We start from the raw sequence: 144,179 nt of genomic DNA, 5'->3' as shown, positions 1-144,179 counted from the left end.
TGCTCTTGGGTCTACCCTGGCTCAGGTCGCACGAGCCTGTTCTTGATTGGCGCTCTGGAGAAATACTTTGCTGGGGTCTTGGTTGTCATGAACGTTGTTTGCTGTCCGTCTTCTGTCCAGGTCTTCCTCTAGCGTCCGTCAATCTTTCAAGTAACCCTATCACTCGTTTGCCGATGTCTTTGATAAAAAGGAGGCAGAGTCCCTTCCTCCACATCGTACCTATGACTGCCCTATCGAGCTAATTCCTGGAGTTTCTCTTCCCAAGGGAAGAACCTATCCTTTGTCTCTGGCAGAGACCTCAGCCATGTCAGAATACATCCGAGAGAATTTAGCCAAGGGTTTCATCCGAAAGTCCTCCTCCCCGGCTGGAGCCGTTTTTTTCTTCGTCCGGAAGAAAGATGCATCCCTTCGGCCTTGTATTGACTATCGAGGTCTGAACGCCATCACGGTCAAGAATAGGTATCCTCTACCGTTAATTCCAGAACTTTTCGACCGATTGAGAGGAGCCCGAATTTTTTCCAAACTAGATCTGCGAGGAGCCTATAACTTGGTCCGAATTTGCGCTGGAGACGAGTGGAAGATCGCCTTTAACACTCGGGATGGTCATTATGAATACCTGGTCATGCCCTTTGGTCTCTGTAATGCCCCAGCGGTCTTCCAGGACTTCGTGAATGATATCTTCCGCGACTTACTGTATTCTTGCGTAGTGGTATACCTGGATGACATCCTTATTTTTTCGCCCGATTTATCCTCTCACAGGAGAAGTGTTCGTCTGGTCCTACAACGACTTCGGGAGAATCGTCTCTACGCGAAGATCGAGAAGTGTTTGTTTGAACAAACTTCCTTGCCCTTCTTGGGGTATATTATTTCTGACATGGGGTTGGAGATGGACCCTGAGAAATTGTCTGCCGTACTCAAATGGCCCCGCCCTATTGGAGTTAAGGCCATCCAACGATTTTTGGGCTTCGCTAACTACTACAGACAGTTCGTTCCGCATTTCTCTTCAGTAACCAAGACTCTCGTCGCTCTTACCCAGAAAGGAGCGAAACATAACGTTTGGCCTCCGGAGGCTGAGGACACCTTTCTCTCCTTAAAACAGGCCTTTGCTTCAGCTCCTGTTCTTCATCGGCCTGTAGCCAGCAGACTCTTCATCCTTGAGGTAGATGCCTCCTCTTCGGGAGCCGGGGCGGTTCTCTCCCAAAGATCTCTCTCTGGTCGTCTGGTTCCTTGTGGGTTCCTCTCGAAGTCATTTTCTCCTGCGGAATGCAATTATTCAATTGGAGACCGAGAATTGCTGGCTATAAAGATGGCTCTACAGGAGTGGCGTTATCTCTTAGAGGGGGCCATTCACCCCTTTGTTATTTTCACAGACCACAAGAACCTAGCCTACATTCAATCCGCTCAGAGACTCAATTCCAGGCAAGCCAGATGGTCTTTGTTCTTTTCTCATTTTGATTTTAAACGTCATTTTCGACCTGGAGACAAGAATTCTAAAGCGGATGCGCTTTCCCGGTCCTTGCAATCTCCTGAGACGGAAGAGGGTCCTTCACATATTATTGATCCTGCCAAAATCATCATGGTAGCTCCCTCAAATCTCCTCTCTGTTCCTCCTGGCAGAACTTTCGTCCCGTGTGACAAGAGAACAGAGGTATTGCATTGGGGACATTCTTCCAAGATTGCTGGACATGTCGGTACCAAGAAGACTCTTGCTCTTCTCATCCGGTATTATTGGTGGCCGTCTCTCCGACAAGATGCTTCTGATTTTGTAGCCTCCTGCATGACCTGTGCTAGAAACAAAGTACCTAGAGTATTGCCTTCTGGTCTCTTGCATCCGTTACCCGTTCCCGAAGCCCCTTGGCAACAAATAGCCATGGATTTCGTTACCAATCTGCCCCGCTCTTCTGGGTGTACAACCATCCTTGTGGTGGTGGACCGGTTCTCCAAGATGGCCCATTTCATTCCGCTGCCTGGATTACCTTCGGCTCCTGAATTGGCAAGAATTTTCATCCATCAGATCTTCAGATTACACGGACTTCCTCTACGAATCGTGTCTGATCGGGGGGTTCAATTTACCTCCAAGTTCTGGAGAGCACTCTGTAAGCTCTTAGGCATATCGCTGGATTTCTCCTCCGCCTATCACCCTCAGACCAACGGGCAAGTGAAACGGATAAATCAAATTTTGACTTCCTACCTACGCAACTTTACCAACGCTCATCACGATAATTGGGTGACTCTTCTTCCTTGGGCTGAGTTTGCCCATAATACTCATCCTAGCGAGGCTACTTCTAAATCTCCATTCTTTGTGGTCTCTGGTCTGAACCCGGGAGTACCTCTTCCTATGTCTTCTCCTTCTGGAGTGCCTGCAGCGGATGCTCTTTCTTCTGAATTTTCCCTAATTTGGAGAGAGACCAAGGAGGCACTCGTACGGGCCGCTGCCCAGATGAAGAGACACGCTGACAAGAGGAGGAGAGATCTTCCACCGTACCATCCTGGTGACAAAGTCTGGCTTTCGACCAAACATATCCGTTTGAAAATCCTTTCTTACAAGTTGGGTCCTCGTTACATCGGTCCCTTCGAGATTTTGGGACGTATTAACAAAGTGGCCTATAAATTGAGGTTGTCGGCTTCGCTCCGAGTCCCTAACGCCTTCCATGTCTCGCTCCTGAAACCTCTCATCCTTAATCGATTTTGTCCAGCACCGCTTGACTCCCCTCAGCCTTTTGGCATTGACAAGGATTTTGAAGTAAGAGATATTCTAGCCATGAAGAAAGTTAGAGGAAGAGTCTTCTATCTTATTGATTGGAAGGGGTTTGGTCCTGAGGAGAGGTCTTGGGAGCCTAGGGAGAACGTTAACGCTCCATGGATTCTGAGAAGATTCTTGGCCAACCTCGGAAGGGGGAGTCTTAGGAGGGAGGTACTGTTATACCGGCCTTCCCTGACGCTGTGGCCGCTTCTCCTGTCAGCTCCTCTCACTGCGTCTCCACTCGCCGGTCTCAGCATTGCGCCGGTTCCCCGGTTCCTCCTCCTGCTGCTCGGGGATTCCGGCGTGGTGTCCGCGCTTCCTCCTTCCTCCGTCCTGTCTCTGCTCCGCACATGCGCCTTAGGACGCGGGCGCGCGCTCCTTCCCCTTCTTAACCCCTTCCGCGCTCCTGGGTTCTCCAATCAGGTAGTCCCTTGGGCTACATCAGGCGTCTCCTCCATAATGGAGGCGCCTGATTATTGTGTGCAGTTCGTACCCTGTTCAGGCCCTGTCTGGTTCAGATTCTTGTCTGTGCCTGACTGGTCTGCTCTCGTAGGCTTATTTCCGTGTTTAACCTCTTGTCTCCCTCCGTCCTTTCAGCCCTGCCTCATCTAGTCCGTTCCTTGTTTTCCCGCTTCCTTCCCTTCAGTCCTGTTACTATTCTCTCCATTCTCCCGTCCTCCCTCTCCCTTCTCTTCCAAGAGCCGTCCCTCTTGGTACCGGCTGTTACGGTACCTGTCCCCCTCAGGCCTGCTCCCAACTATCCCTGTATAGGGGTTTGCATCCCGGGTTCGCTCGCCCCTGGGTGCGTCAGTACCGTGACCCAGAGGGTCCACACTCTTTTCGTCTTTCTCAGACGTCACAGCAACACATGGAGCTGCAGCGCTGGACACCTGATTATCAGGAGCTCTCCATGTATGTATTGTGTCTGTCACACAGCAGGGACACATGTATCTGCAGCACCGGACACCTGATTATCGGGGGCTCTCCATCTATGTATTGCATCTGTCACACAGCGGTGACACATGTATCTGCAGCACCGGACACCTGATTATCAGGGGCTCTCCATGTATGTATTGTGCCTGTCACACAGCAGTGACACATGTATCTGCAGCACCGGACACCTGATTATCGGGGGCTCTCCATCTATGTATTGTCTGTCGCACAGCAGTGACACATGTATCTGCAGCACCGAACACCTGATTATCGGGGGCTCTCCATGTATGTATTGTGTCTGTCACACAGCGGTGACACATGTACCTGCAGCACCGGACTCCTGATTATCGGGGGCTCTCCATGTATGTATTGTGCCTGTCACACAGCGGTGACACATGTATCTGCAGCACCGGACTCCTGATTATCGGGGGCTCTCCATGTATGTATTGTGTCTGTCACACATGTATCTGCAGGACCGGACACCTGATTATCGGGGGCTCTCCATGTATGTATTGTGTCTGTCACACAGCGGTGACACATGTATCTGCAGCACCGGACTCCTGATTATCGGGGGCTCTCCATGTATGTATTGTGTCTGTCACACAGCGGTGACACATGTATCTGCAGGACCGGACACCTGATTATCGGGGGCTCTCCATGTATGTATTGTGTCTGTCACACAGCGGTGACACATGTATCTGCAGGACCGGACACCTGATTATCGGGGGCTCTCCATGTATATATTGTGTCTGTCACACAGCGGTGACACATGTATCTGCAGCACCGGACTCCTGATTATCGGGGGCTCTCCATGTATGTATTGTGCCTGTCACACAGCGGTGACACATGTATCTGCAGCACCGGACACCTGATTATCGGGGGCTCTCCATGTATGTATTGTGTCTGTCACACAGCGGTGACACATGTATCTGCAGCACCGGACTCCTGATTATCGGGGGCTCTCCATGTATGTATTGTGCCTGTCACACAGCGGTGACACATGTATCTGCAGCACCGGACACCTGATTATCGGGGGCTCTCCATGTATGTATTGTGTCTGTCAAACAGCGGTGACACATGTATCTGCAGCACCGGACTCCTGATTATCGGGGGCTCTCCATGTATGTATTGTGCCTGTCACACAGCGGTGACACATGTATCTGCAGCACCGGACACCTGATTATTGGGGGCTCTCCATGTATGTATTGTGTCTGTCACACAGCGGTGACACATGTATCTGCAGCACCGGACTCCTGATTATCGGGGGCTCTCCATGTATGTATTGTGTCTGTCACACAGCGGTGACACATGTATCTGCAGCACCGGACTCCTGATTATCGGGGGCTCTCCATGTATGTATTGTGTCTGTCACACAGAGGTGACACATGTATCTGCAGCACCGGACACCTGATTATCGGGGGCTCTCCATGTATGTATTGTGCCTGTCACACAGCGGTGACACATGTATCTGCAGGACCGGACACCTGATTATCGGGGGCTCTCCATATATGTGTTGTGCCTGTCACACAGCGGTGACACATGTATCTGCAGCACCGGACACCTGATTATCGGGGGCTCTCCATGTATGTGTTGTGCCTGTCACACAGCGGTGACACATGTACCTGCAGCACCGGACACCTGATTATCGGGGGCTCTCCATGTATGTATTGTGTCTGTCACACAGCGGTGACACATGTATCTGCAGCACCGGACTCCTGATTATCGGGGGCTCTCCATGTATGTGTTGTGCCTGTCACACAGCGGTGACACATGTACCTGCAGCAACGGACACCTGATTATCGGGGGCTCTCCATGTATGTGTTGTGTCTGTCACACAGCGGTGACACATGTATCTGCAGCACCGGACTCCTGATTATCGGGGGCTCTCCATGTATGTATTGTGTCTGTCACACAGCGGTGACACATGTACCTGCAGCACCGGACACCTGATTATCGGGGGCTCTCCATGTATGTATTGTGTCTGTCACACAGCGGTGACACATGTATCTGCAGCACCGGACTCCTGATTATCGGGGGCTCTCCATGTATGTATTGTGTCTGTCACACAGCGGTGACACATGTATCTGCAGCACCGGACACCTGATTATCGGGGGCTCTCCATGTATGTATTGTGTCTGTCACACAGCGGTGACACATGTATCTGCAGCACCGGACACCTGATTATCGGGGGCTCTCCATGTATGTATTGTGTCTGTCACACAGCGGTGACACATGTATCTGCAGCACCGGACACCTGATTATCGGGGGCTCTCCATGTATGTATTGTGTCTGTCACACAGCGGTGACACATGTATCTGCAGCACCGGACACCTGATTATCGGGGGCTCTCCATGTATGTATTGTGTCTGTCACACAGCGGTGACACATGTATCTGCAGGACCGGACACCTGATTATTGGGGGCTCTCCATGTATGTATTGTGCCTGTCACACAGCGGTGACACATGTATCTGCAGCACCGGACACCTGATTATCGGGGGCTCTCCATGTATGTATTGTGTCTGTCACACAGCGGTGACACATGTATCTGCAGCACCGGACTCCTGATTATCGGGGGCTCTCCATGTATGTATTGTGCCTGTCACACAGCGGTGACACATGTATCTGCAGCACCGGACACCTGATTATTGGGGGCTCTCCATGTATGTATTGTGTCTGTCACACAGCGGTGACACATGTATCTGCAGCACCGGACTCCTGATTATCGGGGGCTCTCCATGTATGTATTGTGTCTGTCACACAGCGGTGACACATGTATCTGCAGCACCGGACACCTGATTATCGGGGGCTCTCCATGTATGTATTGTGTCTGTCACACAGCGGTGACACATGTATCTGCAGCACTGGACACCTGATTATCGGGGGCTCTCCATGTATGTATTGTGCCTGTCACACAGCGGTGACACATGTATCTGCAGCACCGGACACCTGATTATCGGGGGCTCTCCATGTATGTATTGTGTCTGTCACACAGCAGTGACACATGTACCTGCAGCACCGGACTCCTGATTATCGGGGGCTCTCCATGTATGTATTGTGCCTGTCACACAGCGGTGACACATGTATCTGCAGCACCGGACACCTGATTATCAGGGGCTCTCCATGTATGTATTGTGTCTGTCACACAGCGGTGACACATGTATCTGCAGCACCGGACACCTGATTATCGGGGGCTCTCCATGTATGTGTTGTGCCTGTCACACAGCGGTGACACATGTACCTGCAGCAACGGACACCTGATTATCGGGGGCTCTCCATGTATGTATTGTGCCTGTCACACAGCGGTGACACATGTATCTGCAGCACCGGACACCTGATTATCGGGGGCTCTCCATGTATGTATTGTGCCTGTCACACAGCGGTGACACATGTACCTGCAGCACCGGACACCTGATTATCGGGGGCTCTCCATGTATGTATTGTGTCTGTCACACAGCGGTGACACATGTATCTGCAGCACCGGACTCCTGATTATCGGGGGCTCTCCATGTATGTATTGTGCCTGTCACACAGCGGTGACACATGTATCTGCAGCACCGGACACCTGATTATTGGGGGCTCTCCATGTATGTATTGTGTCTGTCACACAGCGGTGACACATGTATCTGCAGCACCGGACTCCTGATTATCGGGGGCTCTCCATGTATGTATTGTGTCTGTCACACAGCGGTGACACATGTATCTGCAGCACCGGACTCCTGATTATCGGGGGCTCTCCATGTATGTATTGTGTCTGTCACACAGAGGTGACACATGTATCTGCAGCACCGGACACCTGATTATCGGGGGCTCTCCATGTATGTATTGTGCCTGTCACACAGCGGTGACACATGTATCTGCAGGACCGGACACCTGATTATCGGGGGCTCTCCATATATGTGTTGTGCCTGTCACACAGCGGTGACACATGTATCTGCAGCACCGGACACCTGATTATCGGGGGCTCTCCATGTATGTGTTGTGCCTGTCACACAGCGGTGACACATGTACCTGCAGCAACGGACACCTGATTATCGGGGGCTCTCCATGTATGTGTTGTGTCAGTCACACAGCGGTGACACATGTATCTGCAGCACTGGACTCCTGATTATCGGGGGCTCTCCATGTATGTATTGTGCCTGTCACACAGCGGTGACACATGTACCTGCAGCACCGGACACCTGATTATCGGGGGCTCTCCATGTATGTATTGTGTCTGTCACACAGCGGTGACACATGTATCTGCAGCACCGGACTCCTGATTATTGGGGGCTCTCCATGTATGTATTGTGTCTGTCACACAGCGGTGACACATGTACCTGCAGCACCGGACACCTGATTATCGGGGGCTCTCCATGTATGTATTGTGTCTGTCACACAGCGGTGACACATGTATCTGCAGGACCGGACACCTGATTATTGGGGGCTCTCCATGTATGTATTGTGCCTGTCACACAGCGGTGACACATGTATCTGCAGCACCGGACACCTGATTATCGGGGGCTCTCCATGTATGTATTGTGTCTGTCACACAGCGGTGACACATGTATCTGCAGCACCGGACTCCTGATTATCGGGGGCTCTCCATGTATGTATTGTGCCTGTCACACAGCGGTGACACATGTATCTGCAGCACCGGACACCTGATTATTGGGGGCTCTCCATGTATGTATTGTGTCTGTCACACAGCGGTGACACATGTATCTGCAGCACCGGACTCCTGATTATCGGGGGCTCTCCATGTATGTATTGTGTCTGTCACACAGCGGTGACACATGTATCTGCAGCACCGGACACCTGATTATCGGGGGCTCTCCATGTATGTATTGTGTCTGTCACACAGCGGTGACACATGTATCTGCAGCACTGGACACCTGATTATCGGGGGCTCTCCATGTATGTATTGTGCCTGTCACACAGCGGTGACACATGTATCTGCAGCACCGGACACCTGATTATCGGGGGCTCTCCATGTATGTATTGTGTCTGTCACACAGCAGTGACACATGTACCTGCAGCACCGGACTCCTGATTATCGGGGGCTCTCCATGTATGTATTGTGCCTGTCACACAGCGGTGACACATGTATCTGCAGCACCGGACACCTGATTATCAGGGGCTCTCCATGTATGTATTGTGTCTGTCACACAGCGGTGACACATGTATCTGCAGCACCGGACACCTGATTATCGGGGGCTCTCCATGTATGTGTTGTGCCTGTCACACAGCGGTGACACATGTACCTGCAGCAACGGACACCTGATTATCGGGGGCTCTCCATGTATGTATTGTGCCTGTCACACAGCGGTGACACATGTATCTGCAGCACCGGACACCTGATTATCGGGGGCTCTCCATGTATGTATTGTGCCTGTCACACAGCGGTGACACATGTACCTGCAGCACCGGACACCTGATTATCGGGGGCTCTCCATGTATGTATTGTGTCTGTCACACAGCGGTGACACATGTATCTGCAGCACCGGACTCCTGATTATCGGGGGCTCTCCATGTATGTATTGTGCCTGTCACACAGCGGTGACACATGTATCTGCAGCACCGGACACCTGATTATTGGGGGCTCTCCATGTATGTATTGTGTCTGTCACACAGCGGTGACACATGTATCTGCAGCACCGGACTCCTGATTATCGGGGGCTCTCCATGTATGTATTGTGTCTGTCACACAGCGGTGACACATGTATCTGCAGCACCGGACTCCTGATTATCGGGGGCTCTCCATGTATGTATTGTGTCTGTCACACAGAGGTGACACATGTATCTGCAGCACCGGACACCTGATTATCGGGGGCTCTCCATGTATGTATTGTGCCTGTCACACAGCGGTGACACATGTATCTGCAGGACCGGACACCTGATTATCGGGGGCTCTCCATATATGTGTTGTGCCTGTCACACAGCGGTGACACATGTATCTGCAGCACCGGACACCTGATTATCGGGGGCTCTCCATGTATGTGTTGTGCCTGTCACACAGCGGTGACACATGTACCTGCAGCAACGGACACCTGATTATCGGGGGCTCTCCATGTATGTGTTGTGTCAGTCACACAGCGGTGACACATGTATCTGCAGCACTGGACTCCTGATTATCGGGGGCTCTCCATGTATGTATTGTGCCTGTCACACAGCGGTGACACATGTACCTGCAGCACCGGACACCTGATTATCGGGGGCTCTCCATGTATGTATTGTGTCTGTCACACAGCGGTGACACATGTATCTGCAGCACCGGACTCCTGATTATTGGGGGCTCTCCATGTATGTATTGTGTCTGTCACACAGCGGTGACACATGTACCTGCAGCACCGGACACCTGATTATCGGGGGCTCTCCATGTATGTATTGTGTCTGTCACACAGCGGTGACACATGTATCTGCAGCACCGGACACCTGATTATCGGGGGCTCTCCATGTATGTATTGTGTCTGTCACACAGAGGTGACACATGTATCTGCAGCACCGGACTCCTGATTATCGGGGGCTCTCCATGTATGTATTGTGCCTGTCACACAGCGGTGACACATGTACCTGCAGCACCGGACACCTGATTATCGGGGGCTCTCCATGTATGTATTGTGCCTGTCACACAGCGGTGACACATGTACCTGCAGCACCGGACTCCTGATTATCGGGGGCTCTCCATGTATGTATTGTGTCTGTCACACAGCGGTGACACATGTACCTGCAGCACCGGACTCCTGATTATCGGGGGCTCTCCATGTATGTATTGTGTCTGTCACACAGCGGTGACACATGTATCTGCAGCACCGGACACCTGATTATCGGGGGCTCTCCATGTATGTATTGTGTCTGTCACACAGCGGTGACACATGTATCTGCAGGACCGGACACCTGATTATCGGGGGCTCTCCATGTATGTATTGTGCCTGTCACACAGCGGTGACACATGTACCTGCAGGACCGGACACCTGATTATCGGGGGCTCTCCATGTATGTATTGTGTCTGTCACACAGAGGTGACACATGTATCTGCAGCACCGGACACCTGATTATCGGGGGCTCTCCATGTATGTATTGTGCCTGTCACACAGCGGTGACACATGTATCTGCAGGACCGGACACCTGATTATTGGGGGCTCTCCATGTATGTATTGTGCCTGTCACACAGCGGTGACACATGTACCTGCAGCACCGGACTCCTGATTATCGGGGGCTCTCCATGTATGTATTGTGCCTGTCACACAGCGGTGACACATGTATCTGCAGCACCGGACACCTGATTATCGGGGGCTCTCCATGTATGTATTGTGTCTGTCACACAGCGGTGACACATGTATCTGCAGCACCGGACACCTGATTATCGGGGGCTCTCCATGTATGTATTGTGTCTGTCACACAGCGGTGACACATGTATCTGCAGGACCGGACACCTGATTATCGGGGGCTCTCCATGTATGTATTGTGTCTGTCACACAGCGGTGACACATGTATCTGCAGCACCGGACACCTGATTATCGGGGGCTCTCCATGTATGTATTGTGTCTGTCACACAGCGGTGACACATGTATCTGCAGCACCGGACTCCTGATTATCGGGGGCTCTCCATGTATGTATTGTGTCTGTCACACAGCGGTGACACATGTATCTGCAGGACCGGACACCTGATTATCGGGGGCTCTCCATGTATGTATTGTGCCTGTCACACAGCGGTGACACATGTACCTGCAGCACCGGACTCCTGATTATCGGGGGCTCTCCATGTATGTATTGTGCCTGTCACACAGCGGTGACACATGTATCTGCAGCACCGGACACCTGATTATTGGGGGCTCTCCATGTATGTATTGTGTCTGTCACACAGCGGTGACACATGTATCTGCAGCACCGGACACCTGATTATCGGGGGCTCTCCATGTATGTATTGTGCCTGTCACACAGCAGTGACACATGTACCTGCAGCACCGGACTCCTGATTATCGGGGGCTCTCCATGTATGTATTGTGCCTGTCACACAGCGGTGACACATGTATCTGCAGCACCGGACACCTGATTATCGGGGGCTCTCCATGTATGTATTGTGCCTGTCACACAGCAGTGACACATGTACCTGCAGCACCGGACTCCTGATTATCGGGGGCTCTCCATGTATGTATTGTGCCTGTCAAACAGCGGTGACACATGTATCTGCAGCACCGGACTCCTGATTATCGGGGGCTCTCCATGTATGTATTGTGCCTGTCACACAGCGGTGACACATGTACCTGCAGCACCGGACACCTGATTATCGGGGGCTCTCCATGTATGTATTGTGTCTGTCACACAGCGGTGACACATGTATCTGCAGCACCGGACACCTGATTATCGGGGGCTCTCCATGTATGTATTGTGTCTGTCACACAGAGGTGACACATGTATCTGCAGCACCGGACTCCTGATTATCGGGGGCTCTCCATGTATGTATTGTGCCTGTCACACAGCGGTGACACATGTACCTGCAGCACCGGACACCTGATTATCGGGGGCTCTCCATGTATGTATTGTGCCTGTCACACAGCGGTGACACATGTACCTGCAGCACCGGACTCCTGATTATCGGGGGCTCTCCATGTATGTATTGTGTCTGTCACACAGCGGTGACACATGTACCTGCAGCACCGGACTCCTGATTATCGGGGGCTCTCCATGTATGTATTGTGTCTGTCACACAGCGGTGACACATGTATCTGCAGCACCGGACACCTGATTATCGGGGGCTCTCCATGTATGTATTGTGTCTGTCACACAGCGGTGACACATGTATCTGCAGGACCGGACACCTGATTATCGGGGGCTCTCCATGTATGTATTGTGCCTGTCACACAGCGGTGACACATGTACCTGCAGGACCGGACACCTGATTATCGGGGGCTCTCCATGTATGTATTGTGTCTGTCACACAGAGGTGACACATGTATCTGCAGCACCGGACACCTGATTATCGGGGGCTCTCCATGTATGTATTGTGCCTGTCACACAGCGGTGACACATGTATCTGCAGGACCGGACACCTGATTATTGGGGGCTCTCCATGTATGTATTGTGCCTGTCACACAGCGGTGACACATGTACCTGCAGCACCGGACTCCTGATTATCGGGGGCTCTCCATGTATGTATTGTGCCTGTCACACAGCGGTGACACATGTATCTGCAGCACCGGACACCTGATTATCGGGGGCTCTCCATGTATGTATTGTGTCTGTCACACAGCGGTGACACATGTATCTGCAGCACCGGACACCTGATTATCGGGGGCTCTCCATGTATGTATTGTGTCTGTCACACAGCGGTGACACATGTATCTGCAGGACCGGACACCTGATTATCGGGGGCTCTCCATGTATGTATTGTGTCTGTCACACAGCGGTGACACATGTATCTGCAGCACCGGACACCTGATTATCGGGGGCTCTCCATGTATGTATTGTGTCTGTCACACAGCGGTGACACATGTATCTGCAGCACCGGACTCCTGATTATCGGGGGCTCTCCATGTATGTATTGTGTCTGTCACACAGCGGTGACACATGTATCTGCAGGACCGGACACCTGATTATCGGGGGCTCTCCATGTATGTATTGTGCCTGTCACACAGCGGTGACACATGTATCTGCAGCACCGAACACCTGATTATCGGGGGCTCTCCACCGGACACCTGATTATCGGGGGCTCTCCATGTATGTATTGTGCCTGTCACACAGCGGTGACACATGTACCTGCAGCACCGGACTCCTGATTATCGGGGGCTCTCCATGTATGTATTGTGCCTGTCACACAGCGGTGACACATGTATCTGCAGCACCGGACACCTGATTATCGGGGGCTCTCCATGTATGTATTGTGCCTGTCACACAGCGGTGACACATGTATCTGCAGGACCGGACACCTGATTATCGGGGGCTCTCCATGTATGTATTGTGCCTGTCACACAGCGGTGACACATGTATCTGCAGGACCGGACACCTGATTATTGGGGGCTCTCCATGTATGTATTGTGCCTGTCACACAGCGGTGACACATGTATCTGCAGCACCGGACACCTGATTATCGGGGGCTCTCCATGTATGTATTGTGCCTGTCACACAGCGGTGACACATGTATCTGCAGGACCGGACACCTGATTATTGGGGGCTCTCCATGTATGTATTGTGCCTGTCACACAGCGGTGACACATGTATCTGCAGGACCGGACACCTGATTATTGGGGGCTCTCCATGTATGTATTGTGCCTGTCACACAGCGGTGACACATGTATCTGCAGCACCGGACACCTGATTATCGGGGGCTCTCCATGTATGTATTGTGTCTGTCACACAGCGGTGACACATGTATCTGCAGCACCGGACACCTGATTATCGGGGGCTCTCCATGTATGTATTGTGCCTGTCACACAGCGGTGACACATGTATCTGCAGCACCGGACTCCTGATTATTGGGGGCTCTCCATGTATGTATTGTGCCTGTCACACAGCGGTGACACATGTATCTGCAGGACCGGACACCTGATTATTGGGGGCTCTCCATGTATGTATTGTGCCTGTCACACAGCGGTGACACATGTATCTGCAGGACCGGACACCTGATTATTGGGGGCTCTCCATGTATGTATTGTGCCTGTCACACAGCGGTGACACATGTATCTGCAGGACCGGACACCTGATTATTGGGGGCTCTCCATGTATGTAGTCATACCTCCTAACCGTCCCGATTTCAGCGTGACAGTCCCGCTTTGGCACCGGGGTCCCGCAGTCCCGCTTCGGGCATTTAAAATCCCGAATTTGCGGCCGCCGGTGAAGCCCCGCCCACTTCCGGGACGTAGAGAGAGCCGTTTTTTTTTTCTTATACATGCTGGGTCTCCTCCCGACCGATCCCGCCCCCGCCCCCTGTGTGTGCGGCGCTGCCACGCTGAGGAAGAGAGCCAGCAGCGATCAAGATGAGAGGTCAGCCACTCACTTCCTCCTGTGTGTGCACGGAGCTCCGGCGTCTCCTGCTCTTAGCTGCTATCCCGGCAGAGAAGGAGAGAAGGGGGAGGTGCCGGGACAGTGCAGAGCTGTGAGCAGCCGGAGAAACTGAAGAGCTGCAGTGCACATGGCCAGATCAGCCGCCCCTGCACCACAGAGGAGATTGTGTGTGTGTGATGTGTGTGTGTGTGTGTGTGTGAGATGTGTGATGCTGCATTTGTGTGTGTGTCATGTGTGTATGAGGTATCTGGTGTGTGTGATGGCTGGGTGTGTGTGTGTGATGGCTGGGTGTGTGTGATGGCTGGGTGTGTGTGTGTGATGGCTGGGTGTGTGTGATGGCTGGGTGTGTGTGATGGCTGGGTGTGTGTGTGATGGCTGGGTGTGTGTGTGTGATGGCTGGGTGTGTGTGATGGCTGGGTGTGTGTGTGATGGCTGGGTGTGTGTGTGTGTGATGGCTGGGTGTGTGTGATGGCTGGGTGTGTGTGTGTGATGGCTGAGTGTGTGTGTGTGATGGCTGGGGGTGTGTGTGTGTGATGGCTGGGTGTGTGTGTGTGTGATGGCTGCGTGTGTGTGATGGCTGCGTGTGTGTGATGGCTGCATGTGTGTGATGGCTGCGTGTGTGTGTGTGTGTGTGTGTGATGGCTGCGTGTGTGTGTGTGTGTGATGGCTGCGTGTGTGTGTGTGTGTGATGGCTGCGTGTGTGTGATGGCTGCGTGTGTGTGTGTGTGATGGCTGCGTGTGTGTGTGATGGCTGCGTGTGTGTGTGATGGCTGCGTGTGTGTGTGTGATGGCTGCGTGTGTGTGTGTGATGGCTGCGTGTGTGTGTGATGACTGCGTGTGTGTGTGTGATGACTGCGTGTGTGTGATGGCTGTGTGTGTGATGGCTGCGTGTGTGTGTGTGATGACTGCGTGTGTGTGTGATGGCTGCGTGTGTGTGTGTGATGACTGCATGTGTGTGTGTGATGGCTGTGTGTGTGTGATGGCTGCATGTGTGATGGCTGCATGTGTGATGCATTTGTGTCAAAGCTGCATGTGTTTGTGAGCTGCGTTTGTGATGCTGCGTGTGTATGTGTGATACTGTGTGTGTGATGCTGCATTTGTGTGAGCTGCGTGCCTGTATGTCATTATACAGTATGGAGAACTGTGGCCATAATACAGTATGGAGCATCATGTGGGGTCATTATACAGTATGGAGCATCATGTGCAGTCATTATACAGTATGGAGCATCATGTGCAGCCAGTATACAGTATGGAGCATCATGTGTGGTCATTATACAGTATGGAGCATCATGTGCGGTCATTATACAATATGGAGCATCATGTGCAGCCAGTATACAGTATGGAGCATCATGTGTGGTCATTATACAATATGGAGCATCATGTGCAGTCATTATACAGTGTGGAGCATCATGTGCAGCCAGTATACAGTATGGAGCATCATGTGTGGTCATTATACAATATGGAGCATCATGTGCGGTCATTATACAGTATGGAGCATCATGTGCGGTCATTATACAGTATGGAGCATCATGTGCGTCCATTATACAGTATGGAGCATCATGTGCGGCCATTATACAGTATGGAGCATCATGTGCGGTCATTATACAGTATGGAGCATCATGTGCGGCCAGTATACAGTATGGAGCATCATGTGCGGTCATTATACAGTATGGAGCATCATGTGCGGTCATTATACAATATGGAGCATCATGTGCAGCCAGTATACAGTATGGAGCATCATGTGCGGCCATTATACAGTATGGAGCATCATGTGCGGTCATTATACAGTATGGAGCATCATGTGCGGTCATTATACAGTATGGAGCATCATGTGCAGCCATTATACAGTATGCAGCATGTGTGGCCATTATACAGTATGGAGCATCATGTGCGGTCATTATACAGTATGGAGCATCATGTGCGGTCATTATACAGTATGGAGCATCATGTGCGGTCATTATACAGTATGGAGCATCATGTGCGGCCATTATACAGTATGCATGCGGTCATTATACAGTATGGAGCGTCATGTGTGTTCATTATACAGTATGGAGCGTCATGTGTGGCCATTATACAGTATGGGGCATCATGTGTGGTCATTATACAGTATGGAGCACTGTGTGGCCATATTTTTTTGTTTATAACTATTGTATATGAAACAGTGTGATCAGCAGTGCTAAATGGGTGTGCTTGGGACGTGGATATGGGTGTGACTAATTATGAATGGGTGTGGTCAGAGGCGTGGCCTAAAATTTACCGCGGCGCGCAAAGCGCGCCGCAAACTTTGTCCCTCTTTCCCATCTTCAAAAGTTGGGAGGTATGTGTATTGTGCCTGTCACACAGCGGTGACACATGTATCTGCAGCACCGGACACCTGATTATATCGGGGGCTCTCCATGTATGTATTGTGCCTGTCACACAGCGGTGACACATGTACCTGCAGCACCGGACTCCTGATTATCGGGGGCTCTCCATGTATGTATTGTGCCTGTCACACAGCGGTGACACATGTACCTGCAGCACCGGACTCCTGATTATCGGGGGCTCTCCATGTATGTATTGTGCCTGTCACACAGCGGTGACACATGTACCTGCAGCACCGGACTCCTGATTATCGGGGGCTCTCCATGTATGTGGAGCGCCCCCACACCGCCGCAGGGCCGAGGGGTACCCGGAGCCGGGCCTCTGAGTCTCAGTCCTGGGGTTGTCACGGTGGCTAGACCCGGTCCGTGGCCCTGTCTGTCAGTGGGGGACGTCCGGTGCAATAAGTGGTGTTGTAACGGTGCAGTTGTGAGGTGCAGGTCGCGGTAAATAACAAGGACACCAGGTTGCAGTCTCTTTACCTCTTTACTGAAGGTTTTGGAGACCTCAGTCCAGAGCGCTGTTAACTGGGTTGTCAGAGACCGGCCGGTCCAAAGGCACATCAGAAGTTCTCTTTACAGGTGGGAATCAGTGTCTACCTGCTAGCGCTGGGTGTTGTAGTTCTTCCCTGCTGAGCTCCCGGGATAGTCCTCACAACTGTTTCTGTCTGTCTCTGATGTTCGTTCTCTCCGTCCCCCAGATGATATGGTAGGACGCACCCGTATGACGGGGTAGGCCTGGAGTTCTTCCGGGACCCTAGAGTCGCCCCTCTCCCACAGCTGCCTCCGTTGTCTGCTTAGGTGTTAAGTGAGACAGCCAACCTGTAATTAGCTGTCCGGCCGTGGTTTGCAGTGTACTTAAAGTCTCTTACTTGCTCGGCGTTCCGGCCACCGACTGTTTGCGCCTCAGAAGGATGTTGCCTCGGTCTAACAGCACGACTCCTTCTGGTCCCAATACTTCTTTACTGTATTCCCGTTGTGCACTGGTTAGTTCTGCTCTGAGGAGTCTGCCAGGATCCCATCCCTGACAGGTCCTCTCACTAGCTCTTCCCAGCTACTTCTCCCTGTCTTCCTGTCCAACCCCCAGTTTTACCAGAGTTGTGAGGAGTGGCCTACTAGATAGGACCACCCCCCCTGGTGGCCGGAGTGTGAAGTGTGGTGTGAGTGTACCTGGTCAGAGAAACTCCTTAGTGCAATCAGACGTACCATAGCTCCCCATAGTGGCGGAGCCACAGTACTGCAACAACCAGGACTCTGGGGTGCTGCACTCCCCCCCGGTTAAATCCAGTACTCCGGGACTGGGAAAACAAGAACAATAATACATGTTAACAGGAAACACACAAATTTTTGAAATAGCATACCAATTGAACATAACTATGCTTCCCTTTACGGGAGGTGAGGATTCTTGAACGTTGCAAAAGTTAGGTCATGCACAGTTTATGACTCTCAGTTCAGTGGTTGAAACAGCGGGGACCCCGGGTAAACAAAGGGGTCCCCCTTATGAAAGTTTTTGAGCAATTCACCGTCCATTACTCTAGTGTCCATTTAAAAACCTGTAACAAAAAGATATGCATACAAACATTTTCAATTAAATAGCAGCCCTTATCAATACCTCCAAGTTTTGTAGCGGAGGGGAGTTTGATTTTGAGTGCTGTGTGTGGACCTTCGCAGCGCAGGGGTTGCTATTGGCCTAACAGGGCCTGCTATGCTTGCTACCGCTGGTGTAGTGCACTGTCTTCTAGCTACACTTCTAGTGAGTCTGGGTAGCACTGGCAGGTTGGAGCTCTCAGAGCTGCTGCTATCAACAGTGGGTACAGCAGATTCACTGACAGCAGAGGGAGGATTTGCTGGTTCAGCGGTCGGCATGGTGTCATCAGTTAAGGCTTGTTGAGGTAGCGGGGCCGGCTGATCTGATACCACCATTGTTTCTGGTGGGTCCGGCTGTTGGAACATTAGAACAGGCACCGCGATGGCTTGGTTTATCTGAGTCCAGGATTGGGGAAAGTCACCAAGGACGGTATGGAACATTTTCTCCTTTTCCACCGGCGGGGAGATTTCTGGGGCCGTGCCCCTCTCTTTCAACTTATCGGGGCAGACCTTAAGGTGATCCCTGGATACCGCTGTCGAGGTCTCCCCCTCTGTCCTTGCTGATGAGACAGACCTTTGTGTTGTCGAAGTCGGATGGCAGGATGGTATATGGTTCCGCTTCCCATTGGTCATCGAGCTTATGTAATCTCCTCTTTCGTTTAAGTACTTGCTCACCAGGTGACAGGGGAATCGCAGGAGCGTGTTGATTGTAGTCCTTTTCTTGTTTCTGCCTAGCCTGGGCGAGACTTCTCTCTACACACTCCTGTACTTCGCGGTATCTTCGCTGCCTTTCTGTATCCCAATCTGCCTCCGGCGAGGTATCTTCGGGTACTAGGACCCCCATGTCCAGATCAACGGGTAACCGACTAGACCTTCCTCGCATCAGGTACGCTGGAGTACAGTTGGTGGAACTTACTGGGATGTGGTTGTACATATCCACCAGGTCAGGCAACTTTGTCGGCCACAGGTTCCGTTCCTCCACAGGCAAGGTCTTCAATAAATCGATCACTACCTGGTTCATCTTCTCGCACATCCCGTTGGTTTGAGGGTGGTACGGGGTGGTTCTGATCTTCTTACACCTGTACAGCTGGCAGAATTCTTGAAACACTTCTGCTTCAAAGGCAGGTCCCTGGTCGGTCAGTACCTTCTCTGGGTAGCCATGGGGTCTACAAAAGTGCTGCTGGAAGGCCCTGGCGGCAGTCCTGGCCGTTAGATCTTTAACAGGCACAACCACCAAAAACCTGGAGTAGTGGTCCACGATGGTAAGGGCGTAGATATAGCCCGACCGGCTAGGTGTCAGCTTCACATGATCCAGCGCGACCAGTTCAAGCGGCCGTTTGGTGATGATAGGCCGCAGGGGAGCCCGTTGACTGTCACGGTCCTTTCTGCGCAGACTACATGGACCACACTCCCGACACCACTTCTCAATGGTTCTCTTCATGCCAATCCAATAGAACCTCCCTCGGAGTAGCTTCTCCAGCTTCCTCCATCCGAAGTGTCCGGCTCCATCATGGTAGGCTCCCAGAACCATGGGCGCATCTCGCCTTGGCACCACTATCTGCCACACCAATTCATGAGTACGTGGGTCGATGCTCCTCCTGCACAGCTTGCCATCATGGATAAACAGCTTGCTTCTCCCCTTCCACAGCTGTTGGGTTTCTTGTGGATCATCTGGGCCAGGGTGCAACCCAGCCTGCGTCAAGAGCTCCTTCACCTGACGGACCGCGGGGTCACTATCCTGGGTTTCTGCCCATCCGTGGTGGGGCAGGGGATTCAGCGTGGCATCCGGTTGGTTCTTGTGCCTGTTCTTCACATGGTGAGAGTTCTGAGTGGCTTTGGGGCGATGGAAGGCAGGCAGCTCCACCTCTTCAAGTGCCTCTGGGTCTTCTCCCACTTCTGGTAAATTGGGCATTCGGGACAGAGCATCGGCATTGGCATTCTGGTGTCCTGCCCGGTATTTGATGGTGAAATCATAGTTGGACAGCCGGGCCATCCACCGCTGTTCCAAAGCCCCGAGTTTGGCAGTACCCAGATGCGTTAGCGGATTGTTGTCCGTGAAGACGGTGAATTTCGCGGAGGCCAGGTAGTGCTTAAACCTCTCTGTCACTGCCCAGACAAGGGCAAGGAATTCCAGTTTGAAGGAACTGTAGTTGTCAGGGTTCCTTTCCGTGGGACGGAGTTTCCTGCTGGCGTAAGCGATCACTCTTTCCTTGCCTTTCTGGACTTGAGACAGCACGGCTCCTAGTCCCACATTACTGGCATCTGTGTACAGCACAAACGGTTGGTCGTATTCGGGGTAAGCCAGTACCTCTTCTCCCGTCAGTGCCGACTTCAAACAGGTGAAGGATTCCTCCAGCTCTTCGTTCCAATCAAAGGGGGTGTTCCTCCCCTTGGTCTTCTTTGGTTGGCCCACCAACAGGTTTTGCAAGGGTGCGGCCTTCTTGGTGAAGTCCTTAATGAACCTCCGGTAATAGCCTACCAGCCCGAGGAACTGCCGGACTTCGTGGAGGTCACTGGGCTTTGGCCAGTCCTTAATCACTGTGACTTTGTCGGGGTCTGGGGCCACTCCTTCAGCGCTCACCACATGGCCCAGGTACTGCACTTTAGGTTTCAGCAGATGACACTTGGACGGTTTCACCTTTAAGCCGAAGTTGGATAGGGCTTCAAACACCTCGGCCAGGTGCTTCAGGTGGTCTTCGTAGGTCTTAGAGAAGACAATGACATCATCCAAATATAGCAGCACGGTTTCAAAGTTCAGGTGTCCCAGGCAGCACTCCATCATCCTCTGGAACGTTCCGGGAGCATTGCACAATCCGAAGGGCATGTAGTTGAACTCACAGAGACCCATTGGCGTCGTGAAGGCCGTCTTCTCTTTGTCCGCCTCCGCTACAGGAACCTGCCAGTACCCACTGGTGAGATCTAAGGTAGAGAAGTAATTAGCAGATTTTAAGGCAGCCAGAGACTCCTCTATCCTAGGCAGTGGGTATGCGTCCTTATGTGTAATGCGATTCAACTGCCTGTAATCAACGCACATCCTCATTGTACCATCTTTCTTTTTAACAAGGACTAACGGAGCTGCCCAGGGGCTACAGCTGTCTCTCACCACCCCAGCCTCCTTCATTTCCCGCAACATGTCCTTGGCACACTGGTAATGAGCTGGGGGTACAGGGCGATATCTCTCTTTTATGGGTCAGTGATCTCCCGTGGGGATGTGATGTTGGATCCCTTTCACCTGCCCAAAATCTGAGGGGTGTTTGCTGAATATCTGCTCGTACTCGTGTACCACCCTGTAGGCCCCCTGTTTTTGATGGGATGGGGTAGAGTCAGTGCCCACATGCAATTCCCGACACCAGTCCTTCGAGGGCTCTGCAGAACCTTTGTTCTCCGCCAAGTTTGACGGGACCAAGGGTTCAGGTGTCTGTATCACATTATTATTGACAGTGAACAATTTGGCGAGCGTGGTATACTTGGTGAGGTGAACCTCTTCCTCCCCACAATTGAGGACACGTACGGGCACTCTCCCCTGACGGACGTCGACCACCCCCCGGGCTGTCAGAACAGTAGGCCTATGGTCTGAATATACGGGTTCTACCAAGGCCTGGTAGTCCCTACCCCTGAGGCCTATGGCTGCTCGACACCATATTAACATTTCACTCTTGGGGGGTATCGCGATGGGGTTTGAATCACTCACAGTGACACGACCAATCTCACCACCAGTCAGCTCTACCTGCTGTCTCTGCATCAGAGCTCTGATTTCCTTCTGCAGGGCACGTTGCTCACTGTGGCCAGCGGTTTCTGCCACCTGTTGCAACAAATTAATCACTTCTGCAAGACAATTTTCTATAACATTAGTACCAAGAGTCATCATGGGATTACATTCTCGACGATCAATATCAACAATCACAATCCCTTGGGCTTTCAATTCCACCCGCCCCACTTTGATGGTGACCTCCTTATACCCCACTTGTGGCAACGGCTGACCATTACTGGCGATTATGGTGAAATCATCGTCAGGGCCACGAGTAATATCAGCGTCCTCCCAATACCGTTTGTAGAGCACGTAAGGTATAGTCGTCACCTGAGAACCGGTGTCCAGCAAAGCATTCAAGGGGATTCCATCAATCACTACAGGGAGAACTGGTCGTCCTCCAATATACTTGGTTCTCCAATGCTGCGGGCCTGACTGTCCTACTCCTGGGGGTTGGCCCTTTGCCCCAGGGGTTGCTCGTTTAAAGGACAGTACCTTGCAAGATGGCCCACCTGGTGACAGCGGCGGCAGATGGGTCGTCCATCCTGGTGGAAGCGATCGTCGGGCCGGCTCCTGGTCGGCGGAGTCCTCCTCTGTCGCATCCAAGGGACATCCTCCGGGCTGGAAGCCAACTGGATCTTCTCTTTGGGGGCCTCCTGTAGGGACTGCACCGTCCGGGCCAGGGCAGCAACGCTCTTGGTTAGCTCTTGCATCTGGAGACGGAGTCCTGCAGGGGAGTCGTCCTCGAAGCTCTGGGCGTCGGCCTCCGCGGCAACTGGGGTATCCGATGCCACCTCCTGGTGGTATGTGAGAGCGGGGCGCCTGGGTGGTACTGCGCGGCTGGGCTGTCGCTCCTGCAATGCCTGGATAGCTTTATCTTTAAACTGCGCAAAAGTCAAGTCTGGATTTTGCATGGCCAGGAAGTGCAATTGGCCCCGCTGGTGACTGCACAGGAGCCCCTCAATGAACCGCTCCTTCAGGATTTTATCCTCATCCTGCATGCTGCCGGGGTCACTCTGCTTAATGGCCCGCATCGCTTCCTGGAGATTAAGGGCATAGTCTCGTAAGCTATCCTGTGGCCTTTGTTTGCATCCATAAAAAGTCAGTTTAATTTCTGTAGCAGTGCGAGTATCAAAGGTGGCTTTAAGCTTGGCAAAAATCTGTTGTGCAGTTTCTTTATCCTCAGCGGGCCAGGATTTCAATTCTCTCAGAGCCGCCCCAAAGAGTTGGCCGGCTATCATATGGACCTTCTGAGGCTCGGTTAGGGGATAGAACTCGAGCAGGCTGCAGAGCCCCTCTTTAAAGTCAGTGAACGTATGCGACTCCCCAGAGTATCGCGGAAGCCAAGCCGCTCCGGGCAGGTACGGCATAGAGAAGGGCATTATGGCTTTTGTGTTAGCGGCAGCGTCCGGCTGGTTGGGAGGAACAGCGGGTTCTGCGGCTACCGGTGGTGGTATTAGGGCCGCGGCTCCGTCTGCTGCGGGGACCGGAGCTGCCCCTGCGTCCGCGTCTGCGACCGCCACCTCCTCTCCTCCCGACTCAGACATGGCTGTCCCTTCCTCCCACGAACCTGCTGGAGGTCGGAGTTCCTCTTCCGGGATTGGCGCCTTACTGCGCTTTCCGTTCCGCGCTTCTTTTGGCTGATTCCGCCCACGTAGCTAAGGCTCCTCCCTCCGTGCGCGGCAATGGCGAATTTTGGCGGTAAATGGCAATACACAGTCTTTTCAATAAAGTACAATTCAAGCGCAATAAATCACAGTTCCAAGGCACACATGACCTGATTCTTCAGGCTTAAGTAGATCCTGTTCGTGACGCCAAGTTGGAGCGCCCCCACACCGCCGCAGGGCCGAGGGGTACCCGGAGCCGGGCCTCTGAGTCTCAGTCCTGGGGTTGTCACGGTGGCTAGACCCGGTCCGTGGCCCTGTCTGTCAGTGGGGGACGTCCGGTGCAATAAGTGGTGTTGTAACGGTGCAGTTGTGAGGTGCAGGTCGCGGTAAATAACAAGGACACCAGGTTGCAGTCTCTTTACCTCTTTACTGAAGGTTTTGGAGACCTCAGTCCAGAGCGCTGTTAACTGGGTTGTCAGAGACCGGCCGGTCCAAAGGCACATCAGAAGTTCTCTTTACAGGTGGGAATCAGTGTCTACCTGCTAGCGCTGGGTGTTGTAGTTCTTCCCTGCTGAGCTCCCGGGATAGTCCTCACAACTGTTTCTGTCTGTCTCTGATGTTCGTTCTCTCCGTCCCCCAGATGATATGGTAGGACGCACCCGTATGACGGGGTAGGCCTGGAGTTCTTCCGGGACCCTAGAGTCGCCCCTCTCCCACAGCTGCCTCCGTTGTCTGCTTAGGTGTTAAGTGAGACAGCCAACCTGTAATTAGCTGTCCGGCCGTGGTTTGCAGTGTACTTAAAGTCTCTTACTTGCTCGGCGTTCCGGCCACCGACTGTTTGCGCCTCAGAAGGATGTTGCCTCGGTCTAACAGCACGACTCCTTCTGGTCCCAATACTTCTTTACTGTATTCCCGTTGTGCACTGGTTAGTTCTGCTCTGAGGAGTCTGCCAGGATCCCATCCCTGACAGGTCCTCTCACTAGCTCTTCCCAGCTACTTCTCCCTGTCTTCCTGTCCAACCCCCAGTTTTACCAGAGTTGTGAGGAGTGGCCTACTAGATAGGACCACCCCCCCTGGTGGCCGGAGTGTGAAGTGTGGTGTGAGTGTACCTGGTCAGAGAAACTCCTTAGTGCAATCAGACGTACCATAGCTCCCCATAGTGGCGGAGCCACAGTACTGCAACAACCAGGACTCTGGGGTGCTGCATATGTATTGTGTCTGTCACACAGAGGTGACACATGTATCTGCAGCACCGGACACCTGATTATCGGGGGCTCTCCATGTATGTATTGTGTCTGTCACACAGCGGTGACACATGTATCTGCAGGACCGGACACCTGATTATCGGGGGCTCTCCATGTATGTATTGTGCCTGTCACACAGCGGTGACACATGTATCTGCAGCACCGAACACCTGATTATCGGGGGCTCTCCACCGGACACCTGATTATCGGGGGCTCTCCATGTATGTATTGTGCCTGTCACACAGCAGTGACACATGTACCTGCAGCACCGGACTCCTGATTATTGGGGGCTCTCCATGTATGTATTGTGCCTGTCACACAGCGGTGACACATGTATCTGCAGCACCGGACACCTGATTATCGGGGGCTCTCCATGTATGTATTGTGCCTGTCACACAGCGGTGACACATGTATCTGCAGCACCGGACTCCTGATTATTGGGGGCTCTCCATGTATGTATTGTGCCTGTCACACAGCGGTGACACATGTATCTGCAGCACCGGACTCCTGATTATCGGGGGCTCTCCATGTATGTATTGTGTCTGTCACACATGTATCTGCAGGACCGGACACCTGATTATCGGGGGCTCTCCATGTATGTATTGTGCCTGTCACACAGCGGTGACACATGTATCTGCAGGGCCGGACACCTGATTATTGGGGGCTCTCCATGTATGTATTGTGCCTGTCACACAGCGGTGACACATGTATCTGCAGGACCGGACACCTGATTATTGGGGGCTCTCCATGTATGTATTGTGCCTGTCACACAGCGGTGACACATGTATCTGCAGGACCGGACACCTGATTATTGGGGGCTCTCCATGTATGTATTGTGCCTGTCACACAGCAGTGACACATGTATCTGCAGCACCGAACACCTGATTATCGGGGGCTCTCCATGTATGTATTGTGTCTGTCACACAGCGGTGACACATGTATCTGCAGCACCGGACTCCTGATTATTGGGGGCTCTCCATGTATGTATTGTGTCTGTCACACAGCGGTGACACATGTACCTGCAGCACCGGACTCCTGATTATCGGGGGCTCTCCATGTATGTATTGTGCCTGTCACACAGCGGTGACACATGTATCTGCAGCACCGGACTCCTGATTATTGGGGGCTCTCCATGTATGTATTGTGTCTGTCACACAGCAGTGACACATGTACCTGCAGCACCGGACTCCTGATTATCGGGGGCTCTCCATGTATGTATTGTGTCTGTCACACAGAGGTGACACATGTATCTGCAGCACCGGACACCTGATTATTGGGGGCTCTCCATGTATGTATTGTGTCTGTCACACAGAGGTGACACATGTATCTGCAGCACCGAACACCTGATTATCGGGGGCTCTCCATGTATGTATTGTGTCTGTCACACAGAGGTGACACATGTATCTGCAGCACCGAACACCTGATTATTGGGGGCTCTCCATGTATGTATTGTGTCTGTCACACAGCGGTGACACATGTACCTGCAGCACCGGACTCCTGATTATCGGGGGCTCTCCATGTATGTATTGTGTCTGTCACACAGCGGTGACACATGTATCTGCAGGACCGGACACCTGATTATCGGGGGCTCTCCACCGGACACCTGATTATCGGGGGCTCTCCATGTATGTATTGTGTCTGTCACACAGAGGTGACACATGTATCTGCAGCACCGGACACCTGATTATTGGGGGCTCTCCATGTATGTATTGTGTCTGTCACACAGAGGTGACACATGTATCTGCAGCACCGAACACCTGATTATCGGGGGCTCTCCATGTATGTATTGTGTCTGTCACACAGAGGTGACACATGTATCTGCAGCACCGAACACCTGATTATTGGGGGCTCTCCATGTATGTATTGTGTCTGTCACACAGCGGTGACACATGTACCTGCAGCACCGGACTCCTGATTATCGGGGGCTCTCCATGTATGTATTGTGTCTGTCACACAGCGGTGACACATGTATCTGCAGGACCGGACACCTGATTATCGGGGGCTCTCCATGTATGTATTGTGTCTGTCACACAGAGGTGACACATGTATCTGCAGCACCGGACTCCTGATTATCGGGGGCTCTCCATGTATGTATTGTGCCTGTCACACAGCAGTGACACATGTACCTGCAGCACCGGACACCTGATTATCGGGGGCTCTCCATGTATGTATTGTGTCTGTCACACGGCAGTGACACATGTACCTGCAGCACCGGACACCTGATTATCGGGGGCTCTCCATGTATGTATTGTGTCTGTCACACAGAGGTGACACATGTACCTGCAGCACCGGACTCCTGATTATCGGGGGCTCTCCATGTATGTATTGTGTCTGTCACACAGCGGTGACACATGTATCTGCAGCACCGGACTCCTGATTATCGGGGGCTCTCCATGTATGTATTGTGTCTGTCACACAGCAGTGACACATGTATCTGCAGGACCGGACACCTGATTATCGGGGGCTCTCCATGTATGTATTGTGTCTGTCACACGTGCAGCACCGGGGTACGTGATTATCGGGGGCCCCAGGTATCCGACAGCTGTTCCCTCATCCCCGGTGAGGACGTCTTATTTCTGGGTGGGGGCAGGGATCCTCTGCAGGGTGGAGGTTGGGTTCTGACGTCACGCACATACCTGGTGTATTTATACCTGGTGTATTTATACCTGGTGCATTCACTGCAGGCTACAAAGGAGGGGAATGTGGCGCACAATGTGAGGGGCCGGGTCTGACCCAACCCAGGTTCTCTCACAGCTGCAGGAAAGTTTCACAGGTAGAAGATCTTCAGGAAGCCCCTGAGCGAGGCCGATCCTCCGAGCTCCTGACACCATGCTCTACGTACAGGTGGGCACACTGCTTTTACATAGGACTGCCGGGAATCTTCTGGGTCATCCTGATGTGGGCAGTTATACCAGTGCCGTGTGGCCCTGAGTGACAGCTCCTCCATATCTCTGGACTTACAGCTGTCATGTGGTTTAACAAAAGGCAGCATTGCCAGGTGTCTGCTGAGAATGATGTGGCCCTTATGTGATTTTTATGGGGCCCATTCTCTTTTATGTGACCGTGGTGCAGAAGATTGACAGCCCTGTATTATATTACATTGCGGAAACAGTCACAAGCATTGGTCGTTATTATAACTGCCTCTGCAATATGGACTATAACATGTCTATATCCTCCAGTACAATATGTACTATTACACCCCTGTATCCTCCAGTACAATACGTACTATTACACCCCTGTATCCTCCAGTACAATACGTACTATTACACCCCTGTATCCTCTGTACAATATGTACTATCACATGACTGTATCCTCTAGTACAATGTGTACTATTACTTCCCTGTATCCTCCTGTACAATATATACGATCACATGTCTGTATCCTCATGTACAATATGTACTATTACACCCCTGTATCCTCTGTACAATGTGTTATTGCATGACTGTATCCTCCAGTACAATATGTACTATTACACCCCTATATGCCCTGTACAATATGCTCTATGACACCTCTATATCCTCCTGTAGAATATGTTCTTTGATACCTCTGTATCCTGTACATTATGCTCTGACACCTCTGTATCCACCAGTACAATATGTTCCATTACATCTTTGTAGCCTCCTGTACAATATTTACTAGGACACCTCTGTATCCTCTGTACATTATGACACCTCTGTATCCTCCTGTACATTCTGTTATGATACCTCTGTATCCTCCTGTACATTATTTATTATTATACCTATATATCCTCCTGTACATTATGCTCTATGACACCTCTGTATCCCCTGTACATTATGTTCTATGACACCTCTGTATCCTCCTGTACATTATGTACTGACACCTCTGTATCCCCTGTACATTATGCTCTAGGACACCTCTGTATCCCCCTATACAATATGTTCTATTATACTTCTGTAGCCTCCTGTACATTATGTACTAGGGCACTTCTATATCCTCTTGTACATTATGTACTATGAAGCTCTGTAGCCTGCGGTATAATTCAGCAGCCATGTAGTGTAAAATCACTGCAGGAGCCGACAGGATAGAAGAGATGAATTACATACAGAATATACATATAGGATAGGTAGATATACAGATGTCTGATATATACAATTAGTACAGTGTGTGTGCAGCTTACTGTACATGTAATTAAAAGATTAATTTTCTGAAACAAATGGCATAGGCTCCCCTGTAATTTTAGTAACCGGCAGAGGGAAAGCCAATGTCTTGGGGCGGATGTTTAGAGACTGGGAAGGGAATAATACCCATGGAGCTTCCCAGGCTATTATATCAGCTCACAGCTCTATAAAAATTACTTAGGGTCCCCCTATAATTAATAATCAGCAAAGGCTAGGCAGCCAACTACAGGCTGATATTAATAGGTTAGGAAGGGACCATTGATATTGGCTCCCTCCCAGACACCAAAAACATCAGCTCTCAGCTGCTCCAGAAATTGCCAATTCTGACCCTTAGCCTCGCTCTTCCCTCTTGCCCTGTAGCAGTGGGGTGATAGTTGGGGCGTAGATGTCACCTTTTGTATTGTCAGGTGACATCAAGCTCCGAAGTTAGTAATGAAGAGGCGTCAATAAGATGCTCCTCTTACTAATTCCATAGTCGCATTGTGTGAAAACACAGACACCCAAAATAAAGTCCTTTAATTGAAAGACTGACATACTCCTGTTAGAAAAAATAACTCTTCTCTACTTTTTCAAGTAATAATACGGTGAGAATAGAACAGGAAAGCAATATTGAATTGTGTGGATAAAACAAATCTTGTTTAATGTCCATTCAAGAAGTGATTACAAAAATGAAGAAAAAGTAAATTCATAAGTTCATAGCACACAAATTAAGTATTTAGATTATAAAAGCGAAATCAAGCATTGATCTTACATATGGTCTTGAGGTATGACGTGGTCCATGTGGAGATTCCCAAGAAATGAAAGATCTCCCGAACTGGAGCTGGGTATTTCCTTATATACTCTTTTGACCCATAGGCTTACATTGGTTACTATTTTTCTACCTCATAACCACATATGGTGATCTACCGCTATGTTCATAGCTCGTACCATATTAGCAGAACCTAGTAGCTTGCAGAATATGCATACTGGTTCTGTACATTACCTCATTCCATATTGCCTAAATATATTGCCTGTGTCCGTTACAAGTAACATTAGTCATCCACTTATAGCCTCATTTTGACAAGTGTCCTCTAACTTTGACATACAGAGAACAGATGTAAGCCACGATCCTCAGAATAGCTCAGTCACACACTACCTAGAACTTCTGCTCATTAATTGAACTCTGTATCTTTAATATGTTTATTATTATTGTTATTAATATTTTACAACTCCTTTAATAAATCTTAATTAAACCATACTTACGACCTTGCCCATTCCACCAACGTCATTGTCTCTTGCAAAAGAGTAAAAAAATAAAACAACAATATTCCTCACCTTTCCGCAGAGAAGATAATAATCAATTTGTCCCGCGACAGGTCTAGATGTGACTATACAGCCTGCCATCCAGCAATGACACTGAGCAGTGTGCGCTAACGTTGCCCAGTGTCTCGTGGTGAAGTTGTTTAACATGTCTGACATCACCACGAGTGTGAGAAAGTTCTCATGCTCCCAATGCTCTCAAAAAGGTCCTGGGAGTTCAAAGCCAAAGAACTCACTTCACCTATCTGTTGTGAGCGCAAGCACTCGCTGTGACAACAGAAAGGTGAAGTGAGTTCATTGGCTGTGAATTCTCAGGACCTGTCTGACGGCACCGCGAGCAGGAAAACTTTCTCACGCTCGCTGTGCCCTCAGACAGGGAATAGCAGGTCACAGGCAGTCACTGAGCATACTGTGCTCAGTGTCTACTGCATGACAGGCTGCATGGTCTCATCATGCAACCATGCAGCCTGCCATGTAGATGTAGCAGAGCTAGACCCGTCGTGGGACAAATGGATTATCATCTTCTCTATGGAAAGGTGAGGAATATTGTTTTTTTTTATTTTTAACTCTTTTGCAGATGACAAGGGCATTGGTGGAATGGGTGAGGTTGTAAGTATGGTTTAATTAAGATTTATTAACCCCTTTACCCCCAAGGGTGGTTTGCATGTTAGTGACCAGACCAATTTTTACAATTCTGACCACTGTCCCTTTATGAGGTAATAACTCTGGAACGCTTCCATGGATCCCGGTGATTCTGACACTGTTTTCTCGTGACATATTGTACTTCATTTGTGAAAAAAAACTGAAATTTGGCTAAAATTTTGCAATTTTCCAACTTTGAATTTTCATTCCCTTAAATCACAGATATATGTCACACAAAATACTTAAGTAACATTTTCCACATGTCTACTTTACATCAGCACAATTTTGGAACCAACTTTTTTTGATAGGAAGTTAAGGAAGGGTTAAAAGTTGACCAGCGTTTTCCCATTTTTTTTTTTTAAGGGACCACATCTCATTTGAACTCACTTTGAGGGGTCTATATGACAGAAAATACCCAAAAGTGACACCATTCTAAAAACATCACCCCTCAAGGTGCTCAAAACCACATTCAAGAAGTTTATTAACCCTTCAGGTGCTTCACAGGAATTTTTGGAACGTTTAAAAAAAATTAGCATTTAACTTTTTTCACAAAAAAATTAATTCAGATCCAATTTGTTTTATTTTACCAAGAGTAACAGGAGAAATTGGCCCCCAAAAGTTGTTGTACAATTTGTCCTGAGTACGCTGATACCCCATACGTGGGGGTAAACCACTGTTTGGGCGCACGGCAGAGCGCGGAATGGAAGGAGCGCCATTTGATTTTTCAATGCAAAATTGACTGGAATTGAGATTGGACACTATGTCCCGTTTGGAGAGCCCCTGATGTTCCTAAATAGTGGAAAATGCCCATAAGTGACCCCATTTTGGAAAGTAGACCCCCTATGGAACTTATCTACATGTGTGGTGAGCACCTTGAACCCCCAAGTGCTTCACAGAAGTTTATAATGTAGAGCCGTCAATAATCATATTTTTTTCACAAAAATGATCTTTTCCCCACAATGTTTTACTTTCCCAAGGGTAACAGGAGAAATTGGACCCCAAAAGTTGTTGTCCTGAGTACGCCGATATCCCATTTGTGGGAGTAAACCACTGTTTGGGCGCATGGCAGAGCTCAGAAGGGAAGGAGCGCCGTTTTGACTTTTTCAATGCAGAATTGGCTGGAATTGAGATCAGACACATGTCGCGTTTGGAGAGCCCCTGATGTACCTAAACAGTGGAAAACCCCCAATTCTAACTCCAGCTCTAACCCCAATACACCCCTAACCCTAATTCCAAACCTAACCCCAATACACCCCAAATCCTAATCCCATCCCTAACCTTAGCCACAAACCTAACCCTAACTCATCCCTATTCCCAACCGTAACCATAATCCTAACTTTATCCCCAACCCTAACCCAGCCCTAATGGGAAGATGGAAATAAATACATTTTTTAAAAATTTTATTATTTACCTCATTTATATAATTTTTTTATGTTTTGGCGCTTTTATACAATAAAAACTATTTTTGCATCACTTTATTCTGAGAGCTATAACTTTTTATATTTTACTGGTGATGGAGCTGTATGGGAGCTTGTTTTTTGCGGGACAAGATGACGTTTTCAACGGTACCATGATTATTTATATCCATCTTTTGATCGCGTGTTATTCCACTTTATGTTCAGCGGTATAATGATAAAGCATTGGTTTTTTTGCCTTGTTTTTTTTCCAATGGTGTTCACTAAAGGGGTTCATTAGTGGGCATAGGTCAGGTCGTTATGGACATGGCGATACTAAATATGTGTACTTTTGTTGTTTAGATTTTTTTTTTATTCAAATATTTATTTATTGATGGAATAAATATAGATTTTTTTAAATTATATTATTATTTTTTAAAATATTTTTACAATTATTAAAAAAAAAAAAAAAAATTATTTACTTCTTATTATGGGACAATCATTTTTTGCAAGCTGATCACTTCTATAGCATGCAGATCTGTACACTAATCTTAGACTTCCTGACATGCACTGCACATGACAGGAAGTCTCTCAGGTCTGGAGACCCTGATGTCATCATGACGACATCGGGTCTCCATAACAGCAATCAGGACGCTACGTCATGCCACGGGGACTCTGATCCAAATGCAAAGAGGCTGTCAGTCCCTCTGCCTGCTCCGGTATGCTGCGATCATGTTTGATCCCAGTGTTCCAGGGGTTAAAGTGCCGGGAGCAGTCTTTGACCACTTCTGGCACTTAGTGCCGAGTGTCAGCTGTGAGAATCAGTTGATACCCGTCCACGATCAGCCGCGCTCCCCCGTGTGCGCGACCGATCGGCTATTATTTATTATTATTATACATTTTTATAGCACCATTTATTCCATGGTGCTTTACATGTGAAAAAGGGGGCAAATATAGAAAAATACAATAAACATAAGCAAAAAACAAGGCACTAACAGGTACAGAAGGAGGGAGGACACTGCCCGCGAAAGCTCACAGTCTGCAGGGGATGGGTGAGAATACACTAGGAGAGGGTAGAGCTGGTTGTTTGGGGGTTCAGTAGACTGAGGATCACTGCAGGTTGTAGGCTTGTCAGAAGAGGTAGGTCTTCAGGTTCTTTTTGAAGGTTTCTATGGTAGGCGAGAGTCTGATGTGTTGGGTAGAGAGTTCCAGAGTATGGGGGAAGCACGGGAGAAGTCATGGATGTGGTTGTGGGAAGAAGAGCTATGAGGGGAGTAGAGAAAGAAATCTTGTGAGGATCAAAGGTTGCGTGTAGGTAAGTTACGGGAGACCATGTCACAGATGTATGGAGGAGACTGGTTGTGGAAGGCTTTGAATGTCATAGTAAGGGCTTTGAACTGGAGTCTCTGGATGATAGGAAGCCAGTGAAGAGCTTGGCATAGGAAAGAGGCTGTGGAATAGTGGGGAGACAGGTAGATTATTCAGGCAGCAGAGTGAAGGATGGATTGGAGTGGTGCCAGAGTGCTGGACAGGAGGCCAGAGAGTAGGAGGTTGCAGTAGTCAAGGCCGGAGAAGAGAAGGGCATGCACTAGTGTTTTTGTGGTTTCATGGTCAAGGAATGCGCGGATCCGGGAAATAGTTTTTAGTTTGAGACGGCAGGAGGAGGCAACGGCTTCGATATGTGGCTTGAAAGAGAGGGCAGAGTCGAGGATCACCTCGAGGCACCAAGCATGCGGGAATGGGGAAAGTGAGCAGCCATTGACATTGATGGATAGGTCTGGTGGAGGGGTAGAATGAGATGGGGAGAAAGATGATGAATTCTGTTTTGTCCATGTTCAGTTTCAGAAAGTGGGCAAAAAAGAAGGACGATATAACAAACAGACAGTGCGGGATTTTGGTAAGGAGGTGAGGTCAGGTCCGGATAGGTAGATCTGCATGTCATCAATGTAGCGATGATACTGCAAACCGTGGGATTCTATGAGCTGTCCCAGGCCGAAGGGGTAGATGGAGAAGAATAGGGGTCCTAGAACTGAGCATTGAGGAACACCATCAGACAAGGGGCAAGGTGAGGAGGTGGTGTGGGAGAGGGAGGCACTAAATGTCCGGTCTGCTAGATATGATGAGTTCAGGATAGGGCCATGTCTGTGATGCCAAGAGATGATAGAATTTGTAGCAGGAGGGAGTGGTCCACAGTGTCAAAGGCAGAAGACAGGCCCAGGAGAAGGAGGACAGAGTAGTGTCGCTTGCTCTTGGTGGTTAGTAGGTCATTGGTGATTTTAGTTAGGGCAGTTTCAGTTGAGTGATGGGGTTGGAAGCCAGATTTTAGCTGGTCAAAGAGGGAGCAGGAGGAGAGGTGGGAGGACAGTTCAAGATGGACATGCTGTTCCAGGAGTTTTGAGGCATAAGTGAGAAGAGATATCGGGCGATAGCTAGACAGAGGATGGATAGAGGGAGGGCTTTTTGAGGATGGGTGTGATCTTGGAATGTTTGAAGGATGAGGGGAAGACAACAGTTGTGGGTGAGAGGTTGAAGAGGTGTGTTGGGGTTGGGATAAAGAATGGGGCGAGGTTAGGGATGAGATGGAATGGGAGGGGATCAAGTGTGCAAGTGGTTAGGTGTGATCTTGACAGGTGGGTGGAAAGCTGATCTTCTGTCATGGTGGAGAAGCTGGTTTTGGAGGAACAGGGCTGAGCAGCTAAGATGGGCATTGGGCGCTGTGGGCCAAAGCTTTCTCTGATCGTATCGATCTTCTGTTTAAAGAAAGAGGTAAAGTCTTCAGCAGAAATGAGAGGAGAGGGAGGAGGTGCTGGGGGACGGAGTAGAGAATTGAAAGTGTTGAAAAGCTGTTTAGGGTTGTGAGACAGGGAGGATATGAGAGATGAGAAGTAAGTTTGTTTTGTGTGAGCATGGACTTGAAGCTGGTGAGGGACTGCTTGTATGCGATCAAGTGCTCGGCAGAGTGGGATCTCTCCCATCTCCGCTCAGCGAACCTGGAAGCCTGTCTAAGTTCTTTGGTCAGGCAGGGCTGTCTGTTGATTGTACGAGTTTTGCTATGCATGAGGGGGTGGCCGAATCGAGTGTCACTGTTATTGTGGTTTTATAAAAAGTGTCAGCAGCATCTGTGTCATGAAGGGAAGCTATGTCTGTAAGAGGGAGAAGGGTCTCAGAGAGTGATCTGCGAGTTGAGTGAGTTTGTGGAGTGGGGGTTGCGCACTAGGGGAGGAAAGGGAAGAGAATGTCAGTAGGTTGTGGTCAGACAAGGGAGGGGTGAGTTAGTGAGATTAGTAAGGGAACAGAAGCTGGGAAAGATAAGGTCTAGCATGTGACCATCTTTGTGAGTGGCCGCAGAAGACCATTGATTGAGGCAGAAGGAGGCAGTGAGCGATAAGGTGGAAGTGTCAATGGGGATATTAAAGTCACCCATGATGATAGTGGGGATGTCAGCAGAGAGGAAGTGAAGTAGCCAGGTGGTGAAGTGGTCGAGAAAGGTGGAGATGGCTAGTTCTGGGGCACAGTATATGACAGCCAGCTGGAGGTTGGAGGGGGAATAGATGCGGACAGAGTGCACCTCAAACGAGGGAAGAGTAGCGGAGGGCGGTAGCAGGATTGGAATAACGGAGTAGGTGTTGGACAGGAGCAAGCCAACTACTCCACCGCTTTTGGTGCTGGGGCGAGGTGTGTGAAAGAGGTGGAATCCGCCATAGGAAAGTACAGCTGGAGAGGCTGAGTCAGAGGGGGTGCGCCAGGTTTCAGTGATGCCGAGAAATGAGAGTCTGTTGGTGATGAAGAGGTCGTGGATAAATGGCAGTTTGTTGCAGCTGGAGCGTGCTTTTCATAGTGCTCCAGGTAGGGAGACGGGATAGTGGGGGCTGGATGAATGGGTATGAGGTTATCATGGTGTGCAAAGCAGTCATCAAAGCAAAAGGTGGCTACTTTAAAGAACCTAGAATATAAGACATAATTTCAGTTGTTTCACACTTTTTTTGTTAAGTATATAATTCCACTTGTGTTAATTCATAGTTTTGATGCCTTCAGTGTGAATGTACAATTTTCATAGTCATAAAAATACAGAAAAATCTTTAAATGAGAAGGTGTGTCCAAAGTTTTGGTCTGTACTGTGTACAGTATATATCATGAATATGCATGCCTACACAGCTCTGCTACATCTCCTTGGCTTCGTACTAGCAGGCTCCAGCCCTGATCCCTCCCTTGCCACTTTTCCCCCTTCACAGCTGCATATGTGTGCGAGTCCACTTCTACCTCTCCCCTGCTGTACAGCTGTAACGTGAAACCAATGTGCTAGCAGCCCTTGCTGGTTAGTTTTATGGCTCTGAATTGGTTGAAAGCTTCCTACAGCCTCATGGCCGTCTCCCTGTCTAGTACAGTGTTCATTTTAAGACCAAACATAATGGCATCGATCAAGTGAGAGAAGGGAAATTTTACATTTTTGGAATGTGCTTCAGTAGAGCCACCAGACATTGATTTTTTTTCTAGGTTCCGGCACCAGCAGAATCTGAGAAATGTATTACTGCTTACCCAAGGCACATAGTCAAGTCATGTTTGAATTTAAATTAAGGCCAATCTCATGCTCGAAATGATGAGAGTCCCTTTGACGCTGTTCCCACCCCGAGTTAAGTTTAGTCGAAGGTTTTCCATACCTTTCCAAGGGGGCATATCCAACCCCTCAGTGATGTCACGAGCAGAGGGTATAAGAGATTAAACTTCATTTTAGGAGATGTCTTTTGCCCAGGAAGTCAGCTAACAGAAGCTCTGCAATCTGCTCTGATGCCTTGTGATGTGTCGCCCTTCCCAACCACATGGCTTGCCATTATCTGAGATGAATGTTTTTCTTGTTTAATCCCTTTTATTTTGTAATTGTTCTGTACATATTACGATTGTATCATTTTGTAATATTCTTTTATATACTTTTGTAAACACTGCCTAATCTTTTTGGAGTAAAAGCTATAATATTTATTAGTCTTGTTTTCCTTGCTCTAAACATACCCTAAGTCCTCCGACCTAAGACATAGCTACTGATTGGGTTGGCTCCTGACCCCTTTTTAATGAGAAGTAATAGAAGCTGGTTGCAGCAAAGTGGTCTGAGCTTGTTGGGCAAAGCTGGCAGTGACGGAAAGGGTTTTATAAGTAGATTTTCCGCCTGTGATTGGGAATAGTTATATTGCCATTACTGCAGCGCGTCCAATAGCAGTACACAACTGGGCAGCCTTTCTGGCGACTACTTATCCTAGGTGCAGTTCCCTGGCTGACCAGAGGGTAAGGGGGCACCAGAGAGCTGCAAGTTCCAAACCGGAACTGGGATATAACTAAATCCCTGACAAAGAACTGGGGGCAACCAAATACCCCTGGTTTTTTTTATATATATATATATATATATATATATATATATATATATATATATATATATATATTATAAATTGTCTAAGGGTCTGTGTCACGATAATGTATAAAATGGAGTAGGATTTTTCATTTTCCCTGTTATCATGCACGCTGTGGGCTCTGACCCTCAATTCTCTCTTTGCTTCTGCTGTGTGTGTGAAGCTATTCCTCTCTGCTCTACCCCTGCTCCAAGCCAGGAATGTTAATTAGCCCCGAGCTGGCTTTGTCCACAAGAAACATGTGCTTTCTGTTGTAGATATGGGAGATGGTAAAAAGGGCATAATTCGGGCCCCATTAATGATAGAAAAAAGATGGATGCATATTCGGAATGTGATTAATAGAACTTCACAACGGGGCCTTTTGCTGGAGTCTAACTCCAACAGAACCTGAGAAAAGGATTTCTCCCAAACAAAGAGGAATAGCCAGATGTTTGGATTCAATAGAAAGCTACTTTTAATACAAGATGAATGAGGGGTGTGTTGGGACTCTGCCGGATTCTCGAGCGAAGATATGAGAATTATAAGAATTGCTGTTGAAATCTGTATGTCTGAGGAGAGGGAAGGGTCCAGGGAAACCAGCCTTTTTAGTGATGTCACCAGCCGGCGACTATAAAGCCCGGCACGCAACCCCACCTTCAGTCTTGCCTGAGGAGCTGTTGCTGCCAGACCTCATGAATTGGGATATTTGGCTCCACCTACCAGCATGGCTGCCCGAAATGATCTGAGCACATGTGAGTTTTATCTTTCTTCTTTAATCCATGTTATTTTATTATTGCTTTGTACATACTTTAAATTGTCTCATATTGTAGCATCTTTATATACCTTTTATGAACACTGCCTGTTCTTTTATGGAGTAAAATATTTAAATTACTAGTTTCGTTCTCTTGCTCTAAAACGTACCCTAAGCCTCTGAAGTGAATTGCGCTACTGATTTGGGTTGGCTTTGGACCCGTTTAATAAAAGCTGGTGGCAGCATACCTGGTTCTGTGCCTTTGGGAGTCATTGTAGCGATGGCGGCATTGATAATTATTGTTCTGCCTGAGTGGGAGTAGTTATATTGCCCTCGCTGCAGCATACCCAATAGCCAGTACATAGCAGGCAGCCTTTCTGGCCCCTAATTACCCCAGGTGCAGTACATAATCTGACCTGAGGGCAAGGGGGGCACCAGAGAGCTGCAAGTTCTCAAGTGGAACTATAACGCGGGATATACATAAATCCCTGCAGTTCGTGTTAAATTGTAGAGCAGTGGGATACCTAAGCCCCTGTGGTAAATTGAAAGGTCAATAGCCTTGTGTGTGTTTTCATCACATTGTAGCAGTGGAGGAATAACTAAGATAAGCCCCCTGCACATGTGATAGCCGTGTGCTGGCCAAAGGTCACCCCGATCCGTGACATATTGGCGGCAGCACGGTGGGATCCATGACATATCGTGGACATTCACGGTGTGAATCGTGACATATTGGTGGTAGAAAGTTCTGGAACCTCCAACGTGGCCCACACAACAGCGACGTGGCGCATGGACTGGGGACCCACTTTGACCATTGGACCCAAGGACTGTCAGTGACCACCTTTGCACAGCTGTGAGACCTGATGATCAAAGACCAGTTCTTACATCTTTGCCCAGCTGTGGTGCGACAGTTCGTGATGGACCGAGAACCCAAAGACGTGATGAAAGCAGCGCAGGTTGCCGATGCCTATGAGGCCAACCGTAGATCTGAAGTTCGGAAGCCAGTCACCACCAGCTGGAGAGGGGGTAAGTCTGCAACCAATGCCAGTACTGCTGCTAGCCAACACACCAGAGGTCCTGTTCCCGTGGCCAACAGCACCAGACCTACCACTGACCCTCGCCAGTGTTTCTTATGCAAGCGGACTGGTCATATCAGTCCCTACTGTCCAGACAAGCAGAAGAACCCCCCAGTCAAGGCCCCAGGGCCTAAAGCAACAGCTCTTTTGGTGGGTGGGGTGGCTGGGAGGGTGTGTGACAACATGCAACACGTCACCATAGGGGGCCATGTCGCTACAGGCCTCAAGGACACCGGGGCTGAAAGGACCCTCATCCGACCCGAACTGGCGGCCCCTGAAGAGATCATTCTGGGGAAAACCCTAACTGTCACCGGGATTGGGGGCATCAGCTGTCCCTTGCCAATGGCCTGGGTTTATATTGATTGGGGTGCCGGGAGCGGGGTGAAGAAAGTACGGCTGTCTGATAACTTGCCCACTGATGTTTTGTTGGGGACTGATTTGGGGAGGATGGTTGCAAACTACGTCCCTGACAACCCTCCCCAATCTGCTAATCAGGGTAGCGTTAACCCTGATGATGATGATGGGAAATCGCATGTGTTACCTGACCATGCTTTATCTAGTATTGATGCATCTGTTAACCATTTTTTACCTAGGTATGATGCTGTAAATGATGTATCTATGCCAACTGAACCTGATAACCATTTTTCTGCAAAAGTTGTTGTGTCCATAGGTACAGGGCTGCTCAGCCACGTTGCTCTGCGGAGTGAGAAGGCTGAGGAACCCCTAGCAGGGGCAAGTGTCGGTGCTACAGGAAATGGGGAGATGCATGGGAACCATGAGGAAGTTGATGCCATGCAATTGACCAGTGCCACCGAGGAAGGTAATTGGCCCATAAGTAGCACTGCTTCTGGAATGTTGGTGGTGGATGGGGAGGTAGTACCCATAGCAGCGCCGGCTGATGGGTCTGTGGAAATCCCCGGGGAGACAGCCTACGTAGCTGCTGTCACCCGTAGTCAGATTGCCCGGAACGCAGTTAACGTTCTGCCTTCTGGACCCTCCACAGTCACAGGCATGACTGAACCAGAGATGGACCCAGAGCAGGTCCTAGAGGGTTCCTGTGGGGAGAGGACCCTGACGTCGCTTCTGGCTTCCCCTAGCCAGGAGTTTCAGGCCGCTCTGCGCGCACATGCGAGCCTAGAGAATGAGACAACTCACCGAGACGCCCATCTCCTTGACTGATAAGGAGAGGGTGTTCTGGGACCGAGGAAGGTTGTACCGGGAGACAGTACCCAGAAAATTGCAAAAGGAGTGGTTGAGGGTAAGACAGCTGGTCGTCCCGCAGCAATTCCAGAGTGAGTTTTTACGGTTTGCCCATGAGATCCTGCTCGCTGGACACTTGGGGATCAGCAAAACTAAGGCCCGGCTGTCTCAACACTTCTATTGGCTTAAGATGGGGACAGATGTGTCAAACTACTGCCGCTCCTGTGTCACCTGTCAAAGAGTGGGGAAGGCGGGGCCTGCTATTAAGGCTCCCCTGATCCCTTTGCCAGTGATAGAGGAGCCTTTCCAGAGGATCGAGGCGGACTTTGTGGGCCCGCTGGCCATCCCCAGCTGCTCTGGAAAGCAATACATCCTTACTGTGGTGGACTACGCTACCCAGTACCCAGAGGCAGTAGCTCTGTCGTCAACTAGGGCACATAAGGTGGCGGATGCCCTGTTGGCTATCTTTTCACGTGTAAGATTTCCCAGGGAGATGCTTACTGATCAAGGGACCCATTTCATGTCTCGCCTAATGGAGGCTCTCTGTAACAGAATGCAGGTGAAGCATCTGGTATCGAGTGCATATCACCCCCAAACCAATGGCTTGTGTGGGCGCTTCAATGGTACCCTCAAGCAGATGCTAAGCATGCTGGTTGAGACCCAAGGGCGCGACTGGGAGCAGTACCTTCCATACCTGCTTTTCGCTTACTGAGAGGTTCTGCAGGCCTCGATGAGGTTCTACCCCTTCGAGCTCCTGTACGGCAGGTGAGTCCGGGGACCCCTTTGGTTGGTAAGAGAATCCTGGAAAGAAGAGCCGAACCCTTCTGAAGTGTCAATAGTGGAGTATGTCATGCGCTTCCATGACAAGATGCAGACCTTGACACAGTTGGTGCATGACAACATGACGCAGGCTTAGGCTTACCAGAAGCACTGGTACGACCAGAACGCCCGGGAGCGGACCTACCACATGTGTCAAAAGGTGTGGGTGCTGGTCCACGTACCAAAGGATAAGCTTCAGGCAGCCTGGGAAGGCCCGTACGTCATCCACCAACAGCTCAACCCGGTCACCTGCGTGGTCACGCTTGACCACGCTTGGGGTAGGCGAAAGGCCTTTCACGTCAACATGATGAAAGCTCATCACGAACGTGAACCTTTCATCCTACCGGTCTGCAGCCTTCCCGAAGACGGGGAGGGAGATACCCTCCTGGATATGCTGGCCCAAACCAAGGCCGGTGGGTCAATTGAGGACGTGTTTGTAAGCGCCTCCCGAACCGAACCCCAGCGGTTGCAGTTGCAAACTATGCTGGAACCCTTCCGGGCCGTGTTCTCCTACCGACCTGGAAGGACTGAGTTAGCAGTCCACGAGGTGGACACCGGGACTCATGCCCCACTACCGCGAACACCCTATCGAATCTTCAACCAGGTGCAGCAGGTTATGCGCCAGGAGATCAATGAGATGTTACAGCTGGGGGTGATTCAACAGTCAAAGAGCGCTTGGGCCTCACCTGTAGTCATCATGCCAAAGAAAGATCGGACCAACCAGTTCTGCGTGGACTATAGGGGGCTCAACGCCATCACAGCCCCTGACGTGCACTGTTGTGAATTAGACTTTTTGGCTCCCTCTTGTGGTTACTAGTGATATGACTCTGGGATTGTCTTTCCTCAGTTTGGCACCCACCTGGGTCGTTAGCCCAGGGGAGTTGCTATATAAGCTTCCTTGATCCTTAGTCCAGTGCCTGGCATCGTTGTAATCAGATCCTTTCTGTTTGCTCCTGTCTGCTGGTCCGGGTTCGTGCAAAATTAAGTTAACCAAAAAACAAAGAAACAGGATTTATTTGCTTGCTCTCATTTTTGTCCAGCTTGTACTAAATGTGATTCTTGACCTTGCTGGAAGCTCTAGGGGGCTGGTGTTCTCCCCCCGGGCCGTTAGACGGTTTGGGGGTTCTTGAATATCCAGCGTGGATATTTTGATAGGGTTTTTGCTGACCATATAAGTCATCTTACTATATTCTGCTATTAGCTAGTGGGCCTCTCTTTGCTAAATACCTAGCTCATTCTTACGTTTGTCTTTTCCTCTTACCTCACCGTTATTATTTGTTGGGGGCTTGTATCCAACTTTTGGGGTCTTTTCTCTGGAGGCAAGAAAGGTCTATCTTTTCCCTTCTAGGGTTAGTTAGTTCTCCGGCTGGCGCGAGACGTCTAGAACCAACGTAGGCACGTTCCCCGGCTGCTGCTATTTGTGGTGCTAGGATTAGATATATGGTCAGCTCAGTTACCACTGCCCTATGAGCTGGTTTTTTGTGTTTGCAGACTTAGTAATTATTTCTGAGACCCTCTGCCATTGGGGTCATAACAGTGCACCCAATGCTGCACATCAAAGAGCTGCTTGAGAGGTTAGCTGATGCAAAATAACTGACCATAATGGATCTGAGTCGAGGATACTGGCAGATTCCACTAAGCCCCAAGGCACAGGAGAAGTTCGCCTTTATCACACCCTTTGGACTGTATGAGTCCACGGTCATGCCCTTTGGCATGAAAAATGCCCCTGCCACTTTTCAGCGGATGGTCAACCACCTGCTTCAGGGACTGGAGAAGTACATGGTGGTGTACTTGGATGACATTGCCATCTTCAGTTCCTCCTGGGATGAACACCTGCAGCATCTCGAGGAGGTGCTCAAGCGAATTCACCAAGCCGGACTATCAAGCCAGGAAAGTGCCAGATGGGCATGAGTGAGGTCCACTACCTGGGGCACCGGGTAGGAGGGGGCACCCTAAAGCCAGAGCCTGAGTTGGGAGCGATCATTAACTGGCCCACCCCAGGACCAAGAAACAGGTGATGTCCTTCCTGGGCACTGCAGGGTACTATAGGTGCTTCGTACAGCACTATAGTAGCCTGGTAAAACCTTTGACGGACCTCATCAGGAAGAAGCTATCCCACATTGTCAACTGGACCGAAAGCAGTCGACCATTCTTGGTACACTGACGCCAGCGAGTTTGGCCTTGGTGCTGTGCTCTGGCAGGTTGACTCGGAAGACCAAGAGCACCCCGTGTTATTTCTTAGCCGGAAACTTCTGCCGAGGGAAGTGGCCTACTACAAGGAGTGCCTGGACATAGTCTGGGCCCTGCAATACTTGCAGCCCTACTTGTACAGCTGCACCTTCACTGTGTTGACCGACCACAACCCTCAGCACTGGCTAAACGCCATGTGTGGAACCAACGGAAGGTTGCTACGCTGGAGCCTTGCTCTTCAGCAGTTTGACTTCACCATTGAACACAAAACAGGCAGGGAGCATGGCAATGCAGATGGATTGTCCCGCCAGGATGAACCTACTGAGGTGCGCATTGAGGCATACCGAGGGGTTCTGCCTCCGTAGCGCAGACCAAAAGGGGAGGTGTCACGATAATGTATAAAATGGAGTAGGATTTTTCATTTTCCCTGTTATCATGCCTGCTGTGGGCTCTGACCCCCCTTCTCTCTTTGCTTCTGCTGTGTGTGTGTGTGAAGCTATTCCTCTCTGCTCTGCCGCTCCTCCAAGCCAGGAATGTTAATTAGCCCCGTGCTGGCTTTGTCCACAAGAAACGTACTTTCCTTTGTAGATATGGGAGATAGTAAAAAGGGCATAATTCGGGCCCCATCAATGATAGAAAAAAGATGGATGCATATTCGGAATGTGATTTAATAGAACTTCAAAACCGGGCCTCTTGCTAGAGTCTAACTCCAACAGAACCTGAGAAATGGATTTCTCCCAAACAAAGCGGAATAGCCAGATCACGTTCGGATTCAATAGAAAGCTACTTTTAATACAAGATGAATGAGGTGTGTGTTGGGACTCTGCCAGATTCTCGAGCGAAGATATGAGAATTATAAGAATTGCTGTTGAAATCGGCATGTCTGAGGAGAGCGGAGGGTCCACGGAAACCATCCTTTTTAGTGATGTCACCAGCCGGTGACTATAAAGCCCAGCACGCAACCCCACCTTCAGTCGTGCCTGAGGAGCTGTTGCTGCCAGACCTTCTCATGAATTGGGATATTTGGCTCCGCCTACCAGCATGGCTGCCTGAAATAATCTGAGCACATGTGAAATTTATCGATCTTCTTTAGTCCATGTTATTTTATAATTGCTTTGTACAAAATTTTTATTAAATTGTCTCATATTGTAACATCTTTATAAACCTTTTGTAAGCACTGCCTGTTCTTTTATGGAGTAAAATATTTAAATTACTAGTTTCGTTCTCTTGCTCTCAAACGTACCCTAAGCCTCTGAAGTGAACTGTTCTACTGATTTGGGTTGGCTTTGGACCCGTTTAATCGAAGCTGGTGGCAGCATACCTGGTTCTGTGCCTTTGGGAGTCTTTGCAGCTACAGCGGTGTTGATAATTATTGTTCCTGCCTGAGTGGGAGTAGTTATATCGCCCTCGCTGCAGTGTACCCAATAGCCAGTACATAGCAGGCAGCCTTTTTGGCGACTAATTTCCCCAGGTGCAGTACCTAATCTGACCTGAGGGCAAGGAGGCCCCAGAGAGCTGCAAGTTCTCAAGTGGAACTGTAACGCGGGATATACATAAATCCCTGCAGTTCGTGTTAAACTGTAGAGCAGTGGGATACCTAAAACAAGCCCCTGCGGTAAATTGAAAGGTCAATAGCCTTGTGTGTGTTTTCATCACATTGTAGCAGTGGAGGGAAAACTAAGATAAGCCACCTGCACATGTGATAGCCATGTGCTGGCCAAAGGTCACCCCGATCTGTGACATATTGGCGGCAGCACGGTGGGATCCATGACATATCATGGACAGTCACGGTGTGAATCGTGACAGTCTGTTTGTTTGTAGCCGAAATCACGGTCTGTGAGGACAGTCTGTGAGGGAGAAAATAACAGAGGACAGTCTGTGAGGGAGAGAATAACATGGAGGAGAGTCTGTGAGGGAGAGAATAACATGGAGGACAGTGTGTGAGGGCGAGAATAACATGGAGGACAGTCTGTGAGGGAGAGAATAACATGGAGGACAGTCTGTGAGGGAGAGAATAACAGAGGACAGTCTGTGAGGGAGAGAATAACATGGAGGACAGTGTGTGAGGGCGAGAATAACATGGAGGACAGTCTGTGAGGGAGAGAATAACATGGAGGACAGTCTGTGAGGGAGAGAATAACAGAGGACAGTCTGTGAGGGAGAGAATAACATGGAGGACAGTCTGAGGGCGAGAATAACATGGAGGACAGTCTGTGAGGGAAAGAATAACATGGAGGACAGTCTGTGAGGGAGAAAATAACAGAGGACAGTCTGTGAGGGAGAGAATAACATGGAGGACAGTGTGTGAGGGCGAGAATAACATGGAGGACAGTCTGTGAGGGAGAGAATAACATGGAGGACAGTCTGTGAGGGAGAGAATAACAGATGACAGTCTGTGAGGGAGAGAATAACATGGAGGACAGTCTGTGAGGGAGAGAATAACATGGAGGACAGTCTGTGAGGGAAAGAATAACATGGAGGACAGTCTGTGAGGGAGAAAATAACATGGAGGATAGTCTGTGAGGGAGAGAATAACATGGAGCACAGTATGTGAGGGAGAGAATAACATGGAGAACCGTGTGTGTGGGAGAAAATAACATGGAGGACAGTATGAGAGGGAGAGAATAACATGGAGGAGAGTCTGTGAGGGAGAGAATAACATGGAGGACAGTGTGTGAGGGCGAGAATAACATGGAGGACAGTCTGTGAGGGAGAGAATAACATGGAGGACAGTCTGTGAGGGAGAGAATAACAGAGGACAGTCTGTGAGGGAGAGAATAACATGGAGGACAGTCTGAGGGTGAGAATAACATGGAGGACAGTCTGTGAGGGAAAGAATAACATGGAGGACAGTCTGTGAGGGAGAAAATAACAGAGGACAGTCTGTGAGGGAGAGAATAACATGGAGGACAGTCTGTGAGGGAGAGAATAACAGAGGACAGTCTGTGAGGGAGAGAATAACATGGAGGACAGTCTGTGAGGGAGAGAATAACATGGAGGACAGTCTGTGAGGGAAAGAATAACATGGAGGACAGTCTGTGAGGGAGAAAATAACATGGAGGATAGTCTGTGAGGGAGAGAATAACATGGAGCACAGTATGTGAGGGAGAGAATAACATGGAGAACCGTGTGTGTGGGAGAAAATAACATGGAGGACAGTATGAGAGGGAGAGAATAACATGGAGGACAGTCTGTGAGGGAGAGAATAACATGGAGGACAGTCTGTGAGGGAGAAAATAACATGGAGGACAGTCTGTGAGGGAGAGAAACATGGAGGACAGTCTGTGGGGGCGAGCATAACATGGACAGTGTGTGAGGGAGAAAATAACATAGAGGACAGTCTGTGAGGGAGAGAATAACATGGAGGACAGTCTGTGAGGGAGAGAATAACATGGAGGACAGTCTGTGAGGGAGAGAATAACATGGACGACAGTCTGTGAGGGAGAAATAACATGGAGGACAGTGTGAGGGAGAAAATAACATGGAGGACAGTGTGTGAGGGAGAGAATAACATGGAGGACAGTCTGTGAGGGAGAGAATAATGTGGAGGACAGTGTGTAAGGGAGAGAATAAAATTTTTCACATTTTTAAGTTTATCATATGGTAAAATAAATGGTGTCTTTGAAAACTATAAGTCATCCTGTAGAAAATAAGCTGTCATACAGCGATAGATGACTAATAAAGTTTTGACTCTTACAATAAAGACAGGAGTAAAACAATGTCAGTGTGTCCAATGGGTTAAAACATAAATGTAAGCACCAATGTTTATATGAATACTAGATGGTGGCCCGATTATAACGCCTTGGGTATCTACTATATAATCATCTAATTCTGTCTTTTTGTCTGTAACGGAAATCCCGCGTCGCTGATTGGTCTCACCAGATGCCAGCGACCAATCAGCGATAGGCGCAGTTCGGCCGCGAATTGGCCTGGGATTTGAACCACGCTTCGCTGATTGATTGGTCGTGGCCGGCCGGGCGCGACCAATCAATCAGTGATATTGGCTCGAGATTTAAACTCCGCTGCGCTGATAATCAATATATTTTACCCAGAAAATCCTGTGTATTCATTGCATTATTCTTAAATCTTTATAAATAAACTTACATAAACATACATTTCTAGAATAGCGATGCGTTAGAATCGGGCCACCATTTATTAGTGTGTGTGTGTGTGTGTATATATATATATATATATATACCTAGCTCTGGCAAAAATGATCAGTTTGTCTGATTTTTCCCCTTTATATTTTTGAGTAAAATGTAAATTGTTGTTTTATACTATAAACTTCTGACAACATGTCTTCAAAGTTCCAACCAATAAATTTTGTATTTTTTTTGACGAAGAATGGTCAAAATAAAAAATAAAAAATCCCAGTGCTTTCAGACCCTCAACTAATGCAAAGAAAACGATCATTAATGATCATTTAGAAACAACAATACTAATGTTTTACCTCAGGAAGAGTTCAGAAATCAATATGTTGTGGAATAACCATGATTGTTAATCCCAGCTTTCCTGCGTCTTGGCAGCTTTCCATCAGTCTCTTACTCTGCTCCTGGGTGACCTTATGCCGCTCCTGGTACAATAATGTCAGCAGTTCTTCTGTGTTTGATGGCTTGGGATTATGTCACGGGAAGCCTAGGTAGGCAAGAGCTAATAACCCTAATTCCCTCGGACTAGGGAAATCCTGACTGACCCTCTCCCAGAGTTTACACTGATGGTGTGCATGTCTGGGCCTCCATCCTCACCCTGTCTCCTGATTCAACCCTAGGCTGAAACCACCACCCACCACCCAGTGAATAGACCACATACCAATACCCACAGTAAGCACAGACAAGGATAACGGAAAATATGAACCACGCCGCAGTCACACAGGAATACACTATAAATGCACAGGGCAAAACAAATACAAATATAGGAAGGAGAAAATATGACAAAGGGAAATACACCACCAGATACGATACTTCTTCTCCTACATCACCACTCCAGACCGAGATAACCAAGCACAAGACAGAAGCTATAATTGGCGAAGCCCAAAGTTCAGAAGAACTATTTAAAGGCAGTGGGTGTGACCCAACTACCAATCCAAGCACCAGCTAAATTAACCCCGGACCAGCTAGATAAAATCTAGCCGACGCCACTGAGCACATAGTGGACAAAAGCGGAATTACCGCTGTCTGTCGAACGCCCTAGTATGAACAGCGTCCGACATGACAGATTATCCATCATCCTCCTGATTACATTCCAGAGGTTTTCAATGGGGTTCAGGTCTGGAGATTGGGTGGCCATGACAGGGATTTGATGTGGCTCTAAATTTGTGCCAGAGCTGTATATATGTCACTGACATCTATATATCTATGTATTCGATGTGTATACAGTTATATGAAAAAGTTTGGGCACCCCTATTAATCTTAAGCTTAATGCTTTATAAAAACTGTTTTTTTTTTTGCAACAGCTATTTCTGTTTCATATATCTAATAACTGTTGGCCACAGTAATGTTTCTGCCTTGATATGAGGTTTATTGTACTAACAGAAAATGTGCAATCTGCATTCAAACAAAATTTGACAGGTGCATAAGTATGGGCACCCTTATCATTTTCTTGTTTTAAATTCTCCTACCTACTTTTTTACTGACTTACTAAAGCACTTTTTTTGGTTTTGTAACCTCATTGAGCTTTGAACTTCATAGCCAGGTGTATGCAATCATGAGAAAAGCTACTAAAGTGGCCACTTGCAAGTTGTTCTCCTGTTTGAATCTCCCCTGAAGAGTGGCATCATGGGCTCCTCAAAACAACTGTCAAATGATCTGAAAACAAAGATTATTCAATATAGTTGTTCAGGGGAAGGATACAAAAAGCTGTCTCAGAGATTTAACCTGTCAATTTCCACTGTGAGGAACATAGTAAGGAAATGGAAGAACACAGGTACAGTTCTTGTTAAGGCCAGAAGTGGCAGGCCAAGAAAAACATCAGAAAGGCAGAGAAGAAGAATGGTGAGATCAGTCAAGAACAATCCTCAGACCACCTCCAGAGAGCTGCAGCATCAACTTGCTGCAGATGGTGTCACTGTGCATCGGTCAACTATACAACGCACTGTGTTTTTTTGCCGCCATGCATAACGCCTTTTTGTATGACCAAACAACTCAATCTTGGTTTCATCAGTCCACAGGACCTTCTTCCAAAAATAAATTGGCTTCTCCAAATGTGCTTTTGCATACCTCAGCCGACTGTGGCGTGCTTGCAGAAATGGCTTCTTTCGCATAACTCTCCCATACAGCTTCTCCTTGTGCAAAGTGCGTTGTATAGTTGACCGATGCACAGTGACACCATCTGCAGCAAGTTGATGCTGCAGCTCTCTGGAGGTGGTCTGAGGATTGTCCTTGACTGATCTCACCATTCTTCTTCTCTGCCTTTCTGATGTTTTTCTTGGCCTGCCACTTCTAGCCTTAACAAGAACTGTACCTGTGTTCTTCCATTTCCTTACTATGTTCCTCACAGTGGAAATTGACAGGTTAAATCTCTGAGACAGCTTTATGTATCCTTCCCCTGAACAACTATCTTGAATAATCTTTGTTTTCAGATCATTTGATAGTTGTTTTGAGGAGCCCATGATGCCACTCTTCAGAGGAGATTCAAACAGGAGAACAACTTGCAAGTGGCCACTTTAAGTAGCTTTTCTCATGATTGCATACACCTAGCTATGAAGTTCAAAGCTCAATGAGGTTACAAAACCAAAAAAGTGCTTTAGTAAGTCAGTAAAAAGTAGGTAGGAGTATTTAAAACAAGAAAAAAGGGTGCCCATACTTATGCACCTGTCAAATTTTGTTTGAATGCAGATTGCACATTTTCTGTTAGTACAATAAACCTAATTTCAAGGCAGAAACATTACTGTGTCCAACAGTTATTAGATATATATGAAACTGAAATAGCTGTTGCAAAAAAAACAATTTTTATAAAACATTAAGCTTAAGATTAATAGGGGTGCCCAAACTTTTTCATATAACTGTATATTTATTCTATTCTAACCTGTCTGTGATTTTACTGAACGTGGCATTTATTCTATGTATCGTTCCTATCTAAAAGCTCAAGTTAAAATCGCATTGCAATCAGATGCAAGTCTGACACTAGGTGTGAAAAATCGGACTGTATTCGCATGACACTCGCATTACGCATGTGGGACTCTCGGCATGAAGACTCGGATCGATTTTTCATATGTTTAGTGTGATTCCAGCCTAAGGCCGGGGTCACACTTGCAACTGCAATGCAAGAAACTTGCGCGAGTCTCTTGCCTCAATACTCGGCACTGGCGCCGGCACTCTGGACTGGAGTATGCGGCTGCATGTATTTCTATGCAGCTGAATGCTTTAGGCTAGTTTCACATTGGCGTTCGAATCCGCAGCGTTTAATCCGCATCCGCAAGTGCAGGAAAAAACACTTGAAAACGCGTACAAATTTTACAGGAGAAAAATCGAGATAACCAGAAACCGACAATGGGACTACAGAAGGCGTGTATTATGGGATCTCAATATATAGACCCTTGAACAGCTGAAATCTTCAGATTTTGCTCCTGTATGCTGTGTCAGAATGGATCTTCGCATGGAGAGCTTTTATTTCAACCTGGATTTAAGCATCAAGCTGTTTCTTGCCTGTGCGTTTGCTTGGGAGCAAGACAGAAATCGCGAAAGATGGAGAAGGAGACATCGTAGGCGTTTTTGGAGACACCCCATTATCGAATTACGTGAGAGCCGTGGAGCCTATCACACACTGTATGGCGAGCTTAATGCCAACCCAGAGAAATTCCATGAATATACAAGGATGTCGCAAGACTCGTTCCGGGATTTTCTTGCTCGTGTCTAAGGAGCCATACGGAGACAGGACACCCAGCTCTTTAGAGCGATTCCACCCGAGGAACGTCTGCTGGTTACATTAAGGTACGATCCAAATCTAAACCAATGATAGTCCAAATTTTGGGTGTTCTTACATGTATTTTTGGGGTATTTTCCTTTCTGTCTTTAGCGTAACCACACCATAAATAGAATAGATTGTATTTTTTTTTTGGTTTGTTCTTCTTACAGATTTCTTGCAACCGGAGGGAGTTTATCATCCCTCCACTTCCAATACCGGCTCGGAATATCCACCCTGTCCAAAATAGTTGTGGACACCTGCCGGGCTTTGTGGAATGTACTCCGGAAAGAGTTTATACCCCTACCCACCGCGGAAATGTGGCTTGAAATTGCGGAAAAATTCAGGAATGTGTGTGATTTCCCCAACTGTTTGGGAGCGGTGGATGGAAAGCACATTCGCATTATCAAACCAGCCAGAACAGGATCGGAGTACTTCAATTACAAAAAATATTTTTCTGTTGTGCTCATGGCAATAGCCGATGCGGACTGTCGCTTCATCGCCGTGGACATTGGAGCTTTTGGCCGTGGCAACGATTCCCAGACTTTCAAGAACTCTGATATGGGCCGCCGTGTGTATGGCAAAAATTTTAATTTTCCACGGCCACAACCACTCCCCAACACTCAAGGTCCACTGATGCCATTTGTTATGGTTAGGGATGAGGCCTTTCAGATGTGTGAAAACCTACTGAAGCCATATTCCAGTCGGGAATTGAACCACACTAGGAGGATCTTTAACTACAGACTGACGAGGGCCTGAAGAACAGTAGAGTGTACCTTTGGCATTCTAGTCTCAAAATGGCGCATTCTTGCATCAGCCATTAATCTAAAAATGGAGACAGTCGACAAGGTGGTCAAAGCCTGTGTGGTTCTGCACAATTATATAATGGCAAAGGAGCAAACCAACATTGAACTGGATGAACCAGTTGCACACCCACTGCCCGATTACCAGCATCACCCGCTGCGGTCAACTGCTGAAGTTGGTCACATGCGGGACCAATTTGCTGCCTTTTTTGATTCTGATATTGGACGTGTGTCATGGCAGGACAATGTTGTGTAGATGTCCTGTTGTAATTTTATCTGTACAAGTAATTTTCTTAAATGTGAATAATATGTCTCATTAATAAACTTTATTTTTGTTTGTGTTGACCGTGTTTCCTATGTATTTCCTCTACAAACCAAGGCTGTCCTAAAACTGGCAGTGTTTGGTCTGTCTTTAATATTAGTATATGTAATCCAAAACCAGGAGTGGGTGATAAAGGCAGAGGTGCTAGTTATTATGTTAATATCATAATTTACCTATAATTTGTTCACGCCTTGTTTTGACTTACAAATATTGATATAAAACACTGACCACATACTGCTAGTGTGACGGCAGCCATGTTGCTTTAGTGGTAAGCTTGTTGACGTCATTGCGTCCTGATTCTGTTCTGCAGTATCCATTGGACACAGACTGAAGAGACAATGACTGTCACACTAAAGAGATCTATAGTCATCAAGTCAGGTGTCAGAAATAATGAATTCATGATGTACATATAACAGCCTCATGAATTCACTATTTCTGACACCTGTGCAGGTGAGCATAGATATGCCGTGTATGACCACCATCGTCCCTTCACTTTGTGTGGAATAGATTACGTACACAGAAGAGAAAATGGAGGTTATACAAGGCAGTTCTCCACTCACCAGGTCAGGTGTCCTAACTAATCATTTTTTTGACACCTGACCTGTTGCGTATAGTTCTGCATTGTATTTCCGCCATTTTCTCTTCAGACTGCTACACTAGTCACTGACTAAGCAGAAGGAAGAGATTATGGAGATAATACATTAATTAATTTTTTGGCCCACCTCACATCTCTATAACGAAAATAGCAGAATCTGTACTCAATTTATAAATTCAACAGATAAACCCACTAAACAAATGTCAAAAAATACAGCATAAGTGGAAATAAAACGTAACTTTTACTGATAATAAATAGATAAAAGTCAAAACAATGTCACCCAAAGTGATATAAAAAGCAAGGGGTAAGGTTCCCACCATGAGACCTGCAAACCCCCCGTTAGGGCCTGAGCTGTGCATTACAACAGTGTATTTTGTGGACCCCGATTCCCCACCTATGCTGCCAAAATACGTTACCAAAGTAGCCGTTTTCGCCTGTCAATCAGGCTGGTCTGGTCAAAAGGGCGTGGTGTCTTCCCCCAGATCTTGCTTAGTTTTCCGTTGGTGGCATAGTGGTTTGCGCATGCCCAAGGTCCCGAATCCACTGCACAGGGGAGTTAAAAGAGCGCGATGTGCACTATTTCATTGGTGATCGGTGGGGGCGGCCATCTTCCTTTGGCCGCGCGTGCGCAGAAGCGGCTTCAGGAAAATGGCCGCGGGATGCCGCGCGTGCGCAGATGGAGATCGCGGCGGCCATTTTCCTGAAGCAGAGTTTGCATCTACGCCACCAACGGAAAACTAAGCAAGATCTGGGGGAAGACACCACGCCCTTTTGACCAGACCAGCCTGATTGACAGGCGAAAACGGCTACTTTGGTAACGTATTTTGGCAGCATAGGTGGGGAATCGGGGTCCACAAAATACACTGTTGTAATGCACAGCTCAGGCCCTATTTAACAGTATTTTTATCTCATACTGAAAAAACGGGGTGACAGGTGCCCTTTAAGGTGAAAATAGAAAAGGAACAATCTCACCGATTCCAGAATGAATGAGCAGGAGCACCGGAAAACCTCTGGTCGTGGAGTAATCCGGGACTTGATGAGAAGAGACGACAATACCCTGTCATTCCCTATGGGGCTACCAGTAAGCTATCCCCAGAGCTCCCGCCCTTACAAGGGCAGTCCACATCTACCCCTGTAACAACATGCCCTGCACTCTCCCTGTGGTCAGTCCCGATGCGTTTCCTCCAAGCTAATCATCAGGGGACCTGCTTGTGTAGAGAGATAAGTGCCTGCGTGCTCAATAAGGGAGACAATTAGTTCTGCCACCCCCTATGCTATCTTGCAGAGATACGTCTCCAGGCGGTAAATTGACGCCTCCAAAAATTACTACATGTTGCATTTCCGCGAAAAGCCGCAGACGACGAAACGACGCATGTGGCGTCAAACGCGGTAAAACGCGAACGATCGCAAACGCATGCGTCACTAATGATAAAGATAGGAATACACAACCCATGCGGATATTTGCGGAAGAAACACTGCGGACACAACCGCAAATGTGAAACCGGCCTTAGTCCGAACTGCTGGCGGCAGTGTCGGGTATTGAGGTGAGAGAGTCGTGTCAGTTTCTCGCATTGCAGTTGCAAGTGTGACCCCGGCCTAACACACAAGATCGCAGGACATGTCTACCATACCTCCCAACTGTCCCGGATCCCGCGGGACTGTCCTGATTTTGACAGTCAGCCCCGGGATCCCGGGCGGGACACTAATGTCCCGCACTACGTGCCTAGGGCGGGGACAATGCAGGGGGCGGCACCTGAGTAGCTTAGGTTTGTGGCTGTTTTTTTTTTCTTATACATGCTGGGTCTCCTCCCGACCGATCCCGCCCCCCGCCCCCTGTGTGTGCGGCGCTGCCACGCTGAGGCAGAGAGCCAGCAGCGATCAAGATGAGAGGTCAGCGACTCACCTCCCTCCTGTGTGTGCACGGAGCTCCGGCTTCTCCTGCTCTTAGCTGCTATCCCGGCAGAGAAGGAGAGAAGGGGGAGGTGCCGGGACAGTGCAGAGCTGTGAGCAGCCGGAGAAACTGAAGAGCTGCACATGGACAGATCAGCCGCCCCTGCAACACAGAGGAGATTGTGTGTGTGTGTGTGATGTGTGTGTGTGTGATGTGTGTGTGTGTGAGATGTGTGTGTGTGTCTGATGCTGCATGTGTGTGTCATTGTGTGTGTGTGATGCTGCATTTGTGTGTGTGTCGTGTGTATGAGGTATCTGGTGTGTGTGATGGCTGGGTGTGTGTGTGTGTGTGTGATGGGTGTGTGTGTGTGTGATGGCTGTGTGTGTGTGTGTGATGGCTGTGTGTGTGATGGCTGTGTGTGTGTGTGTGATGGCTGCGTGTGTGTGTGTGATGGCTGCGTGTGTGTGTGTGATGGCTGCGTGTGTGTGTGTGATGGCTGCGTGTGTGTGTGATGGCTGCGTGTGTGTGTGTGTGATGGCTGCGTGTGTGTGTGATGGCTGCGTGTGTGTGTGTGTGATGGCTGCGTGTGTGTGTGTGATGGCTGCGTGTGTGTGTGATGGCTGCGTGTGTGTGTGATGGCTGCGTGTGTGTGTGATGGCTGCGTGTGTGTGTGTGTGTGATGGCTGCGTGTGTGTATGTGATGGCTGCGTGTGTGTGTGTGATGGCTGCGTGTGTGTGTGTGTGATGGCTGCGTGTGTGTGTGTGATGGCTGCGTGTGTGTGTGTGTGATGGCTGCGTGTGTGTGTGATGGCTGCGTGTGTGTGTGTGATGGCTGCGTGTGTGTGATGGCTGCGTGTGTGTGTGATGGCTGCGTGTGTGTGTGATGCATTTGTGTCAAAGCTGCATGTGTTTGTGAGCTGCGTGTGTATGTGTGATACTGTGTGTGATGCTGCATGTGTGTGAGCTGCGTGTGTGTGCTGCGTGTGTGTGTGAGCTGTGTGTGTGTGCATGTGTGTGAGCGTGTGTGTGAGCTGCGTGCCTGTATGTCATTATACAGTATGGAGAACTGTGGCCATTATACAGTATGGAGCATCATGTGCGGTCATTATACAGTATGCAGCATCATGTGCGGTCATTATACAGTATGGAGCATCATGTGCAGTCATTATACAGTATGGAGCGTCATGTGCGGCCATTATATGGTATGGAGCATCATGTGCCGTCATTATACAGTATGGAGCGTCATGTGTGTTCATTATACAGTATGGAGCATCATGTGTGGTCATTATACAGTATGGGGCATCATGTGCGGTCATTATACAGTATGGAGCATCATGTGTGGCCATTATACAGTATGGGGCATCATGTGCGGTCATTATACAGTATGGAGCATCATGTGCGGTCATTATACAATATGGAGCATCATGTGTGTTCATTATACAGTATGGAGCATCATGTGCGGTCATTATACAGTATGGAGCGTCATGTGTGCCCATTATACAGTATGGAGCATCATGTGTGGCCATTATACAGTATGGAGCACTGTGGCCATTATACAGTATGGAGCGTCATGTGTGGCCATTATACAGTATGGGGCATCATGTCTGGTCATTATACGGTATGGGGCACTGTGTGGCCATATTTTTTGTTTATAACTATTGTATATGAAACAGTGTGATCAGCAGTGCTAAATGGGTGTGGTTGGGACGTGGATATGGGTGTGACTAATTATGAATGGGTGTGGTCAGAGGCGTGGCCTAAAATTTGCCACGGCGCGCTTCGCGCGCCGCAAACTTTGTCCCTCTTTCCCATCTTAAAAAGTTGGGAGGTATGTGTCTACACTTGCACAAGATCCATCTTCCTACAGACCAGCACTGCACTTTATAGAAGGCAGCATGGTGGCTCAGTGGTTAGCACTGTACTATATAGAAGTCAGCATGGTAGCTCAGTGATTAGCCCTGTACTATATACAGGTCAGTACGATTGCTCAGTGGTTAGCAGTTTACTATATACAGGACAGCATGGTGGCTCCGTGGTTAGCACTGTACTGTATAGAAGTCAGCATGGTGGCTCAGTGGTTAGCACTGTACTATATAGGGCTGGCCTTGCTGCCAATGTGTAAAACCAAGGAGTACGGAGCCCAAAATGCATATTATGAAGTGGATTTTCATGGACACATCCACTATGTGGGTTCCAAGGCCTAATGGGGTGCATATGACTATGCAGCAGGGATGGCCTTCCTGCCAATGTATAAAACAAAGGAGTACGGGAGTTCAAAATGCATATTGTGAAGTGGATTTCAGGGGCCCATCCTGCATGTGGGTTCCAAGGCGTAATGGGGTGCATATGAATTGGTAGCAGGGCAGGCCTTGAATTCAATGCAACACTTTTCCTGGAGTCCCCCTGGACATCTTATGACAGGGGTATTGTGGTGCCTCGAAATTCTTGGCAGCCCAACCACTCACAGCATAGGCTACAACAGCTTAGGAGACCCACTGTTTCATAATGGCCCTTTAAGAAGATTAATGCTGCCTGATGGCCCTATAAAAATAGGTTCTGTGACTTTGAGTCCCTCCTTCTTAAATGAAACAAGATGGGTCTGCTTATGTGTCACACACCACATGGCCAGCTAGGGGTGTTACATGTTACAATGACATTTCCCAGTGAATGCATTTGTAGTGGTTGAAAGCAATGTTAAAGTTGAAAAACGCTTCAAAAACGCTGCATCTGAACCAGAGGCGTAGCTAGGGCTTTGGTTCAGGGGGGTGAAGCTTCTGAGTGGGCCCCTAACCAGGTAACCTTGATTAAAAACTGGGTGGCATGCCCTAATAGTGGAGGAGAACCTCAGCAGATGACCGTGCTGTTACTGAAGATAATCTCTATATAAAGACCAACATGGATATTACTGCCATATGGTCAGTGGTAGATACCAGCCCTACAGAACATATAAGAGATCACAGCACAGGTACAGATGGTGACTTACAGCTGACGTTCTTTCTGATGGAATCGTTCATTTTTCCCGTCTTTTCCATCTGGCCCAGACCGACATGACAATGTCTTCCAGCCAGGACTCGTCTGCAGAGAATACAACAAAGACACATTTCACTTCTCATCTTCCGGCCCCATCACCATCTATTCCCAACCTGCACAACCTCCTCATCCTGCTTATACCCCAAAACTGAGCAGATGCTGCCCTATGTGTCCCTATTACTGCCCCTGATACCCCAATACTGAGCCGCTGCTGCCGTATGTGTCCCTATTACTGCCCCTGACACCCCAGTACTGAGCCTCTGCTGCCGTATATGTCCCTATTACTGCACCTGATACCCCAATACTGAGCCACTGCTGCCATATGTGTCCCTATTACTGCACCTGATATCCCAATACTGAGCCACTGCTGCCATATGTGTCCCTATTACTACACCTGATACCCCAATACTGAGCCGCTGCTGCCGTATGTGTCCCTATTACTGCTCCTGACACCCCAATACTGAGCCACTGCTGCCGTATGTGTCCCTATTACTACACCTGATACCCCAATACTGAGCCTCTACCGTATGTGTCCCTATTACTACACCTGATACCCCAATACTGAGCCTTTGCTGCCATATGTGTCCCTATTACTGCACCTGATACCCCAATACTGAGCCGCTGCTGCCGTATGTGTCCCTATTACTGCTCCTGACACCCCAATACTGAGCCGCTGCTGCCGTATGTGTCCCTATTACTGCACCTGATACCCCAATACTGAGCCTTTACTGCCGTATGTGTCCCTACTACTGCCCCTGATACCTCAATTCTGAGCCGCTGCTGCCGTATGTGTCCCTATTACTGCACCTGATACCCCAATACTGAGCCTTTGCTGCCGTATGTGTCCCTATTACTGCCCCTGATACCCCAATTCTGAGCCACTGCTGCCGTATGTGTCCCTATTACTGCACCTGATACCCCAATGCTGAGCCGCTGCTGCCGTATGTGACCCTATTACTGCCCCTGATACCCCAATACTGAGCCGCTGCTGCCGTATGTGTCCCTATTACTGCCCCTGATATCCCAATACTGAGCCGCTGCTGCCGTATGTGTCCCTATTACTGCACCTGATATCCCAATACTGAGCCGCTGCTGCCGTATGTGTCCCTATTACTGCCCCTGATATCCCAATACTGAGCCGCTGCTGCCGTATGTGTCCCTATTACTGCACCTGATATCCCAATACTGAGCCGCTGCTGCCGTATGTGTCCCTATTACTGCCCCTGATACCCCAATACTGAGCCGCTGCTGCCATATGTGTCCTTATTACTGCACCTGATACCCCAATACTGAGCCGCTGCTGCCGTATGTGTCCCTATTACTGCACCTGATACCCCAATACTGAGCCGCTGCTGCCGTATGTGACCCTATTACTGCCCCTGATACCCCAATACTGAGCCGCTGCTGCCGTATGTGTCCCTATTACTGCACCTGATATCCCAATACTGAGCCACTGCTGCCGTATGTGTCCCTATTACTGCACCTGATATCCCAATACTGAGCCACTGCTGCCGTATGTGTCCCTATTACTGCACCTGATACCCAAATGCTGAGCCGCTGCTGCCGTATGTGTCCCTATTACTGCACCTGATACCCCAATTCTGAGCCACTGCTGCCGGTAAGATCTACCATGGGAGCCAGCGCTCTGCTTTAGGAGGCTACTTCATTCATGTTTCTATATCGCTGTCTTTTTCCTATCCCCAGGCAGGGACCACAACTCTGGTCCACCTTTGGATCCATTGTATAATTTACATGCACATATGGTATGTATATAGATTCCCCCGTAACTTCTATATGTACTTTTACTCATTCATATAATTATTGCTCACATATATTTAATTGGTTCTCCCATAGATATTACTCTAACCCCTGAAGAGGATTCTTCTTAACTACATTTGCCATCCAGGACCCCAGGGTCAGCTATACTATTGGTCTCACCATATTACATATTCTATACATTATCCTTTTGGGTATCCCTGTGTATGGGCTCTTATATACATGTATATCTATTCACAGATATATCCTATAACCCAGACGAGGAGCGTCACGGTTTGACCCTTTCTACTATATTACTCTCATCCACACCATTATATGGGTTAGTTTCATATCTCTTATTTAGACAAAAGTATTCCACAGACCATGACTGGTTCAACATAGTATACTCTTATTCTAATTTAGGATCCACATTTAGGACCTTATTCTGACCTTGAGCCACACACAAAACATTGTTTCCAAAATACTAAGGTATGATTTCCTGCTTATTCCCTTTCTACCTCTCCCGTCACATTACCCTCATCCCCTCTCCCATCCATCACTGTATATGCACATTATACATTAGTCTCCTGATTTTTGCCTTTTGCTTTATGTTCATATTGTTGTACATATTGTTTGTTCTTTATTTTGATGTTACTGCAGTACACTGAAGAAGGTCAATGTCACTGACCGAAACGTTTGTTGTACAAGTGGCTGCCAATAAAATTTTCATATCATTGAAAGTTGAGTGCCAAAGTTTACTTCACACTGCTGCCGTATGTGTCCCTATTACTGCACCTGATACCCCAATTCTGAGCCGCTGCTGCCGTATGTGTCCCTATTACTGCCCCTGATACCCCAATACTAAGCCACTGCTGCCGTATGTGTCCCTATTACTGCACCTGATACCCCAATACAGAGCCGCTGCTGCCGTATATGTCCCTATTACTGCCCCTGATACCCCAATACTAAGCCACTGCTGCCGTATGTGTCCCTATTACTGCACCTGATACCCCAATACTGAGCCGCTGCTGCCGTATGTGTCCCTATTACTGCACCTGATACCCCAATACTGAGCCGCTGCTGCCGTATGTGTCCCTATTACTGCACCTGATACCCCAATACTGAGCCGCTGCTGCCGTATGTGTCCCTATTACTGCACCTGATACCCCAATACTGAGCCGCTGCTGCCATATGTGTCCCTATTACTACACCTGATACCCCAATACTGAGCCTCTGCTGCCGTATGTGTCCCTATTACTGCCCCTGATACCCCAATACTGAGCCGCTGCTGCCGTATGTGTCCCTATTACTGCACCTGATACCCCAATACTGAGCCGCTGCTGCCGTATGTGTCCATATTACTGCACCTGATACCCCAATACTGAGCCGCTGCTGCCGTATGTGTCCCTATTACTGCACCTGATACCCCAATACCGAGCCGTTGCTGCCGTATGTGTCCCTATTACTGCACCTGATACCCCAATACTGAGCCGCTGCTGAGGTATGTGTCCCTATTACTGCCCCTGATAGCCCAATACTGAGCCGCTGCTGCCGTATGTGTCCCTATTACTGCACCTGATACCCCAATACTGAGCCGCTGCTGCCGTATGTGTCCCTATTACTGCACCTGATACCCCAATACTGAGCCGTTGCTGCCGTATGTGTCCCTATTACTGCACCTGATACCCCAATACTGAGCCACTGCTGCCGTATGTGTCCCTATTACTGCACCTGATACCCCAATTCTGAGCCGCTGCTGCCGTATGTGTCCCTATTACTGCACCTGATACCCCAATACTGAGCCACTGCTGCCTTATGTGTCCCTATTACTGCACCTGCTGTGTGGTTCTCTGTGCCCTCTAAATTCTAAAGCACCCCTCTATAATAGTAATGCCAGGTGCAAGTGCCCTAGAAAACAGTGCCCATATTTTGCCCTCTAGACAGTAATATTGCCCTGTGTGCCCCTTTGATAGCCACAGTAACCTGAGTTCCCCTATAACAATAAGTGCCCACCTTATATTTAATAATGTCCCGAGTCTGCCCCCTGTACAGCTCCCCTATACACGGCATGATGTTCTTATACACAGTATAATGCACCCACACAGTATAGTACCACCCACACAGTATACTGACTCCTTTGTAACCCCCAAACTGTTTGGCTCCAGCATTGTATGATGGCCCCTTCACTGTAATCTCCACACTGTATGATGGCCCCCTCACTGTAATCCGCACTGTATGATAGCCCCCTAGATAGCCTCCATATACAGTAGCATAATGCACCAAATAGTCCACAATATAGTATAATGCACTCCCCATAGGCAGACTCTATAGAATAATGCAGCCCCCATAGACACTGTAATAAGGCAGCACCCCCTTGGCAGACCCTGGAATAAGGCGGCAGAACCTGTAATAAGGCAGCACTCCCATAGTCAGACTCTGTAATAAGGCAGCCCCCATATTCAGATCCTGTAATAAGGTAGCAACCCCATAGTCAGACTCTGTAATAAGGCTGCCCCCATAGTCAGGCCTTTTAATAAGGCAGCACCCCTATAGGCAGACCTGTAATAAGGCGGCAGACCCTGTAATAAGGCAGCACCCCCATAGTCAGACTCTGTAATAAGGCAGCCCCATAGTCAGAACCTGTAATAAGGCAGCACCCCTATAGGCAGACCCTGTAATAAGGCAGCCCCCATAGTCAGACCCTGTAATAAGGCAGCGCCCCACATTCAGACCCTGTAATAAGGCAGCACCCCTATAGGCAGACCCTGTAATAAGGCAGCACCCCTATAGTCAGACCCTGTAATAAGGCAGCACCCCTATAGGCAGACCCTGTAATAAGGCAGCATCCCTATAGGCAGACCCTGTAATAAGGCAGCCCCCATAGTCAGACCCTGTAATAATGCAGCACCCCTATAGGCAGACCCTGTAATAAGGCAGCACCCCTATAGTCAGACCCTGTAATAAGGCAGCACCCCTATAGTCAGACCCTGTAATAAGGCAGCACCCCTATAGGCAGACCCTGTAATAAGGCAGCACCCCTATAGGCAGACCCTGTAATAAGGCAGCACCCCCATAGGCAGACCCTGTAATAAGGTGGCAGACCCTGTAATAAGGCAACACCCCCAAAGTCAGACTCTGTACTAAGGCAGCTCCATAGTCAGACCCTGAAATAAGGCAGCACCCCCATAGTCAGACCCTGTAATAAGGCAGCCCCCATAGTCAGACCCTGTAATAAGGCAGCACCCCCATAGTTAGACCCTGTAATAAGGCAGCAGCCCCATAGGCAGACCCTGTAATAAGGCAGCACCCCCATAGTCAGACCCTGTAATAAGGCAGCCCCCATAGTCAGACCCTGAAATAAGGCAGCACCCCCATAGGCAGACCCTGTAATAAGGCGGCAGATCCTATAATAAGGCAGCACCCCCATAGTCAGACCCTGTAATAAGGCAGCACCCCCATAGTCAGACCCTGTAATAAGGCAGCACCCCCATAGGCAGACCCTGCAATAAGGCGGCAGACCCTGTAATAAGGCAGCACCCCCATAGTCAGACTCAGTAATTAAGCAGCACCCCTATAGTCAGACCCTGTAGTAAGGCAGCCCCCATAGTCAGACCCTGTAATAAGGCAGCACCCCTATAGGCAGACCCTGTAATAAGGTGGCACCCCTATATGCAGACCCTGTAATAAGGCAGCACCCCCATAGTCAGACCCTGTAATAAGGCAGCCCCTCCATATGCAGACCCTGTAATACAGTGGCACCCCCATAGGCAGACCCTGTAATAAGGCAGCAGACCCCTATAGGCAGACCCTGTAATAAGGCGACAGACCCCCATAGGCAGACCCTGTAATAAGGCGGCAGATCCCCATAGGCAGACCCTGTAATAAGGCAGCCCCCATAGTTAGACCCTGTAATAAGGCGGCAGACCCTGTAATAAGGCAACACCCCCAAAGTCAGACTCTGTACTAAGGCAGCCCCATATTCGGACCCTGTAATAAGGCAGCACCCCCATAGTCAGACCTTGTAATAAGGCAGCCCCCATAGTCAGACCCTGTAATAAGGCAGCAGACCCCTATAGGCAGACCCTGTAATACTGTAATAAGGCGACAGACCCCCATAGGCAGACCCTGTAATAAGGCGGCAGATCCCCATAGGCAGACCCTGTAATAAGGCAGCCCCCATAGTTAGACCCTGTAATAAGGCGGCAGACCCTGTAATAAGGCAACACCCCCAAAGTCAGACTCTGTACTAAGGCAGCCCCATAGTCGGATCCTGTAATAAGGCAGCACCCCCATAGTCAGACCTTGTAATAAGGCAGCCCCCATAGTCAGACCCTGTAATAAGGCAGCACCCACATAGGCAGACCCTGTAATAAGGCGGCAGATCCTATAATTAGGCAGCACCCCCATAGTCAGACCCTGTAATAAGGCAGCACCCCTATAGGCAGATCCTGTAATAAGGCAGCTGTGCGATTTTTTTTTTTTTTTTTTCTCTCGCACCCATTGACTTGCATTGGCGAGTCTCGTCCGAGAATCGCAGCAATACGCAGCATGCTGTGATTTTTTTCTCAGTCCGATTTCGGCTGAGAAAAAAATCGCAAATGAAAAGACACCTATTGAATAACATTGGTCTGAGTGCAATCCGATTTTTTTTTTTATCGGATTGCACTCGTCCATTTTCCTCACAAGTGGAAATGAGCCCTTACTGTCTGCTTCATGACTGTGGCTCAAATGTACCAACTACTACCACCATCATCATCTTCTGCCTAGAGGCAGTTACGATGCAAACATTGTATTGTGGAGTTTCCTGTGTGGGTGTAATTTGAGAAGGAAAGACTCATCTGATAGAAAGTTTGGTCACCGTAAGATACATCATACCCTGTCAGGAGTACAACTGTCAGCCATACACCACATGAGAACGCCACAGTAACACTATAGGACAATTTATTGCTCCACTCTCAGCCATATAGTATGGTGCTGTGACTCCGGCCTTAGAGTAACACTATAGGACGATTTATCGCTCTGCACTCGGCCGTAATGTACAGTGCTATGACTCCGGCGTTAGACGACCCCTCGTCTTGCCATGATGATTGCAATCCCAGAAGCCGGGAAATGCCGCCCTATGTCACAGGAGTGTGGCACTTCTGAGCGCTTGTATGAAGCACTTGGTAACCCGGAAGTAGTGGCAGTACTTCTGGGGGAGGCTGGGAGGAGGTGCACGGTGATTTTTTTTAAAGCAGAACCGCAGCAGGTGAGAGATGTGCGGCGAGATGTCCTCAGTGGAGAACACAGAGCACCTTCAGATGCAGATGCCTGAACAGCGCAAAAAGAGCAGTAGTAGCCGCTCACGAAGCAGCAGCGATGTAGTACGAGGGTGGCAGAATCCAGACGCCCCAGCGTCACGTGCAAATTCACCTCCTCTGGAACCGGTACTCATTTCATCAGCCATGGGTGAGTGTATGTGTCTACACCTGGTAGCTGATTGTTCCGTTTTTTCTGTGCTTTGTTTTAGGTTAAGAAAGCCACAAAAACCAAGCACAAGCAGTGTGCATTATGTACGGAGCCATTGCCGGATGGCTATATTAAAAGGTTATGTCAGGCGTGTATTTGCCGTACTTTAGAGGAAGAAGCACCTCTCCGTACATCAGATTTAAGAGAGGTTATTAGGGAAGAGATCAGATGTTCCCTTAAAACAAGACGTCATGAAAAACCATGTATGGATGTATACTCTGATTCCAACCCTTCTCTACAGGAGGGGGAATGTTCAGACTCCTCATCACCATCCTCCTCAGATGAAGGAAAGGAGACCGTGCTTTTCCATGGAAAATATGGAGACATTGGTTAAGGCGGTTCGCTCAACCATGGGTGTTGCTGAGAATAAAGAACAGAGATCCACCCAGGATATTATGCTTGCAGGATTATGTCAGAGAAGTCGAAGATCCTTCCCGGTAGTGGATACAGTCAAAGATCTTGTCAGACGAGAATGGGATAAACAGGATAGGGGTTTTTTACTGTCATCTGCAAAAAGGAGATACCCCTTTGATGATGAACTGTTGTCTCTTGTGAAGGTTCCTAAAGTAGACGCAGCGGTGGCTTCTACTTCAAGGTCAGCCGCTCTACCTCTAGAAGACGTAGGTCTTCTTAAAGACCCATCTGACAGAAAAGCAGACATGTTCCTAAAGAAGGTGTGGGAGTCGTCATCTGGTGCATTTAAACCTGTGATTGCCAGTACCTGTACTGCCAGATCCATAATGGTCTGGGTAAGTCAGCTGGAGGACCAGCCTAAGACAAAAGTTCCTAGAGATAAACTGCTAGATTCCCTGTCTCAGATCCGAGAGGGAGTAGCCTACCTAGCGGATGCATCGGTAGACTCATTGAAATTAGCAGCAAGATCAGCGGGTCTTTCGAATGCTGCCCGTCGGGCACTTTGGCTTAAAATCTGGAAGGGGGATGCTCAGGCTAGAGCTAAGTTGTGTACTATTCCATGCAGGGGTGAGTACCTATTTGGCCCTGTACTGGACGATATCCTTGCGAAGGCAGAGGATAGGAAGAAAGGATTTCCTAAGGTGTTTAATTCTACTTTTAGAAATGCCTTCAGAAGACGACTGCCCTTCCGAAGATTCCAGTCAGACAGAGATTGGAAGGAAGAAGGTCACCAACGGAGCAGAAGAAAAATGGTGCATACTTCGGAAGCTCTTCCTCATCGTCAAGGCGCAGGCGCAACTATAGATAAATCTGATTTCCCAGTAGGGGCGGAGATTAAGATATTTCCTTAATAAATGGGCCAGGATAACCTCTAGTAGATGGATTCTAGGGGTAGTTGAGTCAGGGTTAAAGTTGGAGTTTCAGAGGACACCTTCGAATCATTATATATTGACTACTCTTGATTCTTCAGACCAACAACAGGCCCTAGAAATAGAGATTCGCCAATTGATAAAAAAGCGAGTTATTGCAGAAGTTCCAAAGGATCAAGAGAGAGAGGGGTTTTACTCTCCTCTATTTTTGATTTCAAAGCCTGATGGATCCTTTAGGACTATCATAAATTTACAGAAATTAAATAAATTTCTCCAATATCGCGCTTTTAAGATGGAGTCCATTAATTCAACAACTAAACTTCTATTTCCCAGGTGTTACATGTCGATACTGGATCTAAATGATGAGTACTACCATCTACCCATTTACAGAAATCACCAGCAGTTCCTCAGGATGGCGGTACTACTAAAGGACCAAGTTAGGAATTTTCAGTTTGCGGCAATGCCCTTTGGCCTGTCTATGGCTCCGAGAATATTTACTAAAATTATTGCAGAAGTAATGGCCCATGTCAGGGAGAGGGATACCCTTGTGGGTCCCTACTTAGATGATTTTTTGATAGTGGGGAATTCAGTTGTTCAATGTAGAGCCAGCTTAGATGCTATAATACCCTCTCTGCAGGACCTTAGTTGGTTGATCAACATAAAAAAAATCAAAACTAGAACCCTCAACGTGTCAAGTTTTCCTGGGTATTCTTCTAAACTCGGAAGTTCAGTCATGTTTTCTGCCAGAGGACAAAAAACAAAGAATTGTTCGCAAAGTCAGAGCGGTGATAAAAAATCCAGACCTGACGTTAAGAGACGCAATGTCCCTGCTGGGATCATTGACAGCGTGTATACCGGCTGTGCAATGGGCTCAAGCTCATACTTGAGTACTGCAGTCCAAGTTTCTCGAGGCAGAAAGAAAACTTCAAAGTTGTCTAAATGGAAGACTCAGACTATCATCGACTACTCTTTACGACCTAAAATGGTGGCTGGACACGTTCCATCTGTCAAGAGGAGTTCAATGGAGCATCATACCGGACAGGGTACTCACGACCGATGCCAGCCCATCTGGTTGGGGAGCCCATATGGGGAAGGTTCTGGCCCAGGGGCTTTGGTCAGTTCTAGAGACCCAAAGCTCTTCAAACCTAAAAGAACTCACGGCAGTCAGATATGCGCTCCTTCACTTACTACCATCCCTGAGAGGTTTACATGTGCAGGTGAAAACCGACAAAACGACAATGGTGGCCTGCCTCAACCATCAAGGAGGGACAAGGTCGCAATCTCTTATGTCCACCGCGGCACAGATCCTTACTCTAGCCGAAGCTCACTTCCTTTCCCTGTCAGCAGTTCACATAAGAGGGGAACACAATGTAGAAGCCGACTATCTCAGTCGACATTGCCTTCAACAGGGGGAATGGTCTCTGGACCAACAAATATTCAGGCAGATAGTCGGGCTCTGGGGGTTACCAGTTATAGATCTGTTCGCTACGAGGAAAAACAGACAGGTCAAGGAGTTTGCATCACTTCAGGTAACAGACAGACCATGCATAGTAGATTCCCTTCAGGTCCGTTGGAATTTTCCTCTGGCATATGCTTTTCCCCCGATGTGCTTGATTCTTCTAGTTCTCAGGAAGATCAGGGAGGAGAGGGCAAGGGTAATTCTAATTGCCCCCTTCTGGCCAAGAAGACCATGGTTCTCTCTACTCAGAGCAATGTCAGTGACCGATCCCTGGGTGTTGCCAGTGAGTCCGGGGCTCCTTTCTTAAGGTCCATTTCATCATCTCAATATGGAGAGTCTTCATTTGACGGCGTGGAACTTGAGCGGGAGTTACTAAAACAAAGAGGTTTTTTCAGAGGCTTTGATATCAACCTTGTTAAAAAGCCAGAAGGAAGTCATTACAAAGATTTATTCTAAGGTTTGGAAAAATTCTTCACATTCCATCAGCAACCCCTGACGGACGTGTTCCAATTCCGGTCATTCTGGAGTTCCTCCAGAAGGGCCGAGAATTGGGTTAGGCAGTTAATACTCTTAGAGTTCAGGTTTCGGCTTTAGGAGCTCTATATAACAGCAATGTGGCAGGGAATAGATGGATTTCTAGATTTATTAAAGCAACTGAGCGTAGTAACCCAGTTCATATTGCTAGATTGCCACCTTGGGATCTAAATTTGGTGCTGGATGCATTAACACAACCCCCTTTTGAGCCATTAGAGTCTACTTCAATTAAAGTTCTGACCCTTAGGCTGTGTGCACACGTTGCTGATTTTTCACATTTTTTTTTCACGTTTTTACTATAAAAACGCTATAAAACCGCAAAAAACAGCATTCATTATGCATCCCATCATTTAGAATGAATTCCGCAATTTTTGTGCACATGATGCGTTTTTTTTCGCGGAAAAAAAACGCATTGTGGTAAAAAATGCAGCATGTTCATTAATTTTGCTGATTTTTTGCAGATTTCCCACTATATAATGCATTGGGAAATGTCCGGAAAAATCCGCAAAAAAACGCACCAAAAACGTGCAATAAATGCACAAAAAAACACATGCAGATATCTTGCAGAAAATTTCAGGTTTTTCTCAGGAAATTTCTGCAAGAAATCCTGAACGTGTGCACATAGCCTTAAGACAGCCCTTCTGTTAGCATTAACGTCTGCTAGGAGGGTTAGCGATATCTAAGCTTTATCAGTTGATCCTCCCTATCTAATGATCCTTCAGGACAAAATTGTTTTAAAACAAGATCCTGCATACTTACCAAAAGTAGCGTCTAGGTTTCATAGGAGTCAGGAGATATATCTACCATCTTTTTATAATAATCCGGTTACAGAGGATGAGAAAAGAGGTCATACTCTAGATCAGTGGTCCCCAACCTTTCTGACCTGGAGAGCCACATTCAGCTTAGAGAGAGGGTCGCGGGCCACACTCAGCACTGAGAGAGGGTCGCGAGCCACATCCAGCTCCCACCCCCTTCAAATTACCAAAGCCCCCATTACAGGTATAATGATAACCAAAGCTTTTCCACAGAAATCACTCCAGAGCAATACACTGAGATCCAGGGGTTCCCACAATACCCCCATATTCAGTATTCTCCCAACACACTGTCACATCCAGCTTTGAGCACCTCCTCTAACAGGTAGTACAAACCTCCAGCGTATCATACCTAAAACATCTCTAAACCCCTAAGACCAGTAAATGTGCATCCATATCTGCAATTCTGTGCAGGGCTACTCACAAAATTCACCATTTTGAGATGTGGTCTTCATACCTGTTTGCTAGACCTGGACCTAATGCATCAAGCTGGCAGACAGTCGCGAGGCACAATTCATGGGACCACGAGCCACATGTGGCTCCCGAGCTACAGGTTGGGGAGCCCTGCTCTAGATGTTAGAAGAGCAGTTTTAGAGTATTTGGATAGGACACAAAACTGGAGACAGAGTAGGGCTCTGTCTGTTTCCAGAATCGGAAGAAGGGTTCGAGTGTCACAAAAAGTTCTATCGCTAGATGGATCAGAGAGGCAATATGTCTTGCCTATTCTGCCAAAGGGGAGACACCACCAGAGGGCATCAAGGCACACTCCACTCGTGCTATGGCATCTTCCTGGGTGGAGAAGGCAGATGTTCCCATTGACATGATATGTAAGGCGGCAACTTGGTCATCTCCTTCCACCTTTTATAAACACTATCGCCTTGATCTATCGGCCAATTCCAGCCTACACTTTGGGCGTTCAGTACTTAGTGCTGTGGTCCCTCCCAGATAAATAGTCTTTGAAAGTCTCTCGTAGTGGGTGCTGTCGTGGCGATAGGAACACCGTTTTTTACTTACCGGTAATAGGATTTTACAGAGTCCCAGAGTCCACGACAGCACCCGTAGATTTCCCCCCGTATTTAATCACTGATTCTTGCACTCTATTGGAAGGTATGCCTTTTAGAGATCACTCTATAGAGGTGATGGTATTTAGTGTTGTTTAAGATATTATCATGTACTGATTGATTAGCGGTATCCCTTGTACTCTGGAACACAAACTGGAGAGGCGAGGGGGACCGCCCCTTTTTAACCTGTAGGTTCCTGTCCAGATGGTGGGCGGATCCCCTCTCTCGTAGTGGGTGCTGTCGTGGACTCTGTAAAATCCTATTACCGGTAAGTAAAAACCGGTTTCACTACCGCCTTAGCCACACACCCTCTCCTCGGGTCATGGGACCTGTCCAGTCCCCCATTCTTTCCTCCTGGACACAGCCTCGACAGTTCCAGACTCGGCATGACACAGGTACCCGCAGCCCAGTCTTCCTCCTTACACTCCCACCCTCCATTAACTCGCCATTCCACTGGCAAGAGTTCCTTCATCAGACGTTCACACTTTTCCATTTCTTAAATAATTCATTGCCAAATAAACTGACTTTGTTCATAAGGAGTGGGAGGTATTCCATCTGACGACCGCTCTGTACGGAGTAGTTCACGTTGAGTGGTAGAAGACGGGAGCATATCTTGATCTAATGAATCTGCCATCTTGGGGTTTCAGGCCTACTAGCTTCCCTGGGACTGGCGGATGGCAGACTATCCAACTCTGAGAATGAGGCGAGTGTCTCTTCCTCATCACAGTCGAGAACCGTTGGGGTGAGTGTTTCGGTGGTGTTCCTTCCTCAGGACCCTGTGACAAGCAAGGATGCAACATGCTGCAGTAGACAACTCGGGTAGGTGCTCCTTCTTCCCGTTCAGGTTCAACTTCAAACACTGACTCATCGGTCCCAACTTGGCATTTCGATGCTCCAACTTCCCCTGGGGCCGCTTGTCTCAGACCAACACTCCATCTCCGGCCTTGAGAGCTGTCTGTCGAATAGGTATCATTTCATGGTGCTGGAGTTCTCAAAACTTAGTCTGCACCAGCTGGTAAATGTTCTGCAGCCGATGTCGATGTTCTCGGACCCAGGAAGACACCCCCGGGTAGTCTTTTTCCAGATCCAACTCCAGCTTTGTAATTTCCTGTTCTTTTTGCCGGATAGCAGGGTATAAGGAGTGTATCCTATTGTACTGTGCACTCGATTGTTGTACACCCAGACCAATTTAGCCACATACTCGGACCACCGTATTTTCCAATCTTCATCCAATGTTTGGAGCACCTGAATTAGCATCTGTTTGAAGTGTTCACAGACTCCATTTACTTGAGGATGATAGGGCATCACCCTTGACTTCTCAATCCGGTACAGACTATGTAACTCTTCCATCACTCAACCTTGGAAACAAGTGCCTTGGTCAGAATGGATCCTCTTCGAGCATCCATACACCCAGATGAAGTCTTGGCAAATGACCTGCACAGCTGACTCAGCAGTCTGATCCCGAGTTACAGTCACCACAGCGAACTTGGTAAAGTGGTCAGTCATCACCAGACAGATGTTCATGTCCGAGATGAGCTGGGCCCACGGTTAAGTAATCGATCATCAATAACTAGTGTTGAGCGATACCGTCCAATACTTGAAAGTATCGGTATCGGAAAGTATCGGCCGATACCGGCAAAGTATCGGATCTGATCCGATACCGATACCCGATACCAATACAAGTCAATGGGACTCAAGTATCGGAAGGTATCCCTGATGGTTCCCAGGGTCTGAAGGAGAGGAAACTCTCCTTCAGGCCCTGGGATCCATATTAATGTGTAAAATAAAGAATTAAAATAAAAAATATTGATATACTCACCTCTCCGACGCAGTCTGGACCTTACCGCTGGTAACCGGCAGCCTTCTTTGCTTAAAATGAGCGCGTTCAGGGCCTTCCATGATATCACAGCTTGTGATTGGTCGCGGCCGCCCATGTGACCGCCACGCGACCAATCACAAGCCGTGACGTAATTCTCAGGTCCTAAATTCTTAATTCTAGGAATTTAGGACCTGAGAATTACGTCACGGCTTGTGATTGGTCGCGTGGCGGTCACATGGGCGGCCGCGACCAATCACAAGCCGTGACGTCATCTAAGGCCCTGAACGCGTTCATTCTTAGGAAGGAAGGCTGCCGGAAAGAAGCCGAGGGTGAGTATATTCCTATTAGGTATATACTCACCCTCGGACGCGCCCTGCTTCTTTCCGGCAGCCTTCCTTCTTAAGAATGAGCGCGTTCAGGGCCTTAGATGACGTCACGGCTTGTGATTGGTCGCGGCCGCCCATTTGACCGCTCACGCGACCAATCACAAGCCGTGACGTCATCCCTCAGGTCCTAAATTCCTAGAAGGGAATTTAGGACCTGAGGGATGACGTCGCGGCTTGTGATTGGTCGCGTGGTGGTCACATGAGCGGCACGCGACCAATCAGAAGCCGTGACGTCATGGAAGGTGCTGAACGCGCTCATTTTAAACAAAGAAGGCTGCCGGTTACCAGCGGTGATGTCCAGGGGCCTCCGGACAGGTGAGTATATCAATATTTTTTATTTTAATTCTTTATTTTACACATTCATATGGATCCCAGGGCCTAAAGGAGAGTTTCCTCTCCTTCTTCAGACCCTGGGAACCATACACTGGAAACTTCCGATTCCGATTCCCGATACCACAAAAGTATCGGATCTCGGTATCGGAATTCCGATACCGCAAGTATCGGCCGATACCCGATACTTGCGGTATCGGAATGCTCAACACTATCAATAACTCTAAGGGGGTAGAAGTCACAATGGTCTGCGTAGGGGTTCTCTGCTCCAGAGGTTTGGCTAGTTCACAGCTCCGATATCGTTGACAGGCTTCCTCTACAGCAGTCTTCACTTGGGGGTGATATACCAGTTTCTGTAACCACTGGAATGTTTACTCTGGACCAAAGTGAGCCCCTCTCTCCTGGGCCTCCGTAGCCACTACACGGATCAACTTTTCTGGAAGCACCTTTTGCCAGGTGACCCCCTACTCCCACACCAACTGCACATTTCTATACAGTAAGCTGTCCTCCAACTGGAGTCTCTCCCACAACCTTAGAATCTGTAGAGGCCTCACAGAGAGAGTGTCTCTTTCACACCAGCTGGGAAGTTGCTTCAGAGCTACCCACTGTCTCAACTGGGTAAGTTCCTTATCTTCTTGCTGGGGTTCCACCCAGTCATCCCGAGGTTGTCCCAGCACCTGTTCTCCAGACGCCTCTCTGATCTGTCCCTGTGTCGCCACCAATGACCTAGTAAGGTCCCGACAACCAGGAATCTCTTCTGCCTCTAACTCTTCATCTCAGTCATGTCCAGGCTGCTCATGGGTCACTCTCGACAGAGCATCAGCATGCATGTTCTCAGCACAGGCCCAATACGCGATCTTGTACCGATACTTCGCCATGCGGGCGATCCATCATTGTTCCAATGCCCCCAATTTTGCATTTTCCAGGTGGGCTAGGGGATTGTTATCGGTGCGCACCAAGACTTCGGACCCCAACAAGTATTCGGCAAACTCTTTATTGCCCACACTAACACCAGCAATTCCAACTTGAAGGAGCTGTAATTGTCTGGGTTCCGTTCTGAGTCATGGAGAGACCAGCTTGCATAGGCAATCACTCGTTCTTTCCCTTCCTGCATTTGCGATAGCACGGCTCCCAGACCATGTAGACTTCCATCGGTGTGAAGAATGAAGGACTGTGAGAACTCTGCATAGGCGAATATTGGGGCCTCAGTCAAGGCCATCTTAAAGGGAACCTGTCGCCTGAATTTGGCGGGACCGGTTTTGGGTCAAATGGGCGGGGTTTTCGGATGTTTGATTCACCCTTTCCTTACCCGCTGGCTGCATGCTGGCCGCAATATTGGATTGAAGTTCATTCTCTGTCCTCTGGAGTACACGCCAGCGCAAGGCAATATTGCCTTATGCAGGCGTGTACTATGGAGGACAGAGAATTAACTTCAATCCATTATTGTGGCCAGCATGCAGCCAGCCGGTAAGGAAAGGGTGAATCAAACACCCGAAAACCCCACCCATATGACCCAAAACCGGTCTCGCCAAATTCAGGTGACAGGTTCCCTTTAAAGGCTCAGAAGGCTTCTTCCTGGCTACTTCCCCATTGGATAGTCCGATTCTTTGAACCAGACGCACTCCCTTTAGTAGTTCCAGCAACGGATTAGCGATGCCGGTGGAATTCTTCACGAACCTTCGGTATTACCCAGTAAGCCCCAGAAAGGCCAGAACGTCTTTCACTCTCTTCGGGGTGGGCCAGTCCTGTACCGCCACTATCTTCTCACGTGCAGGTCTCTATCGGCGGATACGATGTCCCCCATGTACTTGATTTGTTTACGGAAAAGGTGACATTTTTGGGGCTTTACTTTCAGGCCATGCTTCTGCAGTCGACTCAACACTTGCTCCAGCCACCGGAGGTGTACTTCAAAGGTGGCTGCATAGACAATGATATCGTCCAGATAGTTGAGTGTTGCCTCGAAGTTCAGATCCCCCAAGCATCTTTCCATCAATTGCTGAAATGTCCCAGGAGTGTTAGGCCGAAGGCCATCCGATTAAATCAAAACAATCCCATGGGCAGTATAAACTGTTGTGAATTCCGCTCTTGGGCTCCCTCCGGTGGTTGTAAGTAGCACTTTTGTGAATTCTGCTCTTGGGCTCCCCCTGTGGTTTTGAGTGGTATAGCTGCTTGGATTTAGTATCAGCAGCTGCTTCCACTGATCTTCTTTCTGCTCGGCTATTTTAGTCTGGCTTTATCCCTCAATCAATGCCAGTTGCCAATTGTTCTTGCCTGGAGGCACGGCTCTTGGATTTCCCTTACACTCTGACCCGTTCAGCAAAGTTAAGTCCTTGCTTGTCCTTTTGCAGTCCACTTGTTGTGGACTTATTGTTCAGCACATTTATGTTTTGTTCATTTGTCCAGCTTATCAGTATGTATCTATTTAGCTAAGCTGGAAGCTCTGGGCTGCAGATTTTGCCCTCCACACCTTTAGTCAGGTGTGGAGATTTTTGCATATCTCTGCGGTGGACTTTTTTTAGTTTTTATTACTGACCGCACAGTGTTTCTTTCCTTACTGTCTATCTAGCTAGAATTGGCCTCCTTTGCTAAATCTTGTTTCATACTACATATGTCATTTCCTTCTCCTCTCACAGCCAATATTTGTGGGGGGCTGTCCTATCCTTTGGGGATTTTCTCTGAGGCAAGATAGCTTTCTTGTTTCTACCTTTAGGGGTAGCTAGTTCTCCGGCTGTGACGAGATGTCCAGGGAGTGACAGGAACATTCCACGGCTACTGCTAATGTTGTGTTAAGATCAGGGACTGCGGTCTGTATAGTTACCACCTGCCCAGAGCTAGTCGCATGTCGCTCCTAAATTACCAGTCCATAACAGTGCAACTGGCCAAGAATGAGTTGAATGCATCTCAAAAGAAGGAAAAGAAAAAGAGTTCTGAGCCATTTTTTTTTTCTTTAGTCTGTTTTGTCTTTTTCCTTCCTCTTAATCTCTGGGTGGATTTGGGTGCAGACATAGATGTTCAGGGTTTGTTTTCTCATGTGGATCAGCTTGCTGCAAGAGTTCAGAGTATCCAAGATTATGTTGTTCAGACTCCAGCCTTAGAGCCTAGAATTCCTACTCCAGATTTGTTTTACGGGGATAGATCTAAGTTTTTGAACTTTAAAAATAACTGCAAATTGTTTTTTGCTCTGAAACCCCGTTCCTCTGGTGACCCCACTCAGCAAGTTAAAATAGTTATTTCTCTGCTGCGTGGTGACCCTCAGGACTGGGCATTCTCCCTTGAGTCAGGGGATCCGGCATTGCTTAATGTAGATGCATTTTTTCAATCGCTCGGATTATTGTATGATGAACCTAACTCTGTAGAGCATGCTGAGAAAACACTTTTGGCCCTGTGTCAGGGTCAGGAAGCGGCAGAATTGTACTGCCAGAAATTTAGAAAATGGTCTGTGCTCACTAAATGGAATGAGGATGCTCTGGCAGCAATTTTCAGAAAGGGTCTTTCAGAAGCCCTTAAAGATGTTATGGTGGGGTTCCCCACGCCTGTTGGTTTGAGCGAATCTATGTCCCTAGCCATTCAGATTGATCGGTGCCTGCGCGAGCGCAAAGTGGTGCACCATATGGCAGCGTCCTCTGAACAGAATCCTGAGCCTATGCAATGTGATAGGATTCTGACTAGAGCGGAACAGAGGGGATACAGACGTCAGAATGGGCTGTGTTTTTACTGTGGTGATTCTGCTCATACTATTTCTGATTGCCCTAAGCGTATTAAGAGGGTCGCTAGATCTGTTACCATTAGTACTGTACAGCCTAAGTTTCTCCTGTCCGTGACCCTGATTTGCTCATTGTCATCTTTCTCTGTCATGGCATTTGTGGATTCAGGTGCTGCCCTGAATTTAATGGACTTAGATTTCGCCAGGCGCTGTGGCTTTTCTTTGCAGCCTTTGCAGAGTCCTATTCCCTTGAGGGGTATTGATGCTACACCGTTGGCCAAGAATAAACCTCAGTATTGGACTCAGCTGACTATGTGCATGGCTCCAGCACATCAGGAAGATTGTCGTTTTCTGGTGTTGCATAATTTACATGATGTTGTTGTACTGGGTTTTCCATGGTTACAAGTACACAATCCAGTGTTGGATTGGAAATCGATGTCTGTGACTAGTTGGGGTTGTCAAGGGGTACATAGTGACGTTCCTTTAATGTCAATTTCCTCTTCCCCCTCTTCTGATATTCCTGAATTTTTGTCAGATTTCCAGGATGTATTCGATGAGCCCAAGTCCAGTTCCCTTCCTCTTCATAGGGACTGTGATTGTGCTATCGACTAGGTTCCTGGCTGAAAGTTCCCTAAGGGCCGACTCTTCAATCTGTCTGTGCCAGAGCATGCCGCTATGCGGAGCTATGTTAAAGAGTCTTTAGAGAAGGGGCATATTCGGCCGTCTTCGTCACTATTGGGAGCAGGATTCTTTTTTATTGCCAAGAAGGATGGCTCCTTGAGACCCTGTATTGATTATCGCCTTCTTAATAAGATCACGGTCAAATTCCAATACCCTTTACCTTTGCTCTCTGATTTGTTTGCTCGGATTAAGGGGGCTAGTTGGTTTACCAAGATTGACCTTCGAGGGGCGTATAATCTTCTTCGTATTAAACAGGGTGACGAATGGAAAACTGCATTTAATACGCCCGAAGGCCACTTTGAATACCTGGTGATGCCTTTCGGGCTTTCTAATGCTCCTTCTGTATTTCAGTCCTTCATACATGATATTTTTCGCAATTATCTTGATAAATTCTTGATTGTGTATTTGGATGATATTTTGATTTTTTCCAGTGATTGGGAGTCTCACGTGAAGCAGGTCAGGATGGTATTCCAGATCCTTCGTGATAATGCTCTATTTGTGAAGGGGTCTAAGTGCCTATTTGGGGTCCAGAAGGTCTCTTTTTTTGGGGTTTATTTTTTCTCCTTCGTCTATAGAAATGGATCCTGTTAAGGTCCAAGCCATTCATGACTGGGTTCAACCCACATCTGTGAAGAGCCTTCAGAAATTTTTGGGCTTTGCTAATTTTTATCGCCATTTCATTGCCAACTTCTCTAGTGTGGTTAAGCCCCTGACCGATTTGACGAAGAAGGGCGCTGATGTGGCAAATTGGTCCTCTGAGGCTCTGGAGGCCTTTCAGGAGCTTAAGCGTCGATTTACTTCTGCCCCGGTCTTGCGTCAGCCGGATGTTTCTCTTCCTTTTCAGGTTGAGGTTGACGCTTCTGAGATTGGGGCAGGGGCCGTTTTGTCACAGAGGAATTCTGATGGTTCCTTGATGAAACCATGTGCCTTTTTCTCCCAAAAGTTTTCGCCTGCGGAACGCAATTATGATGTCGGCAATCGGGAGTTGTTGGCTATGAAGTGGGCATTTGAGGAGTGGCGACATTGGCTTGAGGGAGCCAAGCACCGCATTGTGGTCTTGACCGATCATAAGAATCTGATTTACCTCGAGTCGGCCAAGCGGCTGAACCCTAGACAGGCTTGATGGTCCCTGTTTTTCTCCCGTTTCGATTTTGTGGTCTCATATCTTCCGGGATCTAAGAATGTTAAGGCGGATGCCCTCACTAGGAGTTTTTTGCCTAATTCTCCTGGAGTTCTTGAGCCGGTTGGCATTCTTAGAGAAGGGGTGATTCTTTCTGCCATCTCCCCTGATTTACGGCGGGTGCTTCAGGAATTTCAGGCTGATAAACCTGACCGCTGTCCTGTGGGGAAGCTGTTTGTTCCTGATAGATGGACAAGTAAAGTAATTTCTGAGGTCCATTGTTCTGTGTTGGCCGGTCATCCTGGGATTTTTGGTACCAGGGATTTGGTTGCTAGGTCCTTTTGTTGGCCTTCCTTGTCGCGGGATGTGCGTTCTTTTGTGCAGTCCTGTGGGACCTGTGCCCGGGCTAAGCCTTGCTGTTCCCGCGCTAGTGGGTTGCTTTTGCCTTTGCCTGTCCCTGAGAGGCCCTGGATGCATATTTCCATGGATTTTATTTCGGATCTTCCTGTGTCTCAGAGGATGTCTGTTATCTGGGTGGTTTGTGACCGGTTCTCTAAAATGGTCCATTTGGTACCTTTGTCTAAATTGCCTTCCTCCTCTGATTTGGTTCCATTGTTTTTTCAGCATGTGGTTCATTGCATGGCATTCCAGAGAATATTGTGTCTGACAGAGGTTCCCAGTTTGTCTCCAGGTTTTGGCGTTCCTTTTGTGCTAGGATGGGCATTAATTTGTCTTTTTCTTCGGCGTTCCATCCTCAGACAAATGGCCAAACTGAGCGAACTAATCAAACCTTGGAAACCTATTTGAGATGCTTTGTGTCTGCTGATCAGGATGATTGGGTGGCTTTCTTGCCGTTGGCCGAGTTTGCCCTTAATAATCGGGCCAGTTCGGCTACTTTGGTTTCGCCTTTTTTTGTAATTTTGGTTTCCATCCTCGTTTTTCTTCAGGGCAGGTTGAGCCTTCTGATTGTCCTGGTGTTGATTCCGTGATGGACAGGTTACAGCAGATTTGGACTCATGTGGTAGACAATTTGACGTTGTCTCAGGAAAAGGCTCAGCGTTTTGCTAACCGCCGTCGGTGTGTTGGTCCTCGGCTTCGTGTGGGGGATTTAGTCTGGTTATCTTCTCGTCATGTTCCTATGAAGGTTTCTTCCCCTAAGTTCAAGCCTCGGTTTATTGGTCCTTATAAGATTTCTGAGATTATCAATCCAGTATCTTTTCATTTGGCCCTTCCGGCCTCTTTTGCCATCCACAATGTTTTCCATAGATCGTTGTTGCGGAGATATGTGGTACCTGTGGTTCCCTCTGTTGATCCTCCTGCCCCGGTGTTGGTTGAGGGGGAATTGGAATATGTGGTTGAAAAAATTTTGGATTCTCGTTTTTCGAGGCGGAGGCTTCAGTATCTTGTCAAGTGGAAGGGTTATGGCAAGGAGGATAATTCTTGGGTGGTTGCCTCCGATGTCCATGCCGCCGATTTGGTTCGTGCTTTTCACTTGGCTCGTCCTGATCGGCCTGGGGGCTCTGGTGAGGGTTCGGTGACCCCTCCTCAAGGGGGGGGTACTGTTGTGAATTCCGCTCTTGAGCTCCCTCCGGTGGTTGTAAGTAGCACTTTTGTGAATTCTGCTCTTGGGCTCCCTCCTGTGGTTTTGAGTGGTATAGCTGCTTCTTGGATTTAGTATCAGCAGCTGCTTCCACTGATCTTCTTTCTGCTCGGCTATTTTAGTCTGGCTTTATCCCTCAATCAATGCCAGTTGCCAATTGTTCTTGCCTGGAGGCACGGCTCTTGGATTTCCCTTACACTCTGACCCGTTCAGCAAAGTTAAGTTCCTGCTTGTCCTTTTGCAGTCCACTTGTTGTGGACTTATTGTTCAGCACATTTATGTTTTGTTCATTTGTCCAGCTTATCAGTATGTATCTATTTAGGTAAGCTGGAAGCTCTGGGCTGCAGATTTTGCCCTCCACACCTTTAGTCAGGTGTGGAGATTTTTGCATATCTCTGCGGTGGACTTTTTTTTAGTTTTTATTACTGACCGCACAGTGTTTCTTTCCTTACTGTCTATCTAGCTAGAATTGGCCTCCTTTGCTAAATCTTGTTTCATACTACGTATGTCATTTCCTTCTCCTCTCACAGCCAATATTTGTGGGGGGCTGTCCTATCCTTTGGGGATTTTCTCTGAGGCAAGATAGCTTTCCTGTTTCTACCTTTAGGGGTAGCTAGTTCTCCGGCTGTGACGAGATGTCCAGGGAGTGACAGGAACATTCCACGGCTACTGCTAGTGTTGTGTTAAGATCAGGGACTGCGGTCTGTATAGTTACCACCTGCCCAGAGCTAGTCGCATGTCGCTCCTAAATTACCAGTCCATAACAATAAACACTATCTTTGGCCGATTGTGTTCAGCCATGGGCACCTGCCAGTATCCGCTGGCCAGATCCAGGGACGAGAAATACTTCACTATTCCTAAGGCAGATAAGAACTCCTCGATTCAGGTAATGGATAGGAGTCCCGCACCATACAGGCATTCAGTCGCCGGTAATCGACACAAAAGCACAGGGTTCCATCCTTATTCCAGACTAAAACAATGGGAGCCACCAACGGGCTCTGACTCTCCTGTATGACTCCACTCTGCAGCATGTGAGCCAGCATCTCCTTTACCTCTTTGTACATCTGAGGCGGTATCTGCCGATATCTCACACGGACTGGGACAGCACTTTCTGTAGGGATTTTGTGGGCTACAGCTGTGGTGCACCCAAAGTCACCTTCATGACGAGTGAAGACCTCCTGGTAGTGCTCCAGTACAGCTTCCACCTGTTGCACCTGCTGCAGGGAGTCCCGTCCGTTTGGCCTGCATCTGTTCGACGGCCCTCCTTCAGACCTCCAAGTGGATTTTCCTGTGTCATTGTGATGACTAGGGTCCAAGGGTCCCCTTGCATAGCTGCCAATTGTACAGCCTCCAGTTGTATCAGCTCTTCTGGGATTCCCAGTACCTGAGCCACTTCACTATTAGTCAAGAGGGTGAGATCTCCTTCCCCCAGATTGACGCACCACACTACCACATTACCATAATGGACTGTGGCTAATGTCCGAGTGACGAGGAGCCCCACGGGTATCTGATCCATTACAGTTGGCTTGATCTCCACTTTCACTCCATCGAGAGGTATACGTGAGCATGATCTCACCAGGTGGTAGAACAAGTTTAGCAGCTGCAGGGACTATCACCTTTCCTATAAACTTCCCTTCACTTGACGTTTCCTGGGCTTGGGCAACCTGTATCAACTGTTGAAACACCTTCCTCTGGGGGATGCGTGGACTCCATCGGTCCAGAAAAGCATGTTGTCGCTCGCTGAACAAGAGGGTTCCAAGTTCATTCAGCACATTCATCCCCAGAGTCACTGCAGGACTATTGCCAGTGTCTCTGGTGACTAACACAACTCCCTTCTGTCCCACAACATTGCTGCACACCATAATCTTCATCCAGACCACCCCCTGGGACCAGGACTGGCAACTGATAGGCTGCCATCAGCTTGATTACTGGGCCCCATTCTGGCCTCGTCACCTCAGAAAAATAACATCTAAAATACGTTTCCGGCATGGTGGTTACCTGCGATCCGGTATCGTCCAGATAGCGAACGGCTTGACCATTCATCTCAGCCCATATGAGGGGACTCATAGAAATTAAACTTTCAGAACTGCCTTCTCTTCTCCTTGGCCTCTCAGGCTGCAGGCGGCTTCCCCAAACCATGGAGCCTGTTGTGAACTCTGTTTTCGGGCTCCCTCTTGTGGTCACTGGTGGTATGGTGTGACTTTTGCTTTGGGCTCCCCCTGGTGGCTTTGTTTGTTATCCTGCTGGTCTCTGGCTATCAGCTGGTTCGTTATCCTCTGGGAGGTTCCTATATAGCTCTGTTTTACTTCCACTTGTGGCCGGCTGTCGATGTAATCAGTGCTACTCAGATTCCTTCTGACTACCTTGCTCCCAGTCCATCCAGGATAAGCTACGTTTTGTTTGCTCATTTTTTGATCAGCAGTGTTTATCATGTTTTCTGTTCCAGCTTGCTAAAGTGTAATTCCCTCGCTTGCTGGTTGCTCTAGTGGGCTGAGTTTCTCCCCACACACCGTTAGTTGGTGTGTGGGTTCTTGAAATCTCAGGATGGATATTTTGTAAGGGTTTTTTATTGATCGCATAGACCCCTGCTCTATTTTCTGCTTTCTAGTACTAGTGGGCCTCTTTTGCTGAATCTGATTTCATCCCTATGTATGTGCCTTCTTCTTACTTCACCGTTAATATTTGTTGGGGGCTTCTATATCTTTGGGGATTATTTCTCTGGAGGCAAGCGAGGTCTTTCTTTCTCTTTAGGGGTAGCTAGTTCCTCAGGCTGGCTCGAGACGTCTAAGAATTTTTTAGGCACATTCACCGGCTACATCTAGTTGTTTTGGATAGGTTCAGATTTGCGATCAGTCCAGTTACCATCTCCCTAGAGCTCGTCCTTAGTTTAATCACTTGCTGATCTATTTGTGATCCTCCGCCACTTGGGATCATAACAGTACAGCCGGCCAGTAAAGTGTTAATTGCATGGCAGAAGCAGGAGAAAAGAAGCCTTGAGAAATTTTTTTTTTGTTGTTGTTGTTATTGCCGTGTGTCTAGCTGCTGTGGCTGCTTCTCTCCTCCTCTTAATCTTGGTGTGGCTCTGAGTTCAGCTGCTGACATGGATGTCCAGAGCTTGGCTTCCAGTCTGGATCATCTTGCTGCTAGGGTTCAAAGTATTCAGGATTTTGTTGTTCACAGTCCTATGTCAGAGCCTAGAATACCTATTCCGGAGTTGTTTTCTGGAGATAGATCTAGGTTCCTGAATTTTAGGAACAATTGTAAGTTGTTTCTTTCTTTGAAACCTCGTTCCTCTGGTGATGCCGTTCAGCAAGTTAAGATTATCATTTCCTTTTTGCGTGGTGACCCCCAAGATTGGGCCTTCGCATTGGCGCCAGGGGATCCTGCATTGCTTAGTGTAGATGCGTTTTTTCTAGCCCTTGGATTGCTCTATGAGGAACCTAATCTTGAGAACCAGGCTGAAAAAACGTTATTGGCCCTCTCGCAGGGGCAAGATGAAGCAGAGGTGTACTGCCAGAAATTTCGGAAATGGTCGGTGCTTACTCAGTGGAATGAGTGTGCCCTGGCTGCAAATTTCAGAGAAGGTCTTTCTGAAGCCATTAAGAATGTAATGGTTGGGTTCCCTACGCCTGCAGGTCTGAATGAGTCAATGACTCTGGCCATTCAGATTGATCGGCGTTTGCGGGAGCGCAAACCTGTGCACCATTTGGCGGTGTCTTCTGAACAGACACCTGAATCTATGCAATGTGACAGAATTCTGACCAGAAGTGAACGGCAAAATTATAGACGGCAAAATGGGTTGTGCTTTTACTGTGGTGACTCAGCTCATGTTATCTCAGCATGCTCTAAGCGCAAAAAAAAGGTTGATAAATCTGTCACCATTGGTACTTTACAGCCTAAGTTCATTTTGTCTGTTACCCTGATTTGTTCCCTGTCATCTTACCCGGTTAATGCTTTTGTAGATTCAGGTGCCGCCCTGAGTCTGATGGATTGGTCATTTGCCAGGCGCTGTGGTTTTGATTTGGAGCCTTTAAAATTCCCTATTCCACTAAGGGGAATTGATTCTACACCATTGGCTACGGATAGACCTCAGTACTGGACACAAGTGACCATGTGCATGACTCCTGTTCATCGGGAGGTGATTCGCTTTCTTGTACTGCATAATTTGCATGATGTCGTCGTGTTGGGTCTACCATGGTTGCAGACTCATAATCCAGTCCTGGATTGGAAAGCTATGTCGGTGTCATGTTGGGGACTTGGTGTGGTTGTCTTCTCGCTTTGTTCCTATGAAGGTCTCCTCTCCTAAGTTCAAGCCTCGGTTTATCGGTCCTTATAAGATTCTGGAAGTCCTTGGCCCTGTGTCATTCCGTCTGGACCTCCCGGCATCATTTGCTATTCATAATGTGTTCCATCGCTCGTTGTTGAGGAGGTATGTGGTACCTGTGGTTCCTCCGGTTGAGCCTCCTGCCCCGGTGCTGGTTGAGGGAGAATTGGAATACGTGGTGGAGAAGATCTTGGATTCTCGTGTTTCTAGACGGAGGCTCCAGTATTTGGTCAAGTGAAAGGGCTATGGTCAGGAGGATAATTCTTGGGTTGTCGCCTCTGATGTTCATGCGGCCGATTTGGTTCGTGCCTTCCATGTGGCTCATCCTGATCGCCCTGGGGGTTTTCATGAGGGTTCAGTGACCCCTCCTTAAGGGGGGGGTACTGTTGTGAACTCTGTTTTCGGGCTCCCTCTTGTGGTCACTGGTGGTATGGTGTGACTTTTGCTTTGGGCTCCCCCTGGTGGCTTTGTTTGTTATCCTGCTGATCTCTGGCTATCAGCTGGTTCGTTATCCTCTGGGAGGTTCCTATATAGCTCTGTTTTACTTCCACTTGTGGCCGGCTGTCGATGTAATCAGTGCTACTCAGATTCCTTCTGACTACCTTGCTCCCAGTCCATCCAGGATAAGCTACGTTTTGTTTGCTCATTTTTTGATCAGCAGTGTTTATCATGTTTTCTGTTCCAGCTTGCTAAAATGTAATTCCCTCGCTTGCTGGTTGCTCTAGTGGGCTGAGTTTCTCCCCACACACCGTTAGTTGGTGTGTGGGTTCTTGAAATCTCAGGATGGATATTTTGTAAGGGTTTTTTATTGATCGCATAGACCCCTGCTCTATTTTCTGCTTTCTAGTACTAGTGGGCCTCTTTTGCTGAATCTGATTTCATCCCTATGTATGTGCCTTCTTCTTACTTCACCGTTAATATTTGTTGGGGGCTTCTATATCTTTGGGGATTATTTCTCTGGAGGCAAGCGAGGTCTTTCTTTCTCTTTAGGGGTAGCTAGTTCCTCAGGCTGGCTCGAGACATCTAAGAATTTTTTAGGCACGTTCACCGGCTACCTCTAGTTGTTTTGGATAGGTTCAGATTTGCGATCAGTCCAGTTACCATCTCCCTAGAGCTCGTCCTTAGTTTAATCACTTGCTGATCTATTTGTGATCCTCCACCACTTGGGATCATAACAGGAGCCCACTAGTTTAACGGCTGCTGAACTAGGGGCCGCCCAGTCTCACGCATCCTCGGGCATAGTGTCCATTGTCCCCGCTCTTGAAACAAGTCAGATTCCTCTCTGGATGGAGTTGTTCCCATTCCTTGGTGATGTTCAACTAGCAAGCAGGGCTTGGAGTTACTCCTGTCTCTAGGCAAATTTGGAGCTGCAGTGGGGGCTCCTCTGAGGCTGGACCACTCTTCTTGCATGTTACGTATTTCCTTCCAGATCTCTCGGGCCCACTCTGGTTCTGCTGCAGGTGAGGTGGGTACCCCATTGCTCTGGAGCATCCCTACCAAGGCTGCTGTCCCCTGTTCCTGCTTTCTTTCGCGTGCTTCTGCTCCAGCTTCTATGAAGGTCATAGGCGGCCTAGCACGCAGGCGCTCCCGCAAAGCTTGCTTAAGCGACGTGTCTCTGATGCCCACCATGAGCTAGTTCCTCAATATTACATCAGGGGCCCTACTCCTATTACCTCCACATCATCCTGTAGGGCGCAATATGCGCGTGCATTTCCTGTAGTGCATTAATATATTGCGTCACTGACTCCCCCTCCCTTTGGACACGGCTGAACAAGCGCATCTGCAATTCTCCAACATTGGTGGGGTTTCCATGCATCTCTTCCAGAATCTGTAACACCTTGGTCAGCGTGTCCCATTCATGAGGAGGGTGAAAAATCCCAGAACATCTTGCTTCAACATCCAGGGCCATCAGGGCAATCTCTGCCTCCATAGCCGGGGTTACGGGATCCATCCTTAACATGCCTTTAATCCACTCAGTCCAGTTCCATAGCATGATATTACTCCCCAGAAATTTAGGGAGATTGCTGAGCATGTCCCCCAGTGGCAAGCTGGGCTTTGGGGCACCCATGACAGCTTGGTCTGCGCTCGTGGACTGTATCCTGCCAACTACGCCAAAAGTAAGCAGGTGCAGAATGCAGTAATTCAGGGATTGCAGAACAATGCTATATAACAATATTATTTAATTTTTTTAACAAAAGGGATGGCAATGGTGTCCTCGCAGGGCGTTAATAATCAATGAGCAATGAACAATAAACAAGGGGGTTAAAGGGTTAACTCGACAGTCTGATATTTAAATGACACTTATCGTAGTGTTCTCTGGTCCTGATCCACATACAGTCTGATGGGAGTTGGAGTACCGGCAATGCCCAACGTGGTGTCGTCAGATGAATTCTTACAAAGCACAGTTCAGCTTCTGGCGGCAACGGGCGTCACCGGTTCTGCCTGCTGAGCCCCTAGTCCATAAATCTGTGCAGCTAAAGTTGGGAGCGCTGCCTGAGTCTCTGTACCACAGGTGTGTGGCCGCACGTTTGTTAGCAATGGGGAATTCTCCTCAGGGTCCTGCACGTGGCACCCGCTCCTCCGCGCGAGCACTGTACTCTGCTTAATCGGGCGCGCAGCGCTCTGCACACTCACTGGCTTAATAGCACGTACGTGAAAGCTCTGCCGCGGCTCAACTCCGCACACTTGCCTCTGCTCTCGCTGCCGGCGGGAAACTGAGACCTCTTTCCCATGCTTCCTGTTCACTGCCCGGCTTAGCCACGCCCGCTCTTCCCAGGTCATGGGACATGTCAGGTTCACCATTCTTTTCCCCCAGCAACACGGGATGCAGCCTCGACAGTTCCAGACTCGGCATGACACAGGTACCCGCAGCCCGGTCTTCCTCTTTACACTGTGACTCCGGCATTAAAGTAACACTATAGGATGATTTATCGCACCGCACTCAGTCGTATTGTATGGTGCTGTGACTCCGGTCTAACCCACAGAAACATTTTAGGTTATAGGTTGAACTCGATGGACTTGCATCTACCTTCAATGATAAAACTCTGAAGTCTTAGGCTGCCGTCACACTAGCAGTATTTGGTCAGTATTTTACATCAGTATTTGTAAGCCAAAACCAGGAGTGGTACAACTACAGGAAAAGTATAATAGAAACATATGCACCACTTCTGCATTTATCACCCACTCCTGGTTTTGGCTTACAAATACTAATGTAAAATACTGACCAAATATTGCTAGTGTGACGGCAGCCTTATAGAAACGTTTTCTCAGTGCTCCTGGATATGACAAGAATTCCTTCTACACCACCACTTATTTTTGTTCTTGTTCTAGATAATTGAGGATATATAACAATTGTCTCATTTTAATTTTAATTTAAATTTGTATCTTTCAGAAATACTTTCTTCTTGTTAGCACTTTTCAAGTCCTGAACTTTTCTGGATCCACCACAGAAGTCCTATTCCATGTCCAGGAGGAGCAAGAAGAAGACACGTTGATTGGAAGCTTGAGGGATAGTTTCCCATCTCCTACACCCCTGAAATTCAAGCTCTTAACCTACACAAACTATTTCTATCTTGATTCTCAAAGTGGAAATTTATATACAACCGCTGACAAGCTTGACAGGGAATCCTTGTGCCCATTAGATGCCGAGGACCAATGTTCAATGACGCTGGATGTCTTTATTTCATCGCAAGAACATTCTGAATTCACCAAGGTGACACTTTTTATCCTAGATATTAATGACAACAAGCCCTATTTCTCAGAGTCAATCTACACAATCTCCATTCCCGAAGACACCGCTATTGGAACCTCATTTGTCATTGATCAGTTTGCTAAAGACTTAGATATAGACCACAATGCAGACCTGTCCTACCAGCTCATCAGTCCAGATGATGTCTTCACTCTTGACCAACATGTGGAATTCTTGATGTTAATCCTTCTCAGGCCTCTGGATCGAGAATCACGCAGTGAACACAGAATGGGTTTAATTGCCTATGATAATGGATTTCCACGATTGTCTGGCAGTGCCACCCTTGTCGTACAAATCATTGACGTAAATGATAACTGCCCTGTCTTCATTACAAGCAATGTCTCTGTAACTCTTCCCAGGAACAAGTCTGTGGGTGGTAGAGTAGTACAACTGCAAGCAGTGGATGCGGATGATGGTGAGAACGGTGTCATTGAGTATTATTATAGCACCCGAGTTGCAGAATCAATTAAAAAACATTTTACTCTAGATCACTCCTCTGGGCTTCTGACCCTGTCAGAGCCTTTACAAGATGAGGTTATGCGCTACCGGTTGTCGGTAATAGCCGTCGGACTTGGCTGTTTTCCTGCAGTGGCTTTAGTGACTATAAATCTGGAAAAAATCCAGAAGAAGCCTAAGATAGAAGTTCGTTTCATAGCATCACACAACGAAGGTGGCATCTCTATCCAGGAAGATGTCCCACCAGGAACAATTATTGCCATCTTGGATATTATAGATCCAGATGTTAGCATCAGCCGTCCTCTCTTCATAAATGAATCCTCTCCATTCTACTTAAGGTCTTCAGATTCTTCTTCAGACACATTCCTGCTATTGACATCCAGTCCACTGGACTTTGAGTTAAAAGAGCAGTATGATATTACAATCATGGGAAATTCCACCATTAATGAATCCTTTACGGTCATGGAAACTGTTAAGATACAGATTGAAGATGTAAATGATAATAACCCAACATTCCTAAACCATCTTGAAGAAATTGTCATTGAAGAAAACAATCTTCCCGGTGAACTATTACTGACACTTTCTGCATCTGATGAAGATAGTGGATCCAATGGAGATATAAGCTACTATTTGCTAGATGGGGACCCCAAAGTGTTCTCCATTGACAGTGAAAGTGGGACTCTCAAAGTATTAATATCTCTAGACCGAGAAATGAGATCCTCCTACATTGTACATGCCATATCAATTGACCACGGTTTACCATCAATGAACGATTCATGTGTAATTGCTATTGAGGTCCTAGATCAAAATGACAACCCCCCAACTTTTGCATCAAATGAGTTTACATTCTTCATCCCTGAAGATCTTCCTCATCGAGGAGAGGTCGGCTATATCAATGTGACAGATTTAGATAGTGGCTCAAATGGGGATGTTTCTGTGCACCTTATAAATACCACTTCATTGTTTTCTGTGGGTCAAGATAGAACACTACGGTCGGAGGGTCCTTTAGACTATGAAAAAGTAGTGATGTACGAACTCTGGCTCGAAGCAAGAGACAAAGGAAGTCCATCATTAACGTCGCAAGTAAAAGCTCTTGTGGTTATACTGGACGTGAATGATAATGCTCCTTTCATAGTTCTTCCAGAGTCAAATTTTTCATACGTGTTGGTTCCACCTGATACATTGCAGGGTTCCTCTGTGACTAAAGTCCATGCCATTGATTATGATGCAGGACTAAATGGAGTTATAACATATACTGAGTATGGTGAGATTAGTCCAACTGCCAATCTTTTTAAGGTCGATGCCAACACAGGTAATGTCATATTGAAAGAAAGTACCAACAGTCATCATTGTGGTCTATATAAACTTTTAGTAAAAGCCAGTGACCAAGGCTACCCAGAGGTGCTCTCGGCTATCGTGTGGGTCAACATTCTACTGAATCAAAGCATAAGCAATAGGAGTTATGTGGAGTCATTAATCATAATGAACAAAACAGGTGTGGAAAACCAGGTGATTACTCTAGAGCCATGCCTAAAAAGCCCTCCAGCAATGGCCCAATTCAGCTGGTCACTGACGGCCCCAGTTGCCCTAGCCATTATGTCAGTCTCCATCATATGTTGCATGGCTGGCACCTTCTTATTTCTGTGTTCTAGAAGAAACTCAAAAAAGGAAAAGCAAAGTCCAGATGTCCAGCTTCCTCTGCAGATAAATGTAGATGTTTACACAAAAGACAGGGATGAAGTGAAATCCTGTGACCCACCTGATGGTCCCGGACCCCTTTAAGGCAGTTGCAGTGCACAAGGTGGCAATGTTACATTGATTTGTTGTATAAATCACATTATTTATGTCCTACATTAGGGTATAATGACTTCTCCAGTGTCAAGTGATGGTCAGGCTGGACTGTACATCAGCTTCAGGGAGTTACATAGTTACATAGTTAGTAAGGCCGAAAAAAGACATTTGCCCATCCAGTTCAGCCTATATTCCCTCATAATAAATCCCCAGATCTACGTCCTTCTACAGAACCTAATAATTGTATGATACAATATTGTTCTGCTCCAGGAAGACATCCAGGCCTCTCTTGAACCCCTCAACTGAGTTCGCCATCACCACCTCCTCAGGCAAGCAATTCCAGATTCTCACTGCCCTAACAGTAAAGAATCCTCTTCTATTTTGGTGGAAAAACCTTCTCTCCTCCAGACGCAAAGAATGCCCCCTTGTGCCCGTCTCCCGTCCCTGGGAGAAATTTGGAATGAGGGAGGAATAATATTTGGCGGGATGAAATCCATATGAGTGAGGTTTGGAACGGGCACGCAGAGTGCCACCTTATATGCATGGATTTTCAGACCACAATATCCTGTGAAGCAACTTCCATCTTGGGTGAGACTGTTCCTATTATTAATAGCAGTCAATGTTTATTCCCTTTGATTGGATTTGTTTTGGTGACAAAGCTTACTATATAGAGGGCATATAAGAGAAGATACCTCTTGTATTTTGCTAGTCTTTATTTAATAAGGTGTTGGTGTTAATCACCGTGCTGTGTTGGAGCTTATTGTATAGCTCACTGATGGTATCAGCTAGTATATATATGTACGTTGTCATTTATGTTGTTTTATGAGTCTGATAGGCTCTTTTTAAATAAGTATTTATTAAAAGTTATATTTTATTATATCTAACTACAGCCCTACCTTGCTAATAATACAGTTAATGACACCTCCCAATGGACTAGCAAATTGGCCAAGTAAAAGCTCCTCCATGGCTGAGAGACAGTTCGCTGAGCTTTCTTTTTATCATTTCTTGCAATTTTCTGCAATGACCATAATTCCGTTCCACAGATAATACCACCACATAGTAACCCAATAATACCCCACACAAGAGACAAATACCGACACATCATGATCAGCTTACATATTACCATCACATAGTGACCGAATAATACCACATACAGGGACAAATACAGCCACACCATGATCAGACCACATATTACCACCACACAGTGACTCAATAACCCCAGATACAAGGAACAAATACCACTACATTGTGGCCAGTCATATATTACCACCACATAGTGACTGAATAATACCACATACATAGGACAAATACCGCCACACCATGACCAGATCAAATTACCACCACATAGTGACTGAATAAATCCATATACAAGGAACAAATGCCACCACACCATACCAGACCACATATTACCACCACATAGTGACCGAATAATATCAAATACAAAGAACAAATACCATCACACTGTGACCAGACCACATATTACCATCACATAGTGACCGAATAATACCAGATACAGGGACAAATACCGCTACACTGTAACCAGATCACATAGTGACTGAATAATACCACATACAAGGAACAAATACCACCACACCATGATCAGACCAGATATTACCACCACATAATGACTAAATAATACCACATACAGGGAAAAAATACCACCACATTATGATGGATCACATAGTGACTGAATAATATCACCGTACTGAACCACATACTAACACTGCTACTACCACCCGTGACATTATTTACAGGGGCGCTGTGGATTGTATAATGTATGCGGTAAATCCAGTGACTTTCTGGTGTTTCCTCCAAATGAGGTCCTTTCTTTTCACTATTCTATGACTTCTTCCAGCCAAGACTCATCTCTGCAGAAGTAACACACAGACCTCTGTAACTGGTCACTTCTGCAGTGCCCTCTGCACCTTATCCATCACTTCTACACTGCGCTTGATGAAATAGAAAAGTGCAGTACTACCACCCCAAGGTGCTCTGCACGATAATACTTCCTCTCTTTTGTTTCCTCCATGTTACTTGTATCTCCAAAAATAAAATATTTTACTGTACTGATGTCTCTCTGTGTGACCTCTTTGTAATAAAAATTATCCTCTTTGGCCTTTTTGCAACACTAATATTTCTTTTTATTCTTCGTACAGTGCTATTTCTGTCTTTGTACTCAGACACCACAATAATGACCCTACCCAGTGCAGACAATGAAGTGTAATGTGCGCCATTTCTCCTCCCATACAGTAAGAGTATAATAACCTTTTATGCCTCAGTACAGCTAGGACATAAAAAATTATACAAACAAACTAATATATGGACCATAATGAGGAATACTATCATTGTAATTGTCACCCATCCAGCAATAATATCACCTATCCAGAAATAATGCCCCCCTTCCGGTAATAATGTCCCTTACCTATAATAATATCTCTTGTCCTGCAAAAATATCCCCCATCTTGTGATAACATCCCTCTTCTGGTAATAATATCCCTTTTCCTGCAATAATATCCACTGTCCTGTAATAATATCCCCGTCCTGTAATAATATCCCCCTTCTGGTAATAATGTCCCTTGTCCTTCTATAATATCCACCATCCTGTAATAATATCCCCAGTCCTTTAATGATGTTCCGTGTCCTGCCATAATATCCCCCGTCCTGGTAATAATATCCTTGTCCTGTAATAAAATCACCCGTCCTGTAATAATATCCCCCTTCTGGTAATAATGTCCCTTGTCCTGCAATAATATCCACCGTCTTGTATTAATATCAACTGTCCTGTAATAATGTCCACCATCCTGTAAGAATGTCCGTTGTCCTGCCATATTATCCCCTGTCCTGTAGTAAGTTCCCCCGTCCTGTAGTTAATTCCCCCGTCCTGGTAATAATATCCCTTGCCCTGTAATAATATCCCCCGTCCTGTAGTAAGATCCCCCGTCCTGGTAATAATATCCCCTGTCCTGTAATAATATCTCCCGTCCTGTAATAATGTACACTGTTCTGTAATAATGTCCCCATCCCAATATAATGTGAAGGGCACTCTAGCGCTAGCTGCCGGCCTCTGAACAGCGGCTTGTACAGCTGTTGCGGTGCTTGGAGCTGATGGCTCTTTGCACCGCAAAATATTTCAAATCAATTTGAGTAGGAGGACATGTGTCCAGCTGAAAAGAGCTCGGCCGTGGGGACCTTCCTGCATGGGGTCAGTCACAGTGACACCCGACAAGCTCCTACCTACAAGCACATCAGGAAATCATTAAATGAACAGCTGTGTGAAAAAGTGTTTGCCCCCTCCTGATTTCCCAGACTGCAAGGAGTGTGATACACCAGCCTCTTAATGAAAACTTGGCTGCTTTATATCCATAACCTCCTTTCCCACAATGAAGACTCCAAAACTTGCGTGGGATAAGTGGGCAGACCACAGCTTTGTTAAGAACCCAAAACTCCATCCATGCCTATTTCCTTTCTTTCAATCGATGTCCTCATTTAACCCAAAGGCCAATTGCAGTATTACAGCGGGCCTTGCTGAATGCACATAATTGGGCATGGATGAGAAAACAGGCCATGGAGGAAACATTGTACGCCTACGTTGTAATCCGACCAACTCCAACCGAAAGAATTTGTGTACCCGATCACTTCTAAGCAAATTGGTGTTGTCCTCTTCCAATTCACCGCTACACCGCCCAAGGCTTGCATGTGTTTAGATACCCGCATGTTTAACAACTTTCTGGCTCTCTCTATCCCTGCAAGACTCCTGGCCCCCTGACAATTCTTTCTGGGCACGATTTCCAACCACACTATGGTAGATTTCCTGAAAAATTCACCAAATCTAGATAAATCCTATTTCATGAGTGACAACAGGTCGCCAACTTTTACCTTACCGAAGTCATTGCCGTCAGCATGTATTATAATTATTGCATAACCTGAATACTGTCTACTACATTGGATAACTATCGGGAAAACTCCAATGTCGTCCTCGTACACCTTTCCATATAACCGCTACACTGGGCTAAGACCGTCCGGGCGTGCTCCCGCTCTCATTTCTGCCCAATGAACGTACCAATGTCCTATAATAAAAAAACATTCTGATGTGTACAAGACCTATTAGAAAAAACATGCAACTAAATAAAAGCTCAATTCCTTATGAATACAAAATGTTCATACTTACAGGTCTGTGCACCTGGACTTGTCATTACCAAATTGGGGTGGCTATAGCCCCAGAATCACTCCGATTTCCAGCGACCCAACGCCTTAACTTCTCCAGCCGACATACCACATGCATCCGAAGTCATGGTTTCCCCTATTCTAAAAGAATGTGTTTCAGATTCCTTTTGGGCCAAACACAATACTCTAATTCCTGCTTTCAGTATAAAACAAAATTGGTAGCATGTCAGAGGGGAATTATCTATGTGCAACAGAAAAACCTCTCCATTACCCCTCTGCTTAATGCATTCCTTCACTACTCTTGACCGGACAAAACTCTATGCAACTCTTTAACCAATAACCAAATACCCCTACCAAACATGTCTGTCTTATATTTCCTAACCTTCTCTGAAACTACCATGTCTTTGCTTAACAACCCTTTGATCGACCTTTTATTAGAAGGAACCAATTCACCCACTCTTAATGCCCAGAAAAATGCCAAGGCGAAAGCTGCCCTCTATAGCACTACCACCTGCATCACCTTACTTGCTGATGCACCTGCACGTCTTGAATCCTCTAAATAGTCCAAAGTTACCATCAATATCGAGGCTGCATCCTACGGTAAACTCCCTTTCGCGCAGCATTGCCATAAACTCGACAGCCTAACAAATTAATACACTCATGGTGTATGGGCAACAACCTGAAAGCGGCTTCTGTCTCAGGTTTAGCCAATAAGGCGCCTCTGCCAGCCTTTTGTACCAAGAAAATCGCTCTATCAAATGACTTATATTTAACCACTATGTCTTCCTTTGCAATTTCATCAATGACCGATGACCCCAGAGGGCAGGACAAATGAAGACTGAGGCAGAATTTACCCGCCTCTTTTTTAGGCACCAGACCCAAGGGTGACACCCTCAAATGGTGGATGTTTAAAAGGACCTGCCATTCTTCCCCAACTCTACTTCCTTCAACAATTTTTCTTTGACTATCAGAACACGCTCCAGAGCTGACTTTAAGCACAGAAAAAGGATGCCGGCAAAAAAGAAAAGGGGATAAACAATCCCTCACAAAACACCTGGTGTAGTACCCTTGCTTCCTCCTTCTTGGGGTAATGTTCTACCCACAGAAGGAGTATTTCCCTTTTCACTGGTGTTCTCCATTGTACTGGAGGAGCCCACTGTGGGACCCTGCCTCTGTTTCTTGAAGCAATGGATTGCTGAATAGGTCCTCCCACAAAATGAGAATTCATGTTGGAACTTGCAGGTTGCATAGAAACGACAATGTCCTTCATGAAACAACTAGCATGATCCGATAGGCTTGGGGATGCCACCACCGATGTCTGATCAGTGGGGGTGGCATTTCCGAGAAAGGAACGCTGTGGTGGTTTTTAAGTTAAAATCAGCTGGACCACACATCCGTTGCTTTCGCAGCCCAACCCACGTTTGGACATAATGCCAGACGACTAAATTCTTCATTGTATCTCCCCCGTGCAATTTATGTGTGCTAAAAATTGTGTCGATATAAACCATTAACTCCAATCCCTTCTCTTGCTGCACATGACAAATCTCGTGTGCGAACACCAAGAAGGCTTGCAGCCAATTTCCATACGTCTTTGCTACTTTAGGTTTTTCATCCCCTCTCTCAAAAGAACGTTCCTTGTCGATAGGGTCTCTCGTTTCCTATGACCAGGTAACTACGTCGATGTCATCACCGCGTTTAATCCTGTTCCTCGTTTCCTGTGAGTACCCAGAGGAGCTACTCCACAAAAGACCGAGTATCTAAAAACCAAACCTTGTGATACTGTAAAACTCACAGGCTGAGAAGATGTCCTCCCACCTGGTATTAACTGTCAATCATTGAACCCACTTTCCTTTTCCAAATGGTTTACAAAGCTTTTTAGGACTTAAACTAGATCCCTATTCGTTTCATGTGCTAGATGCAGTGTAGACCATGCCTGAAGCACTGGACACTCGCCCTCCTGCCGACTCCTGACCTCCATCCTCGGTGTTGCTCCAGCCATTGCTGCTGGTTGTGCTTCGGATAAATGAATGGGAACCTCACTAGTTGGCCTTGCAGAAGTCCTGGCTCTAGATGACGCAGAACGATCTCGACCATGATGATGGGGAGACCCTGTGTCATTTGTGACCCATCCTTGTCGGCGAGGAAGCGGAAGCAACTGAACCTGATGATGATCCACTGTGATCTTCTGAATATCTTCTCCTTGACCGCTGCCTCCTGCTGGATCTATTATAGTCCTGCTGGTCACTCCCCTTCCATGCCTTCCTTCTGATGTCAACGCCTGGAACCTATGAAAGAAGAATCGGAAGACTAATCTGCTCTCCGACATTCATCCCTCCTGTTGTGAGTGCGGCTAACCCCAGTATAACCAACTTGTCACTGACGTTCCTTATCCACCATCGAACCAACTTCTCCCGTGGCTGGCAAAACTATATGATACTGAGTCCACTGTTGTAACAATCTTTTCTATGTTCGAGCAGGCATACTGCTGTCCAAACTGACTAAATGTTGGCTGACGATAGTCTGCTTCGGCCTTTGCGCTGATGATCTCCTTTGACTCCCTATGTCCACATTTGGCAGCCTCTCAAACCCTCTCTCTGCTGAGACTCCCTGGGATTCATTTGCATACTGTTCATGTCTGGAGCTGTGTCTCACACAGTGATTCTCCTGCTGTTTCCTGCTTTCCTCAGACCTCAGGCTAGCCCTCTGGAGTCTTCCTCTGTTGTGACCTCTGTCCTCTGTGTCCTGGAGAGAAAACTCTTCAACCATCCTAAAGGTACCGTCACACTAAGCAACGTCGCCAGCGATCTGTGACGTTGCAGCGTCCTAGGGAGCGAGATCGCTGTATTTGACACGCAGCAGCGATCAGAATCCCGCTGTGAAATTGCTGGTCGCTGCTAGAAGGTCTGCACATTATTTGGTCGCTAGGTCGCCGTGTATCGCCGTGTTTGACGGCAAAAGCAACCATACCAGCGATATTTTACACTGGTAACCAGGGTAAACATCGGGTTACTAAGCGCAGGGCCGCGCTTAGTAACCCGATGTTTACCCTGGTTACCAGCGTAAAAGTAAAAAAAACAAACAGTACATACTCACCCAGCGTCATACCTCCCCCAGCGTCTGCTTCCTGACACTGACTGAGCGCCGGCCCTAAAGTGAAAGTGAAAGCCGCTGTGCTGTTAGGGCCGGAGCTCAGTCAGTGTCAGGAAGCAGACGCTGGGGGACGTATGACGCTGGGTGAGTATGTACTGTTTGTTTTTTTTACTTTTACGCTGGTAACCAGGGTAAACATCGGGTTACTAAGCGCGGCCCTGCGCTTAGCAACCCGATGTTTACCCTGGCTACCCGGGGACCTCGGCATCGTTGGTCGCTGGAGAGCGGTCTGTGTGACAGCTCTCCAGCGACCACACAGCGACGCTGCAGCGATCGGCATTGCTGTCGCTATCGCTGCAGCGTCGCTTAGTGTGACGGTACCCTAAGCCTTATTTTGCAATCCTGCCCTGTATCTGTTCCTCCAGGGACTCCACAATCTCACCAAGATGAAGGTAATATGGCTGACAAGTGTTTTGGCGCCAAAACCCTAGTATATGCTGTACTAATCCCACCCCCTTTTACACAGAGCAGCCTCCAAACCTCCCCCCATGTACTTTCCTTTAACCCTTTCCTACTCCCTTACAGTACCAGTGCCTTTTGTTTATATAGTTCAGGACCTATAATTCTTTTACATTTTTCTCAAACTTAAATGTTTCCAATCACCAAACAAATGTAAATATTTGACTATGATAACACAAGTAATCAAAAAATGCAGCTTACAAATGAAGATCTTTATTAGTAAGGGAAAAAAAAATCCAAACCTACAGAGCCCTGTGTGAAAAAGTGATTGCCCCCTAAACCTAATAACTGGCTAGGCCGCCCTCAGCATTTACTACGTCTCTGCGGTTCTTGCATTTACTACGTCTGTGCAGTTCTTGCATTTACTACGTCTCTGCGGTTCTTTCATTTACTATGTTTGTGCGGTTCTTGCATTTACTACGTCTGCGTGGTTCTTGCATTTACTACGTCTGTGCGGTTCTTGCATTTACTACGTCTGTGCGGTTCTTGCATTTACTACATCTGCGCGGTTTTTGCATTTACTACATCTGCGCGGTTTTTGCATTTACTACATCTCTGCGGTTCTTGCATTTACCATGTATGTGCGGTTCTTGCATTTACTACATCTGCGCGGTTCTTGCATTTACTACGTCTGCGCGGTTCTTGCATTTACTACATCTGCCCGGTTCTTGCATTTACTACGTCTGCGTGGTTCTTGCATTTACCACGTCTGCGCGGTTCTTGCATTTACCATGTCTGCGCTGTTCTTGCATTTATTATGTCTGTGCGTTTCTTGCATTTACTATGTCTGTGCGGTTCTTGCATTTACTACGTCTGTGCGTTTCTTGCATTTACTATGTCTGTGCGGTTCTTGCATTTACTACGTCTGCGCGGTTCTTGCATTTACTATGTATGTGCGGTTCTTGCATTTACTACGTCTGCGCGGTTCTTGCATTTACCACGTCTGCGCGGTTCTTGCATTTACCATGTCTGCGCGGTTCTTGCATTTACCATGTCTGCGCGGTTCTTGCATTTATTATGTCTGTGCGTTTCTTGCATTTACTATGTCTGTGCGGTTCTTGCATTTACTACGTCTGTGCGTTTCTTGCATTTACCATGTCTGCGCGGTTCTTGCATTTATTATGTCTGTGCGTTTCTTGCATTTACTATGTCTGTGCGGTTCTTGCATTTACTACGTCTGTGCGTTTCTTGCATTTACTATGTCTGTGCGGTTCTTGCATTTACTACGTCTGCGCGGTTCTTGCATTTACTATGTCTGTGCGGTTCTTGCATTTACTATGTCTGTGCGGTTCTTGCATTTACTATGTCTGTGCGTTTCTTGCATTTACTATGTCTGTGCGGTTCTTGCATTTACTACGTCTGTGCGTTTCTTGCATTTACCATGTCTGCGCGGTTCTTGCATTTATTATGTCTGTGCGTTTCTTGCATTTACTATGTCTGTGCGGTTCTTGCATTTACTACGTCTGTGCGTTTCTTGCATTTACTACGTCTGTGCGGTTCTTGCATTTACTACGTCTGCGCGGTTCTTGCATTTACTATGTCTGTGCGGTTCTTGCATTTACTATGTCTGTGCGGTTCTTGCATTTACTATGTCTGTGCGTTTCTTGCATTTACTATGTCTGTGCGGTTCTTGCATTTACTACGTCTGTGCGTTTCTTGCATTTACCATGTCTGCGCGGTTCTTGCATTTATTATGTCTGTGCGTTTCTTGCATTTACTATGTCTGTGCGGTTCTTGCATTTACTACGTTTGTGCGTTTCTTGCATTTACTATGTCTGTGCGGTTCTTGCATTTACTACGTCTGCGCGGTTCTTGCATTTACTATGTCTGTGCGGTTCTTGCATTTACTATGTCTGTGCGGTTCTTGCATTTACTACGTCTGTGCGGTTCTTGCATTTACCATGTCTGCGCGGTTCTTGCATTTATTATGTCTGTGCGTTTCTTGCATTTACTATGTCTGTGCTGTTCTTGCATTTACTACGTCTGTGCGTTTCTTGCATTTACTATGTCTGTGCGGTTCTTGCATTTACTACGTCTGCGCGGTTCTTGCATTTACTATGTCTGTGCGGTTCTTGCATTTACTACGTCTGCGCGGTTCTTGCATTTACTACGTCTGTGATTTTCATGCATTTACTACGTCTCTGCGGTTCTTGCATTTACTGTGTATGTGCAGTTCTTGCATTTACTACGTCTGTGCAGTTCTTGCATTTACTACGTCTGTGCGTTTCTTGCATTTACTACGTCTGTGCGGTTCTTGCATTTACTACGTCTGTGCGGTTCTTGCATTTACTACGTCTGCGCGGTTCTTGCATTTACTACGTCTGTGCGGTCCTTGCATTTACTACGTCTGTGCGGTTCTTGCATTTACTACGTCTGCGCGTTTTTTGCATTTACTACGTTTGCGCGGTTCTTGCATTTACTACATCTGTGCGGTTCTTGCATTTACTACGTCTGCGCGGTTTCTGCATTTACTACGTTTGCGCGGTTCTTGCATTTACTACGTCTGTGCGGTTCTTGCATTTACTATGTATGTGCGGTTCTTGCATATACTATGTATGTGCGGTTTTTGCATTTACTACGTCAGCGCGGTTCTTGTGTTTGCTATGTCTGTGAGGTTCTTGAGTTTACTATGTCTCCATGGTTCTCACACTTACTACATCTGCGCAGTACTTGCATTTACTATGTCTGTGCGGTTCTCGTATTTACTACGTCTGCGCGGTTCTTGTGTTTAGTAGATTTGCGCAGCTCCTGCATTTACTACGTCTGCCAGGTTCCGGCATTTACTATGTCTGCACGGTTCTTGCAATTACTGCATGTCCATGGTTCTTGCAGTTCTTGCATTTACTGCGTCTGCACAGTTCTTGTGTTTGCTATGTCTGTGAGGTTCTTAAGTTTACTATGTCTCCATGGTTCTCACACTTACTACATCTGTGCGGTTCTGGTGTTTGCTACATTTGTGTGGTTATGGCGTTTGCTATATCTACCCAATTCCAGCGTTTGCTACATCTACTCGATTCTGGCGTTTGCTACATCTACTCGATTCTGGCGTTTGCTACATCTACTCGATTCTGGCGCTTGCTACATCTACTCGATTCTGGCATTTGCTACATCTACTCGATTCTGGCGTTTGCTACATCTACTCGATTCTGGCGTTTGCTACATCTACTCAGTTCCGGCGTTTGCTTCATCTCGATTTTGGTGCTTGCTACATCTACTCTGTTCTGGCGTTTGCTACATCTACTCTGTTCTGGCGTTTGCTACATCTACTCTGTTCTGGCGTTTGCAACATCTACTCGGTTCTTGCATTTGCTACATCTGCACGGTTCCGGTGTTTGCTACATCCACTCAGTTCCGGCGTTTTTTACATCTACTCAGTTCTGGCATTTGCTACATCTGCCCGGTTCCGGCGTTTGCTACATCTGCACAGTTCTGATTTTTGTGGCATCTATTCAATTTCAGCATTTGCTGCGTCTGCTTTGCGCCTTTTACCCGATTATAATGGGAATGTTCCTTTAAAAAACATGGCTCCATATCTGTAATAACCGGCTGCTGGGAGGAGACTCACATTAATTTGTATTTTGAGGCGCGTCCTAATTATGTACAGACTTTTGTATAGAGTATTTATGGGGAGGGCTATAATATTTACTATCATGTTAGGGGGAGGAAATTAGCATTTTGTAATAGCTTCGAGTCACACATTCAGCACTGGCGCCCACATACAGTCACCCATCCGAGTCGTGCAGGTTCTTGTCCTCTTATATAAGCAGAGATTAATTAGTAGCATGCAGAATAAATGACAGGGTGTGGATCGGTAACCACAGCTCCTGCTGCATCCCGGGAATCCGCACATAATTACCATGTACTGTAATAGTGTGCCCGCTTCTCAGAGAGCGATGGCAAGAAGTAGAGTGTGAGCGATGCAGTTTCTTATAGCGCAAGGATTACAAACTACAGGGCTGGATTTAAGGACTCATTTCACTGTTTGTTCTTGTGAGGTTTTTCCTGTGACCACTGGGGGGCAATGTTTCCCTTCCCATGTGGCTATGGCACTGTGCACATTAATAGTCTGCAGGAGCTTTGCATCATTAACCATTGTGACTGCCTGGCCCTCACGTTACATTGCCTCCTCCACAAAGGTGACAAAAAGCAATAATTAAATTATTTCTGACAAGATTTTTTTTTTAATCTTAAACTGTGAATGAGGAAAGCAACAACAGCAAAAAAAATTATATAAAACAGCAGCAAGTGCGGCCGTCAAAGCATTTACTGAATAGTTTATTTGCAGTATTTCCAGAATTTGCAACTTTCCACCTGAGATTATTTATAAAAGCAGAAGTGGGGCGACAGCTGCAGGGAGGAATGTTCCTGCCGAACAATCCCAGATCTCTGCCACAAGAAAAAATGCAAAATTATTAATGAAAATCATCAGACCCAATCTATGCTCATCTGATAGCGCCTATAAAAATGCAGCGCCCCAGAGTCCTGGTCGTTGCAGTGATGTCATTCTTCCACCAGGGGGAGTGATATTACGTCTGATGGCAATAAAGGAGATCTTCCTACCAGGTATCACAAACCATACACCACACTTCACACTCCAGTCCACCAGGGGGAGCCTTGCTCCTATCTACTAGGGCACTCCTCACAGAAGGGTAAAACTGGTGGGCTGGATAGAAAGTTAAAGAGAAGCTGGCTGGGCTTTGCCCAGGCAACACCTCTCAGGCAGACAGGGGGAAAGGAGGAACATCGGAGCTGCAGACAGAGGGTCCCTGACAGGGATTGGATCCTGCCAGAGGCCTAGCAAGACAGAAAGATACGGAGCTGCGCCTGCCCCACGTGCGGCAGCATCCTAAGAAAGGACACAAAGAGAATTGTGTTGTAGAGGGTGAGAAATGAAGTCATAGCACAAGGAGATATCACCAGAAGGAGTTCTGCCCTGAAATAGGCTGCCTCCTTCTGAGGCGCGTAGCCGGTGGCCGGAACACCGAGGGAGCAACCGTCTCCCAGCCTTGCTCCAGAGACCGGCAGGACAGTCAATTCCAAGTTGGCTGCCCGACCTCAATACCTAGGAAGACACGGTGGCAAATTGTGGGGGTCGGGGCGTCTCTAGGGTCCCTATAAACAAGCCTCAGGCCATCAGTCATACGGGTTTGTCATATCCATACCATCTGGGGGACAGAGAGGAAGAAATAACATCTAGAACATCTACAAGAGTTGTGAGGACCTTACCGAGAAGCTCAGCAGCGAGGTACTACAACACACAGGCGCTAGAGGAAGGCTACTGATTTCCACCTGGATAAGGGGACTCTGGATTTGCCTTCAGACCGGCTGGACTCTGCCTACCCTGTGGTCTGTACCCTGGACTGTGGATGCTGAAGTCTTCAGTAAAAGGTAAAGAGACTGCAACCTTGTGTCCTCGTTATTCTCTGCGCCTTACATCATCCATCATCACCATCTACACTTCTGGGAAGCCCTGGGGATACACTTCACCTGTGGGAAGGTATACCATCTAGCTGCCATCACATCACCCCAGCGGACCCCTAAGCAGCGTCGGTCACCGTGACCGAATACCACAGGTGGCGTCACGAACATTATCCCTTTAAAGACCTTTCCCTTTTAATACAGACGTCCCTAGGGCCACGGACCGGGTCAGCCACCGTGACATCCCCCGAACAGAAGGACCCGGTACCGAGTACCCCAATGCCCTGACGTGGGGGCGATCCAAAAACATGTAATAAAATATTACTGCATGAAGATGTGAAAACTGCAGATGCTGGAAATCCTCCATAGTTTCTGGGGCACTGATATAGTGGGAACCTGGCGCCTGATCAATGCTGCCCAATTCACTGGCCTGAACATGGAACCTGCCACCTGATCCATGCTGCCCGATTCACTGGCCTAAACATGGAACCTGTCGCCTGATCCATGCTGCCCTATCACCGGCCTGAACGGGGAACCTGTCGCCTGATCCATGGTGCCCAATCACCGGCATAAACATGGAACCTGTCGCCTGATCCATGCTGCCCAATCACCGGCCTGAACGGGGAACCTGTCGCCTGATCCATGCTGCCCAATCACCAGCCTGACCATGGAACCTGAAGCCTGATCCATGCTGCCTGATTCACTGGCCTAAACATGGAACCTGTCGAGTGATCCATGCTGCCCTATCACCGGCCTGAACAGGGAACCTGTCGCCTGATCCATGCTGCCCAATCACCGGCCTAAACATGGAACCTGTCGCCTGACCCATGCTGCCCAATTCAGTGGCCTGAACAGGGAACCTGTCACCTGATCCATGCTGCCCAATCACCGGCCTGACCATGGAACCTGTCGCCTGATCCATGCTGTCCGATTCCCTGGCCTGAACATGGAACCTGCCACCTGATCCATGCTGCCTGATTCACTGGCCTGAACATGGAACCTGTTGCCTGATCCATGCTGCCCAATTCAGTGGCCTGAACAGGGAACCTGTCACCTGATCCATGCTGCCCAATCACCAGCCTGACCATGGAACCTGTCGCCTGATCCATGCTGTCCGATTCCCTGGCCTGAACATGGAACCTGCCACCTGATCCATGCTGCCCTATCACCGGCCTGAACAGGGAACCTGTCGCCTGATCCATGCTGCCCAATCACCGGCCTAAACATTGAACCTGTCGCCTGATCCATGCTGCCCAATTCAGTGGCCTGAACAGGGAACCTGTCACCTGATCCATGCTGCCCAATCACCGGCCTGACCATGGAACCTGTCGCCTGATCCATGCTGTCCGATTCCCTGGCCTGAACATGGAACCTGCCACCTGATCCATGCTGCCTGATTCACTGGCCTGAACATGGAACCTGTCGCCTGATCCATGCTGCCCAATTCAGTGGCCTGAACAGGGAACCTGTCACCTGATCCATGCTGCCCAATCACCAGCCTGACCATGGAACCTGTCGCCTGATCCATGCTGTCCGATTCCCTGGCCTGAACATGGAACCTGCCACCTGATCCATGCTGCCCTATCACCGGCCTGAACAGGGAACCTGTCGCCTGATCCATGCTGCCCAATCACCGGCCTAAACAAGGAACCTGTCGCCTGATCCATGCTGCCCAATTCAGTGGCCTGAACAGGGAACCTGTCACCTGATCCATGCTGCCCAATCACCGGCCTGAACAGGGAACCTGTCCCCTGATCCATGCTGCCCAATTCACTGGCATAAACATGGAACATGTCGTCTGATCCATGCTGCCCAATCACCGGCCTGAACAAGGAACCTGTCACCTGCTCCATGCTGCCCTATTCACTGGCCTGAACATAGAACCTGTCGCCTGATCCATGCTGTCCGATTCCCTGGCCTGAACATGGAACCTGCCACCTGATCCATGCTGCCTGATTCACTGGCCTGAACATGGAACCTGTTGCCTGATCCATGCTGCCCAATTCAGTGGCCTGAACAGGGAACCTGTCACCTGATCCATGCTGCCCAATCACCAGCCTGACCATGGAACCTGTCGCCTGATCCATGCTGTCCGATTCCCTGGCCTGAACATGGAACCTGCCACCTGATCCATGCTGCCCTATCACCGGCCTGAACAGGGAACCTGTCGCCTGATCCATGCTGCCCAATCACCGGCCTAAACATGGAACCTGTCGCCTGATCCATGCTGCCCAATTCAGTGGCCTGAACAGGGAACCTGTCACCTGATCCATGCTGCCCAATCACCGGCCTGACCATGGAACCTGTCGCCTGATCCATGCTGTCCGATTCCCTGGCCTGAACATGGAACCTGCCACCTGATCCATGCTGCCTGATTCACTGGCCTGAACATGGAACCTGTTGCCTGATCCATGCTGCCCAATTCAGTGGCCTGAACAGGGAACCTGTCACCTGATCCATGCTGCCCAATCACCAGCCTGACCATGGAACCTGTCGCCTGATCCATGCTGTCCGATTCCCTGGCCTGAACATGGAACCTGCCACCTGATCCATGCTGCCCTATCACCGGCCTGAACAGGGAACCTGTCGCCTGATCCATGCTGCCCAATCACCGGCCTAAACATGGAACCTGTCGCCTGATCCATGCTGCCCAATTCAGTGGCCTGAACAGGGAACCTGTCACCTGATCCATGCTGCCCAATCACCGGCCTGACCATGGAACCTGTCGCCTGATCCATGCTGTCCGATTCCCTGGCCTGAACATGGAACCTGCCACCTGATCCATGCTGCCTGATTCACTGGCCTGAACATGGAACCTGTTGCCTGATCCATGCTGCCCAATTCAGTGGCCTGAACAGGGAACCTGTCACCTGATCCATGCTGCCCAATCACCAGCCTGACCATGGAACCTGTCGCCTGATCCATGCTGTCCGATTCCCTGGCCTGAACATGGAACCTGCCACCTGATCCATGCTGCCCTATCACCGGCCTGAACAGGGAACCTGTCGCCTGATCCATGCTGCCCAATCACCGGCCTAAACATGGAACCTGTCGCCTGATCCATGCTGCCCAATTCAGTGGCCTGAACAGGGAACCTGTCACCTGATCCATGCTGCCCAATCACCGGCCTGAACAGGGAACCTGTCCCCTGATCCATGCTGCCCAATTCACTGGCATAAACATGGAACATGTCGTCTGATCCATGCTGCCCAATCACTGGCCTGAAAAAGGAACCTGTCACCTGCTCCATGCTGCCCTATTCACTGGCCTGAACATGGAACCTGTCGCCTGATCCATGCTGCCCAATCACTGGCCTGAACAGGAAACCTGTCGCCTGAACAGGAAACCTGTCGCCTGATCCATGCTGACCGATTCACTGGCCTGAACATGGAACCTGTCGCCTGATACATGCTGCCCAATCACCGGCCTGAAAAGGGAACTTGTCGCCTGATCCATGCTGCCCAATTCACTGGCCTGAACAGGGATCCTGTCTCCTGATCCATGCTGCCCAATCATCGGCCTGAACAGGGAACCTGTCGCTTGATCCATGCTGCCCAATTCACTGGCCTGAACAAGGAACCTGTCACCTGATCCATGTTGCCCAGTCACCGGCCTGAACATAGAACCTGTCGCCTGATCCATGCTGCCCAATCACTGGCCTGAACAGGGAACCTGTCGCCTCATCCATGCTTCCCAATTCACTGGCCTGAACATGGAACCTGTCTCCTGATCCATGCTGCCCAATTCACTGGCCTGAACATGGAACCTGTCGCCTGATCCATGCTGCCCAATCACCAGCCTTAACAGGGAACCTGTCGCCTGATCCATGCTGCCCAATTCACTGGCCTGAACATGGAACCTGTCGCCTGATCCATGCTGCCCAATCACCGGCCTGAACACGGAACCTGTCGCCTGATCCATGCTTCCCCATCCATCAGCCTGAACAGAGAACCTGTCGCCTGATCCATGCTGCCCAATCACCGGCTTGAACACGGAACCTGTCACCTGATCCATGCTGCCCAATCACCGGCCTGAACAGAGAGCCTATCGCCTGATCCATGCTGCCCCATTCATCAGCCTGAACAGAGAACCTGTAGCCTGATCCATGCTGCCCAATCACCGGCCTGAGCAGAGAACCTATCGCCTGATCCATGCTGCCCCATCCATCAGCCTGAACAGAGAACCTGTCGCCTGATCCATGCTGCCCAATCACCGGCTTGAACACGGAACCTGTCACCTGATCCATGCTGCCCAATCACCAGCCTGAACACGGAACCTGTCGCCTGATCCATGCTGCCGCATCCATCAGCCTGAACAGAGAACCTGTCGCCTGATCCATGTTGCCCAATCACCGGCTTGAACACGGAACCTGTCACCTGATCCATGCTGCCCAATCACCGGCCTGAACAGTCAACCTATCGCCTGATCCATGCTGCCCCATCCATCAGCCTGAACAGAGAACCTGTCACCTGATCCATGTTGCCCAATCACCGGCCTGAACACGCATCCTGTCGCTTGATCCATGCTGCCCAATCACTGGCCTGAACAGAGAACCTGTCGCCTGATCCATGCTGCCCCATTCATCAGCCTGAACAGAGAACCTGTAGCCTGATCCATGCTGCCCAATCACCGGCCTGAGCAGAGAACCTGTCGCCTGATTCATGCTGCCCCATCTATCAGCCTGAACAGAGAACCTGTCACCTGACCCATGCTCCCCAATCCACCATCCTCAACATGGAAGCTGTCACCTGATCCATGCTGCCCAATCACCGGCCTGAATACGGATCCTGTCGCCTGATCCATGCTGCCCAATCACCGGCCTGAACAGGGAACCTTTTGCCTGATCCGTGCTGCCCCATCCATCAGCCTGAACAGAGAACCTGTAGCCTGATGCATGCTGCCCAATCACCGGCCTGAGCAGAGAACCTGTCGCCTGATCCATGCTTCCCCATCCATCAGCCTGAACAGAGAACCTGTCGCCTGATCGATGCTGCCCAATCCATCATCCTCAACAGAGAACTTGTCACCTCATCCATGCTGGTCAATCCACCTCCCTGAACACATAACCTGTCACGTGATCCATTCTGCCCAATCCACCGCCCTGAACAGGGAACCTGTCACCTGATCCATGCTGCCCAATCCAACACCCTGAACAGATAACCTGTCACCTGATACATGCTGCCCAATCCACCGCCCTGAACAGAGAACCTGTCACCTGATCCATGCTGCCCAATTCACCATCTTCCTCCCCAGCAAGATGGTGGAGAGGGTAGTCACGGACAGGTTCATACATTCACTTCCAAGGCCGCTGCAGTCATGGGTTGTCCTGGAAGATACGCCGTAATGCTGATGACCTGGAGAGCCTGGTGAAAGGTTCCAGGTAGTCAAGAGTTCCTTGGGGAAGCAAGGGGTCTTAGCATCTCCATACTGGGTTTCCCAAAGGGGGACTGACTATCCAGTTTCAGAAACTTGGGTCTGCAGCTTAGATCATAGTAACATAGTATTTAAAGTTGAGGGAAGTCCATCTAGTTCAACCCATAGCCTAACCTAGCATGCCCTAACCTGTTGATCCAGAGGAAGGCAAAAAAAACCTCATATGAACTCGAGCGTGGGAACTTTTCCAAGGCTCCAGTTCATGAGGACATCCAGCAGAGGGCGCATCACCGCAACTCAAGGTAAGTACAGATCATCCTGCTTTCCTTTCAGTACCCGGGGGTTTACAGGCACGAGCGAGTGCATTAGCACAGCTCCTGGCTGTAAAATGATTTAACCCCTTCAGATGGATTTACTTCGTGGGACGTGACAGATCATCTGAAGGTATGTATATTGTTGGTTTATTATTTTTCAGAACGAGGGTCTTCAGGTGGATTGAGAGAGCAATAAAATATTAAAACAACCTGTGTGTTTATTTCATTAAAATACTTTTTAATAATGTGTGTGTGTTTTTTTTAACCCTTTCATACAATTGGATTAATAATGGATAGGTGTCATAATTGACGCCTCTCCATTATTAATCTGGCTTAATGTCACCTTACAATAGCAAGGTGACATTAACCCTTCATTACCCCATATCCCACCGCTACATGGGAGTGGGAAGAGTGTGGCCAAGTGCCAGAATAGGCGCATCTTCCAGATGTGCCTCTTCTGGGGTGGCTGGGGGCAGATGTTTGTAGCCGGGGGGGGGGGGGCAATAACCATGGACCCTCTCTAGGCTATTAATATCTGCCATCAGTCACTGGCTTTACCACTCTGGCGGAGAAAATTGTGCGGGAGCCCACGCCAATTTTTTCCGCCATTTAACCCTTTATTTTAGCAGCTACAGCGCCCAAATTTTGCACATACACACTACTAACATTAGTAGTGTGGAATATGCAAAAAAAAGGGGATATGAGATGGTTTACTGTATGTAAACCATGTCTCATATCATGTCGATTTTGTGAAGGAGAAATGAAAAGCCGGCAATTGAATTACCGGCTTTTCACATATATCGCGCTGAATTAAATATAAATACAGAATATATATATATGTGTCTCAATGACATATATATATACTGTATATATGTTTTAACGAACATTTGAGCACATAAATCCATTAGATGTCGGTTTTGCAAGCCTGCGAGAAAATATCGCAGTACGGATGCCATACGGAGGATGCCATGCGCAAAATACGCTGACACACCCTGCCTACGGATGACATACGGATCACTATTTTGGGGACTTTTCTGCATATTACGGCCGTAAAAAACGGACCGTATTTACATACGCTGAGTGTGAGGCCGGCCTAACTACAAGGTCAAGTGCATAATGTACCTGGACAATAATCAAGAGGTTCAGTGCAAGAGATAAACATAGGAGCACATAGAAAAATTGCACAGAGAACCAGACTGTGTACTAGGGTGATGACAATGAGCGACCAAAAGATGGCGCCACAAATAAATAAGGTTCATTATAAGAAATACAATCCAAAATGTGAGGCAAAGCAAATAATAAAATACAATGAAAGATATTGGCAAGTAGCTGCCGAAGCCATCATTTAATGAGTGGTGAATAAATAATAGCATGTAACGCCTGGAGGCCGTTGATATCTCTAAGGTAGAACAAGTCTGAGCTTTGCCAATTAAATGCATTAAACGTAATAACAAGTAATGAATGACCTTAGTCTTATGTTGTGGTGCCACAACCCCCAGTCATGTTATGATGTTATAATGCTGGTCTGGGACAGCCTAAGAGGTGCTGCAGATCTGAGGCTCCAGAAGACGTCGACTATGGCTGAGTGCAAGCTGTACCTGACTGAAGAGCACAGCTCAGGGACCGGGGGGGAGTCAATCTTTATTTTTTAACCAATTCTCGGTTATTTTAAAGCAAACAAAATGTTGCTGGATGCGAATCTTACATTTTTGTGAAATTACACTTGGGTCAAAGTGAATCTCTCATCTGAGTTGATTGGAAATGTACCGTTTTGTGTATACAGCTACAATGCAGAGCGATGTGCCTCGAAGATTGCACCCTTCAAACTCTGCGCTGTCTGATACGAGGGACCGTAGAAAAGGAAGGAGATGGATGTTATAAATTTAAATCCGGCAAAACACATTAAAGCGCAGTATCGCCAAACTTGTAAATCTGCTACACGTCATCTTAGCGTAGGTCTTAGCAGAGGATGACTTCAAGGTGAAGGATCTAATTACTGTGATCTGCAGATCATCCTGCTACTCGCGGATTATCGGAGCCGGCACTAACAATTACTCGCTCTGCCAGTAATGTGGTGATCAGCCCAAAGATGAGAAGTGTCTCCAAGATCAAGTCACTGGAGAAACCGGGAGATGTGAGCCGTGCGTGGAGCGGCACAGATTGTACGGGGAGAAATCCGGACTGAGCGTGAAACGCGCTTCATCAAGATGACACAAGCTCAACCGTTCACAAATAGAATAACAGAAATATACAGTGCTCAGCATAAATTAGTACACCCCAACAGATCTGTCAGAAAACCTTTAGCTTCTTTTCAGAATACAAATTCTCTGCGGGATACTGCACTAAAAATAACTCCAGCAAATGTCGCCCATTGATTGAAAACAAGATATGTCATTTTGCACCCCAAAATTTATTTTTCTAGCAAATTCATTTGAGACCATGTTGCCAAAATGAGTGCACCCCAATGAAAGTCTTAGGAGCAAAAGCTAAAGATTAGACTACAAAATTCTAATCAACCAGAATCCAACACTTGGATGTAGTGCAGAAAAAGAGTCCTCCAAACATGGTTAATATATTAAATGAGTCATTTTATTAGAACATACAATTAAAAAAGAATGAAAACAGATCATATAGAAGATTAAGCAAACTCTGGAACCAAAATTGATGGATAGTGTCCAAAAATTATAAAGAGACCGTATATAAAGTTAGTAGACTCCTGCACAGTAACCTCTAATTCTGAGATATGGAGCAAATAGCAATAATATTCTGAGTAAAATAAAGAGCAGAGTGCAAAAAGTTGGAGTACAAAGATTGGATACAAATGGGTTAGGGTATGTGTCCACGTTCAGGAAACCCTGCGTAGAGCCGCAGCGTCAAACCCGCAGCGTCCAGATGTTACAGCACAGTGGAGGGGATTTCATGAAATCCCGTGTCCACTATGCGGTAAAACACGTAGGCGGCAGGCCCGCTTAAACGGACATGTGGCGCATCTTTTCAGAACGCAGCATGTCTACTTATAAATTTCCTATAGATAATCATTAGATGCAGTAAAACCTAATCTTATGATTAGTGAAATGCGTAGAAACTGCGTTAATGCAGCTTACTACGCTTGTCACATGCCGGCTTACCTGTCCCGCCGCCAGAAGCCCCGCGTCCACTGCAGTTCTTGCGGTAAGATAAGTTCTCGCGATAACTTAGCATACCGCGAGAACTGCCGTGCACGTGAACGGGGGTTATCTCCGGTCACACTAGGCTGTTCTCACGATCAGCTGACCGTGAGTGCTAGAATGTAGGTGATCGCTGGAGGGTTTTCTCCAGCGATCATCTACAAGCTCTGCGACGTCTGGATGTCAGGCATCCAGATGCAGCAGAGCTGGACTCGTCGTGGGACACTCATTATGGGATATCTGCGGACAGGGAGTATGAATTTGGTTTGTTTTTTTTTTTGCTTTTTTGCAGGACGAGGGTCTTCAAGAGGATTGAGCGTGCAATAAAGATATGGTCAAAAAGTGTGTGTAATCATTTCATTAAAATTCTTTTTTTCAGTGTCTGTGTTTTATTTACACTTTACTAGGATTAATAATGGATAGGCGTCTTATTGACCCTCGCCATTATTAACTGGGCTTAATGTCACCTAAGGTGTCATTAACCCCTTATTACCCCATATCCCACCGCTACTCGGGAGTGGGAAGAGAGAGGCTAAGCGCCAGAATTGACGCATCTTACAGATGTGCCATTTCTGGGGCAGCTGCAGGCTGGTATTTGTAGCCGGGGGGGGGGGGAAATATTCATGGTCCCTCTCTAGGCTATGAATATCAGCCCACAGCTGTCTGTGTAGCCTTTCTGGCTATAAATTATAGGGGTCCCCTATTTTTATAGCCAGTAAAGGCTACGCAGACAGCTGCGGGCTGATATTCATAGCCTGGGAAGCTCCATGGGTATTAACCCCTTCCCAGGCTACAAATATCAGTCCCTCAGTCGCTGGCTTTCCCTCTCTGGCGCAGAAAATTGCTCGGGAGCCCACGCCATTTTTTTTCAATTTTTTTTAAAAAATTAAACATATTGCATTTACGGCTGGGGTAAATACCCGACACTGCCATGGGCAATCAGGACCGGAGCGTTCGGCTGCATAGAAATACATGCAGCCGCACGCTCCGCTCCCGAGTGCCGACGGCAATGCCGGGTATTGAAGCGAGAGACTTGTGTGAGTTTCTCACGAGTGTGACCCCGGCCTAACGCAGATTTCATGGGTGTATGTGTCTTTATTTAAGGCCGGGATCACACATGCGAGAAACTCGGACGAGTCTCGCATCTTAATACCCGGCACTGCCATAACAATAATAATAACAGAAACAAAACAGAAATATCAGCCATAAAATAATCAGTATACTGAACAGTGATCCAGCTGCTCATTCTTTCCTTACACACATATTATACGTATATACAGAATAATAACTAATAATAATTACTTTCACCTTCTGGTCCAGTCACCAAACAAAATAATAAATAAAATAAACAATAGCAAACTAAAACTATATACAGTACATAAACTTTTTTTAAGTAAAATAACCACAAACTATACAAATATATACAATACTAATCTAACCTCCACCCCACACTCAAGCGCACCATTCCCAACCCCCACACTGACCTGAGAGCTGGTCCTGCGTCTCATGCCTCAGTCCATGTCCAACGTCCATAGGCCAGATCAGGCAGTGCCAGTTTTCCCCCAAACAACCCAGTGTCCCATAGTTCCACAAGATAAACCCACCTCCCCACTTTTCCCGCCACCCAACCTAACACCTACACCAAAATCTATATCCCTATATACAATATATACAGCAGCGCACTACAATAACCACAAATCACAAAGCCCAAGTTTGGCGCCTGCAGCCCTACATCACTGTGTAACGGGGGCCAGGGTGGTAGCCGTACCGAGGGATTGCTGCTGCTTCCTCATCACACCCTGACGCTCCGTTACAGAAATACCATGTCCATTTTGTGGTGAGCTGTGTGTGTCACGTGTTTCACCCACCTGTGGGTCAGAATCCTTCACAGCATACAGGGCTCCAATCAGTTGCAGACACACACAAATGTCCTCAAAGTCCGAGTTCATTTTCAATAAAACTTTACTTAACTCGTGCATCTTCATAACAGTTACAGTCCATCCATTTTCCCAATACATGAGTAATCCATCTCCTGCGTTTTCCCTGGTCTGCTTCCTCAGCTTTTCTTCCTGCACCGTGGTTCCCAGGCCCACAGCTTCCTGACCCATCCAACTAGCTGATACTGAGTGCTCCCCGTCCACTTTCCCCATCTTGGGTGAAAATTCAGGTTGCCTCCGCAATTCCTGTTCGGACCGTAAGTCCCGGACGTCACGGGAGGTAACCCACAGACTAGCCACTGATTCTTCCAGGCTGCCTCGCTCTCTTAACTCTACACTGTTGCTCTGTGGAAAGCAGAAAATAAGGCAAACACAACAGGCGAAGTTGCAAACACAGATGTAAAATCATGCTCATATAGGGAAATATCCCATATATATCTAACCTGCAAAATTTCCATTTTGCAGGTTAGATATATATGGGATATTTCCCTATATGAGCATGATTTTACATCTGTGTTTGCAACTTCGCCTGTTGTGTTTGCCTTATTTTCTGTTGTTCATTTCTGTGTCACGCACAGGTCCCTTGGCTTACACCATGGATTTTCGAGCCAGAGAAAAAACGTGGCTCAATGATATGGACAAAGAATTTGGGAATAGTGGGGTGGATATGCAACAGCCGGTTAACAATATTTGGGAGGAGAAGTTTAAAGACATTAATAATTTGATTATTAAAAGATCTAGGCTACAGTGGAACAGGTTGTTTCTTGAGAGGTATAAAACCAATGGGATGATACCTAGAGGATTACGGGTCAGAGTGATTCCATCTTTCCCTATTGATGATACTGCATTGATAGCTAAATGGGAAGAAACTTGCAACAATTGCTCTTTCTCCCTGATGCAGTCTTTAATAGATTTAAATACCTCTAAGATTAATGAACTTGATGGTCTAATTGACTCTACGCAAAGTGAGATACGCTCTGGATGCTCACCTGAGAAAATTCAGATATTTGAAAAGGATCTTGATATAGCCATGGACACCATGGTTAAAAAAATCCAGGAGACCCAATTGGTTAAATATAATAGGGATCTTAAGGATTACCAATTGAAGAAAGTCTACCTATGGAGGAAAAACATCAACGTCAATCTACATAGAAGTGCATCCAGTATATCTGTGGCATCATTAAGTGGACATTCTGATATATCAGTTGCTTCTGGATCAACTATGGTATCCATTGATAATACGAGACTTCGTGATCACTCTTTTCACCCCTATAAGAGGAATGTGGCTCCCTCGAAAATGAACAGAGATAATAAGGTGATTAATCTTAGCCACCTGGTCCTTTCTAAATCTGATCTGGGGCTACTGGAGAGGGGTCTGTCCTTTGCACCGTCTGCTGGTTTTGATTTGTTTTCTACTATCAAGGATATACATATCTTTGCTAGGTCGCTGCTATTCAAAAGGTATTTTTATAATGACAATCTGCACTCTCTTTTCCCTAAAGAGGAGGAACAAGAGGCCCTAAGAATCCTAGAGGAATTGGCAATGGAGCATACCAACGATGGGGGTAAGATCCCTCCCTCGATTCGCCCACGATCCACTAGATTTCCCCCTTTGTCATCTTGTTCCAATGTAGAGATGTTTGTCCAGGTGGTGATGGCGGATCTTTATAAGATCCCTAGTTTTGTGGTTAATGATAATTTAACAAAGGAGGAGAGGATGCGGTTACAATTTTTTCAGGAGCCACCGGATATTTTGCTCAAACCAGCTGATAAGGGGGGTAATGTCATCCTCTGGCCCACTCAGATGTGTGAGAAAGAGGCCTTCCGTCAATTAAATACCAACACGTGCTATCGGAAGTTAACGTATAACCCTCTCTCAGCATATTCATCTAAATTGGATGGTATTATTAAACGGGCTTTTGAGGACGGCATTGTCTCCAAAGATCTGGCTATGGCTCTGGTGGTTCCTGAACCTACATTTTCTACCTTGTATTTGCTCCCTAAAATCCACAAGGATTCTGCCTCACCACCTGGCAGACCAATTATCTCTGGCAGGGGTAATTTTTTAGAACATATAAACAAGTGGATTGATTACCATCTTCAACCCTTAGTTTCGGGCCTCCCTTCCTTCCTGAAGGATACGGGGGATTTGCTGCGCAGGGTCGATGGGTTGTTTTTAGAGGGTGATACTCTAATGGTTTCAGCCGATGTTGAGTCCCTATATACCAACATTAAGCACACTGATGGGCTGGCCGCGGTTAGATTCTTTTTAAGCGGTTCATTATTACCTGTTGGTATTCGGGACCTTCTGCTGGAGCTATTGGAGTTCACCCTCACTCACAATTTTTTTGTGTTTAAGGGGTCTTTCTACCTGCAGCTCCAGGGGACCGCCATGGGGGCGGCCTTTGCGCCATCCTACACTGGTCTTTTCCTGGGGCTGTGGGAGAGGGACCTCTTCCTGTCGGACAGATTGGGGTCTATGGAGCGTGTCCCTCTTTGGACACACTACATAGACAATATCTTTTTTGTCTGGCAGGGCACCCCGATTGACCTTGCGCAGTTAATTGAAATACTGAATAGCAACGACCGTAATATCCACCTTACGTTTTCATCCAGTGCGGTGTCTTTGGATTTTCTTGATGTTACTATCAGGAAGGACCCCTCCGGTATGCTACAGACAGATATTTTTAGAAAGGAAACAGCCACCAATACGTTGTTGCATGCATCATCTGGGCATCCACGGCACATGATCAGATCCGTTCCAATTGGTCAGTTCCTCCATATTCGTAGAATCTGCTCATCTGATCATGTTTTTGAGCAAAGAGCAGAGGAACTGAAGGAACGTTTCATATCACGTGGTTATAGCCGTAGGATGATTAAGCGCGCGTACCATAGAGCTAAACATGCTTCTCGCCATGAGTTACTTTACAATAATAGACCATCTGGTAGGTCAGGGGAGGGACAACTGTTGAGATTCGTCACCACTTTCAATTCTCAGGCGGATAGGGTTCGATCCATTCTTCGGAATGCTTGGCCAATTCTGAGGGTGGATCCAATCATTTCCAAATTCATCCCGGCTAATCCCTCTATGGCCTTCCGTCGTGCCAAAAACTTGAGGGACCATCTCGTCTCTAGCCATTATGGTCATTACCATAAATCTACATTCCTGGACAGATTCTCCAAAAGGGTCGGTTGTACTCCGTGTGGCAGTTGCGTGGCCTGTCCCAACATTGATCGGTGCGATACATTCACCAACTCTGATGGGACTAAGAGCTATAAAATCAGACAGCATATCAATTGTACCACCAGATATGTGGTATATTATGCCACATGTCCATGTGGCTTGATCTATGTTGGTCTCACTACGAGACAGCTCAAAGTCCGTATCAGAGAACATGTTCTGGGTATACAGGCGGCGACTGGCCACGCGGAGCCACTGACACTAAAAGCTATACCCCGACATTTCAAGGATTTACATGCTTGTGATAGTACCCTTTTGCGGGTACGGGGTATTGATACTATTAAGATCAATATTCGAAGTGGTGATCTGTCCTGTCCAGGCGTTTAGCGAGACTTGAGACGAGATGGATTTGGCAACTCAATACTGTCCATCCTCATGGCCTTAATGAATGTCTTTCTTTTGCACCATTCCTCTAGTTGTCCGGCTGTTGCAATTATGTTACGTGGCACCATTCACATGTTTGTCTGTTTTTTTATTGCATTTTAACTCTTTTTTTATGTTTTAGTGTCCACTGTTTGCTGTTATAATACCTCCATATGGGCTACAATGAATTTTCGGTTCCGGCAGGCTGCATTACTGATGTTTTGGACATATATTTATATTTGCTCTGTATATATGTATATCGGCCATAGTTATAATTTTGTTATTTGTGTATAGTGGCACACAGCGGTTCCATTTTTGTATATTTATATGTGTATTGCGCTATATATATTATATTGTCGATATTTATATGTTATATTGTTGGTATTGCATAATGTCGATATATGGTAATTCTATTTAGGTATATATTGCGCCGTGCACTTTATACAGGATATGACTGTGGTATAAATGTATGTTGTATTTAGTATTTTTGTATCCAACTATTTATACTTCATGATATTTGCATATTCATCATTGTGATCCGGCTTATTAATATATATATGTATATTTCCATGATAATCCGGTCTTCTGTATGGTACAAATTTGCTTCATACTTAAATCGCTATGTAGGTTCAGGTATACGGCATTTGGCTGTTTAATTGCGGTCATTGAGCGTTGTCTGGCTGTGCCCTTTTCCAAAATGGCCGCGGTTGTATTTCCGGCCATGCGCAGTCTGCAGGTCTGTTCCTCCATCACTTCCAGTCTGCGGTCCCGCGCTGGGTGACATGGGCCCATGTCTCCCGTCGCTGGCAGGCGCGATCGTTGCTATTGGAGCAGGCTGGGCATTGGTCAGGAGCAGCTACCCGGGTACTATAAATCCTTGGAGGTATCATTTATGTCACGCCCCCTGAAGAAGGCTAACACCGAAACGCGCGTTGGGGTGGGCTAAGGTCAGCGTGGCTCCCGGCATATACTGGTATGTGTATAACGTGTCTCCATACGGCATGTGTCCTATTTATTTGCACTGTCTTTTTTACTAGTGTCGATATGGTTGCATACATACCTTTAGCCTAATGTGCTTTATTTGATACATATCCAGATTTTGTGTTAGGTTTCCACCTGTCTTATTGCCATGTGTATGTTGTCTCGTACTCCGCATTTTTAGCCCAAATGCTTTGTTGTTTCCCATTAATAAACTTTCCATTATTTGCATTACTTTGGACTATGGCACTAATTTTATTTAGTGGTTTTTCTTACTGTTGCTCTGTTCATCTTTCTGTCACAACTCCTTCTAGAACAATTCTCCTCACACAGCTTTAGCTCCTCCCACTAACTGAAAATTACCTCAGGAAGGCCCTCTCCCTGCCACTACACTGGCCCCGCCCCCTTTCTCAACTGTTACTACTCTGACTGAAACCAGTTCTCAACACAATCTAATCTCCTACTCTACAGTGCCCCCCCTTAACACTAACCTGTAACTACAATGCCATAACCCTTACCAATGCTGACCTACCACTGCCACTGACTGTCCCTATTCCTGTCCTCAACACACAGATATCAAAACAGTGTCAGCTATTATCATATTAAACAGTGTCAAATATCATAAACTACACAGGGCACACAGCAAACACAAAAAGTACCCAGTTTCATTAGGTAGGCATGCACAGGAATGTAGGCCTCAAACCAGCCGCCTGCACACCCCCTTACATACCTCCCTCCTAAAACCATGGTCGACCATACAGTACCAGTAGAATATACACATCACAATAAGCACAATATAATGGCATTTTATTAAAACATCAATAACTTTAACAACTATTATACATTACAATAAAAGAACTTTGCTCCAGTCCACCACGTTTGACCCGTTTCAGGTCAGGACTGGCACCGATCCCACTTACTTGGGACCCTGGAGCAAACAGTTCAGTTCTTTTAACAGCATGGCCCAACTTTGGCCAACAGTTCTCACCAGCTCACCATAACTTGAGCACAATCCTGGCGTAACCCAACACGACCCTTGGGTTGTCCAGACTCCAATATGGATCCATTTGACCCTGTTCTTCTCTTCCTGAGACCCGGACAGACAGTTCTCCATAGGACTCTCCAGGTCCACTGAGCAGTCCTAAACTGACTTGAATGTCCACACTCTTCTTCATGGCCCACATGGCCAAATTACTACAGCTCCAACCATTCAGGAGCATGCAGTCCATTCTCTTCTGACCCGGCTCACTCATCAGGTCATCCTGCATATGTTTCCCCCCCTCCCTCCTATTTCCAGACCACGGTCCCTTTAAAACATGTGTGCTGCTCAGTTTACCTCCTGCAAACAAAATTCAGGTTAAACAACGACATTTCACAGATCTTATTAAAGTCTCCGGAGCAGCCACACACAGTTCAGCAACAGTCCATAGGGCACCATCTCTTCATAAGGTCTGTGTCCTGCAATCCAGCAGAAGGGACGCTACAGGCGCAACAAAACTTGGAGTGGGGAAAACAGTTCAAAACAATTCTTTAACTGCAGCCATTCTCACCGCACTGTCTTCTGGGCTCCTGCCGGCGGGACGCAGAACAGTCCCTCACAGCATTACAGGGCTCTTGCCCTCAGGGACACAGAACAGTCCCACTTTTTCATATCTGGTGCAACTAGCATAATTTTCTGATCCGGGGTGCAGTTACAGTCACAGTCACTGTCCCCACTTATCATCAAAGGGGGTAACGGAGGAACATCCATTAGCCTCTGCTCCACTTCCCCTCCAGTCCCGTACATCATCTAAAGGGCTCCGTGCCCATGCTCAGCGGTCACTGGTGACTCCAGAGCTGATGCTGATGGATCACCCTCCCATTCTCCAGGAATCTGCTGCTGGGGATGAAGTTTCTTTTTCTTTCGCTGTGCCCACCGCGGGCGGGCACCGCTCCCAGGGGGATGTACCCTGGCCTCAGGCCACAGTCTCTGCCCGACAGATTTTCGCACCATTTTCAGTTTAGAACGCCCACAATGGATGGAGCTATCTCCTGCTTCTGCACCATCATCCACCATTTTAAAGTCTTTAATGACTGCCATCTTGGCCTTTTCAGGGGTTTCTCCATTTTTCAAATGCAAGGCATCTGGATCCTGCCGACTACGCCACTTTGTAACGGGGTCCAGGGTGGTAGTCGTACCGAGGGATTGCTGCTGCTTCCTCATCACACCCTGACGCTCCGCTACAGAAATATCATGTCCATTTTGTGGTGTGCTGTGTGTGTCAGGTGTTTCACCCGCCTGTGGGTCAGAATCCTTCACAGCATACAGGGCTCCAATCCATCGCAGACATACACAAATGTCCTCAAAGTCCGAGTTCATTTTCAATAAAACTTTACTTAACTCGTGCATCTTCATAACAGTTACAGTCCATCCATTTTCCCAATACATGAGTAATCCATCTCCTGCGTTTTCCCTGGTCTGCTTCCTCAGCTTTTCTTCTTGCACCATGGCTCCCAGGCCCGCAGCTTCCTGAACCATCCAACTAGCTGATACTGAGTGCTCCCCGTCCACTTTCCCCATCTTGGGTGAAAATTCTGGTTGCCTCCGCAATTCCTGTTCAGACTGTAAGTCCCGGACATCAAGGGAGGTAACCCACAGACTAGCCACTGATTCTTCCAGGCTGCCTCGCTCTCTTAACCCTACACTGTTGCTCTGTCCAGCTTTCTGTCACAACTCCTTCTAGAACAATTCTCCTCACACAGCTTTAGCTCCTCCCACTAACTGAAAATTACCTCAGGAAGGCACTCTCCCTGCCACTACACTGGCTCCGCCCTCTTTCTCAACTGTTACTACTCTGACTGAAACCAGTTCTCAACACAGTCTAATCTCCTACTCTACAGTGCGCCCCTTAACACTAACCTGTAACTACAATGCCATAACCCTTACCAATGCTGACCTACCACTGCCACTGACTGTCCCTATTCCTGTCCCTAACACACAGATATCAAAACAGTGTCAGCTATTATCATATTAAACAGTGTCAAATATCATAAACTACACAGGGCACACAGCAAACACAAAAAATACCCAGTTTTATTAGGTAGGCATGCACAGGAATGTAGGCCTCAAACCAGCCGCCTGCACACCCCCTTACAACTGTATACCGATCAGGCAAAACAAAAATCTACCATGTCAGCAGCAGCCCACCACCAGGAAAGGAGATGACCAGACTAGGGCACACTAAAAGAAAAGCCCCTACAGAGGAGAGCGGCCCTCCTTGTGCCCAGTCTCCCATACTCCAGAGAGCGCACCTTCACCAGGTCACTGAGTATGGTCCTATACACATTGTCCACTGGGAGGATTTTCCGTTGTGTCGATATTAAGCACCGTGCGTTCCACGTGTGATACCTAACCACTGCGCTAACTGGAAATAAGGTGCAGCAGTCCCGACCACCAATGCTCCATAGGCCTATTCCACATAGGAGAGACCGGCCAGCCGAGACCAGTCAATGGAGGTACCCACCCTGTTGTACGTCTCTGTATTGAAGGGACAACAAAGCAGGAGGTTGTCCATGCTTTCCAGCACGGTACCACAATGCTCCGGAGGACAGTTCCTGTCCTCAGAGCTCCTACATTTCAGATTGTCGCTCACACACAGTTTCCCATGGAAGCAGCGATAAGCCAAGTCCCAAAACTTCGAGAGGATCCTGATAGAATTTAAAAAATGCAAACCCACCCCAAGATTCCGACTTGGGCAATCCCTAAGCGCCAGAGGCCTCTGGAAATGGGTCAACAGAACCCTATTGTCAAGGAGTCGGAGTCATGATCTCCCACATTCCCAGACCCCACCGGCGAATTACCTTCAGAACCAAGGTAGCGTAAGCCGGAAGATGTCCATGCGGTGTGCAAAAATCCTTCACTTGCCCTGCTGTCTCCCATTCCTGGAAAAAAGGCTGAAACCATCCCCTACAGGAGAATACCCACGGAGGAGCCCTCTCTTTCCAGAGATTTGCAATATTGATCTTAATGAAGGTATCCACAAGGAATACCACAGGGTTTATGCAGCGCCCCAGAGTCCTGGTCGTTGCAGTACTGATGCTCCGCCGCTAATGGGGGCTATGGTACGTCTGATGGCACTGAAGGAGTTCACCTGACCAGGTATCACAGACACCAATACACTTCACAGTCTGGCCTCCAGGGGGAGCTAAGGGTGCTATGTATTAGGCCACTCCTCACAATCTGGTAAAACTGGGAGTTAGATAGGAAGTTAGTCAGAAGCTGACTGGGTTGGAACCAGGCAACATCCTGTGGCAGAGGGTGTTGCAGGGGAAGATTCAGGGGGGTCCCTGTCAGGGGTGGGATCCTGACAGAGGCCTAGCGAACAGAAAGAACGTTACGGGACCGCGACTGCACTTCATCGCGGCGGTACCCCAAGAAAGGACAAGAAGCGAGGTTTATTGTGCTGAGTGAGAAACGAGATCAACGCAACAAGAATTACCAGTAGGAGTCGTGCTGTAAGACGAGGCAACATCCTACTGAGGCGCGTAGCCGGTGGCCGGAACGCCGAGGAAGTATTGAGCTCCAGGCCTTACTTCAAACCTACGGCAGGACAGTCAGTTATAGGCGGGCTGTCTCACTCAAATCACCTAAGAAGACATAGGGGGCAACAGTTGGAGAGGGGCGACACTAGGGTCCCGGAAGAGCTCCGAGCCTACCCGTCATACGGGTGCGTCCTAGCCATATCATCTGGGGGGACGAAGAACATCAAAATCGAGTTGTGAGGGAACTTCAGAAACAGACACAACAGTTGTGGGGACTATCCCGTAAGCACAGCAGGGGAGGACCACAACACACAAGCGCTAGAAGGTAAGCACAAATTTCCACCTGCAAAGGGAACTCTGGAGGTGCCATCGGACCGGCCGGACTCACGCAGCCCGGTTAACCGTATTCCGGACTGAGGATCCTGAAGCCTTCAGTAAAGAGGTAAAGAGACTGCAACCTGGTGTCCTCGTTATTTACTGCGACCTGCACCGCACCACAACCTCATCACATCCTCAACTTTCACTGGACGCCCCTCAGCAGGGTCACGGACTGGGCCCAGCCACCGTGACAACCCCAGAACTGAGACAGAGAGGGCCAGTACTGGGTAGCCCTCGGCCCTGCGGCAGTGGGGGCGCTCCAATTTGGCGTCACGAACAGGATCTACTTAAGCCTGAAGAATCAGGTCATGTGTGCCTTGGAATTGTGATTTATTGTACTTGGACTGTGACTTATTGCAAAGGCTGTGTGTTGCCACTTGCCGTCAAAAGTTCCCGCCAAAAGCCGCTGCCATTGCAGCGCCACAGGGAGCGCAGAGGAAGAAGAAGGGCGTGCCATGGGAGGAGACTACCAAAGCGGCGCCAAAAGTAGCGACCGCCCCCTCCGACTTCTGCTGCGAGATGACGACCTGCCCAGCAGCAGAGTAGAACCGCCCCCTGATGTGCAACGGCGGGAACGAGTTGGAGAGGGAGCTCGACCTTGGAGAAATGGCGGACCAGGTGCATGCGTTGCCGCCGAATGCCGGACAGCGATGATGATCAGCAAGTGCCCGAGCGACGGCGAAGTGATCCCGGCTTGCCCTCACCCACCAGAGGCGGATCCGCATCCACCGCAGCTGAAGGATCTGAACTCCTTGGAGCCGCCGGTGGAGGATCCGAGCCCGCCTATCCCGACCACGGAGCCATGGCAAGCGGAGCCACATCGGGAGGCCACCTTGGAGGAGCCGCGGTCCGGCCTGCGGCCGACTCCAGTGTCCTTGTCAATGGAACAGATCAACATCGGTGGAATCACATCAGGCGCAGGTATGGAAGGCGCCCCTACTCCCCCGACCGATCCTGTTCCCCCGACCGATCCTGCTCCCCTGACCGATCCTGCTCCCCTGACCGGTCCCGCTTCCGCGACCGCTCCTCACCGATATGGTGACCCACTATTGCAAAGGGGGGATCAGGTGACCTACACCCGCCACCGGAGTGCACAAGGATGGTGCGCTCGGAACGTCCAACGATGTGGGCCTGAGGGGGCGTCACCTGTTGCCTCGACCATGATTGAACCAGACTTGACAGATCTTGCTACTATCGCCACCGTACGCCTTGTTGCGGCTACTGAGCTCGCAGCTAGGGTTAGCCTTCGAATCCAGACACTGGGTGACCTGACTGCACCCGAGAGACCAACCACCGATACTGACACCGCATCAGCCGGAGACCAGGGACCGAAGCTGCCACGGTCAGGAGATGTCCACTACCGGCTGATGTCTTGCAATTTACTACGAAGCTTTAAAGTGCTTTGCAAACTGTATATAGTTACCTGTCCGTCCTTTTATGTGTCTTCTTGCTGCTACAACCCGACTTGGGTTTACTCTTAAAGGGATCCCTTAGTTTACCCGGGATCCCTATTTTGCCTTTTTGCTTTTGTTTTTTGTTCATCACTGTTGAAAAGAACTGCTGGATCATGAACACTGCATGATTACAAACTCATTGTAAATAGTTTGCACCTTCTTAAAGGTGCCCTCTACTGGTTTTACAAAGAAAAGGACTCTTTGCGAAGAAACTGTTCCTGGAAACAGTACCGGGGTCCTTGCTGCATACGGACTTGCAGCTTGAGAAGTTGCACTACCTCATAGAGACTTGGTCCCTTCTTAAAGGGGACGTTCGCCAATAGCACTTAAAGTCGAATAATGCTTACATGTAAAAGTTATATGTAGTTAGCTAGTTAATTGTAAGAAATGTTTAATAATGTGTTAGAAAATGAGGACAGGAAGTGAACCCGTACGGGGTTAGTCGGTGAGTCCTCCTAGGAGCCATACAGAGATGGCTCAGTGATCTTGAACTGAGAGAAGGTTGATAAGTTCTATACTGTGTATAGTAGCAGAAAGGCAGTAGGCCCAGGCGGAAAGGGGCGGTCCTGCAACAGAATGAGAGGCAGTAGGCCTGGGGCAGATAGACAGGCGGTCCTGCAGATGTAAAGATGGAAAATGAAGAAAAGTTGATTAGCCTTATAGTGTTTTATAAGAAGGTCTTTAGTGGATTCAGTGTGTACGTCCTTAAAGGCAACGTTAAATTATTGTTCAAAAATTTGCACTTAGTAGAATACCCGGTTGGGTAAGAAAAGTTATTTATAGTATGTTATTTAAAGTATTTAACCATGTTTGTAACGTTCAAGTGTCCTCACCTCCCATAAAGGGAAGCTCTGTTCAAATTTGCTTATTGTTATTGCATTTCAAAATTGTATGTCTTTTTGCTGACATGTATTGTTGTTTTCTTCCCAGTCCAGGAGTACTGGATTTAACCGGGGGGGAGTGCAGCGCCCCAGAGTCCTGGTCGTTGCAGTACTGATGCTCCGCCGCTAAGGGGGGCTATGGTACATCTGATGGTACTGAAGGAGTTCACCTGACCAGGTATCACAGACACCAATACACTTCACAGTCTGGCCTCCAGGGGGAGCTAAGGGTGCTATGTATTAGGCCACTCCTCACAATCTGGTAAAACTGGGGGTTAGATAGGAAGTTAGTCAGAAGCTGACTGGGTTGGAACCAGGCAACATCCTGTGGCAGAGGGTGTTGCAGGGGAAGATTCAGGGGGGTCCCTGTCAGGGGTGGGATCCTGACAGAGGCCTAGCGAACAGAAAGAACGTTACGGGACCGCGCCTGCACTTCATCGCGGCGGTACCCCAAGAAAGGATAAGAAGCGAGGTTTATTGTGCTGAGTGAGAAACGAGATCAACGCAACAAGGAGAATTACCAGTAGGAGTCGTGCTGTAAGATGAGGCAACATCCTACTGAGGCGCGTAGCCGGTGGCCGGAACGCCGAGGAAGTATTGAACTCCAGGCCTTACTTCAAACCTACGGCAGGACAGTCAGTTATAGGCGGGCTGTCTCACTCAAATCACCTAAGAAGACATAGGGGGCAACAGTTGGAGAGGGGCGACACTAGGGTCCCGGAAGAGCTCCGAGCCTACCCGTCATACGGGTGCGTCCTAGCCATATCATCTGGGGGGACGAAGAAGAACATCAAAATCGAGTTGTGAGGGAACACGAGAAACAGACACAACAGTTGTGGGGACTATCCCGTAAGCACAGCAGGGGAGGACCACAACACACAAGTGCTAGAAGGTAGGCGCAGATTTCCACCTGCAAAGGGAACTCTGGAGGTGCCATCGGACCGGCCGGACTCACGCAGCCCGGTTAACCGTATTCCGGACTGAGGATCCTGAAGCCTTCAGTAAAGAGGTAAAGAGACTGCAACCTGGTGTCCTCGTTATTTACTGCGACCTGCACCGCACCACAACCTCATCACATCCTCAACTTTCACTGGACGCCCCTCAGCAGGGTCACGGATCGGGCCCAGCCACCGAGACAACCCCAGAACTGAGACAGAGAGGGCCGGTACCGGGTAGCCCTCGGCCCTGCGGCAGTGGGGGCGCTCCATTGACCATACCCAACCCTCCTAGTCTCCTCGTAGGGTAAGTAACCTCCCTGCTGACCAGGTTCAGTCTATTCCCCCATAACAGTTGGTAGAACAAACTGTAGACCCGAGTCCAGAGAGATTCCGGCAAGATGCACACACTGCCCAGATAAATCAGTAAAGGGAGCAGGTAAGTTTTGATCAGGATCTCCTCCTCCCAGCCAGAGACTCTCACCCTTATCCCGGTTTATCTTGGACCCGGATGCCTCCAAGTAGTGATCTACCTCTGACATCAGACACCCTGCCTCCTCGTGAGAGGAAACAAAAACAGTGACATCATCGGCCTACACCACCAGCCTCAGAATGGTTTCTGGTGCTGCCCGGTACATCCCAATCCCCGCCAATGGTCCACGCTCCACCATCCTAAGAAGTGGGTCAATCACAAACACGTACAACAGCAGGTTCAAGGGACAACCCTGGCGAACACCAGACCCAAGGAGAGAAAAATGTAAATAAGTCTATAAGGTCAAAAAACCCAAGTTTGCCAATATGGAACCTTATGTAATTCAGATACAAAGTAGATAAAACATAACTTTTAATCAAGCTAAAAACATACACGATCATACAACCGTGCTGGCTACCAAAACCCTATTAATTGTCACCTGACAAACATAAACCTACCTAACAGTGGAGGTTGGCACCCTAAACACAGATAACGAGAGTGGCACCCCTGCTCCTCGACGGCTGTCCCCAAATCTCCTAGATATCCCGTTATCAGTGGGTCATGCGGACACCCAAATACACAGACACAGAAAAGGAGTGTATAGGGTTTGCCTGTTAGAGGACTGAAATAAAGGTAGGCAAATTGGATAGAAAAATGTGCAAAAACTGTGAAGACAATACTACATGAATAAAGTGACAAGTGCAAACAATAGATCACTTGCTTCACTGTTCCCTATAGGCTGAATAACCTGCCTAAAAGCGGAGGTTGGCACACTACTGGTCAGCGGAATAGCGCCCCCTGCTCCTGGTGGCTGACCCTTATAGAGACCCTGATCTCACTAGATTAATGATATAAGGGCTGCCATTAGTAAATTGTAAGATATATACACATAGACAGAAAAAGGCAGATGCCCCGCTTGGCATCAAAGGCTCTGGATAAGTGCTAAGTATTGATAGCAGTAAGCATAAAAATGCTAGAGATTAGTTGACATTCATGAAGCCTCAATATACATGCAGGGTAATGTTAAGAAAAAACAGATACCCAGCTAGGCATCTAAAACACAGGATAAGTGCCAAGTATTGATAACAGTAAAGCTTAGGGTACCGTCTCACAGTGGCACTTTTGTCGCTACGATGGTACGATCTGTGACGTTCCAGCGATATCCATACGATATCGCTGTGTCTGACACGCAGCAGCGATCAGGGACCCTGCTGAGAATCGTACGTCGTAGCAGATCGTTTGGAACTTTATTTCGTCGCTGGATCTCCCGCTGTCATCGCTGGATCGGTGTGTGTGACACCGATCCAGCGATGCGTTCGCTTGTAACCAGGGTAAACATCGGGTTACTAAGCGCAGGGCCGCGCTTAGTAACCCGATGTTTACCCTGGTTACCATCGTAAATGTAAAAAAAAAAAACTTACATACTCACATTCCGGTGTCCGTCAGGTCCCTAGCCGTCTGCTTCCCGCAATGACTGACTGCTGGCCGGAAAGTAAAAGCACAGCACAGCGGTGACGTCACCGCTGTGCTCTGCTTTCACTTTACGGCCGGCACTCACAGTCAGTGCGGGAAGCAGACGGCGAGGGACCTGACGGACACCGGAATGTGAGTATGTACTGTTTTGGTTTTTTTTACATTTACGATGGTAACCAGGGTAAACATCGGCCCTGCGCTTAGTAACCCGATGTTTACCCTGGTTACCCGGGGACTTCGGCATCGTTGGTCGCTGGAGAGCTGTCTGTGTGACAGCTCCCCAGCGACCACACAACAACTTACCAACGATCACAGCCAGGTCGTATCGCTGGTCGTGATCGTTGGTAAATCGTTTTGGGTAACGGTACCCTTAGGGATACTTAAGATTAGCTAATAGTCATGAATCCTCGACGCGTTTCTCCATGTTGGATTATCAGGAGGTAGGATATATAGATGCTGTATGGTAGCCACATGCAAACCTTCTGAATATTGTAGTATAGTGACCTAGGTTGTAGGTAGGGGGCGCTGTATGAGCTTCCCAGAGTGTGCATAGAGGCCATAGGAATGCATGATAATCACAGATATAAGTGTGGTGGTGAGTCAAAGTCCGGCATTATGGTGAATGGTGTGTGTCACAGAGGGAGACACTCTGCACTGTCAATCTGAAGCAAGGATGATGATGACAAGTGAATTGTGTGTGTTGTTTAGCTAGGGAGATTGGCAGGGCTAGATCTGAGAGATGGGAGGGTCAGACTAGCCAAACACACTCCCACCTGTGGGAGTGGTTAGTAGCATATAATGTGACTGAGGTCTGGTCACATGGGTCTGAGTGTGGATCTGAGTGGTTTGTGCTGGAAGGTCCTGGAGAGAGCCCCAATGTGTTGGGAGTGGCGGCTCCCTGGAGAGCACATGGCGGGGGCTCTGGACCTCGCACAGACCAGGCTGTGGAATGGATGGAGATCCGTGTTTGTACTGACCGGGGTCAGTGTGAGAATGTTGGAAGGATGTCTCTAGTGAAGAGAGGTATCCGAGAACCTGTGCAGCAATGGCAGGTAACGAATGGAGATTCGTGTATAATGCTGACCGGGGTCAGAGAAAAGGGAAGTCTGAGTGTGAACGTCTGTAGGATTCCTCTAGTGAAGAGAGATATCCGAGAACCTGTGTGGCACCAACAGGTAATGGATGGAGATCCGTGTGACATACTGACCGGGGTCAGAGTGAGAGACATTGTGTATGGGGCACCTCGGAGGCCAAGAGGTGTCCAGGAACCCGTGAAGGTTGCCAATGGGTAACGGTCTGAAAACCGTGTATAATGCTGACCAGGGTCAGAGACGAACTGTGGTAAAGTTGAATATGTCCAGATACTGTTCAAGCTGTTACTAAGTTCCTGTGGATATGGTTTATGTTGTGCGAAATAAACCTAAAAGACTGTGTTTTGATAGAAAACCGTGCCCGAGTGCGTTAATCCCGTGCCAAGCGAGTGTCCCCCAAGACACGTAGTAGGCGCTATGCTACAATATGTAGATGAGCCCCATAAGAAATGTGACCAACTTCCTCCTTCCACTAGCGGCTCAACATGGCCACAAAAAGATGGCGTCAAGACATAATAAATCACAGTATATAAGATGGTATGCAACCCCTAAATCCTTATCATATCGGCGTATCTAATTGCCATAGGTAGGAGGATATCATTATAGTTACCACTGACGGTAGGCACATGAAGCGTGTCCGCCTGGCTGCTGCGTGCGTTCCAGCTGGAGCGCATGACGATTTCCTGTATTCGGCAGAACCTTGAATGCGCATGACCGGATATCTGTGTAACCGCGGTACACATCCGCAGTGAACCTTCATGCAGGAAAGATGTTGTAAAGTGCATGTCCGGAAATCCGGGCACAAAGCCATCATAGCTTGCGCATCACCCGGACTGCAAGCCGACGGCTAAGGGGCAATACTGCGCATAAGCAGGGGATGTCAGGCCCCAAATATGTCCTAAAATATGCAGCACATGATAGCCATAACGGGGCCAATTAACGTTACAGCATGGTAAGACCCTGAATGATGGTAATAAAGGGACCATGCTGCTCAATCTATGTTGATCATCAGAAGAGAACAGAACCAAAACAATTATGAATATAACATATGTTGATTAAACCAATATTAATATACACAATAATTTGCGCACCCAATGAGCACAGTGGGGATTAAAACAGTAATGGCTAGAGACACCAGAGTCTCATAATATACCTATGTAAATAAAGTTATAGGAAGCACGTATGAGAGATTTTCATTAAGACCGCATGGTGTCACCGAATTCAAACGATGAATCCACGCACATTCCTTTTGTAGGAGCAATCTGTCAAAGTTACCACCCCTGGGGTTCTGTTTAACCACCTCAATGACACTGAACGTGATCTCCTTGATGTTACCCTGATGGGTGTCATTAACGTGTCTAGCAATAGGGGTGTCACGTTTGTGCCTGATGTCACCAATATGTTCCCCAACCCTCTGCCTGAACTCCCTCAAGGTTTTTCCAACATAATCCTTTGGACAGTTGCACGTTGCTACATATATCAATCCTGTGGTCTTACAGTTAGAGAAATCACGGAGGAAGAATCTCTTACCATTAGAGAAACTTATGATACACTTACAGGGCTTCATGTATTTACAATTAATGCAATTGTTGCATTTCAAGAACCCACACGTTTTCCGGTCCAACCATGTTCCAACTACAGCCGATTTATTGAAACTGTGTACAAGGTTGTCCTTAAGGGATCTCCCTTTCCGAAAGGATACCATTGGTCGTGGTCCCACAATCTTTGACAAGTCAGGATTTGATGTTAATATATCCCAGTGCTTATTGAGAATCCCTAATATTCTCTTATTCTGGCAATCAAAAGTGCCAATGATTCTAGTGATGTCATGGGTGTCCATGGGATTTCTACTGTGGGTTTGCAAGAGGGTACTCCAATCCTGAGATAGGGCATGATTGTACACTTTTTCAACAATACCCCTTGGGTACCCTTTATTCAGAAATCTCCTCCTCATGTCTGTTGATTGACACATGAAGGTATCCACGTCCGAGCAGTTCCTTCTAAGCCTTAGAAATTGGTCCTCAGCGATACCACGCAGTAGAGCTACTGGGTGATGACTATCCAATCGAAGTAGACTATTTGACGGGGGCGCCACTCTCGTCATCTGTGTTTAGGGTGCCATTCTTAAGCGGGAAACTCACTGTACAAGGTCTTAAGTCAATCAACACCCCCCTGGCAAGCCATATCTCAGAAGGACGGACCAGAGATACTCGTGATTAACCCGATCAAATGCATTTGCCTGGTCCAGTGACAGCATGGTCCTCTTTCAGTGACCAGCCCTATACTGCTCCACAGCCTCTCGGACACAGAGCACAGTAATAAATGTGCTGCAGCCTGGCACAGAGCAGTGTTGGGCCTCCGAAAGGAGTCGGGGTGCAAATTTCACTAGCCGATTAAACAGCACCTTTCCCAGAAACTTCCTGTCTGCATTGAGAAGCGCTATGGACGCCAATTCTCAACGCAAGATTTGTCCTTACCCTTTGACAAGATGATCAGGGAAGACCTCCTCATTGAACTTGGCAGAGTGCCCAAGGAAAGACGCTCATTGAATACGTCAGTCAAGAGGGGAACCAAAGCGTCCTTAAAGGTCTTATAGAATTCAAATGTTAAGCCATCTGGACCATGCGATATTTTGGGGGGCTAGTCCTTCAATCGCCTTAACTTCCTCTTCCCTGATCATTTCTGTCAAAACGTCAAGAGAGGGATCTAACCCTGGTTCGGGGACGGCTTCAGGCAGGAAAGCCGACATCTCATCCCAATCAAGATCAATCTTCCCTAAGAGGTGCGAGTAGAAGGATCTGACAACCTCCAGGATCCCTGATCTGGACCGCCTTAGAGACACCATAGTGTCGACCAGTACTGTAACTACTTTACTATACACTGGCATCTTGCAGTTTCTGTAAGGGTCGCGTGAGCAGTACGTCCCATAATCCCTCTCAAAAATCAAAGATGCGTGTCTATCGTACTGACACCTCATAGGCAAAGGACTGTCTTATCTCCGGTTCTTCCAAAAGAGACGAATTAAGCCTCCAAAAGCCTTTTCCCATCCGGAGGGTCTCTGTAACATTCAGAGAAAACAAAATTAAACAGTGGATCAAAACTTGGATCTCCCCCTCCCAGCCAGAGACTCTCACACTTGTCCCGGTTGATCATGGACCCGGATGCCACCGAGTAGCATTCAACCTCAGACATCACCCAGTCTGCCTCCTCTCTCAAGGATACAAAAAGGGAAACGTCGTCAGCGTACGCCACTAAAGGTACCTTCACACTAAATGACTTTACAACGATAACGATAGCGATCCGTGACGTTGCAGCGTCCTGGATAGCGATATCGTTGTGTTTGACACGCAGCAGCGATCTGGATCCTGCTGTGATATCGCTGGTCGTTGCTGAAAGTTCAGAACTTTATTTGGTCGTCAGATCAGCGTGTATCGTCGTGTTTGACAGCAAAAGCAACGATGCCAGCGATGTTTTACAATGGTAACCAGGGTAAATATCGGGTTACTAAGCGCAGGGCCGCGCTTAGTAACCCGATATTTACCCTGGTTACCATTGTAAAAGTAAAAAAAAAACAGTACATACTCACCCTCTGATGTCTGTCACGTCCCCCGGCGTCCGCGCTGCTGCTCAGAACACACTGAGTGTCTCAGTGCCGGCCGGAAAGCAAAGCACAGCGGTGACGTCACCGCTCTGCTGTTAGGGCCAGCGCTCACACAGTGCAGGGAAGCGGACGCCGGGGGACGCGAATGTAAGTATGTAGTGTTTGTTTTTTTACATTTAACACTGGTAACCAGGGTAAACATCGGGTTACTAAGCGCGGCCCTGCGCTTAGCAACCCGATGTTTACCCTGGTTACCCGGGGACTTCGGCATCGTTGGTCGCTGGAGAGCTGTCTGTGTGACAGCTCTCCAGCGACCACACAGCGACGCTGCAGCGATTGGCATCGTTGTCGATATCGCTGCAGCGTCGCTTAGTGTGAAGGTACCTTAACCTCAAGGCGGCCTCCGGCTCCGCCTGGTCCATCCCAGCTGCCACCAATGGTCCGCGCTCCACTCTGCTTAAAAGGGGGTCGATCGCGAACACGTATAACAGTGGGTTCAGAGGACAGCCCTGGTGGACACCAGACCTCACCACAAAAGGGTGTCCGACCCAACCGTTCATGAGTGGAAAAGTCTCTGCCCCATTGTATAAAACTCTCAACCAATCAACAAACCTTCCAGGAAGACCATACCTCAGAAGGACGGACCAGAGGTACTCATGGTTAACCCGGTCAAAGGCCTTCGCCTGGTCTAAGGACAGCAAGTACCCCTTCCAGTGACATGCCCTGCACTGCTCCACTGCCTCCCGGACACATAGCACAGCACTAAACGTACTGCGGCCTGGAACAGAGCAGTGCTGGGCCAACGAAAGGAGCCGGAGTGCAAACTGTACCAACCGATTAAAAAGCACCTTTGCCAGAACCTTTCGGTCCATATTGAGAAGCTCTATGGGACGCCAATTCTCAATACGGGATGAGTCTTTACCCTTTGACAGGATAATCAGGGCTGACTTCCTCATTGAACTGGGCAGAATGTCCAAGGAGAGGCACTCATTAAACACCTCAGTCAAGAGGGGGATCAAAGAGTCCCTAAAAGTCTTGTAGAACTCGGATGTTAAGCCATCCGGACCAGGCAACTTTTTGGGCTGGAGCCCATCAATCGCCCATCTCATTTCCTCTTCCCTGATTGCTTCTGCCAAAACATGAAGAGAGGGGTCATCCCCCGGCTCAGGGATGGTTTCAGTCAGGAAAGCCGACATCTCATCCCGATCAGGATCCCACCTCCCCAAGAGGTGCGAGTAGAAGGATCTGACCACCTCCAGGATCCCTGATTTGGATCTGTTCAGGGACCCCGTACTGTCGATCAGTCCTGTCACCATCTTACAATTCACTGACAACCTGCAGTTTCTGTAAGGGTCGGGCAAGCGGTACCTCCCGAAATCCCTCTCAAAAACCAAGGATGTGTGCCTATCATACTGGCACCCCTTGAGCAAGGTCTTCACCCTGGAGATTTCCTCTAGGTCCCCTCCAGTCGAGACGAGCTGCTCAAGTTTCCTCCCCAGCTCCCGATACAGGCGGCACCTGTTCAGGCCCCTGAGGCTCGAGAGCTGATGGAAGAACCTTGCAATCCTTCTTTTGAAGGTCTCCCACCACTCAGACTAAGTGCTACAAAGACCCAAGAGAGGTACCTGACTCTGAAGAAATTCCTCAAAGGACTGTCTTACTTACGCTTCTTCCAAAAGGGACGAATTCAGCTTCCATAGGCCTTTCCCCATCCGGGGAGTCTCTGTAACATTCAAAGTAAAGAAAATTAAACAGTGATCAGAGAACTCCACCTCAACAGCGGACACTGCAGAAGAGACGGCTTCCTCCTTTAAAAAACCTATCTATCCTAGACCTACTGCTTCCCCTAAAAAAGGTGAAACCCCCGTGACCTGGGGTATGCCGGATGTGGACATCCACCAGGCGAGCTTCGCTTACTATGCTATCATAAGCCAGCCGGTCTCCGGGGCCTCCCCTATCACGGAGTCTGGTTATAGTATTAAAATCCACACCGAAGACCATCTGCCAGCTCGTAAAAAGATAGGGCTTGATCCTCAGGAAGAGACATTTACGGTCCCACTTAGATTGTGGGCCATAGATATTGATGAGCCGAAGCTTCTGTCCCCTTATGAAGACGTCAAGGACCAAACATCTCCCCATTTCTACCTTGGTCACCAGTCGGCATTCCACCTCAGTGGTCTTAAAAAGGACCGCTACCCCGCTATACGACTCGGCCGCAAGAGACCAGTATGAGGGCCCACTCCTCCATTCCCTCTTTGCTTTGCAGATGGACCCCAGGTCTGTTAGTCTGGTCTCCTGCAAAAATAAAATATCAGCCTCAACCCGGTGAAAAAAAATTAAAGGCCGTAAATCTAGCTGTATCTGACTTTATGCTGGCGACATTAATCGACGCCAGAGTCAATGGGGTAGGTTCCGCCATCATGGGTGATTGAGTTAGATGGCCTGTTTTTTTAACTGTACCCGCTGATGTCCTCTCCCCCTTTGAGGAGGAACCAGACTCACTCCTCCTCTTTAAAGACACCGAGGTGTCCATATCCTCCTTTACAACACTGGATACCTCCTTCCCAGAAATAGATTCCTCACCCCTGGACCCCGAAGTAGTCCCCCCGAAGAGGAGTGTGAATCCCCCAGAAGACAGACCTCACCACTCCCCGAAGGCACCCCAGATGTTGCGTTTGGTCCCTCACCCCCAACCTCTGACACAGCAGAGTCATCGAGGGCTTGGTACTGATTGGAGAGGGGGATCAGAGGGGAGCCGGTGAGCCCTTCCGTAGGCACCCTAGTGGTCAGGGGGGCATTCGATTTTTTAGCCTTGTTCTTCCTCTTCTTCCGACTCTTACCGGTACAATTGTCACCTGTTTTTTTGGCTGCTCCACCACTCTTCATCCAGACTTTCATACTGGGAAGAGTTATCAGAAGCAGCCAACTCCTCCCTCTCCATCCTCTGGGTCTCCTTGCTCACTGCCTTCTCCCCCAGGGCCTCAGAGCCTTCGGCTGCCGCCTCCAGGGTGGGGGCAGTCATCACCCCAGTTGCCTGAGGCTTATCCTGCCCCCTGACCTTACGGCGCCTCACCTGTTGCCACTGGTGGGCAGATGTACCAGCCTCGCCTTTTCTCACTGACCCCTCAGCTCCCCTCATGCCTCCACCCTCAGCCCCAGCAGAAGTTGCACCACCGGAGACCCCCTTGGCTTCCCCCTGCCACGCCAGAGATGGTGCTGGAAAAGGAACAAGGCAGTGGCTATAAGGGTGACCTAGGTCACCACACAGGTGACACCTAATGTCATCACAGGCTGTGGCAAGATGGCCTACCCCGCCACACAAGGCACATTTCTGCACCTTGCAGCCTGCGCTGAAGTGGCAGGGATCCCCGAACCTGTGGCAGACCTTCAGTTTCCCCTGGTAGATCTGGGTTCTGTCCCTCCCCAGAAATGCTGAGGAGGGGATGTGGGTGACCGTACCTCCTGAAACCTTCAACTTTACCATGAAGGTCCAGCCCCCTGACCAAATGCCAAACTCATCCCTATTTTTCTTAGGGACCTCCGTGACTTCCCCATAACAGGAAAGCCACGTCATTATGTCGACCCCAGAGAGTGACTCGTTACTTGTCAGAACGGTCACCCTCTTTACACTATTTTGGCGAGACACCACGTATTCTGTTCCCGGGGCCTGTGGCTGCAAATGTGGCTCTGTGAGATACTGAATCTCTTCACCCTACTTATAATTGGCCACGTTTGCAGATAGCTTAACTCAGCTGCCGGCACACATGTTATGAAGAATCCAAAAGAGACTTTGATTTTTTTAAGAATCCTTGTTGAATGCATAAACAGCAGCAGCAGGTAAAAAAGACTTTCTTAGAGACAAGCTGAAAGCACCTGTGCCTCTAATGAAGCCAAGATGGAGACTGAGACACAGGGAGAAGAAGAAGGAAGTGACATGACACCCAGCAGAGGGAGACAGGGAGACAGAAGGGACAAACTTGATGGAAAGGGAGGATTTCAGCTATGCAAAACACAGGAACACATAGCAATAATAAACAATATGAGAACTGTAATGCAGCATGTAAAATGTACAGGACAGTCTGTAAAATGTCTCATGGGACATAACACTCCCCATCTGAAATCTTTAGATTTCATAATTCTTATGATGTTCTCTGGGGATGTCACTGTAGATCTGAAAAACTAAAGGAAAACAAGCATGCAAGTAACAACAACAACAGTTGTAGTCCAATTGGCATGGTCCAATCTCAAATCTTCAGTTGGAGGCATGAAGTCCTCAACAGCAGGATAGTCCGATTCCAAACGTAAACCCATCTTCAGATTGGGGAAGCCGCAACGTGCAAACACTTCCACCAACCCAACAATCCACTGGAGAAAGTTCAAATGTTCGAATGTTCCAACACTGCTGGAGGAATATATGGCGTAGGCTCCCCGCCGTGAGCTGTATCCATAAACAATGACTTTCATGTGATGTCATCCTTTGGTAAAAGTAAAACAAGCTCAATGACTGAACGGAAGAAAATACGTGTTGAACCGCCCTTCGTAACCTTGACTTCTACCTTACGGATCTTCCCGTCATTGCTTGGTGTAACCTTGGTGATAAGACCTATTGGCCAGTCCTTGCGATGAGCTTCTTTATCCTGAAGGAGGATGAGGTCTCCCTCTTTGAGATTAGGTTTTGCAGTCTGCCATTTGTGACTGCTTTGGAGCAAGTGCAGGTATTCAGTTTTCCAGCGGTGCCAGAAGACATTGGACAAGTGATGTACCTGTTTCCACTGACATATATAAATGTCCCCGTTCACAAACTTCCCTGGAGGGATTGCGGCAGCTCCAACCTTCTGAGTAAGGGTACTGTCACACAGTGGCACTTTGATCACTACGATTGTACGATCCGTGATGTTCCAGCGATATCCATACGATATCGCTGTGTCTGACACGCTACTGCGATCAGGGACCCCGCTGAGAATCGTACGTCGTAGCAGATCGTTTGAAACTTTATTTCGTCGCTGGATCTCCCGCTGTCATCGCTGGATCGTTGTGTGTGACAGCGATCCAGCGATGCGTTCGCTTGTAACCAGGGTAAACATCGGGTTACTAAGCACAGGGCCGCGCTTAGTAACCCGATGTTTACCATGGTTACCAGCGTAAAAGTAAAAAAAAAAAAACCGTACATACTCACATTCCGGTGTCCTTCAGGTCCCTCGCAGTCTGCTTCCCGCTGACTGACTGACTGCCGGCCGGAAAGTAAGAGCAGATCACAGCGGTGACGTCACCGCTGTGATCTGCTTTCACTTTACGGCGGCACTCAGTCAGAGCGGGAAGCAGACGGCAAGGGACCTGAAGGACACCGGAATGTGAGTATGTACTGTTTTGTTTTTTTTTTACTTTTACGCTGGTAACCAGGGTAAACATCGGGTTACTAAGCTCGGCCCTGCACTTAGTAACCCGATGTTTACCCTGGTTACCCGGGACCTCAGCATCGTTGGTCGCTGGAGAGCAGTCTGTGTGACAGCTCTCCAGCGACCACACAGCGACTTTCCAACGATCACGGCCAGGTCGTATCGCTGGTCGTGATCGTTGGAAAGTTGCAGAGTGTGACAGTACCCTAAGAAGTGTAGCAGGAGTAAGGATCATTGGTGCATCAGGGTCTGATGTTACTGGTACCACTTTACTATCCGTGTAGAAGGTAAATGAATCAAAGCAATGTCTATTTCGTCCTTTATAGCTTCAGCTAACTCCACTGCCAGAATGGTGGCACAAAGTTCGAGTCTTGGAACAGAGTGAGCAGGTTTCGGGGTTAGTTTTGCCTTACCAAGGATGAATCCACAATGCACCTTGTTATCTTCTTCCAAGGTCTTCAGGTAGGCTACGGCAGCTATAGCCTCAGTAGAAGTGTCGGAGAAAATGTGGACTTCTCTTCTGATGGTGGCTGAAAGGGTGCCTGGGGAATAACATAGTGGGACTTGGAAATGCTCTAAGACCTTCAGAGACTTCTTCAATGCCTCCCACCTTTGTTGTTTCTGGGATGGTAGCGGAGTGTCCCAATCCGTACTCTCGGCGGTCAACATTCTCAACAGTATCTTGCCTTGAATTGTGATGGGTGCAATAAACCTGAGAGGATCATAGATGCTGTTCACAACAGACAGGACTCCTCGTTTAGTGAAAGGTTTATCACAAGCTGACACCTGGAAAGTGAACGTGTCCTGCTTAATATCCCAAAGTAGACCGAGGCTGCGTTGCGTGGGAGGAACGTCAGAACCCAGAACAAGATCCCTTACACAAGCAGCGTGATCCTCAGATGGAAATGCTTCCATTACCTTTTTACTGTTGGAGATGATCTTGTGGAGTCTACGGTTTGCTGTTGACAGCATTTCCTGAGTCCTAGAGAGCAGATCGATGGCTTCACTTGTGGGAAGAGACTTAAGCCCATCATCTATGTAGAAGTTTCTTTCCACAAATAGACGAGCATCAGACCCATATTCTCTCTCACCTTCCTGTGCTGTCCGTCTTAATCTATAGATGGCCACTGCAGGCGAGGGGCTGTTCCCGAAGACGTGCACCTTCATCCTGTAGTCTATGACCTTGTTAAGGATGTTGTTGTCTTTGTGCCATAGGAATCTGAGGAAGTTTCTGCTGTCTTCTCTCACGATAAAACAGTGAAACATTTGTTGAATGTCGGCCATTACTGCGACAGGTTCCTGCCTGAAGCGAATAAGTACTCCTATAAGGCTGTTGTTTAGATTAGGCCCAGTGAGGAGCAGGCTATTTAGGGAGATGCCTTCATACTGAGCAATGGAGTCAAACACCACTCTAATTTGGTCGGGTTTGCAAGGATGGTAGACAGCACTTTTGATACGTACCACCTGGGTCTTTTATGAGTATTAGTATAAGGAGCCCCCATACAGTAACCAAGAGCTGCATCACATTTACAGCACCACTCCAGCATTATTTTTTATTTCATTGCTGGAGCGGTGCTGAAAATCCGCGTCCCCTGCCCTCTGTCTGATACTCACCTTCTGGCGTTTTCATCTGTTTTAGTCTCCGCTCGGCTCCGTCTCCTTCAGTTTGTGGACTGTCCAAGGCTCCAGTGTTTCATGGAGCAGCGCAGAGGTCACTAATCAATGTGAGTCTATGGGAGCCTCGTTCTGGCCTCTCTCTCACTGTCAGGCTGTGTGCACATGGTGCGGATTGGCCGCTGCGGATTTGCAGCAGTTTTCCGTCTGATTTACAGTACCATGTAAACCTATGGAAAACCAAATCCGCAGTGCACATGGTGTGGAAAATACCGCGTGGAAACGCTGCGTTGTATTTTCCGCAGCATGTCAATTCTTTTTGCGGATTCCGCAGCGTTTTACACCTGCTCCACAATAGGAATCCACAGGTGGTAAAACGCAGGTGAAATCCGGACTAAAAACACAGGAAATCCGCACACGAATCTGCAATAAGTGCACATAGCCTCATAGTCTTTCATTGAGCGCTTGTGACATAGCATATCAAGTGCTTCCTTGCAAAACTAAGCTTATGGAAGTCGCAGTTGTCAAATGAAAATTTAGTTCATTTTCCTACGTGCAAAGAGTTAAAAAACACAGCTAATACTGAGTCTGTACTTATCTTTGCTAAGTATGACAGTCATCTGATGCTATTGTCAAAGGAATTCCAGGAAAGATTTTGTGATTTCTCATCTTTTGAACATCAGTTTGCATTATTCTCAGCACCATTCACCTTTGATGTTGCAAAGGCAGAAGAAAGCCTGCAGATGGAACTTTTAGAAATACAATCTGATTCTACACTCAGAGCAAAGTATCTTGAAGTGGGAATACCTGGTTTCTTTTCATACCTTCCTGAAAAGTTTAACAACTTTAAAAAGTTTGCCACAAAGATTATGGCAATGTTTGGTTCAACCTATATTTGCGAACAGTTATTTTCTTTTATGAAACTAACAAAATCTTCTCAGAGAACAAGGCTGACTGATCACCACTTATCATCTTTGATCAAAGTAGGCACTGCGTTGTCATTTCAGCCTGATATACCAACAATTGTTAGCACAAAGAGGTGTCAAGCCTCAGGACAAAACACTAATGATTGAAAAAAATGATAGCAAATAAATGTTTAGTTTTTAATTGCTGTATTTTTGTTAAATATATTAGCTGCTGTTGCGCACTGCAAATATATGTTGCTGTTACATATTACTACTTCATATCTTGTTTTCATGACTGCTGTTAAAATACGTGTGTGACATTAGCTGCTGTGTGCGGCCCTCGCAACAACCTCTTGTTACTCATGTGGCCCTCGGGGTACCCTGAGTTTGACATGCCTGCATTACAACATCATACGGCAGAGAGTTCCATTGTCTCACTGCTCTTACAGTAAAGAATCCGCATCTGTTATTATGCTTAAACCTTTTTTCCTCCAGATGTAGAGGATGCCCCCTTGTCCCTGTCTCAGGTCTATGATTAAAAAGATCATCAGAAAGGTCTTTGTACTGTCCCCTCATATATTTATACATTAAAATAAGATCACCCCTTAGTCTTCGTTTTTCCAAACTAAATAGCCCCAAGTGTAATAATCTATCTTGGTACTGCAGACCCCCCAGTCCTCTAATAACCTTGGTCGCTCTTCTCTGCACCCGCTCTAGGTCAGCTATGTCTTTCTTATACACCGGAGACCAGAACTGTGCACAGTATTCTAAGTGTGGTCGAACTAGTGACTTGTACAGAGGTAAAATTATGTTCTCCTCATGTGCATCTATGCCTCTTTTAATACATCCCATTATTTTATTTGCCTTTGTAGCAGCTGCCTGACACTGGCCACTGAATATGAGTTTGTCATCCACCCATACAAAAAAGAAAAGAATGTCCAGCTTCACCGAATCCGTAAAAAATGTCATGATTAAGGGAGCGTAGTCTCCAGAAATGCGTTGAGATTCTTACCCATATGGCTTGTGCTGAAGTCTGTATCCTCTATGCTTAAAAGTTTGTGAATAAAGAAAACTCTTTTTTACGGATTTGGTGAAGCTGAACATTCTTTTCTTTTTTGGACTCTATACGCCTGAACACAGCGGGTCCGTGCTCCCGAGGATTGGTTTATGCATCACGGGTGAGCTGGTTTATATTCCTTCATCCACCCATACACCCAGGTCTTTTTCATTGACTGTTTTGCCCAGAGTTTTAGAATTAAGCACATAGTTATACATCTTATTACTTCTACCCAAGTGCATGACCTTACATTTATCCCCATTACTGTAAAGCTCATTTGCCATTTATCAGTCCAAGCTTCTAGTTTACATAAATCATCCTGTAATATAAAATTGTCCTCCCCTGTATTGATTACCCTGCAGAGTTTAGTGTCATCTGCAAATATTGAAATTCTACTCTGAATGCCCCCTACAAGGTCCTTTATAAATATGTTAAAAAGAAGAGGGCCCAATACTGACCCCTGTGGTACCTGTTGTGAAATTGGATTTTGGGCTCCCCCGGTGGCCACTGGTGGAATTGAACTGGTGTGCATCATCCCCTCTGTTCACCTGTTCCCATCAGGATGTGGGAGTCGCTATTTAGCCTTGCTCCTCTGTCACTTCCATGCCGGTCAACATTGTAATCAGAAGCCTTTCTGTGCATGTTCCTGCTGCTAGACAACTTCCAGCTAAGTTGGACTTTAGTCCTTGTTTGTTTTTGCATTTTGTTCCAGTTCACAGCTGTAGTTTCGTTTCTGTGTCTGGAAAGCTCTTGTGATCTGAAATTGCCACTCTGATGTTATGAGTTAATACTAGAGTCTTAAAGTAATTTCAGGATGGTGTTTTGATAGGGTTTTCAGCTGA

At 47.9% G+C, this 144,179-nt stretch overlaps 1 protein-coding gene across 1 annotated transcript; it reads left to right on the top strand.

The window, feature by feature from the left end:
* Nucleotides 1-27,897: 27,897 nt before the first annotated feature.
* LOC143806292 (protocadherin-20-like) lies at nt 27,898-94,104 on the top strand. The gene is made up of 2 exons (XM_077286528.1): nt 27,898-28,047; nt 88,392-94,104. The coding sequence occupies exons 1-2, from the start codon at nt 28,033-28,035 to the stop codon at nt 90,984-90,986; spliced, it is 2,610 nt and encodes an 869-aa protein (XP_077142643.1). The 5' UTR covers nt 27,898-28,032; the 3' UTR covers nt 90,987-94,104.
* The last annotated feature ends 50,075 nt before the right edge of the window (nt 94,105-144,179 follow it).

Source organism: Ranitomeya variabilis, chromosome 2, assembly GCF_051348905.1.
Source record: "Ranitomeya variabilis isolate aRanVar5 chromosome 2, aRanVar5.hap1, whole genome shotgun sequence".
NCBI lineage: Eukaryota > Metazoa > Chordata > Amphibia > Anura > Dendrobatidae > Ranitomeya > Ranitomeya variabilis.
Note: the sequence above shows the minus strand (reverse complement) of the source record. Positions and strands in the feature narration are given on the sequence as shown.